Here is a 120,632-nt window from a genome sequence, read left to right as displayed (position 1 = left end):
AAGCAAATGTGCAGTCTGCCTCAAACTATGTACTAACAATCTCCATTCTTGAATACACTCGCACTTAAATGGGCCCCAGCTACCATTTTACACTAGTGCGTATAGGTACACAGAGTGGTGTCCTGACGAACTTTCCATTTTTAGTTAAGATGCTAAATTTGGATACTCAGCAGAGGCTAGTGTACAGCATAACATCAGAGAGAAAAGAAGCTGTGGTTTTGTTAAATAGGTGGGGTGGTTGGATACTGTTTTATAGACATTGCAATACCTCCACTAAGGAGGAGACTAAATTAGGAGAGTGGCCTTGTCAACAGGCACTGGAAGGAGAATGACTTTCTCTTCACTCTGAGCTATTTTACCGGCTACCCATCACAATTGAAATAAATGCAATGTAAAGAGGTTACTTTTTTGATATACATAATGCATAACTATTGAAAGGTGGGATGGGAAATTAGTGTTTCCAAACATAGTTTACTAAATGTAGAATAGAAATTGAAGACCAAGCTAATCTAGGCCATCCCCTGCCACTACAGAATTTTACCAACACACTATGAATGCATTGTTCTGCCTTAGTTTTAAAGTGTACAAGTGATGGGACTTTCACCATTTTCTGTAAGAAATAAACTACATTTGAAAACAGTATTTATAATAGTTCACTAATGTAGGTTTCCCTCAGATCCATCTTGAACAAGCCTGGGGGAGTTGATCTGGATGGAGCCTAACAGAGTTCCCATCCTTGTGACTAGTACTTGACTCCTAGCCTTGCAGTTTTCTTCAAAAATTGTTTTGAACACAGTTTGACCCTGTACGCACCAGCCATCTAACAGTGTTCAAGATCAGTGTAGTGGAAATTATGTGTAACCCCATTTTCTTAACATTTTCTAAAAGTGAAATGAAATAGGCCTTTTCACACAACTGAAGGAGTTCTATTTGAAAAATGTTTTCTTAGTATTCAGTCTAAATTTTCTGTTTAATTTTATTGTATACCTATTTTTAAACTTTATACTGTACATGTATTCTTCCATCTTAGTGAGCAATACTAGAAATGAGGAGCTTTCGAAAGCCCCACTCCTGCAAAAACATAAGATTTAACATTATGTATAGCTTACATGGGACAGCTCATGTGCATAAATATTTTCAGGATTGGGGCCTAAATCTGTGATTGCTGACTAACTTCTGTGTTCTAGACTGGATGCCCATTGGCATATTTTATATGTTTAATTTCAATAATTTGGTCCTAAAGAGTCACTGGCAACTTAAAAAAAAAGTGCTTTTTTTCTTATTATTGTTACTTTTAGCACATAAAATGACTATAACTGATAGAAATGTGTTCCTTTTTCATTTTATTCACTTTGTGCATTTAATAGCACTGCATATAATCACTTGCATTGTTTTCACTACAGTCATTTCCCTCTGTGGTTTGTGTGAGTCTTTCACATAGCAATAAGAGAGAGAAGTGAAAAAAAACCTGTGATTGTAAAACAACCCAAGCTGACAGTGACACTCAGTAAAGTGTCATACATTATATTACTTTTAAGGAACACTATGAGATTTTGAAAATGTTGCCATCAAATGCCTAAGTGACTTATGAAAATGGAATGTATGCTCCTAGGTCACTTAGGGTGCAGATCCTCAAAAGTAGTTGGGCACCTAACTTCCAGGGGAATTAAGCACCTGAATACCTTTGAGGATCTGGGCCTTATGCTCCTAAATCCTACTGAAAATGTTTCAGTGATTTAGAAGTATAAGTCCCATTTTCAAAAGTGACATAAATCCATGCTGCCACATTTTAAAAGTGCCTAAAGAGAGAGAGACATGTGCCTAGTGGGATTTTCAAAAGCCCATTTTCATTGTGGGAGTTAGGAGTCAAATTTTCAAAAGTGCATAAGGTACTTAAGAACATAAATCCCATTTTTAAATGTGCCTGGGGACCTAACTATTTTTTGTAAATAATTCCAGGTACATCCACCTCTAAGTCCCCTGCCCTGCTAGTTAATCAAATTTTCTTTAAAAGAGGAAAATCTATTCCCTGTTGCTGAGTGAAAGACTGGGAAACTGACTATGTGAGGAGTATAATCAAATAGGTGGGGGGGGGGAGGAACAGCAATGTATTCCTCTAATCTCTTTCAGTTACAGCCATTTTAGGTGTTACTTGTAACAATAATAAATAAATAAAATCCTACAGGAGTGATTTATAAATTGGTACTATTTCTGTAACACATTCATTAAGAAATCTTAGAATTCATGTATCAGAGGGGTAGCCGTGTTAGTCTGGATCTGTAAAAGCAGCAAAGAATCCTGTGGCATCTCTTAGTCTATAAGGTGCCACAGGACTCTTTGTTTCTTAGAATTCATGTTCAGTATGTCATTAAACAAAGATATGTCCTTTAGGTGGCTTAAAATAGATTGAGAAAGCAGGTACCATGCCAGCTCTGCTCCCTGCACAGGTCCCTTGTCAGCAGATGGAAGACTTCTGTACAGAAACACTCTTCTGATTTTTTTTAAATCCAAGCCTGGGGGATTCTAGGGCTTCCCAACTGTTCCCACTCAAGGCCGGAGTGACACCCCCATGGTGCAAGCACCTGTGGGGCGGGGATGGCGGCGAGGCCGGGCTGCCTGTTCTAGGTGAGCAGCACTAGTGTTGCACGTCGGCTCGCTCCCTTCTCTGCTAGGCTCTGGCCGCCAGGGGGCGTGCGGCTGCGGCTCCTGGACTCCCTGGGAGGAGGCGGGGGCAGCGGGGAAAGAGGTAACTAGAGGCCGCTCGCGGCGGCTACCGCAGCAGCGCTGAGCTCCCCGCTGGGTACTTCAGTGCAGGTGGGTGCCAGGCAGCCGCTCCTTCTCAACCTCGTCCCGGCCTTACCGTCTCCTGGACGATGGAGGCGCAGCAGGCACAAGGTTAGTCCCTGGGCGGGCAGCAGCGTCCGCAGGTGGCGAGCTTTGGGGGCTCTTCTGGGGAGTCACTTTGTATTTTGCTCTCTTCCCTTTTCCCTCCTGGTGCAGCAGGTCCAGGCTCCAGAGGGGGGAACTTTCATTCCCGGGGACCCAGGGGCATGCAGCTCAGCCTTGGGGGCTCTTTTTGAATAAGGGATGCTCCTTAGATTATGGAGATTATACAGCCTCTCTGTCCCCACCCCTGCAAACAAACCGACAAACCCCCTCCCTGCAAGTAAAGCAACTTTGAGTGAGCACCTGAGGCCCGCTAAGGGAGGTTATTTCTGGTGTGTTTGTGTTTCTTTTCTTGGGGGAGAGGGCCCTAATTGTGCCCCCCTTAACCCAACACTACAGGTTGAATGTAGAAATAGTTTTGAGTTGGTTTAAAACAGAATTGGAGAGATTTGGGTTGATTTATGTGAGGGGGAGGATACCAGGGAAATGAGATTCTCCTAAAGCACTGACTCTGTTCCCTCTCTTCTCAGTGTTAAAGACCTTTCTATACAAGAAATGTGTTTTTGTTTTTCTTTCCTTCTCGCTATAATCCTTCTGCATTATCCTATACTGTACTAAATATATTAGAACATGCTACTTACCTTGCTCTGCAGCTTCCAGACCGTTGTGTGGCTTCCTTTATTCCTTCCCCCAATCTGTTTCACAATTAAATCATTTGTACTTTAGTCTGTCTCTTATTAATCTGTTCACTGGAACTTTAAAGGTAAATAAAACCCTGTTAGCCAAAATACAAAGCACATCCATATTTTCTGTGTTTGGGGGATGGTGAATGAAGCCTATCTGTTGAATAATTAAAGATTTTATTTACCTCTTAGAGATTAAACAGTTCTCAAAGTAAATTGTGGGCTTTTGTGTCACTAATGACATGCTTGTTTAAAAGCATCCCTGGGGTGGTGGGGGTATTGCATCTCTCTCCAAGGCTTTGTAGGGATTCCTGTATAACAGGATCCAGAATGTAGAGGGTGTCCTGATAGCTCCTTGAAAAAAATCTCTCTCACCATCTTCATGTGTTCTGGTTCCAGATCTGTTTCTTCTGGGATCACCATTTTACAGTCTTGCAACTCTAATTTCTGCTTTTCCTTTCACTACTTCTGTGCGTCCCCATAGATACAGTAAATGTAGTACAGCAGCATATTACCAGAGATCTTTTAAAAAGCAAAGCACTATGTTTATTTAAAACTTTATATATAAAAAGAATCCTCTGTTTAAACTAGAGCTGTCTCGTTCACAGTTCACTTCTTTCTGAGCTTTCTCCACATAGAGAAATTATAATCCTGATCTTGTGACAATACCAGTGCATGTGTGAGTTGCACACAATAGGTCAGATCATGCTACTGGTTTTTAAACAGAGCTCTTGACTGAGGTCAGTGGGGAGTTCCGTTTAAAAACTGATCGCATAATATGTCCCAAGATATTTTTGTTAGGTTTTTATTTATACAGTTTTAGTTAGTGTTAGTTAATAAATAATCTTACTGGTAGTATTTAATTGTATTAATTATCTCAAGATCCAGTTATATAAAGTATAATTTACACTGGATGAAATTCATCACTGTGCAGAAAGTTTATTTTGAAGGCTTATGCAGGATTTAAAAGGTGCCTGGGGCCAGCATAAGGCTTTCTGCACAGAGTTGAATATCACTCACCACCTAACTCCCATTGGCTTTTTTGGGAGTTGTGGACTCTCTGCATGTGGCAGGGCAGGGCTCTTGAAACACAAGGGCGAGTACACCTCTACCTCGATATAGCACGACCTGATATAACATGAATTTGGATATAACATGGTAAAGCAGTGCTCGGGGGGGCGGGGCTTTGCGCTCCGGCAGATCAAAGCAAGTTCGATATAACACGGTTTCTCCTATAACGTGGTAAGATTTTTTGGCTCCCAAGGACAGCGTTATATCGGGGTAGAGGTGTATTATCATTTTGCTGAGAGTGGCATGTTTAGAAAACACGATTTAATGGGGGTGGACAGAGAAATGGAAGGATGAAATTTTACTGAAGTAAATATAGGTTGCATTGATACTTAGCAGAATTATATTAAACAGGTGTCCCAAAGGAAGGCAAAATGTTGGTTGTGAACAGGATTGTATGTATTTTCTTGAAGTAACATAATGGGGAATTTGGCCTCTGTTTAGTTTTTAAAGCAAAGAGTAAAATGTCATTGTAGATACATGTTTGGTGCCTGCTGAGGAGCAGGAATTCTCAAATAAAAGCATGTTCTGTCAGCTGCTATTACAGAAAGCTGATTAACGAAATTAATGGATTTATATAGCTCAGCTCCTGGACTTTTCTAATGCTTTACATTGAGGCTGCCATGTAATGTAGTTTATTTTGGATCCCTGTTTCCTAAATGTATCTTTCCAAATACCATGTTAGGTGATCCTGTTCTTCAAAGAGCTTGTAGGATTTGTGTAAACTGTCCAATTTGTCAATTCCACAGTGAACTATTTTCTCTCTAATTAATAAGGTTATGTTCATGGGACAGTTTAAAAAGTTAGCGCAATCATATGTATTGCTAAAGTATATTTCAGCCAGCAGCTCTTCATAGCATCCCCCTGCTGCCTTTGCTGCCACAGAGGAGACTGTCCTTATCAAACTGGTCTTTTACTATGCCGATTAGTAGTGTGAATGCATGTTGGGTATGGAGATATATCAAGCCACTTCATGTTGCTTAGTTTTGTTCTGTTCATGATTCATTTTTAGCCCTGAGTTTTGTCTGGGTCTTAGTGCACAGATACCTTTTTCATAACCAGAATATAAAATGCATTGCAGTTAGTTAATCAGAAAACAAACAGGTGTGGGATGCCCCAAGATTTCTTTTTAGGTTATATTTTTCCACTGTTTTCTCACCTGTATCTTTTGTGTCTCATTCTCCCTCAGGACAGTGGCCACGGTGTTAACATCACTGGAAGATTTATTTTTTTTAACGTGCAAATAGGTCCCATGCTAAAGCTTCATGGGACTCATATCTGGAAATCTTTTATTCTGAGATCTCCCTCCTCTCTGTCTGACCTAACTCTGAACCCTCATTACTGCAGTTATAGACTTCAGTCTAATCAGCAGCAGAGAGAACTGAACCTCCATGCTTTCAGCACAGTAGGATTCAATTAAAGATACTTAAATACTGGCCAGAAAACTGAGTATTTTTGGTTATATTTTCTTCTGTAGTTTTTCAGAACATTGCTACTACTTTGCTAGTTACCTGCTATAGCTGTTTACTTTGAAAAATCCATTGAATTCAAAGTAATCTGATTAATCAGATCAACATGCACTGCTGGGGGGGACTACATTATGACTGAAAGAAAGGTAAATGCTAAAAATTTGCAAGCACTCACAAATGCCCCATTATTTAACAACTTTCAGGAAATTAAATGACTCTTCACCTGTTTCAAAAATTTGTGCCATTTTATGTTGCCACAGTGTGGGGTGACATAAATCAGTAAAATGTGCAATAAGTCAAGAAATACATACATAGCCCTCTTCTGCCTCCACCCCCCCATTCCATGTGTATTAATATAAAATGTAGCAGGGAAAAGGGAGTTGGGCACCATCTTCAGTCAACCTGTAAATCTGTTATTTGCAGACTTTCTAAATTAAATTCAGACTTTCATGAAAATTCACAAAGCCCATCAAAACTTCAAAAAGCCTTGTTATTAATAATTATTTGCATTGTGGTAGTCGCTGGTAGCCTCAGCTATGCTCAGGACTCTTATTTCATTAGGCACTGTATGAACACGTAAATTAGTCTGTGCCCCAAAAGACCTTACAAACTAAATCCCTAATCCCATGCTTGTCTTTAAGCGCTAAAGAAGTACCATTGACTTAACTTTAAGCACACAAGTAATCTCATTTAAGCACACACAAGCATTTTCAGGATTGGGGCCAAGACAAGACAATGGGAGGGAGGATGGGAGAAATTATTATTAAAATACATAATTAGATCCTTATTTTCAATTTAAAGAAATATTTATTAAGAGCCCACATAAAACTAGAAAGAGATGCAGGTTTATTCAAATAATAAACATCATCATAAAATACAAACCTCTTCCTTCTCCCAGTCTTTGAGCCTCTGTCTGCTTTTATCTTTCATCACTTGCAGTCTGAATAAGCATAGGGTTGATGCTGGGAACGTCCCATTCAGTAACAGCAATGCTAAGTGCTGAAAATACCATAGAATTCTTAATACCTATTTTCCAAATAGTCTGGCTTCAGAAATAGGCATATTTTCAGAGATCAAGGAGTAGGGTGACCAGACAGCAAGTGTGAAAAATCGTGATGGGGGTGGGGGGTAATAGGAGCCTATATAAGAAAAAGACCCAAAAATCAGGACTGTCCCTATAAAATCGGGACATCTGGTCACCCTATCGAGGAGTCTGAGGAAAGGGACTTGTGTCTAGAGGGTCAGGCCTGCTTAGCCACCTACAGTTCCCCTCATGCAACACCAATCTTATTGTTTTGTTCCAACTCAGTTCACCTTCCCATCCCAAGATCCTAAATCTCCTGAAATTACACTCTCACATGAATCCCTTCTGTCCCCTCCCTAAACTGAGCAACCTACTTTCCCTTCTCTCCTACTTCTAACATAGCTTGTGCATAGTCCTCTACCTCCACTGTTCTCTCTTGGTTTCTTCTCTGATGGGACTTTTTTTCTAGTTCAGCTGTGTGCAGTTTGATGTCTTCTGGCATTGTATATGCCCCAGAATCTTTTGCACAGGCTGCTGTGGCACTTCCATGTAAGCATCTTGGCAACTGATGCAAAAGATTTTTGGGGTACATGAAGGTACTAGACAGGAAACAAGAAATCCCCTTCATAACACAAGCAGGATAAGAGCATGAAAAAAATTGCACTAACTACAGTGAGGTGCTGTCTGAATTTTAAAGAGGAGTTTCCTTTAATATTTGCCAACTCAGCTGGTGATACATGTGACATCCCCTGGGCAGAGGACTCTCCTACCCCTGTTGTTCTCTGTGTTCTCCTCACAACACACAAATCAATTCCATCCTCTCTCTACCCACAACCTATTAATTCAATATTCTTTTCTCACCCCCAAGTGCATCAATCCTTGCACCCTACCTCTCTAGACCCATCGTGCTTCTTGCCCACCACAATATCTCATGGAGGTTCTAAGTTGCTCACCTGACCTGGCATCTCTCTTCCTTACAGCAGTGGTGGAGGTGTCCTGTAGCCTCTGGTAGGCAGGGCAGCCATCTCACAGCTCCCATCTGTTGGTCAAGTATGCAGTGAGAAGTGGGTCCCATTTGGTGGTGGTTTTGAATGTCTATTGGAAAACTTTCTCATTTAGTTCCTGAGGTGAATGGGACTCATTTAGTTCCTGAGGTCAGTGGAGTGGCAGGTTGGCCTGCCGCCACTTCTGCCTCCTCCGCCGCCGCCTCCTCCTCCTCCTACTATCTGGAGTGACTGGTAGAAAAAGATGTGAGGACTACAATGTGCCTCTCCCTGTACTCCTAGCAGTGAGGGTGGGCTTTTGAAGGGAGTGCCTCTTGCAGCAGCTGTTGTGGGTAGATACACCCTGGCCATGGCAACTGCCTGAGGGGACTAAGCCAGCTGCTACTCCCATTTCCTAAAGAGGACTGGAAACTTTAGCAAGCAGAGCTGGCCATAGCGTTTTTAAGCAATCTGCAAAACAGTTTTTTTTGTTGCCCCAAATGTAATCAACCCTGTGGACAATGACCATCCTATTAGGAACAGGGCCTGCCTGAGGAGTGAGAGAGCTGGTGAAATCCATCTTTGAGAGACATCCCAACCTTTACAGACATGTTATATAAAGTGTGCATAGTGTGTGTGAGAGAGAGGATAGTGAGGGTATCTAGCTTCCCCACCCAGCCTCCTGATGCAGAAGGCAGCCCCCAGCTACTTGTTCCTTTTAACCTTTAGTGAGTGATTTACATTCCTGAGGCTACTTTCATAAGGAAGAAGGCTGGCTATACAGGGGTTTTGTCTGGGTTTTAATGAATGCTGAGATTTCTCTTCATGGGGCTGAGAGGTCAGCTCTGTTAACCTTGGGCATGCATGATTCCCTGTGAGCTCTCTCTGGCTCCTCATTGCCTAGCCGAGTGGTGGGAGAATTGAAAAGGGAAGTGGTAGTTAGCATATTTTCCCCTAAAACTGGATGTCTTGACTGCTGTGTTAGTAACATCACATCACATGAAAATGAGGTGAAATCAGTGGGGTTGTGATTTATAAGAATTGAATTTTAAAATATTCATCAAGATGGCCTAAAGCCTGAGATAGCTGTTCTCTTATCTTTGTACAACTCAGAGGAAAAAATAGAACTAGAGCAAGATGCCAGTGCTTATCCTTGGATTTCAAGTAAATAAATGTCAATAAACCAAATGCAGTACTTTTTCTTGCAAGCTTTTGAACCTGTGCAGGCTTTTCAGCATGGCTAAGGCACTTGTCACAGAAGTAAGTTCAATTTTCTGAGGCTGAAGAAATTTGAGCGGGATAATGCCAATCCTAGGCAATAAGAATATAATGTGGCTGGATACCAAATATAAACAGACTCCCCCCATTTTAAATGAATTGCCAGTTATACAAGACTTTGCAACTTTGCCAATTTTATAAACAAAGATGATGGAGAGAAACAGAATGCGCTCATAAATGCGGGTTGTAATTGTTCTCTGGTATTTTATTATTACTTTCCACTGGGAATATTGATCATAAGAGCTCTTTCTGGGGAGGCAGTGCAAATATACATGCTCAATCAGTGTAGTTTAATAGAAAGCTTGCTTCATACCCAACTAATGTGCCTTACAAATCAATAAAGTATAGAAATGTTAGCGCTCAGTGTTTTGAGGAATTTTGTTTCAGGCCTCCTACTGCTTAAAGGTTGATTACAACAGAGCAGGTTTGATACTAGAATGCAAAGCAGTAGAAATATGTGGTTATGTTGTAGATGGCAGTATTTAAGAATTTTGAGTGCTTGTTGCTTAGCAGCATATTTGAAGGTAGAGTATTCCGGGAATCTTGGTTTAGAAAGAGCATATTCAATTTTCTGTTTCAAAAAGTGCCTGAATGGAAAATTAGATCTCTTATTTAACAGACATATTCTGTTCAGTAATATAGTAAAGGGGCTTGATCTGGGTAAGCTGGTTTTATTTGACTTTATTTAAATCTCATAGTAAAAACAGTAAAGTATACACATAACAGATTTAATTTAAAACAGTAACTATTTCTTTTGTTACACTGTGCCTCTCTAAAAGTGGGCTCTTTGCTCAAAGAACTTGTTGAATGAATCTGGCATTGGAATGGGAGTCAAAAGGTCAGCAAATCAATTACTGACCTTAAATATGACTATGAGCAAGTCACTTTGTCTATATGTGCCTTAATTTTCCTATCTATAAAATAAAGCCATTTGAGTTCTATGGGTGAAAAGCAGAACATAGTGACTGTATTATTATTGCAATTACATTTTTATGTCCAGGATACAGTTACATGTCATAGAAGATGTGACCAAGGTGTGATACAGTCTCTGTCTCAGATTCAAAATCTTTCTTTTAACTTTGAGAGGGTATTATATCCTGTATGTTAGTAGAACATTAACCGCCCCCTCCCTGCCCTCAACCTTCTGCACTGATCGAAAGTAAGTATTGAGCCACACTGCTTGAAAATTCTCTTACCAGCAAGTTCAGCACATGGGCAGGGAATGGGCGTGCATGCTAAAGCATGGTTTTAAGTGTGATCTTCATCATGATAAGCTCTTAGGATCAGATTTGCCTGCACATACTCTCCTGCTTGTCACCTTTGCATATACACATAGTGCTCCCAGAAAGCTATTTTTGAAGGTTACTTTTGTGGTTTTTTTATATACAAACTGTAATTGTTCCAGTAAAAGGGAGTGCTGTATCATGTATTCCTTTTTATTTGTAATATGACAGAATTAAGGAACCCCACTCATGGACCAGGATCCCACTGTGCTAGGCACTATACAAACATGAAACAAAGAGATGGTCCTTTCAGGAAAGAGCTTACAATCTAGGTAAAATCTGTGTATGATCTCTAGTTAGTTAAGAAAAACCTCACATTTCTTTCACTGTACAAAAAAGGCAAACTTTAGTGAAGGAGTGCCTACTCTATTCCACATCTCTCGGCGGACCAGGAGTGGCTTTATTAACTTTAGCCAGAGTGCTGGGTTCAGGAAGTGGAGATAACACTGTGCCATGGATCAAGCTGACGGTTCTGAAGGAAAGACAACTGACATGAAAAATAATTTGAGCTTATTTATTTTTAATAAGCTTGTCTTACTACCACCCCGATATGTTTCGTTATGCCAATATTTTTGTTCTCCACCAATTAATCATCAATATTCATACAGGTAAACACTGTGTATTGTATTGGCTTTCTACTAGAAAGCGATCTCCAAATGAATTTTTCATTGCCGGCATAATTATAAATCCGTCTCAGAGGCAGTAGTTTGAGCATTGGCCTGCTAAACCTAGGGTTATAGCTCAATCCTTGAGGGGGCCACTTAGGCATCTGAGGCAAAAATCTGTCTGGGGATTGTTCCTGCTTTGAGCAGGGGGTTGGACTAGATGACCTCCTGAGGTCCCTTCCAACCCTGATATTCTATAATTCTATCTAGTGGCATTATGATATTTTCTGTCTTCTTATCTATCCCTTTCCTAATGGTTCCTAACATTTTGATAGCTTTTTTGACTGACTGCTGCTGCACACTGAGCAAACGTTTCCAGAGAAGTATCCACAATTACTCCAAAATCTTTCTTGAGTGGTAACATCTAATTCAAGCCCCCTCATTTTGTATGAAGGGTTGGGATTATGTTTTCCCATGTGCATTACTATAAATTTATCAACATTGAATTTCAGCTGGCATTTTGTTGCCCAGTCACCAGTGTTTTTAGATCCCTTTGTAGATCTTTGCAGTCTGTTTTGGACTTAACTATCTTGTGTAATTTAGTATCACTGGCAAATTTTGCCACTTCACTGTTTATCCCTTTTTCCAAATCATTTATGAATGTGTTGAATAGGACTGGGCCCAGTACAGACCCCTGAGGGAAATCACTATTTACCTCTTTCCATTCTGAAAACTGACCATTTATTCCTACCCTTTGTTTCCTGTGTTTTAACCAGTTACTGATCCATGAGAGAACCTTCTCTCTTATCCCAGGACTGCTTACTTAAGAGCTTTTGGTGAGGGACCCTGTCAAAGGCTTTCTGAAAGTCTAAGTATACTATTTCCACTGGATCACCCTTGCCCATGCATTTTTTTTACCCCCTCAAAGAATTCTAATAAATTGATGAGGCATGATTTTTGTTTACAAAAGCCATGTCAACAAGTTGTGTTCATCTGTGTCTGATAATTCTGTTCTCTAAGGCCTTGTCTACACTACAAAGTTGCAGCGCTGGTGAGGGGGTTACAGCGCTGCAACTTAGGATGTGTACACACCTGCAGGGCATTACCAGCGCTGCAACTCCCTGTTTGCAGCGCTGGCCATACACCCGGTCGTGCCTCGGGTGTAGAGGATCCAGCGCTGGATCACCAGTGCTGGTCATCAGGTGTAGACACTCACCAGCATTTTTGTTGACCTCCGTGGAATAAGCAGGTATCCCAGCATACCTGAAGAAGCCTCTCTGGTAATCAAGCAAACTCCACTGCCCTCCAAGCAGGTCTCCTTCCCCGCGGTGTGCTTTGGCGTTCCCTGACCCCCCCTCCAAGCAGGTATCCAGCCCCGCGGTGTGCTTTGGCGTTCCCCGACCCCCCCCCCTCCAAGCAGGTCTCCTTCCCTGCGGTGTGCTCTGGCGTTCCCCGACCCCCCCCCCTCCAAGCAGGTCTCCTTCCCCGCGGTGTGCTCTGGCGTTCCCCGACCCCCCCTCCAAGCAGGTATCCAGCCCCGCGGTGTGCTCTGGCGTTCCCTGACCCCCCCCCCCTCCAAGCAGGTCTCCTTCCCCGCGGTGTGCAACAGCGCTGCAGCGTGGCCACATCTAACACCACTTGCAGCCCTGGTTGCTGTAAGTGTGGCCACTCTGCAGCGCTGGCCCTATACAGCTGTACTAATACAGCTGTAACAACCAGCGCTGCAAAATTGTAGATGTAGACATACCCTAATATTCTGTAGTTTCAGCCAATTTCCCTGGTACAGAAGCTAGGCTTTCCAGCCTATAATTGCTGGGCTTGCTTCTGGTGCAGAAGCTTATTTAAGTGGTGGGTAATGTTCCGCAGTTAATAGTTTTGCAGCTTTGTATTTGAGTTCCTTCAGAACTCTTGGGTGAATACTGTCTTGTCCTGGTGACTTATTACTGTTTAATTTATCAATTTGTTCCAAAACCACCTACTGATGCCTCAGTCTGGGACAGTTCCTCGAATTTGTCACTTAAAAAGAATGGTTCAGGTGTAGGGAATCTCCTTCGCATTGGCTGTAGTGAAGACTGATGCAAAGAATTCATTGAGGGTATGTCTACATCTACAATTTTGCAGCGCTGGTTGTTACAGCTGTATTAGTACAGCTGTATAGGGCCAGCGCTGCAGAGTGGCCACACTTACAGCAACCAGCGCTGCAAGTGGTGTTAGATGTGGCCACACTGCAGCGCTGTTGGGCGGCTTGCAGGGGGGTTCGGGGAACGCGAGAGCAAACCGGGGAAGGAGACCAGCTTCCCCGCGGTTTGCTCTCGCGTTCCCTGAACCCCCCTGCAAACCGCAGGGAAGGAGACCTGCTTGCACGGGGGTTCGGGGAACGCGAGAGCACACCGCGGGGAAGCTGGTCTCCTTCCCCGGTTTGCTCTCGCGTTCCCCGAACCCCTGTGCAAGCGGGTCTCCTTCCCTGCGGTTTGCTCTTGCGTTCCCCGAACCGCCCTGCAAACCGCAGGGAAGGAGACCTGCTTGCTCGGGGGTTCGGGGAACGCGAGAGCAAACCGCAGGGAAGGAGACCTGCTTGCACGGGGGTTCGGGGAACACGAGAGCAAACCGGGGAAGGAGACCTGCTTGATTACCAGAGAGGCTTCCTCAGGTATGCTGGGATACCTGCTTATTCCACGGAGGTCAAGAAAAGCGCTGGTAAGTGTCTACACTTGATTACCAGCGCTGGATCACCAGCGCTGGATCCTCTACACCCGAGACAAAACGGGAGTACGGCCAGCGCTGCAAACAGGGAGTTGCAGCGCTGGTGATGCCCTGCAGATGTGTACACCTCCTAAGTTGCAGCGCTGTAACCTCCTCACCAGCGCTGCAACTTTGTGATGTAGACAAGCCCTTAGTTTCTCCACAATGGCCTTAACTTCCTTGAGTGCCCCATTAGCACCTCAAGCGTCCTGTGGCCCCACTGACTGACTGGCAGGTTTCCTGCTTCTGTACTCTTGTTCTTACAAAAGAAAAGATTTGATGTTTAGTTTTTGAGTCTTTGGCTAGTTACTCTTCAAGTTCCTTTTTGGCCTGCCTAATTATACTTTTACATTTAACTTACTAGAATTTATCCTCCTTTCTATTTTCCTCAGTAGGTTTAACTTCCAATTTTTAAAGGATGCCGTTTTTGCTTCTAACCACTTCACTTCACTTCACATCACAAATCGACTTATACGCAATTGGTGATTCACTATAAGCCCCACATCCTTCTCTGCGATACTACATCCTCGCCAGTTATTCTCCATTTTCTGTTTGTGCATTTGATTTTTCCTTCCAAAGTGCACTACTTCGCTTTTTACTTTTTGAATTTCATCTTGTTGATTTCAGATCAATTCTTCAACTATCACAGTCGTTTTGAATTCTGATTCTGTTCTCCAAAGTGCTTGCAACTCCTCCCTGGTTGGTGTCATCTGCAAATTTTGTAAGCATATTCTCCACTGCATTATCAAAGACACTAATGATTAGTGTGACACCCAGCCCCTGGGGGATCCCACTATATACATCCTTCCAATTTGAAAGCAAACCATTGAAAACTACTGTGTGCGCTTTTTCAACCAGTTATTCACCCACTTTGTAATATTTTCATGTAGCCCACATTTCCATAGTTAGCTTACGAGAGTGTCGTGTGGGACAGTGTCAAAAGCAGTACTAAAATAAAGATGTATTATGGCTACAGCTTCCCCTTATCCAGTAGGTCAGTAACCCTGTCAAAGAAGGAAATTAGGTTGGTATGGCATGATTTCTTCTTGGCTAATCCATGGTGGCTATTACCTATAACCCTATTGTCCTCTGGGTGATTAAAATTTGATTGTGTAATAATTTGTTCCAGTAGCTTTCTGTGCATTGAAGCTAAGATGACTGGTCTATAATTCCTTTATTCCCCTTTTTAGAGGGAAAGTACTGTTTGCCCTTCGCCAGTCCTCTGGAACCTCATCCGTCCACCATGAGTTCTCAAAGATAATCATTCATGGTTTCATGATTGCTTCAGCTAGTTCCTTAAGGACCCTAGGATGAATTTCATCAGGCCCTACTGAATTGAATACATCTAACTTATCTAAATATTCTTTAACTGTTCTGGCTTGTGTTCTTGCCCCCATCTTGTTAATATTAATTATGTTAAGCATCTGGTTGCAATTAATCTTTTTTAGTGAATACTGAAGGAAAACAGGTAATAAATACCTCAGCCTTCTTGGTGTAATTCATTATTAGTTCTTCTTCCTCTCTGCAAGTAATGGGACCTACACTTTCCTTTGTCTTTCTCTTGCTCGTGATTTATTTATAGAACCTCTTTTCCTTGCTTTAACTAGCTGTAACTCATTTGGTGCCTACGCCTTTCTGGTTTTGTTCCTATGTGCTTGTGCTGTTCTTTTGTAATATGATGTCATATGCTCAAGAAAAAGGAATTAAGATTTGGATTGAATCGTCTCTGGGTGGTTCTGTGCTTGCAGTTCTTACCGCACAAGCTGTATCAAGAGAATCCTGGTTTCATGCTTGCGCATATTATCTGCATGCTTATCAGAACAACATCAATCAGTAATGTCTCACAGTAATGGAGACATTAATATTTCCCTATACTGCTTCCTGTAGAGTACACTACACTACTTTTTGTATTCATAGTTTTAATCAATGTTTAATACTCTCTTGGCACCTTGAAAACCCTTTTCCTTATTCATTTCTGCCCTCTCCCTCTCCGGCAAATTTTGACTTAGTTTCTCCAATGTACTGATTGGAGCTCATGTTAATATTGGCTGTTCTGGTATATTAATGCTCGCCACCATCATCTTCTAGGATAGAGATTCCCAGACTGGGCTACAGGGATTGTGCTGGGCTGTAGCTATCACAGAGAAGTTATATGATCGTGAATGGAAAGGAGGTAGTCCATGTGAATGGAAGAGTTCCACAAAACTGTCTATAAAGATATTGCCCATGCTATGAGAGTTTGGCTGTCTCTATCCTGAAACAGGGATAGGCAGGACATAGTTTCAACCCACTGTTGAATGGTAGCAGTGCTCAGGACCTTAAAACATGGTTTCCTGTTATAGGAGAAATCAGTGCCAGAGTCTGGCCAGGCATTTTCTCTGTGTAATTTATTGTGTTCACACACATGTAAATTTATAAATTTAAATTTTCACGTTTGTGCAAAATTATAGGTCTTAAGCATTTTTTTCTGTTTTTTTAATCAATTTAAATTTCCACAGTTGCAGGGAAGTTGAGGGGTCAGACAGGAATTATTTAATGACAGTAGCCATTGAGACTCAAAAAGTTAAAGGTATATAACCGTTAAGACACCTTGTCAAAACATACAAAGCAAATATCCTTAAATCAGACTTGAATTTAATGTTCGCAAGCAGCATTTTTCTAACTTTGCCTGCTTGTAATTTTCTATTATTGATGGACACATTTTTGTTTGGTTATGTGAAACTGATGTTTAGACACATTTACCAATAGCAAGCTAATCCTCCCAAGCCTACATATGCACCAGTCCTTGAACAGATTTGGTATGCAAGTGAACCACTCTTTCAGAAATCTCAGCAAAAACACTGGTACCTGGTTCTCAGGAAGCAACCAGACCCCCAAAATTAACTGTAGTTACAGAGATGAAGGCAGAAAGCAAAGTCTGCTGTTGCTTGCCTCACAAAATTAACAACAATGCATCATGTCTTCAAAGTCTGGACCATTCTTGCACAATAAGAAAAAGAATTTGTAAAATTAACAGTGCCAGTTAGTAACGCCTGCATAAAAATATGGATGTTACAAGACAGCCTGCAATGACTTAGTGCATGAAGTTTCAGAAGAACTTCTACATCAGTGAAGATTCCCTACGTCTACTATAGGTTGCTAGGTACAGCTTGGGACGCACTCTGCACCCTATATTCACCATAGTAATGTGATTATCATAATTGTGTTGCATCTTGATTATGTGACATCTTTTGTGTGGTGTCTATGGAAAAGTTATGATTTGTGGAATATGATTATTTTTTTATATGAAGTTATGAATATTGACTGATCTATATTTCAAATGTGCTTGCTCTGGGTAACACCCACAACAATGAAGAAGCTAGACAGTGCTAATGGCCCATCAGTGGAAACAATGGGCCATGGAAAAGGCTTGTCTTCACCTGGGGACCCTTCAGACAGCCTGTGAAATAACGGCTGCCATGATCATCACACATGCAGGGGCATTTGTCTAAACCACATGATACTAAACTCCATCTTGATACCTGTATTTTTCCACAAACTGGGCTGGGAAGTTGGCTTGGAACAAAGGTGTTTCTGCCATACGGAAGAAACTATAAATAGGGGAAGTGACATCACCAAGGGGCCTCATTCCCTCTACAACTCAATACCTGGAAACACCTGAGAAACAAATACTGAACTGCAGGAAGTGCTGGTCCCAGTCTGGAAGAGAGGATTCCTGCCTGTGTATAAAACATCTGCAAACTGCTTGTAGTATGTAACAGGGTGAGGTATTCTGATTCAAATCGTGTGTAGAGTGTAAGTTCTAGATTGTAGTTTTGTTTATTTGCTAGGTAATCTACTTTGATTTGTTTAAGTGATAGCAATCTATCTTTCTGTAGTTAATAATTTTTTTTAACTAAAACAGTGTGGGTTAAGTAGGGGGAAGTCTCAGTTCAGTTAACAAAGGCTTTGTGCATATTCCTGTCCACATCCAGGGAGGGAGTGGACTGGGTAATAACTCATATATACTGATCAGGCGTTTGATCAGGGCAGGATGGTACAGCCAGGCTGGGGAGCTGGGGGTATTTTGGCTGGACCCTCTATTGTTGGTCCATGCAGTGGCTGGCAGAGCATTCATGAACCCAGCTTGGTGTGGCCTCTGCCTGTGGATGTTGATGTGAGTGCAAGCTTGGAGGGCTTTGCAACTTGTCACAATGTCAGTATGAGGGGGAACCCAGATTGGTGAAACAGAGGGCTCAGTTGTACTCCAGTTCCAGGTGGCACCCTTTTGGGGAGGAGGAAGACTGTCACACAGCTGCAGCTTGATTGCTACTCATATCTCCTAGAGCTGTTATAAGTGTAGTTAGCTTGTGCTTTGATTTTAAATGTGGGGTTTTAATCACAAAGTCACTTCTGTCGTCAACGACTTTAGCTCCCCCGCTGTCTGTGGACCTTGCCCATAAGTCCCTTGTGAAGGATAACTTTATTAATTTAGGAACAGATAAATAGCTCTTAGCTATCTTACCAAACAGCCTTTTAACCCTAGGGGTGGATATCACCCTGTTGCAATTTTGAAAGAAAAACCAGCCATAAGAATTTCATTGCAAATTCATAAAAGGCAAATTTAATATTACTCAGTTCTAGCTGACGCTAGTTATTGTAAATCTCACTAAACTAAGTACAGAACAGTACAATTATCAAATCAAAATTAAAATTGGAATTTAATTAAAGTGTCAATTTCATGCTTTATTGTCAGTTGACTCAATCATTGGATGAATTCAGTCAAGACTTAAATCAAGAAGTCAACATAACACATGATCAATTCTTATACATTACTATCCCAGGAAACCTTATGAAACTGCACCTAGACTCCTTCCAGGTGACTCTCTTCCTGACTAATCTAGCCACCGTAGAGTGTGATTAACAACTTCTAAGGCAGGTGTCGGCAACCTGTGGCATGCGTGACAAAGATGACACGCAAGCCTTTTTTTTTTTTATAATGGCACGTGCAGCAGCATGCTATTAAAAATCCTGCCCAGACCAGCCTGCTCTTCTCCATCCTCTGCCCTCCCACGGGGGCAGGGGGCGGAAGCTAGGTTCTGCCGGCTCCCCTGCCTCTTCCGGCAGTGTGCTGGGTTCCTGCCCCTCCTCCGGCTCTCTGTCCCTCTCTCCCTTCCGGCAGGCCGATCAGCTGATGGCCTTTGCGAGGGAGGGGTCAGGAAGGAGCAGAGTCAGCCTGCTCGCTGCTCCCTTGGGAGGCAAAGTAGAAGCGGGAGCAGTGCCTTGGGGAGGGGGGAAGCGGGGGCATATCCCCTCCTGCCCTGACACCCCCTCACACACACCCATCCCTTTGCCCTGAGCCCTGTGCCTGTACCCTCCCCTGAGCCCCCCCCCACACACCCAGCCCTCTGTCTTGAGCCCTGTGCCCCATGCACATACACACTTAGCCCTCTGCTTGACTCCTTCATCCCAACATGACCCCAGTCCTGACTCTGGCACCCCCACACATTGCCAGGCCCTGATACCTGCACCCCCTCACATACCCCCAGCCCTCTGCCTTAACTCTTGCACCCCCCACATACCCAGCCCTCCCATACCCCATGCACCCTCCACATCCCCGCCCCCACCCCCATCACCAAATGGGAGCTGCCCAGGTAAGTGCTCCACACCCAAATCTTCTGCCCCAACCCTGAGCCCCCTCCCTCATTCTAGCTCCTGGCCAGACCCTACACCCCAACCCCCAGCCTGCTCTTTCACACTCAGCCCTGTGCTCAGTGCACTCCCACTCTCAGCTCAGTGCAGAGAGAGAGGAAGAGAATGGGCCAGAACCAGGGAAAAGGGCACTGTATGTGGGCAGGACTGGGACCCCAGACTGGCAGCAGGCTGAGCGGGTCCAGCACCCGGGATCCCATCTGGCAGGAGCTGGTGGATGGAACCCCTGAGCTGATGGAACCCCAACCGATCTGGAGTTCTGGCTGATGGACCCTTGCCCGCAAGGGTCCCGGACGCAGGCCCTGCTCAGCCTGCTGCTAGCCTAGGTGAACAGAACCCCAGACCAGCAGCGGGCTGAGTGGGCTGGCAGCGTAAGATCATGTCATAAACAGGTAGTTAAGGATTAATGTCTCTTTTACCTGTAAAGGGTTACAAGCAGTGAACCTGGACCACCTGACCAGAGGACCAATCAGAAGACAAAATACTTTCAAATCTCGGTGGAGGGAAGTCTTTATTTTGTGGTGTTTCTTTGTCTGTTGTTCTCTCTGGGTTCTGAGAGTAACCAGGTGTACCTACAGGCTCTCTAATTTTCTGTTCACATAGTAAGTACCAGTAGAAAGGCGGTTTAGTCTTTTTGATTGTTTTCTTTATTTGCAAATGTGTATTTTGCTGGAAGGATTTTAATTTGTATTTATGCTGGGGGGAAGGCTTCTCTATAGTGTCTATAAGCTGAAAGACCCTATAACCTTTACCATCTTATTACAGAGACAACTTTTTACTTTTTTCTTTCTTTTATTAAAACCTTTTCTTTTTTAAGACCTGATTGATTTTTTCCACTTGTTGAGGCTTAAGGGAATTGAGTCTGTACTCACCAGGGAATTGGTGGGAGACAGGGAGAGAGAAGGGAAGGGGAAAGGTGGAATCCTTCTGTTTTAGATTCACGGAGCTTGAATCTGTATTACCTCTTGGGGAGGGGAAAAGGGGGGGGGGAAAGGTGCATTTCCCTTTGTTTTAAGATCCAAGGAGTTTGAATCACAGTGATCTTCCACGGTAACCCAGGGAGGGAAAGCTTGGGAGAGGCAATGATGGGGGAAAGGGTTTACTTTCCTTGTGTAAGATCCAGAGGGTCTGGGTCTTGGGGTCCTCTGAGAAGGTTTTTGGGGGACCAGAGTGTACCAGGCACTGCAAGTCCTGGTTGGTGGCAGCACTACAAGATCTAATTAAGCTTAGGGGGATTCATGCTGGTACCCCATCTTTTGGATGCTAAGGTTCAGAGTGGGGGTTATACCATGACGGATCAACATTTTAATTTAATTTTAAATGAAGCTTCTTAAACATTTTGAAAACCTTGTTTATTTTACAATACGATAGTTTAGTTATATAATATATAGACTTAGAGAGACCTTCTAAAAAACATTAAATTAAAGTGAATAAATGAAGGCTCGGCACACCGCTTCTGAAAGATTGCTGACCCCTGTTCTAAGCACAGAGTGGTTTCTGCAAACCAGGGTGACATGAAGTGATTTAAGATAGAACCTACTTTAGAATTAGAATATGTATATGCTATTTCTGTAACATACATATCCCAAAAGTGCTGGAAAAAATCAATAATACGAGTGGCAAGAATTTTACAAAAGGAACAAACAGTTACTTGGAGAAGAGGTTGGCTCTTAGCTTGCTGATCTTCTAAGCATCAGAATTAGAACCTGCAGTTTGGGGACTCTGTGATATTGTCTCTCTCCTTGGTAACTTATTCTGGCCAGTGGGCTTCCTCAGTCACTTGGCTGGCATAGCCTGTAGTTACCTTGGTGACCTTATTCTTGGTGTTGTGGTGGCCCAGAAAGATCATGCCGCCTTGCACACGTACCTGGATTTTTACGGTTGTGATTCCAGTTGTCTCCACCCAATGGCACTTCCTCAGAGAACTTCCACGTAAATCAGGGGATCACAAGTCTCGTATCCTGGTAATGTCCATTCCAAGTTGAGGTTGGGTGAGCTAGTCTTTTTGGTCACTCTGGAAAGCCTAGTCTCTTACTGACAGTTCTGTAACAACATATGTTGCCAATGGCAAACACAGATGTGTTCCTGATACCAGACTCTGTGTTCTTGGGGAACCAGGGTGCAGTATCCAGCCTGTCTCATGAAAGACTCCCCCCTCCACCCCTCAGCCTCTGCTTAAACCAAAAACCATCAGAGAAAAGAACTTGCAGAGAGCAGTGAAGGGCATTGGGAGACACACCTAGACCCCTCCTGACAAGGGTGACAAGATTAAGACATCTCAATTTGCATACAGAATGGAGAACCAAGAACCACATGGAATTCTGGGACTAGAAAAAGCAGGGAAATACTGCATCATGGGAATCTCTGCTCCAGATGCTAATGAACCTAGGCCTGCACACACCCAGCGCAGCAATTATCAGACCAATTCTAGTAATGAATCCTTAATTGATATCCAAATAGTAAAGCCGCCCAGTTGCATTGTGAGCTCCCTGAAAGAAAACATCACCCACAGCCAAGACTGATCAGCTCCTTTTGTCTAGTCTAAAGAAAACCCTCGAGTTATCAGCCTCACCTATAAACAAATCTATTGTTCTCCCTTGAACAATTGTATTTTCTCTACAAAAATTCCTACTCACTCTCCAGTCAGTGTTCTGATGCTCAGATCCAAAGTCTGCACCAGTTCCACAGGGACTCACTACTTTCCTGACTGATTGTGCTGGGGACTCTGCCTGCCTCCTGCCCTCAGGACCCTCTGCTACCAGCATCATCTGGGAACACCGACCAGTTCAAGCTTCGGGAGTGGTGAGATCCCCTTCCTCTCTCTCTTTCTCTTTTCATTTTTCCTTTCTACCTTAGGTATTAACCTTTAATAATGTATGTTGTGTAGTTATCACCTGTATTCAATAAATAACTTGTATGGTTAAGCTGGTTGCTTCTCTCTCTTTCTGAACTTTACTCTTTTGTGTTTTTAGCTTCCCCCATTTACTCTACAGCAACGCTTCTTTTACCTAAGCTAAAGATCCCTGCAGTGCCCAAAATACTGTGGGGTTTGCTCATCAAGTAGGTTACTGCCAGTACAATTGTGCTGTGAAGGTGGGGATAGGGACGTGCTGAATCTGGGACACATGAGGGTAACAGCTTGAAAGTGCTGCTTGACCCAGTCCATGGAGCCCAGGGGCATATGAGGAGAGTCAGCTTGAAAGTGCTGCGTCATCCAGCCAGCGAGTCCAGGGACATATAAGGGGTCAGCTTGACAGTGCTGATTGACCCGGTCCGCTCAGACTTGCTCTGTTAATGTATGTGTGGGTGGGTGTGTGCTCATCTGGTTTTGGAGCTGGGGAACCTAAATCCTGCAGGATAGCTCCATTGGGAGGGGACTTGCGGGAAGGGAGAAGTAGAGCTCCATATGAACACACAAGTGACACAAGCAGTACATTGATAGAATTACAGAATCCCCTTCCCCAGAAGAGTAACCCGAATGAATGAGCCTATCCCAAAGTAATGGGCAAATCTGGTAACACTCCAAAAATATGAAAAACATGGGTTCCACAGGAGATGATTCCATGAATATGGTTTGGGCCCCCACTCCTGTGTAGAGGTACAGATGGGTTATGTTCCTCCAGTATCCTACATGTTCTGAATGTTTAATGACTACTGTCAACTCTTACATCCCTCATATTTCCATTCATTCACTTCATTCTCTCAGCATAGCTGACAAAATCCTGGACATTTTACTAGTAGAGAATTGGAGAGCACTGGGTGAAAGGTTTTATCTCTTAGAAAAAGTACTGTCAGATTCTATTAATAGAAACTTTACTTAAGCACAATTCATGTGCTTACTTCCCATGGAGGTCAATAAAGTTACATCAGTTTGAGTCATTTTGGGCCACACCCTCAGCCATCTGTACATTTTGAGGTTAAAACTCCTCCCCTGATGGTTTTCCCTATTTTAGCTCCTAGCTCCCACAATATTCATACAGCTGTAGTCTAACTTCATTCTTTTCTTTAGTTCTTAATTTGTTTTATACAAATCATGCTGATCTGTCACTTAAAGAAACAAGCTGATTTGCAGAGAGCAAATCTATCTTGTAGCACAATGGCACCTATTTTCTCATCTCCCATCATTCACTTCATCTTTGCTGTTACTGGCTATAGAAAAGAAAATGACCTTTCCATTTGTGACGTGGTTTTTCTTTTTCCCTAACCTTTTAGGAAGTTGTGAAGAATGATTGATTAATAACACAATGAATGGTACAATACTGTTGTTACTTTCACTATTGATATAGTGGAAAGAAACCTCTGCTGGCTTTGAACTGTTACAGTGTTTCACAACAATTGCTTTGTATTATCATACCTACAATTTAAAAAGCAAAGCCATCTTTGTTTCTTCAGGCAGCCAAGAATATTATACTGGGCAGAGAGCTAGAAGTGATTGCATAAGATGTTAAAGTCCAAGCCTGACTAATATGTACACTGAATATTTCAGAAAATGGTTGTAGTTGGAGGGTTAGATCTTGGGTTGAAGTCTGGTAATTATTTTTTCATAGGTAATATGTGCTCTTTACTACAGCTGGAATTGTGCTGCTTTTACCCACTGAACTGCCACTTGATTTATCTGTGGCAAGATGGGCAAACTCTTTGAGTGCATATTGCATCTTAGCATAGAGGTCATGTCATGGAGTATGTTCTGTTGTTTGTTATTGCACAAGCTATCTTCCATTAGGGATGGAATAACAGCCCTCCGGCATCTGCAGCAATTCTTTCCATAGGAAAACAATATTAGGAAAGTATTTTAATCTTTTAATGTGACTTTGTAGCTGCAAACGAAGACCAGTGCTTGCATACTGTGACCAGCAAGTTAGCCAGGGACTACAAACAAGTGTTCCACAAACCATAATTTGAGAACTGCTAAGCAATGATATTTCTAAAGCTATTTCCAGATTAGGGCTAGATTGTGCTGCTTAAAGGAGCACTAAGGCATGTTCTGCCTTAAGAAGACACAATGCCTCCTGGAGCATTGAGCGCACAGAGGCTACACTCCCAGTCAGGGCCGGCTCTAGGTTTTTTGCCTCCCCAAGCCCAAAATAAAAAAACTCACCTCTGAGAGCGCAACTGCCAAAGCACCTCCTCCCCCCCACCAAAAAAAAGAAGTGACTGGAGTGCCACCCCTGGAATTGTACCGCCCCAAGCACGTGCTTGGTTTGCTGGTACCTAGAGCCTGTTCTGCTCCCAATTCTAGCCCTTATGCAACTAGCCAGTGCAGGGAGGAAATTAACCCCAACCCCCACCCTCTTTAAGGTAGGAGGCATCCCCAGCGAGTAGGGGCAGACCAGTCCCTGCCTTCTTCAGAAGGCTGAGGCTGCAATTCTGCTTGATTCTTACAGGGAGTGAAGAAAAGGCTTCTTATATATTTTCTCCCATGTGCACCTGTGCACAAGCCAGAAGGAACCTGGCTTTTGATTTTTCATCCCCTACACTTGCTTCCACCTCTGCCTTCTTTCTCTTTTCCGTTCTGTAGGTATGTCTAGCCAAGCCACAAAACAGCATTGACTTCAAGCTTGGAGGATGTGAGAAAAATAAGGCACTACTATCCACAGGAGAAAGGACAAGCTCTAGGATGTTCTCCAGAATTAAGCATTCTAGGTCCCTATGGCAGAAGGGAAGACTCTCTTCCCCCTTCCCCCCCCCCCTTAAGAAATTGTGTGGTCCACAGGGACTAGAATGGGAAATGACACTCTCTTCCTGCTTGGATCCTCCTGGCTTAATTTAAGAATTGAAAAAATAAGAGTGGTAATTTCTGCAGTTTGATCTGGATTTTCTGACCACTTTTTAATTTTTATTGCAAGTGTAACCCCATGCCCCTTCTAGGTGTGGTGGTCTGTCCCATCTAGTGGCATCAAGACCACTTAGAGAGCAATTAATGAATCTGCTTTACAGCCTTAGCTTTTTGCTCATGTGGTAGAGGCTCATGCAGTAAGCTCCAGAGATACCCTGTTCAATCCTGCCCGCCAACAACGACCAGAATCTGTTGGCATTACACAAGCATTTCAGATGTCCCTTTCCTGGCATTGTGTGTCGATGAGAAAAAGATGAATGACACCAATGCGGTATTATAATCTGGACAGCTCCAGTGTTCTTCATTATAGTTTCTGCAGTCTGACTGCTGAAGTACAGGGTTTTTTTCATGCTTAGTTTCCTAACAGAAAAAGAATATAAATGTTGCCATTTAAACATTAATGGAAGATCTATATACTACACCACAATCTAAAGTGTTCAGGGAAACAGAAGATGTAACTAATCAATATTTGATGCTGTTGTCTGGTTTTATCTTTAAAATGTAACTGAATTTGAATGAAAAACTAGACTTGAAACATGTATTTTGGCTGATAATTCCAGCATGCATACTTGCAGTTATAATATTTAACATTCCCATTCAGAGAAGTAGACTGGTTTCCAAGACCATCTACAGGGAAAAGAGGCAGCAAATACCTAGTTACATCATTCCAGCAGTCATAGCAGAATACTTTTAAAAACAATTGTATACAATTGTCAGTTTCTTAGAGGCAGCAGAAGTTGAAATTCTACATAAAAACGGGGACGACTTCTAGGTAACAGAATTGAATTCCAAGAGTAAGAGTCTAAAAGTAAATGAGTAAAGCCTTGTCTACACTAGAAAGAGTTTGGAACAGCTGTACTGGCACTTCCTCCTAGTGGAGATGCAGTTTGTACTGGAAAAAGTTCTTTTGGACTTTTTCCAGTAGAGCCAGTTTCCTGGGTGAAATAGGTTATACTGGCAAAAAGACTTTTTTGGTGTTAGAACTGCATCCAGACTGGGGCTTTTGCTCGCCCAACTATGTCTGGGAGGGGGGTGATTCTTTTGTCAAACGCCTCGCCGTAGCTCTGTCAGCAACACTTTTTAGACTAGGCCTAACTTTCAAATTTAAACTAGAGGCTAAGGGATTTTAAAACAACTGTTTGTGGTGGATTGGATCTTGTCTGACACTCTGCACCACAAAATTCCCGGACGGCGATAGAGGCTGATCCCAGGACCCTATTCAGTGCAATCTGACTGCCATGGAAGCCAAAAGATAACAAATGTAAAAAGGGAAGTCACAAGCATAAGTTACGTAAATGATTGCGTTCTCACTCCATTTCCTGCTCTATTACAAAAATCCCACATAAAAGCTTCATTAATTTAAAGGTCAAATTAAGAGCTATTCACACCATAGGCCAAGTCCTTATGTCCAGCAGAGAGATGCTGGTGCAAGAGCTGAGAACTCAAATACCTTTCTTTCCCCTTATCTGTCCACTGCCCTAGTCCTGGCAGTGATGGTTTCCTACAGACTGTTTCAGTGACTGAGGATTACCAGAATACCAGGCACCTGCTTCCTCTTGCCCTTGGTCTGCCTTTCAATGTGCCCCCTAGAGTAGGAAGTTGGGCGCAAAACCAGGCTAGAATGAATGCAGAGTTCTGGAAAGCAGGGGCAGTGATTCTAATGGAACTTCCAGTAGCAGATTGCAACTAGCAAAGCCCCGAAAAGCCTGCAGGGGCAAACCTGGCTATGTGGAGTCCAGAGTTGCCTGTGCCCTTTGCCCCATTAGGGCAGCTGAAAAAGGGGCTGAGGTTTGGCATCCATTTCTCTTCCAAGCTATGGTTACATAGACTGACACTTACCTTACTATCCAAGTCAAAATCCCATACGCTATTCACAGAAACTTTCTCGCTGACTTTCACCTAAAAAGCCTTTAAGTCACACATTCTTAACTTGACACAGAAGGATTTCATCTCCCTGAAAAGGCTGACTATGATCACTACAATGAAATACACATTTTTAAAATTCAAAATTTAGACTTTTTTTTTTTTTAAATCTATCTTTTAACCCTCTAGACTTTCTCCACAGTTGTTAGTCTACTGGGTAAATCCTTCTTGGTTTGCAGTATTGTCTAGACAGAGCATAATGGTTTATATTCTATCACATCACTCTGGCTGGAAGCCTGCTGTAGGTGTTGCATGGAACCACCAGCACCAGATTAAAACACAAGCAACTGCATGAATTTAAAAAGCCAACAGCCACATTACACATGGACAAAAGCTGATTTGTAATCTTTAACCTTATTGTATTTGTTTGTTGTTATACCCAAATAATTAGGCTATGATACAGATACTACATACATGTTCACTGGATGGAATCCTGCTCCAGTGAAGTCAATGGGAGTTTTGCAATTGACTTCAGTGTGGCCAGGATTTTGCCCACAGAATTCACTTAAAAGATATAGATATAGAGATAGATCTTTGCAGAATTGTGGCCAAAATTTGTATACATATTTGCTTTTAAGAGGAAATTGTCTCTTTCTCTCTATCTATCTATCTGCCAGGATTAAGTTTGAAGAGATTTTGTTGTTTTTGCAGAGGTATCTACTGTTGATGTCTCAGTGTATTAACAAGAAAGGGGTGGGGGGGAAACCATCCACTGCGACTGATACATCACCACTAACTACAGTTTAATGGCATGACTTGCACAACTGTAGTAAAATAATATAACATAACATGATTATTGTAAAGATTGAAGATTTAATGGTGAATGAATCTTCCAATACTAGTATTAGTCAACAAGTTACGCATACTATTTTTAGTATTCAGTGAATAAAGATAATGATAGGAGATCTTGTAAACTAAAAAAATAAACAGTACAGAAAATTGCTGAAGTAAAAGGTATGCAAGTAAATATTTTGTTAGACTATAGGAGAATTTTTCTATGGATTTCCTGCTTTTAACTCTACAGGTGGTATTGTCTGTAGTGCATTTTTTTTACCAGGTCACTGTACATGATATGGCTCGATATGGAGTACTCTGTAAAATGAACTTTAGTAGTGTCTCACTGCACACTGATAAAAACAAATGCAGCCAGCAATCTCCAGGTACATGGATGAAGGTTGAACTGCCTATTGCAGGACCACTGAAGCATCATACACTTTGGTTTAATTAAAACTCTGGAGTTTTACGGATCCGTTAATTCCTAATGGTATAACTAAATTTTTATCATTGCTATTTTGTGTGTGTGTGTATGTGTGTGAAGATAGATGATTTAAAAAAACCACAAAGGTCAAACCTCATACACAGAACAAATTAATACAAAAAATCTGCCTTTAGTTACATCTGATTAGCAGTGGACTTTAAATTTAAATTTATTCATACTGCTACCAGGCCTCTGCTTTGTCTGTCTGTCTGTTTCAATAACTCAGGAAAGGAGTTGTTTCTCCAATACATCTAATATACAGAGGAAACAGTTGTACTATTAGGAGTATAGGACTTTTACTGTATATTTTATTAAGTAATATGGAACAGTATTTGGAACTTAATACTCCCTTAAACAGAACAGTAGGCAGCTCTCTGCACTGCTTTATGTCAGCGTATGATATTATGCCTGCTTCTTCTGACAGCAGTCTCACCCCATTCTCCTCTCCCCCATGGAGCGGTGATAGATGTTTGGGGCCAGAGTCTGGGTGTAATCTAAATATAACCTAGTTTATTTACACATATACCGATCCTGGAACAGAGGTGGTCAAGCAGCATGCAGGGCAACATCATCTTTATGGAATCTTAGCCTAGTATCAATGCCCGATTTCCAGGGAACAATTAACCCTCAAGAATTGACTCTACTCAGAGACTAAGGCAGAGAACAAACTTGCTAGCCACTCTCACAGCTGCCTGTACACCAAACCTTGCAATAATCAACACCAACAAAAGCACATCTTCCCAAGAGTCAGAACTTACAGGTAAAAAACTTGGAAGACTGTATGTGACATCACCATTTGGTGATGCCTGCCCTGCTAGTATTATCAACTTCATAGAACACAGGATGCTCCCTTCATGATTTAGCAGGTTCTATGCTTTTTCCAGGCCAGTTTCAGACTTCAGGCTAGAAGTAGGTAGTTATCCTCTAGCTGTAGGGTTGGACTGACTCTTTCAGAAATTGAAATCAGTCAAATGTACAGGTGCCAGAATCCTAATATGGTCAATTGGCTCCATTTTGCTTCAAGTAAAACCAGTTTTAACCGCATGTGCACGAAATTAAAGACATTAAATAATCAGTAATCTGAGGTAAAATATATCTTTTGGGTCATTTCATCTGAAAAACTAATATAGTCATTCTGAAATGTCTCATTTGTAAACTTTGTGCCTGGGATATATTGGAAAACGGCCTGAAATGAATTTGTCATAAATATCTTCACAAAATCTATTATTTAAAAGGCATAATTTCAATCCACAGTGTCTCTTTCATTAAACTCTACGGGAAATGCAGCTCATTGACTAATGCTAAAATTTCATCTGGTCTTTTAATTTATTTAGGGCTAGATTCTACCGCATTATCCCATACTGACTGTTACATACTCTTCATATAGCTCCACTAAAATCAAGGGAGGTATTCTTAAAGTAAGATATTACTGGATGCTGTTGAATGCAGGAAAGGGAAGAAGAGTTGAACTTCTAATGGTTTACCTTGTAAATAAGTGTAGTTTTTATAAAAACTACAAGATATCAATAGCGTAGACCTCCTGTAGTGTAAAATAATCCTGGTTGCCTCAAGGGATATTTTAATAGCCAAATAATAAGATTTAAGTAAACAAAAATTGACAGTCAATCAAAAACTAAGCAGAATATTTTTTTTTTGCCCTAGCAAATAAAAGGCCATGTATTCCAATAGCAAAGTCCCTGTACTTGGAAAGCTTCGTCCCAGGAAACAAAAACAGTATCATCCCAGTTGGCTTCAATTGTTGTGATGATGTGTAACATAAGAAGTAAAAGCAGCAAAGAATCCTGTGGCACCGTATAGACTAACAGACGTTTTGGAGCATGAGCTTTCGAGATGCATCTGAAGAAGTGGGTATTCACCCACGAAAACTCATGCTCCAAAACGTCTGTTAGTCTATAAGGTGCCACAGGATTCTTTGCTGCTTTTACAGATCCAGACTAACACGGCTACCCCTCTGATACTTAACATAAGAAGTGGTTTCTCAGGTAATTGGGCTTAAAGTACAAGAGCTGAATTTTTATTTTTATTTTTTAAATAGGATGAGGCCTAAATTCCACAGGGAAAAACATGTACATTTGCACACCTTCATTTGTCTGCTCCATTACAGTGGGTGCATGTACAAACTAAGTATTTTTGCTCGCATATGGGTAAATGTCTGTGTACATATTTAATTTTCCAATTGGGGTACATGGTTTCAGTATTGAAATGCACTCTTTGAAGTGCAAAAATGAACAATTATTTTTGTGCATAGACCTCAGGTCTTTCACATCAAAGTCCTGTATCTCAGACCATGGCTACACGGCACTTTACAGCGCTGCAACTTTCACGCTCAGGGGTGTGAAAAAACACCCCCGAGCGCTGCAAGACACAGCGCTGTAAAGCCTCAGTGTAATCAGTGCTGCAGCGCTGGGAGCGCGGCTCCCAGTGCTGCAAGCTACACCCGTAAGGGATGTGGTTTACGTGCAGCGCTGGAAGAGCTCTCCCAGCGCTGGCGCTCCGACCACATTCACACTTCAAAGCGCTGCCGCAGCAGCACTTTGAAATTTCAAGTGTAGCCATACCCTTAGGTGCCTAGATCCAGCGATTTGGGCACAGTAGAATTTTCAGCTTCCAGTGAAATAACCTCATCCTACTTTATAGTACTGTAACATGGTGACAGATTCTAGGGCCCTTTCACTGAAAACATGTGGGATAGTGGGAAAGAAGTGAGGGGGCAGGAGAAGATCTGATGAAGAACTTGGGTGCAGGGGAGAAGTAGGACTGGCTGGTCAAAGAGACTGGAACAAGGAGCTGGGTGTGAACTTGTAATAGGGAGCCTGTAAGAATATGGGAGAGTTAAGGTGAGGGCTTGATTGGAGGCCACGGTGGCAGGGAGAGACAAATTGGTTGAGGATCACAGACAGCCTTAATTCTGGCATTTCAGAACTTTGAGTGGTTAACTTTGCAGTCTTAATCTTTTAAGAGTTTTTTTTTATGTATAATAGATATACAGTGTTCCTCCATGTTTGGTAGCTATAAATCATATCAAACAATCTGCTCACTCTATTCCATTCAACTATCTTTAATATTTGGGGCATTTCTTCTTATGCTACTAAATTCTGTGACGTCATCCCTCTAGAGCATGAGCTGTGTAACTCTCATCCAACATTAAATGGTATTTCAAATAGGAGGTTAGTGGGATCTATCTTCATCCTTCTCATAGCCCTGGTCTACACTATGAGTTTAGGTTGAATTTGGCAGTGTCAGATCGATTTAACCTTGCACCCGTCCACACAACAAAGCCATTTTTGTCAACTTAAAGGGCTCTTACAATCAATTTCTGTACTCCTCTCTGACGAGGGGATTAGAGCTGAAATTGACATCACTGGGTCGAATTTGGTGTAGTGTGGATGCCATTCGATGGTATTGGCCTCCAGGAGCTATCCTAGAGTGCTCCATTGTGACCACTCTGGACAGCACTTTGAACTCGGATGCACTAGCCAGATACACAGGAAAAGCCCAGGGAACTTTTGAATTTCATTTCCTGTTTGGCCAGCGTGGCAAACTCAGCAGCATAGGTGACCATGTAGTCCCCCCAGAATGTTTCTACACTCCCCCATCGTCTCCTTCCCTGAGGTTATCACAGATTAGAAGGCAGAAAACCACATTTGTGATGACGTTTTTCGAGCTCAAGCAGTCATCCTGCACTAATAGGGCACAGCGTAATGCATGGAGGCATTCAGTGGCAGAGGCCAGGAAAGAATTGCTGTGTTTGCTTAACTGCAAAAGTATCAAGCCTCGCTAGCGATCCTGCCCGAGCCAGTTCACTGTGTCACATGTTCTCTGCGCTGTGTCAGCCTTGGATGGGGGCATGACCACTTTGTGAGCAGGAAGGCCATAGATATAGACCAGGCCTGCACAACTCGTAAAGCAGCGAGGGCCACATTACTCCAAAGAAAAGAGCCGTGGGTCGAAGCCCCACGGAAACACCGCCACCCCGGACCTCCCGGCCCGGCAGAAACACCTCACCCCAGCCCTGCAGAAACAAACCCTCCTTCCCCAGCGCTGCCCCACCAAAACAGCTGTGGGCCAAAAAGGAAGGTTGGGGGTGGGGAGGTGATACTTGATTTTAAATCAACCAGGGGCTCCCAGCTGAAGAGGTGGCTGGGAGCCCTCAGGGTCAAATTAAAGGGCCCGGGGCTCCGGCGGCTGGGGGAACCTGGAGCTTTGTGGGGCTGGGGCAGGGATTTAAAGGGCCCAGAGCTCCTGCTGCTAAGGGGAGCCCAAGCCCTTTAAATCCCAGCCCCAGCCCATCCACTGGAGCCGCGGCCGGAATTCAAAGGGCTCTGGGCTGCCTGCAGCCACGGGGAGCCCTGAGCCCTTTAAATCTCAGCCACCGCCGAGATTCAAAGGGCTCTGGGCTGCCCATGGCGGCGGGGAGCCCTGAACCCTTTAAATGTCAGCCATGGCCGGGAATCTCTGCGGGCAGCCCAGAGCCCTTTGAATCCCGGCCGCGGCTGGGATATAAAGGGCTCTGGGCTTCCCGCTGCTGCGGCAGCCCAGAGCCCTTTGAATCCCAGCCGCGGCTGGCAGGGCTGGCTTTAGGAAGTGCAGGGCCCAATTCAAACATTTTCGGCTGGGCCCCAGCAGGGTGACTGAAAAAAAAAATGTAAAAAAAAGCCTTTCATTTCTTAGCAACAGGTTCCCTATAAAAAGTTCTGCCACAGTATGTATTTTTTTTTTACCAATAGGGTTACGATACATCCGTATTTTCTTCCCGGATGATGATTTAAGAACCCAAAAGCCTGACGTCCAGGAAAATACAGATGTATGTTAACCCTACCTAAAGTTCTTTTTTAAAAAGATGAGTCTGAACTAGAAATGAGCTCCACCACTCCCTGAGGGTGTGGTAGGGTGCACATGTGTGGGTCCTAGCTGCTCCTTGCCTACCTCATTGAAGCAGGTGTGCAGGGTACTTCCCTGGGAACTGCAGGGCACCGGTGGACATGGGGCTGGCTGGAGGTAGGTGGGAGGGGGCTGGAGGTAGGGTCTGACTGCAGGCTGGGCAAGGGGTGTGGGGCAGGCTGGAGACAGGGGGTGTGGGGTGGGCTGGCTGGCTTCAGGCAGAGCCACAGGGGGGCTGCGGCATGGGTTGGCAGGGCTGGAGCCAAAGGAGTGTGGGACTGGCTGGCTTCAGGCAGGGGGGTGCGGCAGGGGCTGGCTGGAGGCAGGACAGGCGGTGCGGCAAGGGCTGGCTGGAGACAGGGGCTGGTGCAGGGCTGAAGGCAAGGCAGGGGGTGCGGGGCTGGCTGCGAACAAGAACTGGTGCAGGCAGGCCAGGAGGTGTGGGTCTGGTGCAGCAGGGGTTGGCTGCGGGTAGCTAGTGCAGGTACAGGAGGTACAGCCCATCCTGTATGGTGAGTGCTTCCTCCTCCTCCCTCCCCCACCGGGGTAGCAGCAGCAGCCTGGGGCTCGGGGGCTATTTAAAGGGCCCGGGGCTCCCCTGCTTCCACTGCCTCAGCCCTGTAAATAGCTGTGGGAGCCCTGGGGAAGTGGCAGGGCTCCGGGGGCTATTTAAAGGACCGGGGCAGCAGAGGCAGCGGGAGCCCCCCCTGCTACCGCAGGGCTCTGGGGGTATATAAAGGGCACAGGGCTCCCCTCCTTCTACCACTCCAGCCCTTTAAAGAGCCATGGGAACAATGGGGAAGTGGTAGCTATTTAAAGGGCTGGGGCGGTAGGAGCGATGGGAGCTCCGGACTTTTTAAATAGCCCCCAGAGCCCCACAGCCCTATCCCAGGGCTCCAGCAGTGGTGCTCTGGTGGCAATTTAAATGGCCTGGGGCTCCAGCCCCTGCTGGGAGCCCCAGGCCTTTTAAATTGCCCCCAGGGGAAGCTGGGCCACCCCGGTACTGCGCACTGGCCTTTGCCGGTACACCATACTGGGGCTTGGGCATGGGGCCCTCTTAGGGGCAGGCCCGATTCAGGGGAATTGGTTGAATTGGCCTAAAGCCGGCCCTGGCGGCTGGGATTTAAAGGGCTCTGGGCTCCCTGCTGCTGCGGGCAGCCTAGAGCCTTTTGAATCCTGGCCACAGCTGAGATTTAAAGGGCTCTGGGCTCCCCTCCGCTGCCAGCAGCCCAGAGCCCTATGAATCCTGACGGTGGCTGAGATTTACAGGGCTCTGGGCTCCCCGCGGCTGCAGACAGCCCAAAGCTCTTTGATTCCCTGCCGCGGGCTGCACAATGAACCTCCGTGGGCCGCATGCTGTGCAGGCCTGATATAGACATTGCACTAGGTAGCCTCTGTAGCTAGAGAAAACATTCCTGTGCATTTGGCAAAGTTTGTGGCAAAAAAAGAGAAGCCCTGTAGTGTAGTGGTGATCGTGTTCACGTAACACGTGAAACATCCCCGGTTTGAAAGCAGCGGAAACAGATCACTCTTCCTTTTTCTGACTCCTCTCCTGCATTTTCAGTCTTAGAACAGACTGCACTGTGAAATTTTACTTTGAATTATATCAGTTATGAGTTAAATAATATGGAAGCTCTCTGTAAGTTATAGTCCTGGGTTCCTTGCTCTTTCAGCTGCGCTGATAAATTAACATTTTTGTTAGGCTTCATGAAAATTTTCCCCTGCCCCTTTTATAGGGACTGAATGCTATCTAGGACTCTGAAATAATCTTAGCGTGGCCCATAGAGTGCAATCCTTCATTCTGGATTTGTCATTCCACAAGTTGAACTGCTTCTTACTACTGTCTGGGCGTCATGAGCCATGGGAGCAAGGAGCATGCTGGGGTAGGTGCAACCACGAGGTAATGCCAGTTAGGAGAGCAGCCTGAGGCAGAAGCCTCCAGCTGGCATGATATTCCAGGCAGGACTGAATCTCCATGAGACGAAACTTACAGAAGAGAATGACCTGGAGTCACTCCTATTTGGTGCTCTAAGAGGAGGATAGCTATGTCTGTCCAGGCACCTCAATCGACCTCACTGAGGTCTGCCGGCTGAGCGGGACCCTAGCTGGCAGGAGCCAGCAGACAGAGCCCCAAACTGGCAGCGAGGCTGAGCTGCTCAGTCTGCTGCTGGTCTGGGGCTCCGTTCATTGGCCCCACTCAGCCCGCTGCTTGCCTAGGGTTCCGATCATCCAGGCAGGCAGTGAGCTGAGCGGGTCCAGCGGACAGGACCCAGGGAAAAAAAGGTGTTAAACAATTATCTGCCATTGCTTTCACTGAGGGAGGGAGGGAGAGGGGGGCCTGATGACATGTACCCAAAACCACCCGCGACAAAGTTTTTGCCCCATCAGGCATTGGGAGCTTAACCGAGAATTCCAATGGGCTGCGAGAACTGTGAGATAGCTACCCATAGTGCACCTCTCTGTAAGCCGATGCTAGCCACGGTAGTGAGGACGCACTCCGCTGACTTAATGCACTTAGTGTGGACATGTGCAATAGACTGTATAAAATCAAATTCTAAAAAATCGACTTCTGTGAAATTAGGTCCATTTTATAGTGTAGACATACCCTTACCACCTTTTCTCTGGATGCTGTATCTTAGATTAGGGCCAGATCAGCCTCTGGCTGGCCCCTGAGTTCATTTTATCCTCCTCAAACTGTGCTGACTTCTGTTCAGACGTAGCTCTGTCTCTGTGGCAGCTGAGTAATGCACATTGTAAAGCATCTTTTGTTTAGGCTATAGCTGACCCAGAGGTATGGTGGGTTTTTGTTTGTTTTGTTGTTTTCTGGTCAGAAGTTGCACTGGATACATGTGGTTGTGGATTGTATTTATTAAGGCTTCAGAGTCTGAAGTAGAAATTTACAGTGATGGCTGTTTTGACATACTGGTTGATGGAGTATTTGAAGGACAAAGCCGAGACCCTTAAACAATCTTTTTATTTTTTTTCTGCTGGAGTCTGTAATTTTTTCTTTCTTTTCTGAAGCATGGATTGGAGCTATGAAAAGGCTGTTAGTGAGACTGTTTAAAATCTCAGAATAAATTAGAAACAATAATTGGCTCTTCTGGCTAATAAAAAATAATTTGAAAATTATTTTCCTGCAGTTTGTGTAAAATGTTTTTCTTTGTTTTGTCAGGGCTTTAAAAATCCACTTACCACATCATGCTAGCTTGCTCGGAAAATCTTAGTATCTAAATGATCAATTTCTGCACAATTTAAGCTTTTATGTTTATTTAAAAGTTTCAGTCCCATATGGTTACAAAAGTAAGCTTCCAAACATGAATCAACACAATGCTCTGTTCCTGAGAGTGCCACCAGACTGGTCAGTGGTTCTATTGCAACTCATTGCTTTGCCAAGCAGCACCAGAGTGAAGTTGTCAAAACTATGGTCCAGTTCATGCTTGGTATTCAGAACCCTGTGGATTGCAGTTTGAAATTGATAAGAACCAGTTTTATTGTATAGCAAAGTTTAACACACAAACGCTATGAGCCAGTCGCCTTAGGCAATCCACAGGAAAGGAGAGGTTCAGGGAGGAGGAATCTGGTAAAGTTCCACATTCTCCTTGCAACCAAGAATAGGAAGCATCCACCAGTTATTTGAGCCACCAACTTCCTTCTGACAGTCACTAGATGCCATTTGTAAAACTCTCTTTCCTGTTAGTGCTTATTGAATAATAAGGGTGAGCTCCAGGTTTTCTGCCCCCCCAAGTGGGGGAGGAAGCCAATCGACTCCATTCTTCAGCGGCAGGTCCTTCACGCCCTCTCTTCCTCTTCAGCGGCAGCTCAAAGAGGACGAGAGATACTGAGGGACCTGCCACTGAATTCCCGCAGAAGATCCGGATGGGCTGCTCCAATAGCAGATGGAGTGCTGCCCCTTTGTATTGACTGCCCCAGGCACCAGCTTTCTTAGCTGTTGCCTGGAACCGACCCTGTGAATAATGCATGATGCTGATGATCTCCAGAGCATCTGAACATGAGAGACAAATCATGGCTCTGATCCTGGAAGCAATTAAGCGTGCACTTAAGTACCATGAATACTGTCATTGATTTCAATGGGACTACATGATAGTAAGATTAGGCATGTGCATCAGTGTTTGTAAGATCAGGGCCTCAGTGGGACAGCACAGTGAATTTAAGCTATCAAGAATAGCCACAAGTATACTCTGCTCCAAGCTTCTGGACTATTCCACTCCCCATACCTGTTGCTTGTACTTCAGACTTACCAGCATTCTGAAACCTCCATATAGCATCATCTTAGGGCTTGTCTTCACTGCTAAAAAAAAGCAATGATGTTTACCTCAGAGTAAATGACCCATGTGAGCTCTCCTTAGGTAATGACACAATGAAGACAAGGCACTTCAGTTTCACCACCAGGTAAATCTCAGATGGGGATCCAGAATCATAGACATGTAGGGCTAGAAGGGACAATTACCTCCAGTGTAATCCATATAATGCTCCTCTTCATACACCCCAGGATATAAGCATTATTATTATTTAGTTAGTTAGTTTATTTTTGCAACTGCATCACATCATTGACTCATTCAATTTGTGATTCACTATAACCCCCAGATTCTTTTAAGCAGTACTACCATCTGGTCAGTTATTCCCCATTTTGTAGTTGTGCATTTGATATTTTTCCTTTCCTAAGTGTAGAACTTTGTCTTTGTCTTTGTCTTTACTGAATTTCATCTTGTTAATTTCAGACCAATCTGTCAAGATGCTTGCAACCCTTCCCATCTTGGTGTCATCTGCAAATTTTATAAGCATACTCTCCACTCCATTATCCCAGTCATTAATGAAAATATTAAATCTTATCCCCTGTGGGACTCGACTAGATATGTCCTCTCAGTGTGACAGCAAACCATTGAGAACTACTCTGAGTTTGATCTTTCAACAGGTTGTACACCCACCTACATAGTAATCTCATCTAGACCACATTTCCCTAGTTTGTTTGAGAATGTCATACGGGACTGTGTCGAAAGCCTTATCTTGATTTTTAGTATCACGTCTACTGCTTCCCCCCATCCCTAGTAACTTTCGACCAGTATAGGACTGAGCATGGTAAGTTTACCTCATGGTAAAACTAAAATGCTTTGTCTTCACTATTATTTTTTTTATCTCGGGATAGCTCACGTGCAAAAGTCAGCTGAGGTAAAAAAAAACAAACACCTTTTTAACAGTGAAGTCAAACCCTGAGGTACACTTCCATAGTAGCAGTACTCCGTTAATAGGAGAGGCTCTGAAACAGCTCGAACAAGACACGTGAAAAATGTAAAGTGTATATTAATCTACTGTATAACATAGTGCTATATTGACCAGACGTTATATTGTCATCCTTGTTGTGGACATCACACAGCAATGATCCATATTTATTAACAGATTAATTTTTTTAATTTGAAGAAAAGGCTAGGTTTTTCATGTTCTTTTCTTCTATGTTATATCATGATGCAGTAGTGCTGTATGCTGCATCCAGTGAGATTTGATTTTTTTAATCTTGGTGCCTTCGTGTCTATATTATACAAAAATAATACAACAAAATACTATTGTTCTCCATGTCCATCAAGGGTGGTGCAAGAAGTAATCAGCTTAGTTTACAGCAAGGGAGATCTAGGTTGGTGTGATGGAGTGTTTAAGCCTCACACTAGGACTGAAGGGGTTAAAGAAAAATTCTGAGTCCAGATGAACAATTTTGGGCCCAGTCACATCTTCAGAGCATGCTCCAGATGGAGATGAAGCTTAAAAGGAAGCCAGACAGCTCAGAAAGGGGCTGACAAGGCAGAGAGAAGGGCCTGTCCTGGGCACTCCTGAGAAGGGATGCTGCAGGTTAGACAAACGCCAGTCAGGGATGGCCTAGGCATATTTAACCCTGCCTCAGGCAGGGAGATAGACTAGATGATCTCTTGAGGTCCTTTCCAGCCCTGCATTTTTATGATTCTGTGATAATCTATCATTTGCAATAGGTTTACAAAAGCAAAAAGAAGAGGACTCCAAATGGGCTATATCAGAAAGACCTGGATAACTCTAGTGCATGTAACAAAAATTAGGCCATTATTTAGGTTTCGTACGGTTGGCCACCCTCTGCCCCCTCCCCGTCACCACTCAGTAAAATGAATTGTAAGAGTTTTATTGACTGTTACTTTCTTGCTTTCAAAGGTCTGCTGGAAACACAGCCATTGCACGAGACAGACGAAGAAACGGTCACTGATATTGATTTCACAAGCATGATTTCTGAAGAAGAGAGAGAAGAATTAAAGATTGAGCTAGCCAAGGTAAAGCTTTTTGATCCCCTGGATATTAATATTTGTACCTCCTGAATTTGGAAGTTATTAACAGGATCAAGTGCAGATGCCACAAGTACATTATATTTCCTTTATTTAATTTATTCTAGACTAGAATAGTGCAAGGTGATTTATTCTGTCAGATTATTTTTGGAAAACTAATCATCTATTGACAGCAGAGGTAAAATTAGTGGGTGTGCTATTTTAACAAACGAGCCATGTGTCATTTAGTCTTAAATTTGCAGCACATACAGTGAATGAAAGGTCTCTGAAAGAACCCTGCCTTGGTTTCCCCTCTTCCAGGCTCCTCAATACACAACTTCTCATGCTCAAAAGGCTTTCATAAGTCCAGTAACAACCACTCTTCTTGAAGAATGGTGTGTTAAAACAAAGTTCCAGAACAAACATCGAAGGTCTTCCATCCTCCCACCCCTTAAAGCTAGGCCCAACTCCTCCTCCCTCAGGTATTGGCTCATTCTCTGTTCACAGGAGAAGACATAAGGCCTGGTCTGCCTTCTTTGCTACCCCCCAAATGGAAGACGAAACTTTTCAGCTGGGTCTTTCTACCCAGCCATGACTCCCTTCCTGAGGGACCACTGCAAAAGAGTCTCTCTTCCTGCAACTCCACGCTGCAGTGCCTCACTTTAGTTGTTCACAAGTTTCTGTTTTTCTAACCCTCAGAGTCCTGGTTTAATCACATGACTGACTGTCATGTAACTTGATTCATTCTTTCCACCTGGGGAGGCAAATCAGCTGTGTCACAGGTGGGCTGAGACCTCTCTCGCGCTCTCTTTCGCTTTCTGTGGAAGGGCCAGCCAGCCTGTGACACACTTACTGAAAAGAACTGATTACATGATTCTTAGAGAAAATGACACTGATGATGATTGCAACATCATGACAACACAACTTCTTACAGTACTGTGAAGAGAATTTGCGCCAAAAAAAATAAAATAAATAAATGGCTGAAGGACGTTAGGGGAGCCTGAACTGGAGGAAGTTACATGGCACTATTGATTTAGTTTTGATGAGGTTAGGAAGAGAGTCAACATCAGGCTTAAATCCAATCTGAATGCAGCCTTCCATGGTGTCTGCTGTCTGATACAGAAGAAGTAGATGAGGGGCAGCCAATTAGAAGCATGGAAAAACCTTCATATGGAGCAAGATTGAAAGAACTGGGGTTGTTTACTTTAGAGAGGAGACAAATAAGAGGGATTGTAAGAAAAGTATTCACGGTAAAGAAAGGTAAAGAGAGTATTCACTCTCTCATAGTACAATAAGAAAGGGACAATCAGTGAAACCAGAAGGTGGGAAATTCAAAACAATAAAAGTTCCAATTCTAGGGATTTTAATAAGCCAAACATTTTGGAAGAGACAGAAACCTTCAAGCTTCAATGCCTGAGTAGGCACTAACAGTTGGCAGGGTCATAGGAAAGTTCTGTAATTGAGCCATCCTCTGGAGCATCTGGTACTAGCAACTATGGGACGCTGATACAGGACTAGATGATATAATTCAAAGGACAATTCTTAGCAGAGACTAGTATTTCTCCACCATGCAGTAAAAATTATTTAAATTGCAATTAATAGTCATAAGAACAGCCATACAGGGTCAGCCCGGTGATCCAGCAAACCCAGTATCCTCTCTCCTGACTGTAGCCAGTGCCAGGTGGCTTCAGAGGGAATGAACAGAACACGGCACTTATAAATGATCCATTCCCTGCCATCCTGCTCCAGCTTCTGGCAGTTGGTGGTTTAGAGACACCCCAAGCATGGGGTTCCATTCCTAACCACCTTGGCTAATAGTCATTGATTGTCCTATCCTCCATGACCTTACCTGATTTTCTTTTTTTTTAACTTAAACCACTGAGACTTTTGTTTGATTCATTCTGTACGCTGACTTGTGATTTCCTGAAGGATTAAAAACCAAGTGATTTTTTCTGCCCAGTTGGGCTTTTAAGGCTATGGGAAGATCTAATGTCTCTGAAATGTTAGCTACATGTTGCTCCTATAGTGAATTTGTATGCCTGTAAATAATAGAAAGGAAGCTTGATTATATGACTGTTAATTATATTTGTATGTCCCGCTCAGGACATGCAGATGGGGTAGAAGTTATTTAATGTTTAAAGAAAACATGTGTCAGCTCACACACTGTAGCTCTTGGATTCATTAATCTGCATGTGGTAGAGCAGAGTGAAAGAGAGAGAAGGGGGAAAATTAAAGACAACTCCTTGTAGTTATCTGCAAATAATGAGTTCCCCAAGAGTCTCATCCTATGAGGTCCTGAGCACCCTTCACTCTCATTGATGTCAGTGGGAATTGAGGGCACTCGGAATCCACCACACAGGATGAGACCCTTAATTCAAGTACACAAAGACAAATTGAAAGTTGTTCTGTCGTCACTAGAATTACAGTATCTAGGTCAACTGGGCTGTTTTAAGACTGTTTTAAATTGCTCACGGCATTCTAGTAGCATGTAATTATGTTCAAAGGGAAAACACTTGAGTATTGCATTTAGAAAAAGTCTGGAGAATTTGGGGAGATTCTAAGGCTATAATTAAATTAGGATCAAGTTTCCTGGAAGAGAGGTTTTTTTCTTAAGGGCTTATCTACACTGACACTTTACAGCGCTGCAACTTTCTCGCTCAGGGGTGTGAAAAAACAGCCCCGAGCGCTACACGTTTCAGCGCTGTAAAGTGCCAGTGTAGACCGTGCAGGAGCTATTCCTCTCATGGAGGTGGTTTTTTAGAGCGCTGGGAGAGAGCTACCATGACTACACAAGCTATGTTAAAGTGCTGCCATAGCAGCGCTTTAACGTTGCCAGTGAAGACGTACCCTAAAGCACAAAGAGCTTTTAGGCTCCCCACTACCACTGAAAGTAACTGCAGTGGGAGTTGGATGCAGCTGCCATTTATTCCTTTGTCTTTGACAATCTCCTCTCCCTCCTTTAGCTTCAGGTTCCTGTAGAGTGCTCTCCTACCCTCCACTCCACCAATGATACTAATCTTGACACACAAGCCCAATAGTACGCATCTCTCACAGTTATCACTGTGCTTTAGCCACACTCTCCTTATACACGTGTTCTCCCTGTGTCGGTTGGTAAGGACAGCCAGCCTTTTCTTCAAATCCTTCCTCAGGGCCCACTTCTTTCTTGATGCCTACAAGAGATCAGTTAATGGAATGAGTGGCTGTCAGGTATGCCTGATGTGTATTTATTTAAACAAACAAAAGATGATCTATAATGCGTGCGCGTGTGCATATATCCGATTATATAAAAATATGCGTTGTTTTTTTGGCTTTGTTTTTTTATCCCCCCTTGTATGTTGCTGGTCTTGGGGACGGATCACACATGTCCACTACCTTGTGTGCTTTTCATTACACTTACCACTTTGCTTGTATGTTGTATTCCACTCCTAACTCCCTTTTTTTGTTGTCTTTATTTTAGATGGTAAGGTTTTCGGGGCATGGAGTGTCTCTTACTTTGCATTTGGGCATTGGCTAGTACAGTGGGGTCCTGATCCTAACTGAGGCCTTCAGGCATTTCTGTAGTACACATAAAAATGACTATATATTCCTGTAACAATCTGAAACTAAAAATGTACCACAGGTCCGCTTCACATTCCAAAATTACAACAGACCTGCCCCAAAATTTTCCATGGGATCAGGAGTTTCTGTCAGAATGTGTTGTGTTTTTTTGTTTTGTTTTAAGCAAGTTCAGTTATGTACATCAGAGTCTGAGTTTCAGAAAAAATGTGGACACTTAGGGCCTGCTTCTGCAAACGCGTAGGCACATGAGTAATCTTATTTGTATGAGTGCTCCTACTGAAGTCAGTCGGAAAGCTAATAGACTATTCAGAGGAACATAATTTTGTTGGTCATCAGCTTCCTCTGGTTGTGTATCTCCCATGTAACAACAGGGGAGAGAAAAACATAAGATAAATGTGATTCTGTAACCCCGAAAATGATCAGAGGGACTATATCTTCTCTCTCTCTGGTCCTAACCTAGCACACACTTCTGCACATGCTTAACCTTAGGAAAACAATGGGATAGTATATGCAAAAGCAGCTCAGTCACTTTTGAAAATGGAGCTTAGGTTCATAAGACATCAAATAGTGGAATTTTCAAAAACACACCTAACTCTCATTGAAGTGAATAGGGGTTAGGCAGACTTACCTACTTTAAGTGCTTTTTTGAAAATCCCACTACAAATCCCTAAGCCTTTCTGCTAGTTACTTACAAGTCCCCAATCATGGTGGTAGCTGAACAACTTCAGTAGGTTTTATATCTGAAACTGTTTTTAGCCTTTTTTTAACTGAGATTTCAAATTGATGGTTTCCTTTTAATAATGGATGGTTTAAAAAACACACTTTGCTTTCCTCTAATAGAGTGCATAATGTTGTCTGTGTTTCAACAGTATGCAAAGGGTTAGTGCTTACATAGAGCCTCGAAGATTTAGTTAATTTCCACTTGTTCAGTTAGAGAATTTTAGTCAAAAAGACTTCGATGGAATGTTCACACAGACAGGTATGTAATCAATTTGGTGTTAGTCTGTATGGTAAGCATTAAAGTTTAAGTATCTGTAAGTAAGGTAAGATACTGGTTTTGGCTTAATCTTAAACTATTTAATAGTGTTAGTGGGGTGAACTGATGCACCCAGAGTTTTGGTTTTGGGTGGCAAGCAATTGAATTCTAAGTTTCACTGTCCAATCAATAAATGCATAATCCAATTAGTTTTAAACCAGAATGGTTTCGTTCTTCTTTCTAGAAACACTTGCTCAGTTACCTCTTCACAGAATCTGGTTTCTTCCCTAGTGGTGCTGATTCTTGCCAATGTTTCATTTTGCTGTTTCTGCAATGGAAAGAGGAAGGAATTCTTAAATTAGTTATTTATGATCCAGTGCCCACTAAACTTACTGGAAAAACAAGAAGTTATTCTGGAACATGCAGATTCTAACACTTCATTGCATTCCATGGTGAACTCCTGGCCTGTTGAATTCAGCAGGAGTTTTTGCATTGGCTTCAGTAGGGCAGGATTTCATCTCATATTCCTAAAATTGCTGATGAATTCCCAAGCTTCTTGAATAACTTGGATCCCATGTAATGGCAAATGAGAAACTGATAGGTTGGAGATTAAACAATGAGATTTTTAAAAGACCAGTGAACCTTTGATCTGTTTCAGAGTAAGAGAATGTATTAGCATGCAAGATAAAAATAGATCAATAACATAAAACCAGCCTTGGAAGTCAATGCTTTGTTCACTAGTGCTTGCCTCATTCTTTGCAGTTTAGAGAGTTAAATCATACAATGTCCAATAGGATAAAGGGATTCCAGGATATTTGGATAGGGTTGCCAGATGTCCGGTTTTCAACCAGAAAGTCAGGTTGAAAAGGGAATCTGGCAGTGTCTGGTCAGATATACTAACTGGACACTAAAAGTCCAGTTACTGCAGGTGTGTCTGGGGGATGGGGGGTGTGAGTTACAGCCTGTTGCCCAGCCCTGAAGTGGTAGCTCCTGTGGCCGCACACGCACCAGCTCAGGCCGCAAGCAGTTCCTTTGAGGAGTGTGGTTTGCAGGGCTGCAGCTGAGCACAGAGTGCAGGGGTCCATAGGGAGCGGGGTAAGGGACTCCCAGTGTGTTACCGTGGTTCTAAACATCCAAAGCTCTTGGTAACAATTACTCTTGGTGAGCAGTGGCAAGACATAAATCAATGGAGACAAGCCATCTGATAGGTGGTTGGCACAATCAGTACACCACAAGAGTGCTTTCACTTAAAGCTCCACTTTATTTAGTCTCAAGCACTTACGCACACGTTCAAAACAGGTTAGTAAAACACCTCCAAAATCAATAATTACCAAAGTCTGGAGCGGTCTTTGCATGGTACAACAGCTGTCCAATTGGCCTGTCTTTCAACTGCCGCTCGGGACCCTAAGATGTGTCCATGAAGTGTTTCTGAAGAGTCCAACTACCCTATACTTTCTCTCCTTATTTATTCGGGTTAGTGTAACAATAACATGTCAATCAAAAAAAGAACTTGTTAAGCAAGCAATTTCAAAGGTTAGAGGGTTTAAGAAAAACCTTGCTTATTAGAGAGATGTGGTGGGGTTTTTTTGTTTTTTGTTTTTTTTTTTTTTTTCGGAGCCTGCATGTTTTGAGGGCCCTGACAAACACACATACGAGAGGGCATATATGGATAAGCTTCCTGTTTTTTCTAAAACACATACCTCAGCAATTGCAACAGAGATCTTATCAGGAAGGACAGAGGGTCAAGCCGCCCCCCCCTTCTCCCCCGCCCAGCTGCTTGTTTAGTTATGCTAAGGGCTTTGCAGTGGCTTACAAAGACCTACTGATTTAGCTGCTTTTGGCAATAAGTATGATAATCGATATTCCAATTATTGGTAGTGGTCCTGGCATTTTGCTCATCCACCAAGATCTTCCTATACAAGCAGGCTTGGAACGTTCCCTGGGAGGTAAGGAACGTGAGCTGCCCTGCCAGCTGGTTCTTCCCCCAGCCGCGCTCTCAGGCAACTCCAGGGCAGAGAGGGCTTGAGCAGGTGGGGAAGGGGGCTGCTGGATAGGCAGCACTGAGGGAGGCTGGGGGCTGCTGGGCAAGAGGGCCATGCCCTAGCTCGCCAGTGGGGCTGCCTGGCTGCTTCTGTGCAGGCATGGCACTCTTCTGACCTGCACTGCCAGGTGCCAACCCCAGCTCCAGCAGGGCCAGTCCCTTGGGGCTGCTCAGACTGGAGTTAAACAGAGACAGCAGTGAGGGAGGCAGGTGAGGAATGAGTGGGGTGTGGGACGTGGGGGAAGAGGTGGGGCAGGGCCTTGAGGAAAGGGGCGGGTTAGGGAGTCTAATTTTCAGACATTAGAAAGTTGGCCACCCTACACTTAGGATAGACAGGAAAAAACAAAACAGCTTTAATGGAAATTCTAATTGTGTTGTCAAGAATAACTATATTTGTCCTTCACTCTCACCACCACTGCAACTTAATTATTATGTGAGGTTGCCTGTTTTGTGAGGTAGAGATTTTAAGCCCTATGCAGACTAATGGCATGAGAAGATTGAATAAATGGTGAACTGTTGCTAGTCTTCCTCCCCTTAGCCAAATGTCCTATTCCTATGCTAGGTAACAATATTATTTTTGTATAAAATGAAGTCTGAAAAATTGTGTTTGAAAAGACATGTCTGCCAGAGTACAAACAGTAGCGCCATAGATTGCTTTTGACCAAACATATTGTTTAAGCCTTACTCATGCACAAGTTGGTTAGTTCAAGGTCAGTTCTTAGTTTGACTTTTTCCCCCCTCCCTTTAACTGAAATGTTTCTAAAGATTAGATGGCAGATTATAAGGCAGTTCCTGCTTGTTTTGTGTCTATGCAAGTAGTCCAACTGATTTCCCTCCCCACAAGTAAAATTTAGTCTGTAGTTATCAAGTCTAAAAACTATTCAGAAATAGAAGATCAAGGCATAGGCCTTGATTCTCTGTTCCTCCACTCCTAGGCTGGGTGTGGACAAACAAAGTTACTCGAAGACACCTTTTTGCCTTTGGTATTCTCAGGTCTTCAGGGCTGCTTCTCTGGCTTTTATGCTTGGAGTGCCTATGGATCCTTATAGCCAGTGAGGTAGCCAGAGTAGAGAGTTTTCTCCTGGCATGTCCATATACCAGGGGATATGACAGAGATGGTATAGCTCTGCTCCATCAGCTTTAGATAAAGTAGGACTTCCTCCTTTGCCAGGAAAATTCCCAGTAATCTCTTCGGCTCTCTCTATTCAGCCCCTTTAGCTGTTGGAGTGACGTTAAGGAGCTTCAATGGAGCAGAGAACCAGGCCTATAATGTGCAGCCTGGGCTTGAGCACTAAGTTGTTCGAGGCTCTATAGCTGGTACCTTAAATGTAGTGAAGTTTTTCCTCTAGAAATGACTCCTTCCCCTTTATATTGGGATGGGTTGATAAATTATGGGCCACATTGTTACTAGCCCTGAGGAGGACACGTCTGGGTTGGGCAAGGAGGTTTATGGCATGATACCCCAAACCCGCTAGACAAGGACCAGTTCCAATAGTCCCTATAGCTACACTATAAGTCTGTTGTACTCTGACAGATTCTTGGCCACCCTTGGTAACATCTAATGCTTTAAAAAAATCTATTTTTATTATTTCAACCATATAAAACAACAGAGATTAAAAGTCTCACATAGAAAAACATAATGCTTTTTGAAAAACAGTGTTCCTTATTTATTTAAAACCTTTTTGGGGGAGTGAAGGGGTGTATGTGTATTATATATGGTCCAAGACTGGAGGGTTGTGATACTTTATATGCTGAAGCTGTAAATAGGAAATGCAAAGCTCATGGATTCAAAGGAAGGTGGCTGTGTTACATCGTCTTCCTCCACTCCTACCTAGTCCCATTTTCTATGTGAATCAAGTGCTTGTGTCATTTAAAGACTTGTGATGCTCCCAAGCAGTTCTTGCTGCACAGTTGCTTCCCAAGGGTGAGATAACTCTCCCCTTTACGAGGTGCGTGCATGGAGTGAGGAGTATGGGATCATATATTTAAGGAAATGTGCATTTTGAGCAGAATTTTAATAATGGATGTGGTAGTCCAGGCAGCTTCCCAGGGACCAGCAAAATTGCTTTAATCCTTTTTCCCACACATATGCCTCACTGTCAAATACAGAGTCACATGAACATCGGTAGAGATTTTTAGCTCTGCCGATGTGATACTTATTTATCTTTCCATGACTAGCTAACATTTCTGTTTTATTCTATTCAGCTAGAGGATGAAATTTCAACTTTACGGCAAGTGTTAGCAGCCAAAGAAAAGCACCTAGCAGAAATCAAACAAAAGCTTGGTATCAACCTGATGAATGAGCTGAAACAGAACTTTAGCAAAAGCTGGCACGACATGCAGACGACTTCTGCGTGAGTACAAAACCTGTACAAGTTCATTCTTTTCCACTGAGTAGCATATTGTGTACTTCATATTTTGGGCCCTCATACAGTGCTATTTGCTGAAAAATGTGGCCAAACTTGAGCAAGCTGCAGGAACTGACATGGCAGGTTCTTCAAAGTACTTAAGTGGTTCAAAAAAAAAAAAAAAAAAAAAAAAGCAATCCTGTAACAACACGACAAAAAAACCTGGACCCCACCAAATGTTGCCCATATCACACGAACCCCAGACTGGTGGGAGAATATTTTTGATCTGATGGCATTATATTTGTTTTCCTACTTAGCTTTTTTCTTTGTACCAAAACATCAGCAGCAACAAGAAACACTTTCAGTGCTCACAGAACTGCTGTGTATGACTCCATATGGGAATTTTCTACAGTTTTTCATAGTTGACTTCAATAACTGAAAGCAGGCAATAGTCATAGGAGAAACAGTGCTGTGTCTAATGGTTAGAACAGGGAGACCTAACTTCATGATTCCTGAGTTTATTCAGAGCATTGCTATTGGCCTGCAGTTTGAGCTTAGTCAAATAGCTTAATGTGTCTCAGTTTTTGTTTACTTGTGTGTAATATGGATATCAAGAATGCCTACCTAGTTTCCAAGAATGTGGAGAAGCTCAGTTTAGGTGAGATCTGTGAATTAAAAGTACTGTAGAAATGCAGGGTATTGGTATGCTACTTGCAATGTATAAATGATGGTAACTGAAATTCAAGTATTAACTAAACAGCTCAGTAAAAATCTCTATATGGAAATCTTTTAAAAAACAAACCAATGATACTGTAGAACCTTAATGGTCTAGTTCATTGTCTGCCAAAAGGGTGTGTTTGAAAAAAAAAAAAAAGAGGGTTGCTTGTTTGTAGGGTGGGGAGTTGGTTTTTTGTTTGTGCTGCTATTAAAACTAACCTATCTCCTGAAACTGGAAGGGACCCTGAAAGGTCATTGAGTCCAGCCCCCTGCTTTCACTAGCAAGCCCAAGTACTGATTTTGCCCTAGACCCCTAAGTGGCCCCCTCAGGGATTGGCCTGCTAAACCCAGGGTTGCGAGTTCAATGCTCAAACCACTGAGCTATCCCTCCCCGCAAGGTCTCCCATGAGGAAAGGAGTTACTGATACATGTAAAGAAACAGTGATAAGACCTACCCTGAATCTGCCACAAAATGTAGAGGCCTGGAGCAGGTACAGCACTTTGAGCTTCTGTCTGAATAACTTTGTATGTATCTGAGGTAAAAGCTGACTGGGAGAAATGGAGTTTGAACAAGACAGGTGACAGACAAAATAAGAAGCTCGAAAACCAAGTCCTTATTGAGGTGCAGGTCTCAGCTCCATAGTTAAGGTTGAGTTTTGCACTTAAAGCAGGGTTTCAACACTGATATTTATGAACACACTGTATCTTCCCTAAAATGACAGCACCTGAGTATTGAATGAATAATAATAAAAAGGAAAATCTAGTGTAGCTGTCTCCAAACTGCAGGGAGCTTCGTTTTCTCCCCCCCCCCCCCCCCGCCCACGGGGGCACAGAGGAACATTCGGGAGGAGAGTGCCACTCGCCTCCGTTCCTGGCTGTGGCCCCTCCTCCCCAGGCCCCTGGCCAAGGCTCTGCTCTCAGCCCTGCCCCTGGCTCCAGCTGGGGTCCCAGCCTTTGCAGCCCCAATCCTGGACCTGGTTGCAGGAGGGAGGGGAAGGGGCGGAGATGGGGTAAGGGAGGGGTAGGAGGTAAAAAGTTTGGGGACCACTGATCTAATGTAATTGTAGTGTGGGGGGAGGAAGTTTTCTGTCAAAGCTGTTTTGTGATAGAAAATTGGGGTTTGGGGAAAATGATTTTTTTTCTTAAACAAAAATTGTGTTTTCCATGTAAAGGTTTGGCTTTGTGGGTATTTTTAATAAACACAAACATCTCAAAACATGGAAGATGTATTTCAGCCAGGATTAATGAAAGAATAGGGTCATGAGGCACCAGAACTAAAACTTCAGTGAGGCAGCCCAGCAGAATTCCTAAATAAAACTTTTCCGTTTTAAGCTTGTATAGAAGGGGTACATAAGCAGGATGATTTGCATGAGACCTGATCATTAGGACAATCCCTACTATTAAAAATTAAGAGCAGTAAGGAAAAGTTTCAAAAGGACAGTTTAGGCATCTATCTCCCGCTGAAAATTAACTGGGGATAGGTGTCTAAACTGCCCTTTATGCCTCTCCCTAAAGCATCCAAATCTTCAAAGTGCCGCAGAACCTGGGCTTCTGTTGGCTTCAGTGGGAATTCACACTGAAGGATCTGTCTCGGCAGAAATCTGATAGTAGATGATGATTGTAGGTTGAATAAACATTCTAATAACATTATTTTTTCAGTGTGGTAGCATGGAGTCAGTGCCTTACCCATAAAGGTTCCTTGTTAATATTTGCCTTCAGCCTTACTAAATCAGGAGCCAATTAAAGAACAAAGTCCAAAATATTTGGGTGCCCAAATTTAGACTCTTAAATCCATATTTAGATATCTTAATTAAAATGGCCTGACTTTCAAGCCAATGTTAATGGGATTTGTAGACACTTAGCGTTTCCAGAAATAAGGCTTTTTTTTTTAACTTGGGAGATTTTCAAAAGCGTGAAGAAGTATGCACCCAAACCATCATTGATTTTTGGAAAGAGCCCAAATGGGCTCCCAGAAATGGGGGGTACCCAAAAATTAGTGGTAACTTGAGCACCTAACTGCTATTTGTGCCTTTTGAAAATCTGCTGGATGCCTAACTGTAGATATAGGCGTTAACTTTAGGCATCTAGGTTGGAAAACATTTTAGATGTTCACCAACTTTGAAATGTTACTAATAGTGCCAGGAACATCACCTTCAAAGGATTCTGTCCAGCAGAAAATGTCCGTGGTTTTTCTCCATAGAAAACCATAAATATGGGCTCCATGGACCAACGTTTCCTATAGATTCAAGCCACCGGCAAGGTTGCCACATAGCTCTGGGACAATAGCACACAGAGCTAAATTCTGCCCTCTCTGCCCTCCGTGCACACGGGCAACTCCTATTAATTCTAGTCGGATGCTATATTTTCAACAATAGCTCTGGCATTTTGCAGCAATGTAGCTTTCAAAAGGAAACTCTGGAAAGCTGTTCAAATCTTTCATCCCTGAATACAAAATACCTTCTGTTGGAGCTAGCTCATTTACTTTGTCCCTTTCTGGGCACCACACTTCAGGAAAGGTAGACAAATTGGAGAAGGCCCAGAAGAGCAACAAAAATGAATTAAAGGTCTAGACCTATGAGGAAAGATGGAAAAACTTCTGATTATTTAGTCTGGAGAAGGGAAGAGTGAGGGGGGAGTGTGAGAAGTCTTCAAGTATGTATAAGGTTGTTATAAAGGAGGAAGGTGATAATTAAGGCTATGTTTTAGTCACGGTATGTTTAGTAAAAGTCATGAACAGGTCACGGGCTGTAAACAAAAATGTATGGGCTAGTGTCCTGTCCATGACTTTTACTAGAAATACCTTCCCTGACTAAAACTTGGGTATGGCGCTGCGGGTGCTTGGGGAGGTGGTTTGGGAACCCCGCTGGTACTGGGGGTGGGAGGGGCTCAGCCATGCCACTGCTATTGTGAGAGGGACGGGATGGTGGGGCTTCCTACCTGGCTCCACATCCCTGCAGCTCCTAGGCAGCAGGGGCCAGGGTAGGGGCTCCACTGCTCCTGCTACAAGCACTGGCTACCGCAGCTCCCATTGGCTGGGAACCGCAGCCAATGGGAGCTGTGGGGGCGGGATCTGTGGGTGCAGGCAGCATGTGATGTAGACACCCCTCCGCCTAGGAGTTGCAGGGGGACCATGCCAGTGGGAGCTGGGGAGCCCCCCACCATGAGGTAAGCACCCCCTGCACTCTCCAACCCCCTGCCCCTAGCCCTGAGCCCTCTCCTACACACCCAAACTGCTGACCCAAGGGCTGCTCCAGCCAGCACCAGCTGTTGCAGAAGTCACAGAGGTCACAGAAAGTCATGGAATCCGTGACCTCCGTGACAGACTGCTCACAGCATTAGTGATGATTTGTTCTCCTTATCCACTGAGGACAAGACAAGAAGTAATGGGCTTCAATTTCAGCAAGATTTAGGTTAGACATTAGGAAAAACTTCTTAACTGTAAATAAAAGTTAAACACTGGAGCAAATTACCTAGGGAGGTTGTGAAATCTCCATCATTGGAAGTTTTTTAAAGAACCAGTTAGACTGGGGTCGTCTGTCAGGGCAGCCCTAGATCAGTGTTCTCAAATGCAGCCACTGTATGGTTGTGTGTGTGTGTATGTATGGTGGTGGTGTTTTTTTTTTTTTTTTATGGCCATGACAGCCTCCAAAACATGGGCGGATATTGAGGGGAAGGGGCAAAGCAGCGCCCCTCCTGCGGCATCCAACTGTTGCTCCTGAATAGCTGTTTCTAAGGACAGTGAGCTGCGCCACATTGGTGTTTGCACTGGTACTACCAGCAGAGATTGGCACCCTGCACTGCACAGCCTCCTCAGGGGGCTCTAGGCAGTGCCTCTGTAGACGTGGGGCTGGTGTGGGTGGTGCCAGACGCAGATCTTGTCGGTGGAGGCAGCTGCAGCATTTGGCCACTAGGGCACTCCCCTGGGCAATTCCCCCACTCCCAACCAGCCAGCGTGTGGTTAATCTGGTATTCTGCAGGCAGCCAGTGAGTTCCCAACCCATCTTCCCTGGAGTGGGCTCTCGCTGAAGGGCCACAGAAGGCAGGGACAGAGACAGGTCAGCCTTTTCCCCCTCCTGGGGCCACACTTGCTGTTTACAGTTGCTGCAGCTCCTGCAAGTACTTCAGTGGCCCCCACATGCTGCAGGATTTGGCAGCTCCCGGACAGAGTGAGGGGCTCCTGCTCCGTGACATGCACCAAGCACAAGAATAGGAGCAAACTCCAGGTAGAACTGTTGTACAGGCATCCACGTTTTACCAGAAAAGCAAAAGAGACAACAACAAAGACAAGAATGTGGAAAGCACCTTGTTGGTGTTTCTATGGTGCTGAGGTTCAGTAAAGACTAGAGATGACTGTATTGAGTCTGCAAAAAAAACCAAAACCCAATATAAATAAATGACAATGATTTGGATGTGTTTGTGCACAACTATTTATTTCTCCTAAAGTTAATTAAGTATTTTGGAAAAAGTTGTCTGCAAGAGTTGGTGGCTGCACTCTGAGGCCACCAAAAATCTTGTTGTGAGAAGCTCTAGATAATACTTAGTCCCGCCTCAGTGCAGGGAACTTGACCAGATGTACCATGAAGGTCCCTTCCAGTTTCTAAGATTTCTGTTATTCACATCTGTTCATAATCAATTTTCTTGTCCAGTATTTTCCTCTGTTGTTCTACAATGGGTTGATTTTAGCATAAACTACATGTCTGGGTAGGGGGGCTTTATTTTCACAGGCCCTTTTACCTATATAAAACATACCAATAACTTCCTAAAGAATAGTTAATCAGATTCATTCATTTCACATTTGTGGTGGGGAGGAGGTGTTCAGGTAGAATAATTTTTCTGAGCTCAGGTTTGCAGTGAATAAAAATTGCCAGGAATTTGGTTAGCTTAGAGCAGTGTGTGCATTTATTATTTTTAAGTATAAATAATAGCACTTTTTAATGAAGCAGGACAATGTTGGTGGGTTTAAAAGGCAAAGCTAACAATTTTGGATTAAGGTATAATTTTATTTACAATGTTGCACTGATTTTTTTTTTTAAATTATTTTCCTAATTAGCATTTTGCTACCCAGGGAAGGGGCTTACGTAACCTGAATTCTTGCTTGGTTACAGGTATTTGCTTTGCATTTGAGTGGGTGCACTTCTCTTACTTCCATGTTTGAAATGAATTTTGCGGTTCCCAGTACACAATACTAAGCAATAAGAAACGCACATAGTAACATAAGTCATGCAAAGAAACAGGCCGACCTGTACCTCATTGTGGTGGAGTGAGTGTAACGTCTAAAGTATGGGAGCGCTCATTGGAGCTACGCCATCAGCGATGAAGGCTTGTCTGAAATATCGCCTTGGGCATTATGTGAGGTGGACAGGTCCAACGAGAACCCCGAAAATGATGGCTCGCACAGGCAGTGAAGATGCAGAGCAGCAGCTGCACTTAGCTACCCAAGTGAAGGAGGTCACTGAGAGAGACTCAACGGTTTGGATCGCACAGTGTGAAGCCAGTATTGGTAGACCAGGAGAAAGGTCATGTTACTACACCTCCGTCTCATCCCAGTGGGTTGAGGTGGTATTTTTGGGGTTTTTTTTGTGGGGCATAATCGTTTGCTCTTGCTTTTGACCATGAATAACTTAGCACTCAGCACCAGGGTTAAAGCCCCTGCTTTACTCTCAGCTGTAGATGCCTTGCCAGTGCTGTCTTCCCTCAGCATATATGACTTGTGCCAAAGCACCCCTGGGGATGCGCATCCTCTGTCGGCAGGCGTGTTTGCAATACATCGTGACAATTTATCCAGTCGTACCTGGGATCTCTTCCAGTCCATCAAAATTGCCATCTGGAATGTTTCAATTCTTCCTAGGCATGGTCATCAGGTCACTGTCTCATGTGAAATGGACCGTCTTGGCATATCAATTGCAGGCCTAACGGAAGCAAGGCTGATAGATCACAGCTGTCAAGAGGTGGAAGATTCCTTACTTCTGTATTCTGGCAGCTCCAACCACTTATGTGGGGTAGCACTACTGCAACACGAGGCCAAGTCCTCCTTAATAATCTGGATTCCAGTGTCGTCTCGGCTGTTTATTGCACGTCTTAAACATTGGCATGGTTACTGCACTGTCATAGTAGTCTATGCGCCAATAGAGGAATCTGTTGATTCAGTTGAAGATCATTTTTACGATCAGTTGGCATGTCTAGTATGCACTGTCCCTCATGATCCTTGGTGACCTAAACACATTTAGTGGCTCCCTGCGAAATGGCTTTGAACATATCATTGGTCATTATGGCTCAGATATACCCAATGATAAAGCTAGCTGCTTGCTCACATTCTGCACCTCCCAGAATCTTTCTAGTCTTGAGTCATGGTTCAGGTGGCACTGCATATGCTGGATGTCATAGGTCTCTCATGATAGCATCACTCAGGAGTTGGACCACATCAAAACACGTGACAGGCGTCTCTTCACCTTCTGTAGAGTATATAGTGGTGCGGAATGTGCTGTGAACACAGATTACCACCTAGTGGTTGCCCATATGGTGTTGGACACTCTGATGAGCAGATAAGCCTTCTGTGATGAAGTTTGACATTGACGCACCTTGTGTGCCAGGTTTAGTCAACAAGTTTTTGTATTGACGTTAGCAATAGATTCTCGGCTATAGCCACCCTGCTGGATGACATAGAGGTTGCCTGGACACTGTTAATTTCTATTCCCCACCAATCTGCTGAGCAGACAGTTGTCTATAGGCATCCAGCACATCGACCATGGCTATCGGGGAAGGCCATTAATTAAATTAAATTGAAGGCCACAGCTTGCCAGAGTGGCGATAAGCGCACTTGTAACCAGCTGAAGCTAGGGTGCTAAATTTTCGCACTCCGTGATCACAAGGCATATTATAACCACGTGGCGAACAATATTGAATTTGCCTCAGCCAGGGGAGACTTAAAGCCTGCATTCTGTGCTATTTGCAACCTCAGAGGTCAAAAGGTAGTCACTACAGACAGCATCCTGAATGGCTGCCAAGGCCATCCATGTAAATCGGATAATGACATCCTCTCACGCTGGGTGGAGCATTATCACAGTGGATGAAGTGAAGCGAGCCATCTGTAAACTGAAAGATGGATGCACAGCTGGTGCTGATGACACCCCCACAGAGCTGCTAAAATGTGCTATTGACCCTATAGTGGAATCACTTCTGGCCATCTTTCATCTGGTGTGGAGAACAGGAACCTTGCCAACCACCTGGAAAGGACGGTGTTGTGATCTCATTTTATAAGGGCAAAGGACTGCACAGTGAGTATAAGAGCTACAGGCTGATCACTTTGCTGTCCATTCCAGGGAATGTGTTTTGTGCATGTTTTGCTGCGTGTCTGGAGCCTCTGCTACATTGGAAGCATCTCCCCCAATAGTCAGGCTTTATGAGGAACAGGTCCACATTAGACGCCATTTTGGTCTTCCACTTGTCGGAGAAACACTGAGTTCAGGAAGCCCCTGCACGTAGCATACATTAATCTTAAGGCTGCGTTAGATTCAGTTGACTGTGTCGCACTATGGAAGACCTTAAAGGGCATAGGTGTCCCTACCACTCTGCTGGACTTGATTAGAGAGCTGCATAATGGAACCACTGCCCATTTACGTCTGGAGAATCGGACGTCAGAACCTTTTTAAATCAGTATTTGGTATCGGGCAGGGCTGTATCTTGGCCCTGCGCTCTTTTGTCATGCAGTGGATTTCATAATGCAGCATTCCGTCAGGGACGTAGGCATCTCAGACCTTGACTATGCTGATAACATTCTTCTAGTACAGAGCCACAACAGGTTTCAAGAGGCACTCCAGAAAATGGAGGAGGAGTGGGCTAAGATTGGCCTCCATGTTTCATGGGCAAAGACAAAGTTGCAAAATCTAGGACCAGGTTCACCTGTGACTCCAATCTCTCTTTTGAATAATGAAACTGTCGAAGCAGTCTCCAGCTTTTCCTATATGAGTTCTATACTTACTACTTCCTCCAACTCTCACATGGAGGTTCTCCATTAGATTGGCATTGCAGTATCTGACATGGGTCATTTACAACAAATATGGAACCATCATCATCTCAGCATGACAACCAAGTTCAGGATCTATTTGAGCTGTATTCTTCCCGTACTGTTGTATGGCTGCGGAACATGAATACTACACCACTCAGACTGGGCAAAGTTGGAGAGTTTCCACACAATGCCAACATCGTGCATTGGGCATAAAGTGGAATGACTTCATCTGTAATGTAGATGTTTATGGTCTCTCTAATATGCAGACTACTGGGCCATTGTCCACAGATGGCGCCTTACGCTTTTCCTACTTTTCGCAAGGATGCCACAAGGCATTCCAGCAAATGCCATTCTCCGTGTGGCTTGTAACATCTGGGATAAAATTCCACCAAGCTAGGGGTGGAGGAGGCCCAGAGGCAGACCCCTGTTACATGAGTTCATCAAGTCTGTTCCGATGTTGGACTCTCGGGCCATCAAGCCTTTGCAGCTGCTCGGGAATGGACCAAATGGCAACGATCGCTATGGCCAACTGTTCTGCTAAGTGTTGAAGAAGAGAGAAGAATGAAACAGTCCTAAAGAGTTCAGTGCTTTCTCGTGCTGTTTCTTCCATTAAATTTCATATGATGAAAACTACAAATGTCAGGTTAATTTATCCTGCTTTGTCTGTGAACACCTATCTCTCACATGAAGCACTGAATATATCTCAAAAAGACTCCTAAGTGTCTGGTCTACATTTTATCCTCACCATGGTCATCCGGTCAGAGGCAGTTTTGCCCATCAGTGCCCTTCTGGGGCTTTCTGGTAGCAGCAGCAGGACACTCCATCGTCATCTTGGGTAGCAACAGCATTCGGACTAGTAAATTACCAGGACATAATTTATTATACCCAAACTTTTCCTAATTATCTGGCAGTAGCTTCTTCAATGTCACAATGTAGTCTGATGGCTCTCAAGACACACCTCAGTTTCTTATGATGCCTCCAATTGTCACAGAACCTCCTTTTACGTAAACTTCTCTTGTCAAATCAGCTCCTCTTAAATGGATAGGAAGTCAACCCATAGGTCATGCAGCAAAACATGTTCAGAGATTACTTAAAGAGAGAATATTGGTAGTTTATTGCATTTTATGAAACTGAAATAAAAAGCAATAATATTTTAAAAGCCCAAGTCTGTAATTATGAACTAAAGGGGAGTTTGATTGCGTTATGGGTGTTTCTGGCCATGTTATATCATGGGAAATGTCTGGCTGGGGAGCACAGACCATAGAAGAAGACATGAGTAAACAGGACTACAATGCCCATGAGGGACCATGGTGGGCTATCCAAATCAAAATCAAAATATTTTAGTTTTCAGGCATTTGGGGTGTTTTTATGAAAAACTGAAAATTTCCACAGAAAACTATACTTTAAAAAAAAAAAGTCTAATACCCATTTTTCTGTCAAAAATGGTTTCAGTGGAAATTTTCCCACCAGCACTACTTTTGAATCAGAAACACAGAGCTACTTTCACCATTCCTTCTGTTCCTATACTTCCCTGTTAATTGTACCAAAACAATTAGGGGGCATAACTTAAGCTTTGGAAGATATGGCGCTTAGCATGGACAAGATCTGTTAGGCTTGAACACTGAGCCAGGATGCTGTTTAATAGCAAATACTACTATATAGCATTTCCATATGCGCATCTATATACCATTCCACTAAATCAGAGCTCACAAGGAAAAAACAATTTTTCAGGGTGTTTCATCATTCAGAATGAGGAGTGCTCAGTGCAGCTGAGGATAGAAAGCGCAAAGAGTCTTGCTATGATCTGCAATGGCTGTCAATGCCAAGGGGCTGTTATAGTAATAACAAAGCACAGGAAAGCCTTGGCCATGTCCCTTTTGGGCTGACGCCTCCTGAGATTCAGAAAAACTAGCCACTGGCCAGCCCTAGCACCAATAAACCTAGGGAGCTGAAATCATTCTGCAACCCCGTACCAGGGCACAGGACTGTACCTACAGCCACTCAACACACTTGTATAATGGGTTAGACACACTGGATCTGTGTGTAGATGAGTTCTGTGGTTTGCCATAATGCTAGCCTCCACTTCATCCTTTCTAAGGCTGGCACTGGGACCTCTGACAGCACAGTCCAGGAAGTCTGCCTACTGTTCGCTCTCAAAGCCTGTGCCTTTCCCTTCTCCTTACCTTATCCTGCTGGCTGGTCAGCCTTGCCCTCAGACGACGGGTCCATCCAACTTCCTGGCCAGTCCCCAGAGACAAGAAGCACTGCTGTGGTTTTGGCAGCTGGCAGGTGAGGGCTCAGCATTCACACAGCATGGGACCTGGGTACTGGCTGGGCCATGGTGTGCTCCCAGATGTCACATTGCAGCCAGTAGTTAAGATCACCATGTGTGTGGCTGCATATGCACAGCAAAAAAAAAAAAAAGTGGCACATTGCATCTTTTGACTGGTGACTGGCAAGGTAGTAGAAAAACTGGCCAGATGGCAACCCTAGGACACTTATGAGGGCCACTTTAGAGTTGGTATTACGAACTGCTATTCTGGCTTGACATGACCAGAGGATACCCCTACTCTGAGGGCTGGATCCACCAGGTTTAGGACTGCTTTGTGCTGGTGTAAATCTGGTGTAAATCTGCCAGAGTGCCATCCAGGATTGGCCCCCTTGGTTTTGCCCATCACAGTCGTGGGAGTCCTTCTGCTGACTTCAACGAGCTCTGGATCAGGCCCATAATGCAGACAGATGCTGTTCATACCTTTCTGTAGGCCACTTTCTGCCATCCTTATTCACAACAGAATAGTGCCTTACTTAAGAAGTAGTCATGTTGAAATCAGCAGGGACTACTCCTGGAGAAAGGCACTATTCAGTATTGAGTGAGAGTGGCAGTATTTGGCCCTGTATTTCTATTCCTCTGCAGCTTCACCTCTGTTATGATTTGCCTCCCCCTTTCTATTCAAGACTGACTAGAATGGAATCTGACAGTTGTGCCAAATAATGTGATGAAGCAAAAATGGGGATGAGAATGATATCACCAAATGCATTTAAACTTGTTACTTCCGGTGAAAATCAACCACATGTGTAAACTCACTCTAACCCCTTTTAAAATGATGTTCACAGTATGGAATATAGATCCTGGATCAGATTCTGCTCTGTTACTGCTGTTCAATCCTGTTGAAGTCTGCAAGGTTGCACAGGTCCGACAGCAGATCATGTCCTTTTGTGACTTTTTTGTTTGAAGAAATCTTAATCACAGCACTTGACTCTTAGAATTTTGTACATTGCCTACATTCTCTTTCTGGTATCTTTCTCCGCAAGTCTGACTAGATATAAGCTGCGCCTTATCGCCAACTGCATCTTCCAGTTGTTTCCCCAAAACATTTCACAGTTTTAAATACGACAGGACAGTGGACAGTATTACAAATAACAGTTAGTATTAATGTCTCAGTGGACCCTTCATGATCCTGTGGATTCTCTCCCCCAGCTCTCCCTCCTGCCCTGCGTGATGATCCAGAAAGATATTATACACCTCTACCCTGATATAACGTGACCCGATATAACACAAATTCGGCTATAACGCGGTAAAGCAGCTCTCCGGGGGTGGGGTGGGGCTGTGCACTCTGGTGGTTCAAAGCAAGTTTGATATAATGCGGTTTCACCTATAACGCAGTAAGATTTTTTTGGCTCCCGAGGACAGCGTAATATCAGGGTAGAGGTGTAGGTGAAATCTTGGCTATTGAAATCAATGGCAAAACTGTTTTGACTTCAGCGAGGCCAGAATTTTACTCAATGACACCAGTGTAGTCATGGAGCTGAGGCAGGGGACCCAAGAGGCAGCACAAAATGTTGTATGCACAGTACTAGCCTTTGGCGGATCTGCAAGTTTTGTGGGCAGAGCCCCCTATCCATTTTACAGGGAGCAAGGGAAAAGGAACTGCACCAAGAGACCATCCCAGGGTGTCCATACTGCTAGCTTTAATGTAACTTGCTCAGAGTTGTGAGGCCATGGCAGTACGCACTTCAGCCCGGGCAAGACAGCCGAGGAATTACCCAGGGTTCTGGAAAGGCTTGTACAGCCCACACTGAAGCATGCACTGCTGCAGCTTCGCTGATCCGCAAGCCCAGCCAGCAAGACAAAGCTAGCTTGAAGATGTGTGCCTGAGTTTCTGTCACGCTCAGTGATTGCTGTATACTCTACCGTACGTGAGTCTCCAGACGCTCTGGCCTTCTCTTTAGATTTCTCCATGAGTGAGGGCAAACTGGGGAATAATTCCTTTGAATGATTTGAGGTGTATTCTCCCTTCAAAGTGCCCATGTAATTTCCATCTGTCTTAATATATTTGGAGAGAGGACACATTAGTGAAAACAAAAATTCTGCCAGGCATAACTTTTGTGTGGGAGAGATTGGGTTTTGTTTGTTTTTTTGTTCCAAATTACAGTCTAAGGACCAGGGCCAGCTCTAGGTTTTCTGCCACCCCAAGCAAAAAAAAATTTTGCCTGCCACCCCACCCCACCCCCTGGTTTTGTTTTTGTCTTTTACATATGTTTGCACTTTGCAATGTTTTAGTTTTTGTTGTTGTTTTGTGGGGGGGGGGTTTGACTGGGTGTGGTACTGATGCAGCATTGGGCAATGACTGCATCTGAACCTGCTTGAGTCGGGTGTGTCTGCCTGAATTTCTTATTGAGGCAAAGGAGCTAAAAAGCCCCATGGGCCACTAGAGCGCCGGAATAACTCATACCGCCTGTAATATGTGTGGAGGGGAAATACAGAATAGAGAGTGAAATTTCAAGAGGCTTAAATCACTGTGTGCTTTGCTGCCCTGGTGTCACATCTGGGTCTCGAGGGAAGGGTACAGGGTTGTGCAGCCCCGATCAGAGGCTGAGCGAGAACTCTCAAAAGGGGACAGTTATCTCTGGAGATGACAGCCCTTGACTTTCCTGGGCACGCTCCGTATTTCAGTCTTACTAGGAGCTGGGCTGCTGCTTCTGAGCGCTTTCTCCTACTTTCGCTCATTTCAAATGAGTCTGATGTTCCCCAAATCATTAATTGAAATGGGTAAGGAGCACACTGGAGAATTACCTGCTGTCTGACGGGTGCTAATTCCGACACTGCCACTTGATCAAAGGGTCAGGTAATTATCTTTAAAAAGTTGCGCCTGAATGAAAGGATTTCTCCCAGCTCAGATTTGTTTCCAAGGGGGTGGGGGAGGGAGAGAAGAAGAGGGAAAGCTGGGCTAACCCTTGGAGGGGTATTTCATGGCACTCTCTCCCGGTGCGTCTCTGTGAGCCCCACCAGCTGTACTGAAGCTCAGGGTTACCTGGCTGGCGGCACTGACGGTGTTACTGGCTGCTCCGGGCTTCCTTCCCGGCCCTGGTAAGTTCTTGGCGGCTTTCTCATTGTTCCTCGGGCTGTAGGGCTTTAGGAACATGAAGTCACTCTTGGCGGACTCCAGGGTCAGGCAGACTTTGTAGCAGTAGCCCGGAGGGCCGCTGCCCGCCACATCCAGGCAGTTGGTTGACACTTTGTTGCCCGAGGAGAGCTGGGGCTTGATGTTGGAATTTTTGAAGATGTCGGCAGGAATGCTGCCCCTGGAAATGTGCCGCCCCAAGCATGTGCTTGCTTTGCTGGTGCCTAGAGCCGGTCCTGCTAAGGACTATATTCTGACCTGGTACAAATGGATTAATTCAACTGATGCTATGAATTTGACCCTTGAAAGTGTTGATCCAAATTATAAATCCCTGAAAATAACGATTTATCCTGAAAGTGCTGATACAGCTTTAACTAGAGCAGTGCTAGTGAATGCCGATAAAAGAGTTTCTCTTTATCTTTAAATACAGATTATTATTTTTTTAATCAATCCCTGATGAGACTTTTCCAGGTGTCATTTTATTGAGATGGCCATCACTGGAGACAATTAGAATGCTATATTAGGCAAAATAATTACATTTTGGTTTCACTGCTCCTGTAAATGCTATAATAGGTTCCAAGTAGGAAGAGGAGAGAGAGCTGCTGTCACTCAGTAGCAAAGTGGGAATTAAGTTTAGGTCATTGATAAACCTTTGTGCTTATCTGCATGGATGAGATGGCAAGATACAAGCTCAGTCACTCTGACATTCTTAAGAACATGTTCTTAACTGTGGATTATTAGAATAGACTATACTTGCAACACACATCATTTACATGCACGTTAAAGATCAAATGAAATATTAGTTAATGCTTTAGTCAGCCCTCTGCTTTTACATGAAATCCCAGCAAAATATCTATCAAATCAAGTGTTTCCCAGAAATACAGCTGCTTTACATTCTTTCTAGAGCATTTCATTCTTAAGCTGACTAATGCTTTAAACAGAAAAAGAAGCAAGCTTTGTAAAACATGGCTTGTGCAACCAGGCTCTGTTCTTGTATGGTTTTGTTATTGTTTGAATCATCTTGCATCTCGTGAAATCTTTATCATGGAGGAGAGCTCATAATGGATTATTCTTTGTCAGAAAAGAATGAAACAGAACAACACTGAATGTCATTAGCAAAATGAAGGTACATTAATTAACAGTATATGTTATATATTTTACTGAAGCTAATCTAAAAATATTATACACTATTATTCATAGTTGCATAGAATTTAATGCCAGAAGGAACCATTAGCTCATTAAGCCTTTATATCCCAGGCCATTAATTTCACTCAATTACCCTTATACAGTAAATTGGGCTAGACCATGGGTCGGCAACCTTTCAGAAACGGAGTGCCGAGTCTTCATTTATTCATTCTAATTTATGGTTTTGCATGCCGGTAATACATTTTAATGTTTTTCAGAAGGTCTCTCTCTATAAGTCTATATATTATATAACTAAACTAGTGTTGTATTGTAAAATAAACAAGGTTTTCAAAATGTTAAGAAGCTTCATTTAAAATGTTGATCTTACGCTGCTGGCCCGCTCAGCCTGCTGCTGGTCTGGGGTTCTGTTCACTTAGGCTGGCAGAGGGCTGAGCGAGGCCTGCGGCCAGGACCCCAGCTGGCAAGGGTCCATCAGCCAGAACCCAAGACCAGCAGCAAGCTGTGCAGGGCTGGGACCCAGAGGGCTGGGGGCAGAGGATTTTAGTCAGGGCTGGGGGCTGGGTATGTTGGGGGGTATAGGTGTCAGGGCAGAGGGGGGGCTGAGTATGGGTGGGGGTGCTGGTGTCGGGGTAGGGTGGGGGGGATGAAGGAGTCAGAGGGGTGGGTGTGTATGAGGGAGGTACAGGGCTCAGGGCTCAGGGCAGGGGCCTGGGGTGTGTGCAGGGCAGAGGGTGTGGTGTGTGTGTGCGCTCCAGTGGAGCAGGGAGCATGTCTGCCCCCCTGTGGAGCCAAACGCTGACCCGCGGGAGCGCACAGCCCCGACCCCCAGAGCGCTGCACACATCGGCAGGGCTCCAGGGGAGAGGAGAAGGCGGGGGAGGGGCCGGCAGCTTGCTGCGCTCGGCCGGCACTCCGGCCCCGGAGCGCGGACCCCACGGCTTGCCGTGCTGGGAGAGTGGGACCATTTGCCCACCCTGTGCACATGGCTATGCTTCTGCTCCTATGGGGGAAGTAGAGGGCAGAGGAGAGCGGACGAGGCTGGGCAGGATTTTTAATGGCATGCTGGAGTCCGGGCAGGCTCCAGCGTGCCATTAAAAATTGGCTCACGTGCCGTCTTTGGCACACATGCCATAGGTTGCCGACCCCTGGGCTAGACTAAGCATTTCAGTCTTCAGGAGACCAAACTGTTGTGTGCCACAGGAATAAAACAGGAGAGACCAAGGTGTCACCATTGCTTGAGGTACCTGCAGTGGCAGGGACTTGATATGGTGAAATGTACATGTTGTTGGATTGTGACCATTGAACCATGCAAATTCAGATAATGCTGTAACAGTAAGCTGTTTTCGTTATTTTCAGTCCCACCAATCTTTGTGTTACCTGTTAACTTTATCAACAAAGATTTCATCTAGAGCATTGATTTTTTTTTTTTAAAAATGGCATTGGACGAAGAACCAATCCTGGGTGACCCATTAGAAATAGCCACAGTCGCTGATGCAACTATATTTGAGATGTGTCAATGAGCCAATTCTTAATCTAACTAATGTGTTATCTTTTAATTCCATAGAATGCAAGTTTTTAAATCCAAATATGTATTTGATATGATGACTTGCCATATGAGATGAGAAATAATATATTGATATCCTCGTTCTACTGCCTTATGTTTGAGTCTTCAAAGGAAGGTCAAACTTCCTCTGACAGTTGAAGAGCAATTCCTTCCTGACCTGATGAGATCAGCTGGTACCTTGAAGCATGAGATTTGATTATCCTGTTTTATTTTGTGTAATTGCAAATGTTGGTCATTTTAAGTATCCACTTACAGTATGTAACTCAATGGTGACATAAATATGGGCAGCCTGACTATACATTGTGTGAAGCAGTATTTTCTGCTGATTACATATTATGTGAAGCAATATTTCCCTTTATTCGTTTGAATTAAGTCTGCCATAAAAATCAGCAATAGTGCCTTGTTCTCATATTTCAAGACAATGCAAATAGAAGAGAAGAGTTACATAACATTCAAGCTCGTTAGGTGATGATATCAAAATATACTGTAAGTCTACTTTACATATGGAGGATAATTTAGCTCCTTGGGAGGTAAGTTATCCAGCGCCACAGTGGCACAATAATTCATGAATAAGTTTATTTTCCTGTAAATAGTGAAAAATATCTAACTATAGGGTGCATGTCTGCTGTAAAATTGCCTCCAATAATATCATCATGAAGGTAATTGGAATCACTAGTTACTATATCCTGCAGAGAGAGAGAAACTGAGAATTTCATTTAAAAAAAAAATAAAAGCTTTAAACTAAATTGCTACAGCTGAAGGTAACAAAATAACAAAAGGTAAATACTGGAAATACTCAGATTGAGCCAGGTCAATTTAATTTACAGATTAATCCTGGTAGTGATCCATGTACCATATTTGCTTAAGTGCCATGCTATTAAACCCCTTTTTGGATAAAGCATGCAGGGTAAAATAAAACATGGACAACAACTTATTTTTAAACCTCACCCGCCCTGACATGTATTCCCTCTCCTCTGATAACATGAAATCAATGTTGATGCCTTAAATACAGGAGGCCTGATTTTTATAATTTAATGTAATTCAGGAGTAATTCTATTGAAATCAGTGTCTGATTCTGCTCTTACATAGGCTACTGTAAATCTGGAGTAACTGTATTAAACTCAGTGGGTTTACATCACTGTGAGCATGAAGAGGCCTAAAGAATTTACCATGTGAAACTAACAAGTACGTCGGTGATCCAGTGTTTCTTGAATATCTTTGCTCTAAATGTACTGCATCTTAGGCTTCTCAGTCTGAAGACTCAGGGTCATCTGGCCAGGTTTCAGCCAGCTTTTGACCAGCTATTGACCATCTTAAGAGTTTATCATTGTCATTTATGTCCACAGATCCCACACGGTCAGTGCTTACCAAGTCATTATAAATGGTTGCTTGAAGGCCAATAGTGAAAAGCTGTTATAGATCACATGACTCGGCAGCTATGAGCATTCGGCAGTCCAGGGAGGTAATTAATAAACACTGTCTATTCTACATTTTTTTTTCCCCCTCAAAGCAAATTTGAATTAGCCTTTATAGTTCTTAACCTGAATACTGAATTTCGTTGCTACCCTTAGAGGCTTCTAAAAAACATTTAAATTGTGAAGCGTATTAAAAAATCCAACAGCAAGTGAGTGTATGTTACACGAGAATTTGAAAAGAGTTGGCTTATGCTATTAATGCTGCTGAAACATCATGTCCCCAGAAGTCAGAAACACTGCTAAAGAGGTCACCACTTACCAATATTACTGACATGGTCTAAAATAGAAAAACTTAGGCATATAAATATGAGGAGCCAAAAGCATCCCAACAAATACAATGTTTAACAAATGCACAGTTAACATATAATTCACTAACCATGTATAATGAGGCAAACCCACTAACCTTTGTGGACTTGTCATTTGTGAAAAAGATTACATCTGATCTGAAAGGAGGATAAAAATCGGGGGAGAGAGAGAGCTTTGATTTCATCCCTGTGTTAGATTGACCCTGAGGTAATTTTAGCAAAGTCTAAGTTAAAGTCCCTATCCCCATAATGGCCAGTGTTGCCTGTTGTTTTGTTGATTTATGGCTTCATTATTGTTCGCGTCCGTGTTTGAGAGTTTCACAAAGCTTTCCCACTCCAGCACTGCCATTTTTTTCCACATCCGAGCTCAGCTTTCCAGAGAGTTGGTGGTGTCATTAGCTCAAAAAAGACTATTTGCATCACAGTCTTAGATGGACTTATAGTGTTATGTAACCTCTATAGTATTAGAAACACAAATGCTGCTCTCTTCCTAATAGAAACATTAGGAAGGACAGAGTATTTATGGGAGCTACAAAAAAGTAATATTAGCCAGACTGACAATCTGCCTTATTTCATCTGGTCCCTAGAATGAATGTGTGCTCTAAGCAAAGTAGTATTTTTATAGACACAAATGAGAGTTTGTCTTCATCTATGTATTTGTTTATTAACGAAAGAAATGCTTGTCTGCTGGACACAGGCATTCGGGGATTATCCTTTTAAAATTTCAGAATGTATCTATTGTAGAACTTACAATACATACATAGATAAGACATCTGGGTGGTTTGTGACATAGAACTGCTTATACTGGCGTGAAAAAGAAAAGGCGCTTACCAGTTTTATTCAATTATTCAGCTCTAAATTATAACCGTGAGATTTTTTTTTTTGTACAGTCACTCTGTTAAATAACACACATGCTATTTCCTAGAGGTTTGTTGCCTTGGCTTCCAGCTACATTAACCCATAATGAATTCCTGTGTAACATACTCCTTATTGACTATCAGGGAGTGCGGACCTTGTAATAATGCTAGTCTGTATTATGGCCCTGATTTGTTAAAGCATCCTTATTTAGGACAGCACTGGGCACGTGCTTAAAATTGAGCATGTGCTTAATGGCTTTCCTGAACTGGAGCAAATAAAAAATGCAGGCACGATGAATGGAGCTTAGTGTTGGAAAATGTAATCATTTAAGACCAAGGTAAGTTGATGGCAGAGAGAATGGAATTTATTTTACCTCTACTGAAAAGAGCCATCAAATCACATTTTGCTTTTGGTTGGTCAGTTTGGGATAACCTCTAATCCCTTGAAATGCAAATCAATTGTTGTGTGAGAATTTGACAAATTTGGATTGTAGCTTCTGAATTTGTCTATAATCAGCAGCATATTTATAAAATGTTATCAACTTTCCGGGGGCTTTTCTGAGGTGTATGTGATAGATCAGAAGTAGAGTTTAGAATGAATTCCATGTGGCAGGCAGGCTTTTGATCCTTTTGGAGGAAAGGAGGGGAGGGGAGCATTAGATGTCTGTGATCCATTGCATTTAGTATTTATATAGCAGGGGAAAAATTACTGGTCACTCTCAGCATCAACCTAGCAAGCAGTAGCAGTATCTTGGAGAGGGAACTTAAATTTCTGTTGACTTGAACAGAGCCCAGATTTCAACCACAATGTGTAAAAATGCATTATTTTGGGGTATATTTTGCTTTCATTGTGAAAGAATGAATTTTCCCATGATGCTAGAATGTGTGTATTTGATTTTTTTTTAAGACAATCAACGTAACCACATGGCTGTACACTTAGAGCTATAAAAAGTTATTTTAAGACCCAATCCTGCTCTCTTGCACTAGGGAACATTGATGTCATTTGAATTACACAGGTATAAAGCAGGCATTAGTAATGGGAGAATCACTTTTTAAAGAAATAAGACAAATTAGAAAGAATACTTTTAATAAAATAGCATCTCTCCATTTTGAACACATACCATCATTTAATGAGACCTGGGTGTTTTTGTAAAAGGTGCCAGATTGTCAGCACTAAAGAATCAGACCTTCCAGTTATCTAAAGAAAAAAAATCTTGTCACAGGAAGCAGCAGTTATTACTTTATTTATTTTATTTTAGTAGTGCTTAGAAGCCATAGTCATGGACCAGGACTCCATTGTGCTAAGTGCTATACAAATCAGAACAAAGACAGTGCCAGCTCCCAAAGAGCTCACAAACTAAGTACAGCTTCCTTACCTTGCTCCACTGGTGTGCTAGAACCCCTGGATTAGGTACCACCATAGGGTTGCCAGGCATCGGTTTTTCAATCAGAATGCCTGGTCAAAAAGGGATCTTGGCAGCACCCGTCAGCACCACTGAACAGGCCATGAAAAGTTCAGTCAGCAGCGTAGCAGGACTAAGGCAGGCTCCCTCCCTGCCCTGGCTTTGCATGGCTCCTGGAAGTGGCGACGTGTCCCTGCGGCCCCTAGGTGCAGGGGTGGCCAGGGAGGCTCTGCACGCTGCCTGAGTACCGGCTCTGCAGCTCCCATTGGCCGGGAACCATGAGGGCGGTGCCTGCTATCAGGGCCCGTGGGAAGGGGCAGGTTGTGGGGCAAGGGTGTTCAGTTTTCTGCAGTCAGAAAGTTGGCAACCCTGTCAAGATGAGGGTTCAGTCGCCATGGTTATTCAGTCCTGCTCTCATTGCTGAGGCACCCCCTTGTGGAGCCAGTTTTGATGGCGTTCTGTGAGGTGAGCCTCTGTCTTCTGTGAATTTGAATGAGACCTCCAACTTATTTGGCAGATGTTATCAATCAACTGTCAAATAAAACCTTCTGTCACCGACTTGTGGTGGATTTGAATTGATGACCTGGAGGTTGAAAGGCCAGATATCCAAGTCCTCATAGCAAATCTGGTTCCTGAACGTGCCTTTGAAAGGTGATCTGAAAATGAGGAAAAGCAAATGGATTTGTACCCTTTTTAGCTTCTTTGATGTATAAAGACACCTACAAGGTTTCCTCAGGGTCCACTTTCACCCCCAAGTTGTTTATCATGTTGAAAAGTAAAACTTTTGTCTATCTTTTTTTCCTGAAAGGCTTTCTAAACAGCTGGGGCTCTATCCAAGGCCCGTTCAAGTTACTGGAAAGACCTTCCTTTGACTTTGGAGCAGGTCTGTGGAGAAGTGCTGGGAAGATTATGGTATTGGAGATGCCACGCAGTTAAATGTGATAATATGTGAGGGGAAGTAATTCTTGTTAAAAATGTTTAAAGCTCTCTGGCTTTTGTATGTTTTTTGGTAACACCTACTTAGCTCAAATATCCAAATATGCAGCTGGGAGAAAAGATTGCTTTGTTAAAGATTCAGCATTCCCACCCACCTCCTTTCAATACAGTGCTGAGAGAGCTCACAATACACATGTAAGACCCAAACCAAAAAATGTGACGTTCTTGACATTTTTAAGGTGAAAAACAAGCAGGAGTCGGGAGGGAAGATGAGACGAGACCCTTTTAAAAACAAACTAACTTTTGGGTGTTCTTTACATACCATTTAAAAAAAGAAAACCATTACCAGGTGTAATCCCTATTCTTTCCTTTGCAAGTTGCTTTTTTTCTCCAGCACTTGCAGTCATTATAGCAATGTCACTTACTGAGAGCAGGAGCAGAGCACTGGAGTTCTAGAACTGTCATCTGCTGAATCATCTGGCAAACATTTGCCTTTTAGGGGGTACGGAGTATATATAACCGAAGTGTGTTCATTGGGAAACCATGCGGTAATCAAGTTTGAGATTTTACCAGAGTAAGGAGCAGGGTTTGCCTGGCAGCCTTAATTCTGCTGCTTTTATCATTGTATGCTATAAGACATATGGAGGCAATATGGGTAATATATATGACATACTATATGGTAAATGGGAATGCCATTTTTTATTTTATTTTTCGTCCCCATTTCCCCCACCTGCCGAAGCTATATTATTTTCCTACGTATGGGAAATAAGAAAACAATTTTCTGCTGAAGGAACTAGGCAATGAGGTTTCCCAACTGATCTCTGGTGTGTGTTTTTCTATTGTATGTGCTGAAAGGATAAATAAGACCAACAAAATAATATTTATAATGCTTTCATGTTCATTTCTATCATTCTTTTTCAGCAATATAGACAGAGTATAAGGTAATTTATTGTAAGTGCTTTCATTTTGTTAGGTCAGTATTCCTAATTCAGGGTTCATTTTGCTTCACTGAAAATGTCATGTTATACCCTAGAGAGGGTGGCTTTACTGTGATCAGAACTTGTCTGCTCAACAGAAGAACTGTCAGTGCAGAAAAGTGGAATGATAAACTGTTTCACAATTCATAGGTTAAACAGTATTGAGGGGAAATGAAAGCATGACAAGTCAAAGCATGTCCTATAAATCAGCAGTGTGTGAATTAAGAAGATTGTGTGTCTGAACACATGTGCCATACATTACATGAGTGATTTAAGAAAGATTTCAAAACTGCTTTGAATGTGCACTTGCTGTCCAGATTTCATCAGGAGCCTTTTTTCATCTTATGGGCATTTTTATTTCCTTCAGTAGTTAACGAATAACAGAAAGTGTAACACAAAAGATTGGCATTACTTTACCTAATTGAAAAGATAAGTAAATCATTTTAGGGCGTGTTTTAAATATATACATAAATATATTTAAAACAGTCAAATGTGAAGCTGTTACTTTGATAGTCCAATGAGATAGAGTAGTACTGAGAGAATTAAGCTAGTCTTCCTTTGCAATAAGTGTTCGTGCCTATTCGCATTGAAGTCAATGATGTACTGCCATTTACCTCAGTGGAGCAGAATCAAGCCCTAAGTAAGCAACACTTAAAATTAAAAAAGTAAGATGCAAGGATTAAATACCAGGTTACAATATTAATAGCGGCAGATGATTAAAAAAAAAATGCACAGACAATGACTCTGTATAGGAGCAACTGAGGGTAATTTTTAAATATAGTTTAGTTTTTATATATAAAAAAGCCAAAAATATTTGGCTTATGAACGAGTATGTATATATATATGTATTTTTGGTGTTAAAAAAAAAGTGACGCATCAAAGAGTGGGGGTCGGCTTATAAACGAGTCTACACCAAAATATGATGATTTTAAACTCTATGGAAGCATTGAATTGAATATCTAATACATTGTTGTTTTCTTTACCTGGAGTGTCTGCAGGTATGCAGCCCCTCAGCTCCCTGTGGCTGCGGTTCGCCGTTGCCAGCCAATGGGAGCTGTGGGTAGTGGCGCGGACACTGGCAGCTGAGGGGCTCCGTGCCTGAAGACGCACCAAGTAAACAAAACGTCTCAACCCGCCAGCGGCTTACTCTGATGGCCAGGAGCCAAAGTTTGCCAACCCCTGAAATATAGGGTCGGCTTATGAACGGGTCATACAGTTTTTGCTATTTTTACCTAACCATCTTGGGGGATCGGCTTATGAACTAACAGGGTAATGAACGAGTATATTTTTACGGGGTGTGTGTGTGTGTGTGTGTGTGTGTGTGTGTATAATATAAAAAGAAAATACATGTGCTGGTCATCACCCTGATTTTCACTGGCTATGACACACTTTGTCTTTATAAATTGCAAGCTCTTTGTGGCTAGGTTTCTATTACAATAGGTTTCTATTGTAATATTAATAATTAATATTGGTTGACATTTTTTAAAAATTGATTTTTTTATAGGAACTTTGTATTTAGACCAAAAATGCAAGAAAAATTGCTAAAATGTCAACTCAGTTGTTTTTGTTACTTGATCAGCTCTGATGATGTGTCCAGGAATATAGGTTATAAGTCAAGTTGTAGTAAAATTTACAACAGCTTTTGAGATTGCTTGCTTTCCCATGCCCTCAAACAGAAGATTTGTTTTCTGAGTCCTACATTGTATCTTCAGGCTTTTTGCTGAGATGTATATCAGTACAATATCAGCAGCTGCTGCTGAGGGACAATTTCCCCCTCACTTTACAATGATGGATTTAGTGAAATAGTGTCTGATATTTCTATAAACCTTTGATTTTCATTATATTAAAATATATTCCAGAATGTAAGGTGTATAATGACTGCATTTCACCTTTAAATGGATTGCACCAACCCATTCAAAGGATATGCTCTCTGAGGGGACACAGGGAGAGATTCACTCCACTGGAAGGAAATGTGGCCCTATTAGGGTCAGCCTGCATTTGGAAAGCTATGTAAGAAGCCTGCATTGTACATCCTAACCTGACAAACCATCTCAATTCTTAACTCTTAGTAGGAACGTTTTTCAAATTTAGAAATATGGAGACTAAAAATGAATTGCAGAACAGATGAGCATTTGTTATCTCTTTTTATATGAATGACTGACCACTATTTGCTTTTATTTCTAGTTACAAGAAAACGCACGACACTCTGAGCCATGCAGGACAGAAGGCAACAGCAGCTATTAGCAATGTAGGAACAGCCATCAGCAAGAAATTTGGAGATATGAGGTACAGAAATTCTCTTCTGATTTTATTTCGGGGGAAGGGAGATAACCTGCCAAGTGTTCTTTTGTCTTACTTTAACCCCTAATTTAGAAAGAATTACTGCCGATACTACTCGTTGTGGTGATTTTACATTTAAAGGAAAAAATTGTTGAGTCCTGGTAGAAAGAAAAGGTATTGCAACTTGGAATCCCTTCTAAATAACTTTACAAACCTAGGGAGGTGATAAAACGGGTGGAAAACAGCTAATTGTATTCATAAATGGATTTTTAGAGACAGACCTCTTTCGAAGAACACAGGCCTGCCTCTGCACTGTTCTTGGCGAAAAATAAATTGAAAAGCATTTTGGGCACTTTCATCAGCTCACTCCAGAAATACACTAGTGTAATTTAAAAAAAAAAAAAAGCAAGAAATAAAAAGAATGGAGCCTGTGGAGAGGTGGAGGTACAAACCCTTACTTCCACATGAGTCCTGTTGACTTCGATGGCACTCTTTGCAGGACACGCACATGCCCATGGATCTCTTTGCAAGACCAAGACATTCGCCTGAATTAAAATGAAGGAATCTCAGATGTATCTGATATCTTGGGCCTTTCCAGAGCGAGAAGCAAGTATGGTTTGACCCATTGGGATTCTGGGAATCTTCCCTTTCCACTGATCTAGAATTCTCCTTTCTAGCCCTAAAGGCCAACAAGGCACCTAGCCCAATACTTGCCACTAGTGCAGAACCTCAGGTTGCTCATCTTGGTCCTCAGGCCCGTTAAGAATTACTAGTGGCACCTTTGATTTTTTTTTTTTTTTTTAAACAAAGACTCTTAAAATACTGTTTGCTTGTTCTTTGTAGTTCATTGGGCTTAGTCTGTGTAGAAACCAGACTTTGATTTCAGGTTCACTTTCCAGTTTTCACATGCTAGCACAAGTCGGCAAAGTTTTGGTTGCAAACACTGCTGGGATTGTTTAGATCCAAAGAACTTTAATTGAAAATAATACATATTAGTATGAAATTGTTAGGGTCTGTGCTTTTCACACACCAGCTGAGTGTTACACTGTCAGGTAGCTAAAGCCTATCTTTAAAAATTGTTAATTTCACCAGGATCTCTCAGAATAAAGGAACAAAGGAAGAAACTATAAACAATATGAAGTTTAAAAAAAAAAAAAAAGAGCAGGCTCACAGAATTTCTCCTCCAGCATTTTTTGTTAATAGGCTTTTTGTCCTGATGTATTTTTCTATATTGCAGACACTAAATTTCTTAACATTTTAGATTTGCTAAGTCCTAGCACAAAAAGCCTTGTTCCGTACTTTCAAAGGGAAAGTTAGTGGACTAACTCAAAAGAAATGTGTGCGCAAATCATATAATTGAGCAGAAAGGCTAAATATCTGATAGCAACTCAGTTCACCAGCACTCAGATATTTACAGGGGGAAGAGCTCTGTACAAGATACTCTTGTACTTTGAATCACTTACTGTATATCAGTTGTGTAAGTAGCACTATTGAAAACTCCAAAATAGATATATTTTTAAAAATGGAATCACCATACAATGGGGAAATCAAGACTACATTATATTTTCTCAATTGTTGGTAGACTAGTGCAACCAGATTTCATGCTCCAGTCTTGCCATTGGAGCCACATGGACCCTTGCACCCTCACAGAATAAGAGCCTTAATTCATAGAGAAATCAGCAAATTATTGCACAAATATTTTTGTTGTAATTGAGCAATGCATGACTAAGGCAAATATAGTTGAATAGCAGCATTAACCCAATTTATAGTATTTCAAATGCAGGCAGGTTTTGCTGTGAATGTTTTGTGCATAATTCTTTGCAGCCAAATAAGAGGTTTGGTTTTGTTTGTTTGTTTTTTTCTGCTACTTATTTATTAATTTTGAAAGCTTGGTAAATCCTGATACTCCCGCCCTAGTCCCCTCCCAGCACAGCAAGGCTTAGCAAGCACCAGAACCACTGCTGCTGTTCAACATGAAGAAAGGGGAGGCCAGAGGCTGCATAAGGGAAATCTGCACCCCTTGAGCTCTGCTTTGCTGTGAGTGGGGTTATGACATGTTAGGCTTATGGCCAGGGTCTGGGCACACACTCTGCATAATGGACAAGCCCTTTGCCACTATTATAATCCAGAATTTAGAAAAGTGGTGTAGAGTGACTGCCAGTCTCTCTGCACTGGCACCTGGTCACAGGTAGGAAAGATTCCATGTACTCAGCATTTCTCAGTCAAAATTCCTTTCCTTATGCTTTGTACTGGGTTTGAAGTTAGTCTCATAGGAATAGATTCTAGAGTACTGGAGAATCTACAGTAAAAAGCAAGGTCAGGTCTCAGCACGGTATGACTTTTTTCCCAAATTCTTCCCTCCTTGTCTCTTGAGCAGGGCTGGCTCCAGGCACCAGCTAAAGACGCAGGTGCTTGGGGTGGCACTCCGACTGCTATTGGGGCAGCACGTCCGGGTCTTCAGTGGCAATTCGACAGCGGGTCCCTCAGTCCCTCTCAGAGTCAAGGACCTGCCACCGAAGAGTGGAGCTGTGCAATCACGCTGCCATGGCTTGCCTTTTTTGCAACTTGGGGCAGCAGAAAACCTGGAGCCGACCTTGCTCTCAATGTGTGGATCTGGCTGAGCGAGTGGCTTTCTGCACCACAGATACAAATGGCCAATGTTCACTCAATAATAATCTCAAAAGCCAGGGCTGACTGTAAAAGCATTCTGATTTATTCACAATGCCTAATATTAGCAGAACATGCCTCCCAGCGGTTTCCTGAGCCCAAAACGGACTGATCATTTTGCATGGCATTGTCAGAAGCGTGTCCTTCCCTCCCCCCCCGCCCCTTTTTTTCCTGAAGACGCAGGGTCCCAGTAGATAATCCAAAAGAGTATTCCACCATGATTACCCCTGACAGTATTTACAAAAAAGTCTATCAAAAATAGTCCAAATAGCATGTAAAGTGGAGCAAGGCCTGTGCTAGGCTCTCCCCTAGGTCCTGTTCCATTATTGTCCTCAAGCAGCTAAATTCTCAGAGAAAGCACTAGGAAGGGCAGCATTGTGTAATATGTAGCATGTGTGGCAGTAAAAGAAAAGGCGGGAAGAAGTGGAGTAGGGGCAGAGCAGGGGGGAGCACCCACCAGGAAAAATATAAGTCAGTGCCTGTGTCCATGTTGCAGTACAAGGTCAGGAGTCCAATTGTTACACTGCAGAAGAGTGGAGAAGCCATATAGAAATAGTAATGGACACCACCTCCCCACTATGCAGGAGAACAGACTGTGTTAATAGTGCCTATTGCATAGATACATGGTAGGTAGGTATCTTGCTACTATAGGCATCCTGTGGGCAGGTCCTGGTGTTGGCAACCAAACCACTGCTATAGAGTGATTTGTTTACTAAATCAGCCAGCAGGAGATTCCAGAGCTCAGGGTCAGTATATGTGACATTAATCCACATATCCATTAATGTCACATGTCAGTAACTTCCATGCAGTCATGTTCAATAAAACACCCAAATCCATGAGCTCATCAGTTGTTGGTTTGTCATATGCGTTATCTTTAACTGTCCTGGCTTCATTCTGTGTGACAGTGAATGATGTGGTCTTTAATTGTCCTGCCTATATTTCTGGTAATACTGGGATTGCATTGTGAGACTATTATATTGCACACGCGGTGCATTCAGTGCTGTAAGGCATAGTGTGGCTGTTTCCTGCTGCTGACCAACTCTATGTACTCTTTGTAGCATCTAGCCCCTGTGTCACTTAGCACTAGATTGTGCCATAAGGAAAAAGCCCATAGCAAGGGGTAGCATGTTGTTCCACCACTCCAGGACCAGGCCAGGCAAAGTTCTGCTCACTCCCCAGACATCTGCTACTCCTCCAGTTCACAGCAAATGCTGCTGCTTCTCCCAGCCCACCCGAAGCCACAATATGGCTAGCCCATGTAGGAGCATAGGCATGCTTTTACTTACCCCGGCATGGCACAAAGGGGATGTACTCCAAATTACAATATAGCCCTTAGTTTGTACACTCTCCATGGGTATGGACTGATGGGATGGTAGAGTTCTTCCTTTAAAATCTTGCATAAAGTGAAACAAGCCATGTAGCCCAATAACGTGCATTGAGCCATGTCACCAATCGTAAACTCAGCAGAGATCATTTGAGAAGTCTCTGTTAGTATATAGCAGACTGTTTCACCACAGGTTTTATTTTGGTTGTACAGCATTATTTATAGTAGTACCTTGGATTTTTAAGACCACTGACAAGAAAATGGCGCACACTTCCCTTTTCCAATTGAAAATTCATTAATTATACAATGTAATATCCCAACTAACTGATACGTGAGCTTACATTCTGCATCAGCATGGAAGAATTATAGCAGTTTATGGAGCAGTTTTCCTTTTTTTATTGGTATTGGCAGAATTAATTTTCTTTATTAACATTTAAAAAGTATTATTATTACAATTATTACTTAGGATTAAGTTAGGGCCCCTTGTGTTAGATGTTGCACAAGTGCCCAGAATAAACTGGCATTTCAGAAATCAGGAAAAAAATATGTGCAACTTTTTAAATACTAAAGAATGCTGACTGTTCATCTTCTTTCAAATACATCTGTTTCTCTTCAATCTGCCTTTAAACATAATAATTACTGTGTGTATGGGAGGTTAGACATCTAATAAGAATAGTTCCTTACAATACAGGAAAAATGCTCACTCAAATTGTCACCATATTAAAGATGACAATAAAAAAATGAAGGAAGGAATGTAAAGAGGGGAAAGAAGACGTATACTACTTTACATTTAGATTTGTGAACTTTATATTCTAAAAGCTACAGGTACAGCTGATCAAAACATTTCTGGTAATAGGGTTTTCATAGGAAAACAAAGAATCATTGAAAATGAAATTTTTCATTTTTCCAGTTTTTTTATAAATGAAATATGTTGGGAGGAAAAGAAATGATTTTTTTTTTTTTTTTTTAGTTTTTGGATTTTTTTTGTTTCAAAATTACAGGTTTTTCCCAATTTATTGCTGTCATCCACCTTTTGCCAGTTACAAACCAGTCAGAAAGTGCGGGAAAGTGGAACTGAAACAGTTTTTTCCATATTTTCAAAATTTCCTACAGGGAAAAATTTTAAAAAGGAATTTTTTGCATGAAAACTTTTTTTGAGGAAAAATCCTCATTTCTCAACAGCTCTAGCTACAACTGACCTCTTGAGACATGCATGCTCAAAGTGAGGCACCTGCTTCCATATTTAGGCTCTTAAATAAGTGGCCTGATTTTCAGACATACTGAGCAGCTGAAACTCCCATTGACTTCAGTGGGAACTGTGGTTGCTCAGCATATCAGCTGAATTTCTGGGAGGGTGTCGTAATCTTCTACTGATCTAAGCCAGCAACATATTCATACCCACCCTCTCCACAGCAAGTGTAAAACCTGGAGAAGGGCATCTCTGAGGCACAATGCCTCCTGAGACTGGAATGATGTAATTTATGCAACACCCTTTGCCCAGAGCCGTGCTTAAATGCACAGTCCACTAGCCGTGTTTCAGTATGATTAAGCTAAATCCAAATGGAAGAGACAATTTATATATACTGCAAACTTTCTGTGGATAATAGTTTCTTTAATATTAATCTCTTGGTGTTTTGTTTTTTTGATACAAAACTAGATCATGTCAATCTTGACTGTCTCAGAAGACAGGATCTCCCTTAAGTCTTTAAAACTTTAGCACTCAGTCCCAGAAATCATTGCCTTTGGTGCTAAGAGGTTAATTTGGAATATCTGTGACTGTGTGTTAGTAGGGCTGATATTTGGATAGTGAATGATACATCTAGGGAAGAGAGAGTGTCCCAAAAGGTTACAAGGGGTTTGAGGAGGAGATCATTTAGTTGCTCTTTACTTTGACTATCAATCATCTGGAAAGTGGATTATCAAACACCTCCTTTGAGAAAATATAAAGGCTTTGATTCCAGAAGTCCCTGTGCAGCACACAACAAGGAGCACGAGGATAACCCATGTGTGGTGACAAGGGTAAAGCTAAGCATTGGCCATAGCCCTCCATGCGGAATGAAGGCGCTTGCACATCTGTTTTCTTACTCGTATGAGGACTTGGAAAAAATAGGGCTGGGTTGTAGGAGGAGAATAAGTATGAATGAGGAGACCTCGCTCTAGATTCTCAGCTATGCCCCATATGCACAGGGCAGAAGGGAGCCATATGTTGCTCCCCTGTCCAGAGATCAACTGAATGTCAGACAAGCTCCTAACATTATTTAGGGCAGCTTTGTGGATTTAGAGACTGCAGATCTATTCCTGTTGTCCTAAGCACTGTTTTGGCTGGCAGTTCTGAAAACACAAGTTTCTTAATGTTAATGCTTAATAATAATAATAATAATATTTATTTATTTATTTACTATTTTCATTTAAAAAAAAATCCCCTCAATAAAAATTGTCCTATGTCCTAGCCTTGTTGGTTGTAAGTGTGTTGTACTGTGCTGTCTCATTGAACCCAAGAATGTCTGTCCCAACAGTGATTTAATGAAGATGAAACCATCTGAGACAGCACAAGGTTTAGTGGACTAATACTCTAGATTCGGGTAGATGCCAAGTATTTGTTTGATTATGTAACACAGCAGTAGGTGAAGGTATATTTGAAGGAGTTTTGACTGATCCATATTCTCCAAGTGTCAAGAAATTGATGCATATGATTTTCTTTTTCTCCCAAGGACTGTTTGGCATTTTAATGGGAGATTGTTTGGATTTTTTTTTTTAACCCATGTTTTGCTTCATACTATGCCAACTCTTAACTCTTGCTGTTCTCTCTTTATGCTGCCCTCCTAGGTCACATTCGATTGGGTAAGATGCATATTGCTTTTCATAAATACTGCAGCTGACTTTGGTATGGCTTGTTTAACACTGTGCCCTCTTTCCTTTCAACATTATTATCCCAGATAAAAACATGTTCCAGATCAGCCAAAACCTCTTGATTTTTACACTGTGGTGAACCTAGAGGGGTTATGACTGGAGTATGTGAAAAGACCTTCAGATTGGATTCAGAATGTTGTTTACTACATTCTTGGATAGATTAGACTCAAATTCACATAATGAATGAGTTCAAAAGATGTTTCTCTCAGGTATATCCATTTACATACAGTTCTGTTATCTCAACTGTCCCTTGTTTTTAGAGGTTGGAGCGTAAACAACAAAAGCTCAGTAACTGTCATATCACTGATTTTAATTACCATCTTTTAAGTGAAACAAAAATGCCCAAGTCCTGCCCTAAGATATACTGAGGAACTCCTGTTGCCTTCAGCATGAGTCCTGCAGACACGTCCAAGGGTGGAACATGGCCCTAACTAATAAAAATCAGCAGGTGCTGAGCCTGCAAAGCACATTAAAATTGTGTTTATGTTCAAAATGTTCTAAGGGCTCCCAGTAGAGTCAGATTCCCTTTCACAGCAAATATTAAAATTTGGGGGTGGGAGGAGTGTTTCTGAATCAGACTGGAACCAAATATTGAAACTCCATGAAACAGAATTACCATTCTCCACCAAACTCTGCTCCACACCTAACGGGTTAAAGCTCCCACAGCCTTACAGGCCCTTCCTTCTTAATAAACTCACTAGAGTTTTTAGGTGTTTCATGTGATGTTAACAGTTGCCCTAGTCACCATTTTAGGCCAGAGCTCCTCTCATCCTATGAATTCAATAATTTGGAGTGGCAAGAATAAACTTTCCTTATTTTTCTTTAAAGAAAATAAAATTGCATTGGTATGAGGAACTTGGCAAATTTTCTCCATACTCATGGCATCCATCACATGGCCCCTCCCAATGAATCATGTTTTAATGCCATTTTGGATTAAATAATCTTTTTGCTTAGAGCTTATCTTTGATATGTGTCTGATAGTAGATGAGCAGCCTGCTCTAAATTATTCAGATAGCTCCAGTTTTCTGCTTCTTTCCTACGTGGCACAAGAACAAAGTGGAAAATATGCTTGTTTCATTTAACCTGGATTGTTAATGGTTGCAGGCATTAGTAGGGGGTTCAGGAAAAGAGAACGTGATCCACTGCATTTTTGGAATGCCTGGGCTGTAGGGTTTGTACTTTAAGTTTAAAAGCGGTGTGAAATAGTTGAATGTTAAAACCTTGTTTTGCATTTCTTACTGAATGGTTATTGGTGTATTACGGTATATTAGAGTTTTTAAACTATCTTGTCTTGACTGATTAGGAAATATACAATAGAGAACATGCCTACATTGGGTTCATATAACCAAATAGATTTTTCCATGTCTGATTTTTAATTTTATGTCTATGTGTGTGTGATTTCCTCCCCCTGCTTAGAGCAGTTTCATAGATAGACTATGCAAGTGCATGTCCAATTTATAAGGAACACTATAATGTAAAATTTATGTGAATGTTTTTGTGTCTTAATTGTTATAATCACTTTGGTTGATCAGGATCAAATCCTGGTGCCACTTAAGTCAAGGCAAAGCACCCATTGTCTTCAGTAAGATCAGGATTTGGCTGTCAATAGTGAAAGTAGCAATAAATGGATTTTTGGCACAGTACATAATCCTCCAGTATATGAACTACTCCTAGCCTGAATATGTACATATTGGGTATAGTTGGGAGCCATTCTTAATTTCAAATAAAAGAGAGTTTTTATGTTCACCATGAAACCCTAGAATTCCATTTATTCACCACCTACAGAGCTCTTTACAGGGTTTACCCTTCACAGGGAATACAAAGGCACTTTCATACCCCTCTGCATGATATTAGCTTGCGCATGCCTGGCTTTTGTGAACTGAAAAGGTTTGATTCCATTATTGGATTTTTAGCAGGAGATACTCTGTGCCATTCTTCTGAGCCCTATTCAGCCTTTTGATCAGTTTCAGAGATGGTGGGGCACAGAACATCTGTGCTCAAAGTGAGGAGGAGAGCTCTTTGCAGCAGGAGCTGAGAACCAGCGCTTCTGAATTAAAAATAAACATTGCCATGTATACTGTGTGCTGATCATGTTGCAAACTGTTGCTTATAGTGCTGTCTTTTCTCTTTCCTCTCTCTCGCTTTCACATGGCAGTTACTCTATTCGCCATTCCATAAGTATGCCTGCTATGAGGTAATGTGCCAACATTATTTGTATACACTAAGCTGAAGTAAAACCATACATACTTTATTTGGGGCTTTGCTTTTCGTGGTCCTGAACTTTCAGCTTTTACTTGCATAAGTAGGCTAATGTAAATCAATGGGATTACTCATCTGAGTAAGGGCTGCAAGACTGGGCCTTTGTTTGGTGGTTTTGATTTATGACTGTTAAAGTACTGTTATGTGCTGTTAGATGAGAGGGAGCTGAGAAGAATTTGAGGCAGTGGATGTTTATAGATCCATATTATCGAATGTGAAATTTAAATATTTTCACTGCATCTAGGAACTGTGCTATTATGTCAATGGGAGGAGTATCTGACCCTTTTTGTTTCTAAGTATCTTTATTACACAAATTTCAATAAATAGAAATGAAAAAATAAACCCGAAGGACTAAATACCTGCTCAGATATCTGCTTCGATATTGTTGGATTTACAGGGATCAGTTGATCAATAGACCATGTCTCCTCTTCACTTGTTGCAGTAAATGAAGAAGGGCAGTAGGTACCCAAAGGAAAGTAGTGGTGCCAGAGAAGTCTGTTAGACAGTCATGATTAATAAATCAGAACACTGTAAATTAATGGCGAAGTTGTGGAGTTAGGAGCAGACAGTGAGGGCACTAGACTGTGCCATCCTCTTATTTCTCCAGGATTACTTCTCCTGGCTCAGCTGCACTGGCCAACGTGTTTCTTCCCACTTCCCAGTCCTGCTTGCCTATACCCCACCTATCTGCATGGATAGGGAGTAGTAGCCCCAGGGATGTTGCTGTAACCATGATGGGAGTAGCCCAACTAGGAGATCAAGGGAGCACCTTAATCCCCCTGCTTGGGTGACTGTGATCCACGTCTCACCCTAAGACCGAGCATATGCTTATCACATCTCTTACGCCCACAGCATGATTGTGATCGATACATTTTCTTTTCCGCCGGCAATATTAAAAATCAAAAGCATTTAAAAAATTAAAAAGCTATATTTGGTTTTTGAATAAAATATCCTGCAGTTAGCAGACTGACTGGCAAGAGGACTGTCACTTGTACTGAACAAAAAATCAGATCCCTGATGTACATTTTATTTGTTCTAAGGTATTTTCACACCCATGACTCTCACTCAAACAAAGGGCTCATTTCTACCCTCTTTGGAGTCAGAGACAGAATGTCAGTTGATTTTGTTAGGGGCTAAACTGAGTGCAGATAGATGCATGCTAAGGGCTTATTGCCACTTAGGTATTTTAGATGCCTAAATCCCAGAATCAGGTCCCACTGGGATTCAGAAAACCCCTGCACAGCTGCTTCCAAACCATACAGGTGTCTAAAACTGGTCAGCACCTACATGTTTGTTAAAAGTTCCATAGGCGCCTGTTTCTGTCTGTGTACATGCATGCTGCAGCCGCATGCCCGGTGTCCAGACGCCCTACTCAGAATGATGCACGGACCAAGGGAAAATGGCATTCCTCTGCAAACGCGCCTGCAGGCCCTGATCTGGTGAGCAGGCTCAGCGCTTGTCTACTGGATTGGGCCCCCACAAACGAATTTACACACAAGTTATGAAGGAGGTTCTCCTTCTCTCTTCCCTCCAGCTTATTGCCAAAATGGCATAGGCACGTGTGAGAGAGTTGCTGCTGCGAATCACAAGCGGAAAGAGGCACCTTTCTGCAGCTGGAACTTAGGTGGTTCTTTCCTAGAGGGGGCAGGGTTTAGCACACACCTGTTTGGCATCTCCCATTGATTAGCTTAGGCAAGGAGCTTCCTAGCATGCTGGCTTTTGTGAACCCCATGAGGTGCCTGTCCTCACTGCAGAGGAAGCCAAGGAACTTAACCCAAGCTTTGTGAATCCCAGTGATTTTCTAGATGCCTAAAAGTTAGGTGTGGCAATACTCAGTGCTTCCATGGCTCAGCTTCTTTGTGTCTCTAGCCCCAAGGGCCTGATTCTGCTAAAGGCTGAGATCTCCAGTTTCCATTTGAAAGCAATGGGAATTGAAGGCACTCAGCACTTTGCAGGATCAGGCACTAAATTACAATGATATTTTTTAAAAAAGTCATTTTCATTGAATTTTCTACTATTCACAGACAAAAAAAAGTTTATTTCAGTGGGGCAAAACAAATGGATAAAATCAAGGAAATGCAGAATTAAGGCCAGCAGTCCCATGGCTCTTAGGAGGATACTATAAATGTATCACAGCATAGAGTAGCTGTCATAGAATAGTAAATACTCCGTTTAAATTATTACACAGATTCTGCTCTTGCAAGAGTGTAGCTTAAAAAAATACTACTCAGATTAGTGTAATTGGATTTGAATGACAGCAGCACAAGCATCTGCTAGTAGTACACTATTGATGTATGGCTGCACACTGACAACCAGTCTTCGCTCTGTGCAGGGATCATTGTCCAGCAGAAATTGGGCAAATAAACCGTGCTGTTACTGTACACAATTAGGTTCAGAACTGACTCTCTTCTTTTTATCATGTTTTTCCTCCTAGGAATTCTCCAACTTTCAAATCATTTGAGGAGAAGGTTGAGACCACTGTCAGCAGCCTGAAGGTAATGATTAGGAGCTGTGTTGTGTGGCTGTGCTTGTTAAAGTGACAGCTTAGTCATCACTGTCATTTGTGCCAAAGGCAGATTGGATTTCATCCTTCCATGAATGTAGTGCAATGAAAGAAAAGGAAGGCAATACGCAGAGAAATATTCTTTCTTTGCTTGTGGTATGCCGAGTACCAAACTCTGTTGTCTCAGCTTAAATAAACAGTCTCAACCAATGCCCCATTGAAACAGTGAGGGTGCTTAACTGGTGCGAACTGATGGATGGATCTATGCTTATTTACACCAGCATTGGATCTGGTCCAGAGTTTTGAATCGTTCTTTAAAATGTCAAGTACTAACTTCCCAGCTAATGTCAATTTTTCCTCTGGATTGCCTCAAAACTGTGTAAAAGTCTGTACTGAAGGAAAGGTAAATGATAATGACAACCTTGGGCTACACTGATGATCAACACTTGATATATCAGACATGAGGCAGTAGCACCTCTTGGTGCTACCACATTAACAGAGCAGAGCATGGCATGTTTAGAAGGCGCTAGCCTTTGCACTGTGTGGAGGGTGAGCAGAGAGGCCATCTTCCAAGCCATCTCATCTTCTGATGAAGATGTGTGCATAAAAAATGTTGCTTGGTTCTGTGTGGTGTAAAGGTTCAGTTGGATCACAAAGTGCATTCTTTGTGCTGACTAGAGCTATATTCATCAACCTTCAGCCTTGAGAAGAACTGACAGTGTTTGTTGCATGAGTGCCAGTGTCTGTTATGACACTCAGGTAAATATCCTTAGGTTAGTAAGAAGATGGCTTTATTACCCAAATACAAATTGCAACTAAAACTCAAGGCTGCAAATATATAGAGAAATCTAGTTTCATGTACACAATGAGTGAAATGTTATCCAGTCCAGACCTGGAGGAAGAGGGTGTAACTCCTAGTTAATGGAGGGCTGGGCTTGGCCTTGGGTGCTCCAGAGCCAACACTTCCATCCAATAAATTCTTAGAGCTGTTCTGTTGTTTGTATCTTTCAGATGTTCAAAGTACTTTGGTTATAGGTTTTTTTATGGCCCATACATCACTATAATATCTGATTATTGAATTTACCGGCACTAAAGCCTCACTCTACACGTGGGAAGCAAGACACACAAGGCCAGCACTGGGAACTGAACCTAGATCTCCAGAGTCCTAGTCCAGTGCCTTAAGTATCCTTCCACCTCCTACTACACTTTCACTTCCCTCTCTATGCTCAATTGCCACCGTCACCCAAAAGAAACCCTTTTGTGGGTATTCACCCACGAAAGCTCATGCTCCAATACATCTGTTAGTCTATAAGGTGCCACAGGACTCTTTGCTGCCTTTAAAATTGTGCATTGTACATGAGTGAGCTTTGAATTACTGTCTGTTGGGGCTGTCTGTACACTCTGCTCAATCTTTATCATCCCCTATACATGCTTAATTTGTAATGAAAGGCTCAAGCAATTAATTGCAAGGGCTCAAGTAATTGTTTTACATTTATAATTGTTCTCATGTCAGTTTCCCTTATCCATCAAAAAAGATTAGTGGGTTTTGTACAGAATTTAAATAATTATTTGCTTATAGTGAGGGTAGTTACCAGAGCTAGTGTTACGCTTTTTAGCCCTGTTCAGTATTTATACTCCTTGTTAAGGCTCCACTAAACCATTCCTGCAATGTTGAGGGCCTACCTAAGATGGCCAAAGCCAAGTCTACCGGGTGAAAGCTGTGCACCTCCTGCTGCTCCCTCACTGTCCAAATGTACGCAGGGTCTGCTTCAGCCAGGGCCCAGTGTGTCAACTACACCAAATGAATGCAGGCAAGTCATCTCCACTCACTTCTTAGAGGCAGTTCTGAAGGCATCACCCTCTGACACTGATTTGCCTGAGGAACAGGCACTGAGAGCCTGATCTCATTCTGCTGAGTTTGGAACAAGTAGGCAAATAGGGCCTTAGCTAAATCATCCCATGTTGTTGAGTGCTGAGGGTGCAAGTAAACCACTATCTAGGAGCTCTTCAGTCTCACAGTTGAGGTCCCCTAACCCCAGAGTCCTAGGTAAGGGGTCAGCTCCTGTAGCCAGAGCAACACTGAAGTCCATGCCAACCCCTCACAGCAAACACATTGTATCCCAGCACTGTTTTTCTCCCTTGGCACAAAGGAACAAGAGGGAAAAACTGAGCCATGATTTTTCAGCACTGTGGTGATGAGGGTGATGGTTATAGCTGTGGCCACTCTTTCAGTATCAAGTGCCTCTCTTCCCATACATCTTGCTCTCTCCAGCCTTCCTACCTCTGGAGATAACCTAAGGTCTGCAAGGGCAGAGCTCCTCTACTTTCAACAGCAGCAGACTTTCCAGGGAGTGGGTCTGGAGGAAAGCAGAGGTCATTCTCCCACTTAGAGTGACCTAATGAGCTCTTGAAGAGGGGAGAACTTTCTTATGCTCCTTCCTGCAAAGAAAAAGGGTGGAGGCATGTTTTTGTTTTAAAGAGCAAACACAGGTCTCCAACAGTCTTGTGATGTCCTGTTGTAAGACTGCCAGCGCTGATGTTCCTTGGGGATCCCACTAAATCAATTTTAATAACCCTGAAAACTGGACATCAGGCAGGACCAAGGGGGCTTGAGAGTTATTGCCCAACTCATTGAAAATCAGTAGGAGCTGGGCATCTAACTCCCTAGAGCGCCTTTGAAAATGAACCAGAATTTGAAGATGACAAAGCAGTGTGGGGAGGGGCAAGTTGCCAACACGTTGGAGGATATAACTAAAATTCAAAGAGATCTTGATATATTGGAGAACTGGGCTATAGACGACAAAATGAAATTCAACAGCCACAAATGTAAGGTGTTATACTTGGGAAGAAAAACTAAATGTACAAATACAGATAATTGGCTTGGCAGCAGCAGTGCTGAGAAGAATCTGGGAGTTGTGGTAGATCACAACCTCAGCAATGCAATGGTTTTGCAAATGAAGCTTTAGGTTGTATTAACAGAGGCATAGCAAGCAAATCACAGGAGGTGATAGAACCACTCGATGCAGCGCTGGTTAGGCCTCAGCTGGAGCACTGTGTCCAGTTTTGGTCACCAATGTATAAAAAGGATGCAGAGAAACTGGAAAGGATCCAGAGGGGTTAGACTAGATGACACTTGCGGTCCTTTCTAAACCTATGTTCTATGAACTACACACTGGATCTCAGCTAGGGCAATCCAGTAAAGCAGCTTTTATCTTTCACCTTATTTCTGTTTTTTAGCTACAAAGTGGACAAAAAAAAGAAAATAATTGTAAATATATTTAACAGCTGTGTTTTTAGGGTGTCCAAATTCAAGTGCCCTATTGTCTGAGTTGCTTTAAATTTTACAGAAAAATTCTACATCAGTCCTAGATCTCAGGCCAACATGACTGGTTGTAGATTTCAGAAGTGGGTCCAAAATAAGGCTTATAATGGAAACTCAGTTGCAGTCTTAATCATGGAGCAGCTGCTGCCTGTTCATAATATGTCTCCATATCTATGATCAGCCAACCTTTTTTTTTTTTTTTAAATTTCATCTATTACCATTTGCAAATATCAATAAAGAGGGAATGTTTTGTAAACTCTTCTAGAATTCAGACAGATTTTCCATCTGTGGCCTGTATTGTTCAGGGCAAGGTACTTACAATCCTGTTACTTTATTTTATAGCTCTCTCAAACTAGACAAGCTGATCCTGCTCTTCATCATCTATCTGCAAATGAAACAAAGGATTACATGGGATTAACCCTTTGAAGACAAAGGACACGGAGTCCATTTAATTAAAATCATTTTCCTAAGCAGTCACTTGGCTGAGAGTCTGGAAAAGGCCCGCATTTTGGAAGTGCTGTTTCAGCTGTGGAAGGGGATAAAAATACCCTGCTCCATCCACAGACCTGAATCCACTTGCAGAAGTGATGCCCAGACCCCAAGGGACACTCTCGTGTTAATTCAAAGCAGCTCTTATGAAAGTCCTTCTTTAATTAAATCTAAATCTGCTGTTTGTCCAGCAGAGAAGTGGTTAAAGAAGGCAAATGCTTGGGTGAGATGAGGGGACAAATGTGCTATGGTTTGCCAGAGCTTTATTTAATTTAAACATCCTAGCCTATTTTTAATTCTTATACTCAGTATTTCTCCATAATCCATGTCCCTGGAGACAGGTTGATGCTGGGCACTTCCCTAAGGTGCCTCATTCATGGGACTTATTTTAGCATTTTATACAGAAAGCAAATTTAAATGACCTTGGATCTGATTTTTTTAAGGCCCTTACCCCAGTTTTGTGTTCTCCGGTTATCAAATTGATTCTGTTGACTTCAGTGGGTAACAACATCTATTCACTACTGCCCAATTCTGCCTCCATTACATACGTTGAGTGGTACCTTATTCTGAACAGAGAGCCCTTGCTTTAACTACACAGTGAGCTGCAACTCAACGTAGTCCTATAGAGAAATACAATAAACAAAATGTACTCATTAAAACAACACACGCACACCCCCATACAAAGGTTGAATTTTCAAAGCCACCTAAATTATTTGGATGCTTAGTTCCCATTTAATGTAATAGGCACTTAATTGCCAAATACCGTAGGCAGCTTTGAAAAGCTCAGCCTTGATATTTAGAATGTTGTGTATTTTTAAAAAACAAAACTATCAAAAACTTTGAATACAAGCCCATTGTATGCTTTGAAGTGCTACCTACACTGCAGGGTATGAGAACACACCTCCTCTACCTCTGTAGAAAAGTGTCAACTTTCTTTTAAAACAAAACATTGAGTATTTTTCGGTGGGGGGAGGGAAGAAGCAGAATGGAATGAGAAAAATCAGTTTTCTTCCCTTAATTTCAGACAAAGGTTGGAGGGACAAGCCACAGTGGGGGGAGTTTTGAAGAAGTTCTCAGTTCTACTGCCCACGCCAGCGCTCAGGGCTCTACCACAGGCACGCCGCTTCCTGAGAATGAGGAGGAACTTCAGTGTTAGACTGTAGCCTCTACTGGCCACCTGTATCTGACCTGGTGAGACTTATCCCCATAGTGATTTCTATGCTTCCTTTCCACATCCACCTTGAGACACGTGGCTTCGTAACCTCTTGAAAATGGCTTCACCCATGTCATACTGTAGTAATTCTTCCAAATGTATTGGTATTTTTACTAGGCCATTTTAAGCATTTTTATACTCCAGAGAAATGGCACACGCATCGTCATTTCTTAATGTTCCAATTTCTGTAATGTAACCAAACAGTTCTTGCTTTATGGTATTTTCCCTCAAATTCACTTCACACCTCTGGTCCAGTTGTTAATTTGTTTTTTATTTAAAGGACTGAATCTGTTTTTAGTATACATGTTTCTACTGATTATGTAACCCCTCTGTGCCACAGCAGACAGATGGGTCTAGGACTGTACAAGGATTTCTGTTGCCAGCAATAGTCTGTCACCAGCTGTCCACCAAACTATACTAGAGCCCTTTACTGAGCATACAGACATGACCTGAGCTTCTTAAGGAGTCAATCAATCATTTGTTGTTACACTGATGTCTCTAGTCCTTTGTCACTTCCAGTCTCTTTGAATTTCCTCCCCTAGAGAGGAACCCAATTATTCAGATGCAAACTAAGTTGATCAGTTACTGTCCCACAGCAGGAAATGCTACAGTTGAAAAACATGTTGTTACCTGCTGTTTGATGCTGGGTCCTAATTTCAGTATTAAACCAACAAACCTCCATACCATCTCCTTAGAAGGTAAGATTAATATATGACTGACTTGTGTGAGCCTCATTAGAGTTAGAGCCTTGAGAGAATCTGAATACAACAACTTAATAAAGATGTGCCATGCCTTTCGTTGTGCCAGAGCTAGTACTTGCATTTTATGGTACACTGGATGAGTGTGTGCTTCAGCCTGGGCCAAACTGTCCTGCTTTACTGCACTTCAGGGCATAATTCCATCTCCAAGAAGCCAGAATCATCTCTTAGCTTAGATGCAGCATGATTTGTTGCATCATTTTAAGAGAAGGAACAGTAAGGTTATTATAGTGTTGTCTGCCAGCCAGCCATTGGTGGCAGCAAAAGACTATCAGGTATAAACATGAATGCAGTGGAGGGGTGGAGAGGAACTTGCCTGCTTTTAAAATAGGCGCCTCTTTTTAATTTTCTCATACTGCAAAGCTTCAAATCAATTTTAGCCATTCTGGATCCTAGGCTTTGCTAAAAACTTGTCAGGAAAATCCTGTATCAAGGTGGTTTTACAGGTGTTCTGTTTTTGTTTTTTTAATTTCTTACATTTAATTTTCCCATGTGACAAGTTGATTCTGAACACATCTCAAATGCTTCTTTAATGTGATTTATTTTAATATGTTACACAGAAAGCAAAATAAGTTTGACAATTTGCAAGTTTCTGTTGCAGTACTGTGCATAAACATTCATTTTATTTTAAAAAACAATTACATAGTTTGTGTAAATGAAGTTAGTGATTTTTATTAAAATGATGTTTTTAAAGTGAGTGTCTCTGCCTTGTCTGTTTCTATTAGCAAGATGCCCCTTGTAATACAATCTTGTTCTAAGATGATGTTACAATGGAAATACAAAAAAAAATTGCAGATGGATGGATTCGGCCACCCCCATAGCTAATATAAGTTATCTGAAATCCACTTTTTTTCCCCATCATTGATACATAAACCTGATGATGAAATTTGTTTTATTATAGCCATTTAATGGGACTATACCTGCACACTGTGCAAGAATTCTAAAATGACATTTTTATACCCAAAAAACTTGTATATAAACATGCCATTGAAAATCCACACCTCTCCAGTCTCTCTTCTTAACTAACAACAAAGAGTGGTGACCCATTGAGACATCGATATGGGGGTGGGGGCCAGGTTGTTTGGGGAGGCACAGCCTTCCCTACCTGGCCCTCCATACAGTTTGGCCTGAGGGCCACATCAGGGTTCCACAAAAGTTTGCCCACTCTGGCTTAAGTAGATAGAAAAGTTGACAGGGTCAGGACATATGATCATTTTACCATAGGAACAGGTAGGGAGTTATTCTCTCAGACCAGTACTGGACTATCCCAAAGGAAAAGGACAAGACACATGATTGATCTATGCTAGTACAAATCGAGGAGGTTCCATCATGCCCTTTGGTACCTAGAATGCATGTGTCCAGTGCTAAGGGGTACTGGAAAAAAAAGGTAGAAGGCAGCTTCGTTAAATCTAGTTTTAGATGACCTATACATTACTTGTAAATAGTGTATTAAAAGGTGGCATTTGGAGTGTAACTTTAGGCCCATAGTGTGTAAGGTAAATGTAACAATGCCACATAAGATGGCCTCCTGGAGACTGGTATCTTAAAAGACCAAATACCCAGTGTTTGATTTATGGAAAAGGATTCCATGAGCATACAGTAGACCCTCCAAGTTACAGACAGCTCAGGAATATAGCTTGGTCATAGCTCTGGCTCCAGCAGTTCACACTCCAAGCCAGGTTCAAGAGGCAGCATATTGCCTGGGCCAGTTTGTCTCCCTCTTGACTGGGAGAGGGAGGATGCTGGTGAAATCAGTGCAGACCCCCACTGTTGCCTTGGGCTGGTAGCAGGGGCTCACAGCTTTGCCTGCAAATCTCAATGTCTTCAACTCCTACCTGTGAGTAGGTGCCACGGACATCTGGGCTGCCTGTCCCTACTGCTACCTTTAATATGGCCACAGTACCATATTTGGGTTTTTGTCTCCACTGATTGGTTACTTCCAGTTTCACATAGTGTCTAGTTGACCAGTCAGTCCGTAACTCTGGTGTTTGTACTGTTTTGAGGTTCTACTGTATTTCATAATGAACAAAATTGGGTCTATACAAGTTAAACAGGTTGCATCAAACTAAAAAAAGATGCAAACCTAGTTTGATCTCAGGATAATTTTGCATTTGATATCATAGGATGCCAATTTCCCTGATCTATATTTTTCCGTGGATTCCCAGCACTTAAAGAAAAAACACTCCTGGAAAAATTAGTGATGCTGGAGCAGCAAAACACCACAAGAAGTAAAATAAATATTTTATTTTAGCTACAGCAGTTTTAAAATGCCTCAAGCGCAGGGCTCACTGGCTGTAGCAGCTATTTTTTTATTTCTTTCTATATTAATGGAAGACACAAGTTGAACTACTTCTGGGTGATTAAATTTTCCTGTGAAATGAAAGAAAACACAATTCATTATCATGCTCTTATTTCCCTTTATGTAACAGATTATACTGTTGCTCCAGGGACAGATTATATTCTATCACAGAAGAAACCATTAGTACATATGTTCTCCCTTTAATTGTGAACACTAGCTGTGATGTTTCAGGAATAACTATAGCTACAAACAAGAGCAACTGTTTATCTAGAGTATATTCTGTTCCATACACTATCTGGGGAGAAGAAAAGTCTAAATATGAAATTCATACTATGGACCCTGATCAGGGTATTTAAACTTAGACTGCAAGGGGATGTAATGGGCATTAATTCCATTTTATACTCTGGATTAGGAGTGCTCAGTTCAAGAAGAGCTGGAAAGGATTGAGAGAAAAGCTGCAGCAATGATTAACAGATTGGAAAACATGCCTTACATGGGCCATTACACAGAGTAAAACTATTTCCCCATGCTTATTTTTCCCCCACTACAGTTCTTCAAATCATCTTGTCAGTTGCTGGAAATGGGCCATTTTCATTACCACTACAAACAAACAGTTCTTTTACTCTCCTTATAGTGTGTATAGTAACACCCATTGTTTCATGTTCTCTGTGTATATGTATTCTCCACTGCATGCATCCGATGAAGTGGGCTGTAGCCCACGAAAGCTTATGCTCCAATAAATGTTAGTCTCTAAGGTGCCACAAGTACTCTGAAACATGCCTTATATTGAGACTCAAGGAGCTCAATCTGTTTAGTTTAAGGGGTGACGCTGTATCGGTACTTACAGATGACCGAGAACAAATACTTGACAATGAGCTCCTCAGTCTAGCAGCAAATGGTATAACAAGATCCAGTGGTTAGAAGTTTAAGCTAGACAAAGTTTGACTAGTAATAAGGCATAATTTATTAACACTGAAGGTAATCAATCACTGGAACAATTACCAGGTGTAATGTTACCCTTCTTACCCTAGAACCTATGAATCATAATGGGCATAAGTACATGATTTCTCTTCTGAACTGGAGCCATGAGGTGCAAAAATTAACAGGCACATTTCATAGTATGTTATGCAGGCCAACTGCCAAGAAAACTCACTGCAAATAGACTTTCGGAAGCTTCCATGGCAGGAGCAAAAATTCAATCATTGGCTAAGAGCTTGGCAGCAATATCTGAAATTTAAGCTTGTCTGATGATTGGGCAGAATATTAGACTATACGAATCTATTTCATTTCTGGAAAGAGAAACATCAGATCAAGCTGAAAATCCACTGATATAGCTGGTGAAGGGTAGCATCTCCAGTTTCACAACACTGAATTTGGAAGTAGGAACACTAGTAAAATCGCAGCTAGGGATATAGTTACCAATGACACTGTGTCTAACTAGATAGTGCTGGTTCTTTTATTCTTGTGTTCTTATTTTTCAAGACAGGTTGAGTTCTCTCTTTTTGAACATAGCTCTTCATTAGTGTTTAACTCTGTATATAAAATTATCTATTTTCCCAAATGTCTGCAAGATAAGGAAAAATAGATAATTTTATACAAAGTTTAAGTAAAATGAACAATACAAGCACATCTGAAGCAACCTGTTCACTAAGCTTGATTCTCATTTACAGTAAGACTATTTCACATTGCTCTTACAATGTAAACAGACTGTAAATGTAGTTCATCCCCACTTTCAAGCCTCTTTACACTGTCAGCAACTTAAAGGAGACTCAGGGCTAGATTCACAAAAATGACATAAGCACCCAACTGCCACTTTAAATCCAAGAATCATTCCCCACTGGGATTCACAGAGTCCTCTCTCTCGCTTACAATAATCAAATTTCATACCTGATGTTGAATCATAGAAGTCCTGCAGTCTTCCAGGCATTTTTTCCAACTCTTCATACTCAGATGCTTGGAGTATCATCTCACACTGATCCAGCTCTTTTACAAATCTGGCTTCTGCTGTAGACTGGTGTTCATATTCCTAAACAGATGTGCAATTAGAGAGATTTGCTATGATGGCACAAATGCTGGAACATACAGTGCCAGAACTAAAAGCCCTTTCTCACACTCAGCATTTCTTCATCTGTATCAGATATTTAAGAGTACAGTAGACCCTATGTCTTTTTAAGGCTCTGATTCAGCAAAACATTTCAGCACATGCTTAAATTCCATGAGACTTAACACATTTGTGTGCTTGACTAAGTAGGGATATTATTCTTCACATGCTCCAATGCTTTGCTGAATATGAGCTCATACAAAGAAACCCCAGAACTGAGATTCAACAATCCTTGGGATGTAGGCTTCAGAGAACTTCTGGAACTGTGACAATGTAATTCCACTTTCAGATCCTTGAGTTCTTCAGTCCAGTCCACTTCCCTAACTACTGCCCTTAATTTTTTGAAGTTTGCCCTTTTGACATCAGGGACCCTAGTTGCAGACCTGTTTTTGTTTATCCTTCCATTTAGTTTAAACTGAATTAGCTCAGGATCACTTAGACCAGTGGTCCCCAGCGTGGTGCCGGCGGGAGCCATGGTGTCCGCCAAGGCATTTATGTGTGCCCGCTTAGTGCCTGGCAGGGGAGAGAAGCCGCAGCCCCGTGCCTTCCAGGGACAGAGAACTCCGGGGCCCACAGGCTGCAGGCCCCGGTGTTCTCTGTCCCTGGCAGGCGCGAGGCTGTGGCTTCTCTCCAGCTTCTCCAGGGCTGCAGGCACCGGTGTTCTTGGTCCCTGGCAGGCACAGGGCCATAGCTTAAGCTGGAGAGAAGCCACGGTCCCCCACCTGCCAGGGACAGAGAATTCCGGGGCTGCAGGAGCTGGTGTTCTCAGTCCCCGGCAGGCGCGGGACCTGCCTAGTGCCCAGCAGGGGAGAGAATCTGGGGCCCCGCACCTGCTGGGGACAGAGTACTCTGGGGCTGTGGGCACCGCTGTTCTCTGTCCTCGCAGCTTCTCTCCAGTTTCTCTCTGGATTCATATATTATGTATATTAAATATGATTTTTTTTTTGTATTATTTAATGACAAATACAAAATAAGCCTTGAAAAATTGTTGGGGCCCACCACGCTCTTCTGAAAACATGAATGTGCTACTGGCCACAAAAAGGTTGGGGATCACTGACTTAGACCAAGATTATCCCCTACAACCAGTTCTTCTATGAGGTAAATCTAAAATGGCATCACCTCTTGTTGGTTCAGTGACTATCTGGGGAAGAAACCTGTCAGCTATCACATGCAGGAAAATCTGGGCCCTACCATTATTAGTAGCATTTGTCCTCCAAGCTATTGCTGGGAAATGAAGTTTCCCATAATTATAAGACTTCCAGTAGTATTTATTTCATTAAAACATCAGAGATCTATATCCAAATCAGATCTTGAGGGTCTGTAAGATATCGTAAGCACTAGCCTCGAGGAGCCTTCTTCCCCAGTGACCCAAACGGACCCTTTTATCCATTCCATCACTTATAATTTCTTTACAGTCTACCTCATCATTACACTCCACCACATTTACCTCTGTCTTTCCTGAACAGCAAATACTCTTCAATAACTGGACTCCAGTCATTACTACTATTTCATCAGGTTTCTGTTATCCTTGTAATATCTATCTGGGTCCACCTCCTGCACCAGTGGTTCTAGTGCCTCCATTTTGTTATCCAGCTACTTGTATTTGTCACTGTTCTCAAAAAGTATTTGTTAAATCTGTCATTCCTTCTTGATCATTTAGCTTAATCTGTCTGAGCTGCTAATGTCTTTATATCTCTTCCTTTTAAGTCCTTTGATTTCCTTGCTATTTCTCCCCCCACCCCACCCCCCGCAGTTGCATGCAACAACTCCCAATGATTTTGAGGAGAGCTGTGCACAAGTGAAAGCAGAACTGCACATAGTACAATGGGGGCTGCTCACACTGCAGGTCAGTTCACTCTAATGAAGCACTGTACCATGTTGTAATTACATTTACAGTGTCTCCACATGAGTACTTGATTCGGCAAAATTTCCCTATACTCCTAACTGGAAGTAACTGGTTTCTCAGACAACACAGAATAGTAGCTATTGACTTAAATTATCACTATTGTAGTTGTGCACATTAAAAATTAAAACTAGTGGGGAAAGAGGGAAGTAACTCAGTGTGCTAATGTCTTCATTTGCCTCCAGTGAGTTACATTCACATCCTAAATTAGGTTACAAAATGAAAACAGCTTTGATGGTCTCCTTCTTGTACCTCTTTCTTCACACTTCAAAACCGTTGATCCGGTTGGCACAAATGGAAACAAGTGATGGTCACCTCAAGGACCAAGCTAATGAGGCTGTCACAAGTCAGGAACCAGCTGTACTGTCAAAGCTGTGGGAGGATCTTCTACAAACCCTATCCACAGCTCAAACCTGTGCTAATTAATTCTCACTTTCCATAGGGAACACTGAGGTCAATGGTATTGCCTTTGTATAGCAGAGTAGATTTTATTGAATATTTCAGAGATTTTTTTTTTTTAAATTAGAACTAGCTCCTCAGCAGTAGTGAAGGCTACGGTTTGTGTATATTTTCAGTGTGGTACATGATACGCCTATGCATGAAACCCCATGCTGATTAAGTTACCCTGAAGGTAGAAACAAAAATAAATGATACAAATAACAATATGAACTAAAAAGTGCGCATATTAGAAATTATATTTAACGAGAAAGGTAAAAAGTTAATGTAGTTAGGTGAGGTGGGGATGGGGAATCAGCTCCTGTACAAGTCGGGACAGGAGCCCAAGGCAAAAATAAATAAATAAATAAAAAGCAAGAAATCCCATGGTATAGGTTCAACTCTTCCTGTAATGTCTTCCTGCCTGTCTGCTAGAGGAGCTTTACAGTGAAAAAGGCTAAAGGAAGGGGCTTTCATAAAATTAGAATATACTATAGTTTTCCATGAGTCACTATTTTAACCTTGGAATGTAACTTTAAAAATCCAGTTCTGCTGTCACTTAAACCAGTACAACCCAATTAAAATCAATAGAGATATAACTGTGGGCAGAATTTATCTTCAAACATCTGGAAACCTATTTAAATATAATCCAAGTGAAACAGGAAGAATGAGTATTAAATGCAGCCTCCGGTTACAGAGGTCAAGGACTGCACAGCTACCTGCTTACAATAAAATATACAAAAGCAGACAATTGGTGAGGGAAAGTTACTATATAATGGAAACACATGTTGGGAGAAATAGCATTTTTTTTCCAACACAAATTTTTTGAGGAAAGCAGCCAAATGTTTCCTGACTTGCAGTTAATACAAGATCTTAGGCAAATAGCAAGAGGTCTCTTTGCAAGATCACAATATTCTAGCATATCACCTCTATATGTATAACAGATTCTCTAGTATAAAGATACGATATTTTCAGGTCAACATGATCATTTTTCAATTTAATCCATATTTTAATTTAATTCAAATACCACCTATTATTTCACTGTATTACTTCCCAATTCATATTTCATTTAGTTTAAATTCTCATTTAAGACACTATCGAAGTTAAAACCATAGTCTTTTTTAGGGTTATGTTGCTTATGGAACAGCACTGTCTAACCAGGTAAATACACATACTAGGCCAAATCCCACCCTGTTATGTAAATCAATCCCTCGAATGCAGTGAAGATACACAGGTATAAGAGCACAATTTGGGTCATTATACCAAATTATTGTGTTTCCTTTATGAAAAAGAGTTCAGAAAGTTGCTGCCATACAAACATACCCTCAAAGAAAAATTCCAAACCCATCTTGCTCTAAAGGTTTTAGAATAAAGAATATGAACTTCAGTAGGCACCAAACACTATGAAAATAAGACAATTGGTTGGTCCGTTGTCAGCAATAATGTGGAATAAATGCATCAAGTGATTTATACTTACTTCCCAGAGTTCATAGATTTCTTTTCTCAGGTCTTCTGATAGCAGCTGGGTCAAATGTTTCATAGCTGCCTGAAAGAGAGATGTCTGCTTTCATTTGGCCATTATGTGAGTACAATATATTTTCCTTTGTTTTCTGCAAAACAATTTGTCCACCACCACCTTTGCATAAACAGTGAATCTTCTCTCTCTCCACAGCTACACACATTCAGTACTAACTCTGCTGATGGAACAATAAAAGCAATGGCTACAGAATAGCTTCTGCACATCAGACCAGCTCAATAAATTGCAGAAGACTAGCCCCAAGCAGCAGAAAATAATCTGAAGCACCATCCACTGACCCCAGTTACCAGATATTGTTTAACACAGTTTTGATGCAATACCAAATTATTGGTATGAACAGTGGAATCCTCTTTGCATGTTGTTCCAACTAACCAATTACATTCTAGTCCTACTCTATTTCCCCAGCAATACTTGGGTCCTAATTGGAAACAAATAACAATCAAAGCAAGGCCAAGTTTTATGCCAGGGGTAGACAACCTATGGTATGTGTGCCGAAGGCGGCAAGCGAGCTGGTTTTCAGTGGCACTCACACTGCTAAGGTCCTGGCCACTGGTCCAGGGGGCTCTGCATTTTAATTTAATTTTAAATGAAGCTTCTTAAACATTCTGAAAACCTTATTTACTTTACATACAACAACAGTTTAGTTATATATTATAGACTTATAGAAAGAGACCTTCTAAAAACATTAAAACCTATTACTGGCACACAAAACCTTAAATCAGAGTGAATAAATGAAGACTTGCACACCACTTTTGAAAGGTTGCTGACCCGTTTTATGCCAATATACAGTTATGTCGAAACTTACCACTCAAGGTGTTATTTTATACAAAGATAGCACTTCAGAAGTATAAATATTTAGGGCTCAACCCTGCTCCCGAAGAAATCAATGACAAGACTCCTGTTTGCTTTAATGGGACCAGGAGAAGCAACAGCCATGTAGGGCCAGATTTTTATAGGTATTTGGTGTCCTAAAGATGCAGACAGCTTCCTAGGCCCTTTTGAAACTCCTACTAGGCACCTACCTGCATCTTTAAGCACCTAAATACCCTTAGTCTGGCCCTTAGTGGAGAAACATTTCCAGCAGGCATTAGGGAAACTATTTATTTATTTATTTTTAAAGACTGCACTCCAAACAGATACACAGTAGATCAGAACAGACAATGTTACAGTGAATAAAGATAGCATTTAAAGAACTCTGAATTGCCATTTAATCTTTTAAGTCCAATCTTCTTTTCAACAGGAACATATTGCTAGAGTTATTTAAAAAAATCTAAATAAAATGGTAAGCACAAGAGTGGCAGAGAATTCACTAAGATTGTTTTTCTTTTAGACTCTTTAAACAACTTGTTATTTGTATCCGTTGGAAAAGATTATCAAGTAGGGTGGTGCCCTCTAGCTGTAATTGTAGGAAAACTTTTCCCTTTTAGCTTTAATACAGAGAGCCAGAAATGACAAAACTGTGATTAATGGATATGTTTGTGGCCATCATTAAAGCCAGAGACTATGTACTCAGACAGTTGCATTTGTTTGTCAGCTCACTGATTACCTGCCACACAGGCGTACTATAAGAATAATCAGGTAAAGTTTGTATGATACTTTGGAAGTGTCCAGTACAGGGGTTCTCAAACTGAGGGTTGTGAACCTCAGAGGATCAGAAGGCAGTTACATGGGGGGTCATGAGCTGTTAGCTCCATGGGGCTGACAGCCACGAGGCCCCATTACATTAAATTACCCCCACCACATTTTTAATTTATAAGGGGCAGTCCCACTCAGAGGCTTGCTATTTGAAAGGGGTCAACAATACAAAAAGTTTGAAAACCACTGGTCTAGTGCCATATGTCAAGTATTAACTATCTGTCCCCCTCTCTTCTGACCTGTGCCTCTGCTTCCCAGAAAATAAGCATGGACATACATGAGCAACTTCACTAACATCTCAGACTACTGAAAATCCAGTCAATTCATTTGGCAGGTGGCTGATGTTTGGGTTCTTTCAAAAAACTTCCCTTTTATTATCCTGCACTTTGTGGTGTTATGTAGAAAAGTCAAATTAGCAGGGGTTTTTAGTGCTACTCCTTGGCATACATGCACAAGTACATGTTCTGTATTATGCTATTTTGAGAGTCTCGGGATGCTATTCGAGGAAGGACTGCTAGGTAGAGATGGCGTTCACCTTTCGAGGAGGGGAAAGGCCTTATTTGCGCACAGACTGGCTAACCTAGTAAGGAGGGCTTTAAACTAGGTTCGATGGGGACAGGTGAGCAAACCCCACAGGTAAGTGGGGAACAAGACCTGGGAGATGGATCGGAAACAGAAGGGAGCATGGGCTATAACGGCAGAGAGAAAGGAGGGTCAGGGCAAAGCTGGGAGGCAAGATCAAACCAGTATCTTAGATGCCTATATACTATACAAGAAGTATGGGTAATAAGCAGGAAGAACTGGAAGTGCTAATAAATAAATACAACTATGACATTGTTGGCATTACTGAAACTTGGTGGGATAATACACACGACTGGAATGTTGGTGTGGATGGGTATAGTTTGCTCAGGAAGGACAGACAGGGGAAAAAGGGAGGAGGTGTTGCCTTATATATTAAAAATGTACACACTTGGACTGAGGTGGAGATGGACATAGGAGATGGAAGTGTTGAGAGTCTCTGGGTTAGGCTAAAAAGGGTAAAAAAACACGGGTGATGTCGTGCTGGGAGTCTACTACAGGCCACCTAATCAGGTGGAAGAGATGGATGAGGCTTTTTTCAAACAACTAACAAAATCATCCAAAGCCCAAGATTTGGTGGTGATGGGGGACTTCAACTATCCAGATATATGTTGGGAAAATAACACCGCGGGGCACGGACTATCCAATAAGTTCCTGGACTGCATTACAGACAACTTTTTATTTCAGAAAGTTGAAAAAGCTACTGGGGGGAAGCTGATCTAGACTTGATTTTAACAAATAGGGAGGAACTTGTTGAGAATTTGAAAGTAGAAGGAAGCTTGGGTGAAAGTGATCATGAAATCATAGAGTTTGCAATTCTAAGGAAGGGTAGAAGGGAGTACAGCAAAACAGAGACAATGGATTTCAGGAAGGCGGATTTTGGTAAGCTCAGAGAGCTGATAGGTAAGGTCCCATGGGAATCAAGACTGAGGGGAAAACAACTGAGGAGAGTTGGCAGTTTTTCAAAGGGACGCTATTAAGGGCCCAAAAGCAAGCTATTCTGATGGTTAGGAAAGATAGAAAATGTGGCAAAAGACCACCTTGGCTTAACCACGAGATCTTGCGTGACCTACAAAATAAAAAGGCGTCATATAAAAAATGGAAACTAGGTCAGATTAAGGAGGACAAATATAGGCAAATAACACAGGAATGCAGAGGCAAGATTAGAAAGGCAAAGGCACAAAATGAGCTCAAACTAGCTATGGGAATAAAGGGAAACAAGAAGACTTTTTATCAATACATTAGAAGCAAGAGGAAGACCAAGGACAGGGTAGGCCCACTGCTCAGTGAGGAGGGGGAAACAGTAACGGGAGACTTGGAAATGGCAGAGATGCTTAATGACTTCTTTGTTTCGGTCTTCACTGAGAAGTCTGAAGGAATGTCTAATATAGTGAATGCTTACGGGAAGAGGATAGGTTTAGAAGATAAAATAAAAAAAGAGCAAGTAAAAAATCACTTAGAAAAGTTAGATGCCTGCAAGTCACCAGGGCCTGATGAAATGCATCCTAGAATACTCAAGGAGTTAATAGAGGAGGTATCTGAGCCTCTAGCTATTATCTTTGGGAAATCATGGGAGACGGGGGAGATTCCAAAAGACTGGAAAAGGGCAAATACAGTGCCCATCTATAAAAAGGGAAATAAAAACAACCCAGGAAACTACAGACCAGTTAGTTTAACTTCTGTGCCAGGGAAGATAATGGAGCAAGTAATTAAGGAAATCATCTGCAAATAAACACTTGGAAGGTGGTAGGTGATAGGGAATAGCCAGCATGGATTTGTAAAGAACAAATCGTGTCAAACTAATCTGATAGCATTCTTTGATAGGATAACGAGCCTTGTGGATAAGTGAGAAGCAGTGGATGTGATATACCTAGACTTTAGTAAGGCATTTGATACGGTCTCGCATGATATTCTTATAGATAAACTAGGAAAGTACAATTTAGATGGGGCTACTATAAGGTGGGTGCATAACTGGCTGGATAACCGTACTCAGAGAGTAGTTATTAATGGCTCCCAATCCTGCTGGAAAGGTATAAACAAGTGGGGTTCCTGCAGGGGTCTGTTTTGGGACCGGCTCTGTTCAATATCTTCATCAACGATTTAGATGTTGGCATAGAAAGTACGCTTATTAAGTTTGCGGACGATACCAAACTGGGAGGGATTGCAACTGCTTTGGAGGACAGGGTCAAAATTCAAAATGATCTGGACAAGTTGGAGAAATGGTCTGAGGTAAACAGGATGAAGTTCAATAGAGATAAATGCAAAGTGCTCCACTTAGGAAGGAACAATCAGTTTCACACATACAGAATGGGAAGAGACTGTCTAGGAAGGAGTATGGCAGAAAGAGATCTATAGGTCATAGTGGACCACGAGCTTAATATGAGTCAACAGTGTGATACTGTTGCAAAAAAAGCAAATGTGATTCTGGGATGCATTAACAGGTGTGTTGTAAACTAGACACGAGAAGTCATTCTTCTGCTTTACTCTGCACTGGTTAGACCTTAACTGGAGTATTGTGTCCAGTTCTGGGCACCGCATTTCAAGAAAGATGTGGATAAATTGGAGAGGGGCAAGAGAAGAGCAAAAAAGAATGATTAAAGGTCTTGAGAACATGACCTATGAAGGAAGGCTGAAAACAATTGGGTTTGTTTAGTTGTTAAAAGAAAAGACTGAGAGGGGCCATGATAGCAGTTTTCAGGTATCTAAAAGGGTGTCATCAGGAGGAGGGAGAGAAAACTTGTTCACCTTAGCTCCATGATAGAACAAGAACGCAATGGCTTAAATGCAGCAAGGGAGATTTAGGTTGGACATTAGGAAAAAGTTCCTAACTGTCAGAGTAGTTAAACACTGGAATAGATTGCCTAGAGAAGTTGTAGAATCTCCATCTCTGGAATATTTAGAGTAGGTTAGATAAATGTCTATTAGGGATGGTCTAGACAGTATTTGGTCCTGCCATGAGGGCAGGGGACTGGACTCGATGACCTCTCGAGGTCCCTTCCAGTCCTAGAGTCTATGAGTCTATAATTAGTTGTTCACCTCTACAAATAAAGTGCAAAGCCTTTACAAAGTTCTACAGAGTACCAGGCTGCATGTGCAACCATACCAACCTCCTCTCGCTGATGTTTCTCCTCTTTGGAGATGTTATCTGCAGGTGCTATATCTCCAACAATGCATTCAGCCATATCATGAACCAGAGCTAGTCGTACACATCTGATAAGGAAACACTGTATGATTAGCCAATAAACTTCATAGTTACACTTTGTTTATTAATAAGCAGAATTGATAAACTCTCCCTCCCCTCTTATATTATAATAGATCAGTATTAGTGAAATAATTTTCCATCCTATAGTATATTTGAATCCCAATTTCTAGTTACTGTTATGTATGAAAAGATATTTGGATAGATATCCAAAACCAGAAAGCCCAGGGCGGGGAGGGGGGGAGCAAAAGATACTAAGTGACAACAGTGTAGTTACCTAGCATATCATTTACCAGCCCCTACCACAAAAAAGCTAAGGATGTTATCCATTATACACTACTTGCATGATAACAATGTTTGCATTTACTAAGTATAAAGATATATGGAGCCCTGCCAAATTCAAATTGCCACCTGACAAAATACACATATGTAGCTAAGTTAGCAACTCATGGTGGCACAGCCCAGCCTTCTTTAACAGAGTGCAGTAAAAAGCAATCAGCAAATTAAGTGCAAGTTTCAGGACTAGAACACAGAGCTAGGGAACGCACTAGGGCTCACAGGCTTCCAGCCAAGTCAGTGAACCTCTCTGTGCCGTAGCAACCTCATCCAAAAAAATGTGTCTGTTGATGTTTTGTGCTCTGACCATATCCTGTAGATCTCAAAAGCACTTTACAATGGTGGGTAAGTATTCCTGGTCTGATTTTTCAGTTGGCTTCAAGTTCATTCATTCCTCTGGCACAATGAAATAAGGGTGAAGTTTGCTCATGCAGGAGACAGAGCTTCTCAAGATCCAGCCCAAGATTGCGAAATGAACTCCCCCAGATTCTAAAAACCATCACAAACCTCAGCACCTTCTAATGTACATGCAAGGCACATTTTACTTCAGAAGAAAAATGCTGCTTCCCCTCCCCCCTTTTTTTTTTTAAATTTATGTTTAACACAGTACTGTACTGTATTTGGGGTGGGGTGTTTTTTTTCTGGTCTGATTGCATATTTCTGGTTCCCAATGAGGTGTGTGGTTGATTGGTCAGTTCGTAACTCTGAGGTTCTACGGTAGTATATTCCTACTGCTATACTCTTATAATTCAAGCATGGAATTTCTATCCATAGAGTGTCTATGGTACAGTTTGATTCACCCTTTTTTTTGTAAACTTTATTTAACTTTATGCTTTCTTTCACGAATAGTGCCACTCTCCCACCAGCACGACCTACTCTGCCATTCCTATATATTTTGTACCCTGGTATTGCCACATCCCATTCCAGCAAGTTTCTGTGATGCCTATTATATCCATATCCTCATTTAATACCAGGCATTCAGGTTCACCCATCTTAGTATTTAGACTTCTAGAATTTGTATACAAGCACTTATAAAATTTGTCAATATGTAGTTGTCTGCCTCCATGTGATGTAATTGAATGGGACTTTTCCCTTTGTTTCTCTTCAGTTCCTATATGTATTTTGTCAACTTCTATCGTCTCCTCACTAGGATGTAGAGTGTCCCTGTTAACAGAGCATCTCCCAAGGGATGCCTCTGTCCAAACTCTGTGCTCCTCTGCATCTGTTGGCTCTCCTCCAGTCCGTAGGAGGAAATCAAGAATCTGTTCCACCTCTGCCACAAACTAACTATGGAAATTCTGCCATGTCATTCAGCTCTCGGGGCCTGATTCTACAGTGCCTTGCACCTCAAAGGTATTGACACCTGTGCAAAGCAAGTCTAAAATGCTACCATTTTGATGCTATTGTTTTATATCCTTTTCACACTCACTTCTCACTGATGTCAAAAACTACACAACATATAAGGCAGTAGACAATCAGGCCCTGTGTTTGAGTTATCCATTGAAAAAGGAGCCATGCATGTTCTCTGCTAGGCCAATGGACCATTCTGGTAGGCAGTGCAGGAGTCACTGTGACATGATTTAAAGTAGTTTATACTTCCTGAAGCTTCATTAGAAAAGATGAGTTCCAAGTTATAGAAGTCTATTATCATCACTTTAGAAAGGTGATAAAGCAAATATGATACTGTTATCACTCGACAGTTGATACAATGCTAATTATGTTTTCCTTTATACTCTAAATTAATTGCATTGTTTTTATTTCTCTCAAGTGTTAATAGAATCTCTGCCAAAAGCTATATAAAATATGGATTTTGCTTCACCATGCACTTCAAACTCCTCTGAACAGGATTCTTCAGCCTTCTTATGTACATCTCTTGAGAGAAGTCAAGCTGGAAGCTATTCTGTGTTAGCAGCCTGTCCAAGCCTCCACTTTAAATAATACAACAATTCCTCAGTCCTCAACTCCAGAAGGCACATAGCAACTTGTGAAAGAATGGAAAAAATATCAATTTTGATTCCCCCCCCCATATTCTAAAACTCCTTGCCAGAGTGTGATGAATAATTAGTTCTCAGTCCCCAAATCTTGAGACAGGCCTGATCATCGCCATTAGTATTCTTACCTGTCTTTATTAAGTTGTTTATCTTCAGTTACCAAAGCCATGACTGCCATCCTGTACATATGATCTGATACACTCTCTGGTTTCTCTACATTCCTGTACACCCAGCCTGTTCGTGGTACTCTCTGCTTGAAGACAGTTTTAACAATATAAAACATTTGAATAAACGTTCTGAAGAGTTTAGCTTAAGAGATACCAACGGAAATTTGTTCCATTAAGGGTAACCATTTCTTTCTCATGCATAAACGAAGCCTCAATGTTAGTGAAAAATAAATGTTACAAAGCCAGAGTTGGTTTGAAAGTACAGGCGATTGATCCTATGACAAGCTCTATTCCACACACAGCACACACCACCAGAAAATCTGTCCTTTTCAGCTTTCAGGGACCATTTCAGCTTGATTACCCACACGCACTCAGTATAAATAAATAATATTCAGCATTTAAATAGCACTATACCTCTTCAAAGCACTGGTCACACATTAACTACTGTAATTAATCTTCACTCCATCTCGGCAATGTAGGTGTAATTTGTATTATCTCCATTTTACAGAAGTGGAAATTGATACTAGGTACAGTTAAATTACTTGCTCAGATGAACTAGAATTAGATTCATGAGCTTCTGAGGTAAGCCCCATGCTCAGTCAATGACACTTTTTGGATCAGCCTTTCATCCCTCAGCTGTCTGCCAACCTGCACGTGTTTCTGCTTCAAATGGTTTTTGCCAGGACCACCTCCGTTCTGTACTGGGAACAAAAATCTTTGGGTTTGACTAAAAACATTAAAGCTGGGACTAAAGAAATGTTCATTTCATCTCATATTTTAATACAACCATGGTAATTAAAGCCAAGTCCAGAGAAACATCTGTGGCTGTGTGTGTCTGTAGCTATCTATAGGGACTTGGATCCAGGCTGTAGTATGATAACCCCCTGAGGTGTCACACCACCAGTGATGCAGGCAACACAAAGGAGTCAAGGAAACAGAGGAGCAGCATATGCTTCAGGCAGGCTCAAGCACATAAACTCCTGCAGAAAAGAAGACATGAGCTGCTGTACTCAGCCTTCACCGGAAGCTAACTAAGGGCTTGTCTACATCAGAAAGTTGCAGCGCTGGTGAGGGAGTTACAGCGCTGCAACTTAGGAGGTGTACACATCTGCAGGGCACCACCAGCGCTGCAACTCCCTGTTTGCAGCGCTGGCCGTACTCCCGTTTTGTCTCGGGTGTAGAGGATCCAGCGCTGGTGATCCAGCGCTGGTAATCAAGTATAGTCACTTACCAGCGCTTTTCTTGACCTCCGTGGAATAAGCAGGTATCCCAGCATACCTGAGGAAGCCTCTGGTAATCAAGCTGGTCTCCTTTCCCGGTTTGCTCTCTCGTTCCCCGAACCCCCGAACAAGCAGGTCTCCTTCCCTGCGGTTTGCAGGGTGGTTCGGGGAACGCGAGAGCAAACCGGGAAAGGAGACCAGCTTCGCCGCGGTTTGCTCTCTCGTTCCCCGAACCCCCGAGTAAGCAGGTCTCCTTCCCTGCGGTTTTGCAGGGTGGTTCGGGGAACGCGAGAGCAAACCGCGGCGAAGCTGGTCTCCTTTCCCGGTTTGCTCTCTCGTTCCCCGAACCCCCGAGCAAGCAGGTCTCCTTCCCTGCGGTTTGCAGGGTGGGTTCGGGGAACGCGAGAGCAACCGGGAAAGGAGACCAGCTTCGCCGCGGTTTGCTCTCGCGTTCCCCGAACAAGCAGGTCTCCTTCCCTGCGGTTTGCAGGGTGGTTCGGGAACGCGAGAGCAAACCGCAGCGAAGCTGGTCTCCTTTCCCGGTTTGCTCTCGCGTTCCCCGAACCCCCCTTGAAGCCGCCCAACAGCGCTGCAGTGTGGCCACATCTAACACCACTTGCAGCGCTGGTTGCTGTAAGTGTGGCCACTCTGCAGCGCTGGCCCTATACAGCTGTACTAATACAGCTGTAACAACCAGCGCTGCAAAATTTTAGATGTAGACATGGCCAAAGTAACATACAAAGTGAGATACAGCAGCAGTGGGGTTCTCGAGCAGAACGTTCTCTAACAGCTCACAGAGCAATTTAATTTTTGTATCCAGAGATTTGCACTGACATTTAGCTCAAGAGCTCCAGAAAAGCCCCTACTGACATTTTAAACGGGGGTCGATGGAGAAAGGGATGTGGACTCAAGTGTGATCCTGCAGCAAATTCCTAGCAAGGGTCTAGTAACCGACAAGGACACCAGACACCGGGGTTTGCTGAACTGAGCACAAGCCTGGGAACCTAGATCCCGCTTTCTAGCCCCAGCTCCGCCCCCGCCTCGCTCTTGTAGCCTTGGGCCAAGCCAGTTCCGCTCCCCGCAGGCAGGCGATGGTGCCCGGCGCCGCCTCGCGGGCAGGTCTGGAGCGCGGCCCGGGCCCTGCTGCAGCGGGGTTACGCCCCGTACTGAGCACACGGACCCGGCGGGCACTTGGCGAGGCCCAGCTCGAGTCCGGGGGGCAGCGAGTCGCGCAGGGTTTGGTTTTCAGCCTCAGCGCTGGACTCCCCCCTCCCCTCTTCCCTCCGCCCCACGCCCCGGCCCGGCCGGCCTCAGCCCCAGCACCTTGAGCTGCCCCACCAGCCTCAGGAACTGCAGCAGGCTCCCGGCGGCGCCGCCCAGCGGGGCCGCGGCCATGGGGCTGCCGGCGGAGCGGCCGGGGCCGGGGCACGGACAGAAGCAGCGGGGCTCGCGGATCCGCCTGGCGCGGTGCACGGGGGGAGGGGTGAAGCGAGCCCCTCCTCTTCCGCTTTGTCCCGGGCGAGCTCGGGCACCCGCCGGCGCCCCCTGCAGCGGGACGTTGCTGCCTTGAAGACGAGGCGGGGAGCCGCGCAGTGGCCGAGACACGCCAAACCCTAGCGCGGCGCTGGGCCGGTGGGGCCCTGCCCGCCTGAGAGTCTCCGGGCCGCCTCCTGCGCCCGCGGACCTGGAGACCTGCCGGGCTCCTCCCCCGGCCCTCAGAAGCGGCTGAGCTCGTTTGGCACCGATCTGCTGGGACAGTGAACACCGGGGGGAGGGACATTTCCGCCCTAAGCAAAGCCGAACTTTGCAGAAAGTGACAAGTGTGTAATTACAGAGGGTTCTAATGCAGCTCGGAGCAAGTGGCGAATGGACTAACCCAGGGGTGGCCAGCCTGAGAAGGGGCCATACATTGCCAAAGAGCCACAGTAACACGTCAGCAGCCCTACTGATCAGAGCCTTCCCCGCACCTGCCGATCAGTTGTTTCCTGGTGTGCAAGAGACTGGGGGGAGGGGGAGAACGAGGGCATGGCAGGGGAGGGGGCAGGAAGGGGTAGAGTGGGGGCAGGGCCTGTGGCAGAGCCAGGGGTTGGGTCAGCACATTGGAAAGTTGGCACCTATAGCTCCCAGGGTTGGTGTCTATACAAGGAGCCTTTGTCAAGTTGCCAGCCAGCAGCATTTTGCAAAGTGCTGGACTGCTGCTCCATCCTGGATTTCAGATGCCACCTTGATGCTCCAGTACCACAACACCCCTAGCTGAAATATGGGTGAAATGGCATCCCATACTGATTTAGTAAGGGATAAGCAATTATTTATTTAAACAAGGAACATCCCTTATAATCAGGACTTGCGCTAGGGGTTTGAGCGCCCTAGGCAGACAGCAATTTCACCGCACCACGCGCTGGTCCCGCGGCTCCGGTGGGGCTGCCGCAGTGGTGCCTGTGGAGGGTCCGGTGCTCCGTGGCTCCGGTGGAGCTGCCGCAGTCATGCCTGCGGGAGGTCCACCGGAGCCCCACGAGGAGCCAACCGTCCGCAGGCACGACTGCGGTAGCTCCACTGGGGCCGCGGACCAACGGACCCTCTGCAGGCACCACTGCGGCAGCTTCACCGGAGCTGCCTGCCGCCCCCCTCCGGCAAAATGCCGCCCACCAATTATTCTGGCATCCTAGGCGATTGCCTAGGCTGCCTAAATGTTAGCGCCAGCCCTGCTTATAATACAGGACTGTTGGCAGCCTGATATCTGGGCTGCAGGGAGACACCTATCTCTGTTTGTGATCCACAGCTGGGAGCCCCTCCCCTGAAGTCAGATGGTTGCACCTAAGTCCTTGCAAGAAACAGCATAGGCACAGGCACCTGCCTACTTCCACACAAAATGGCTGGGGGAGGGTGGTGGGGAAGGGAGTTTAGCTCAGTGGTTAGGGTACTCACCCATTTTATGTGGAGTTAGGCGTACTTTGAGCACTCCTACAGGATTTGGGCCCCACGGACAAACTGAACAGAGGAATTCCTACCTTTCCCTGATCAGAGGGTCACACTGGGGTTTAGGCAGGAGCCAGGTGTCTGGATGCATGCCCAGAGGCAGAAATTTAGGTGCCAAGGGACTTTTACCGTAACAATTTAGGCATGTACAGGGTCAGGTGGCAGCTGAGCAGGGGTTGTGTAGCTCACACTGGGACTAAAACTGGGACTTGGACATCTAAATCCCTTTGTGGATCTGATCCTATTGTTTTAACTAGTTGGCTCTTGTCATTCGAGTTAAGGTTTCTTCCTTACAATATGTATGCAAAAAATAAGAACTATGCTGTTATTCTGCGCATAAAACTGAAATATGTTGGGGTCAAGTACAATTAAATACTGGGGACACAAAATGAAAAGGGAGACTCTTTACATGTCAAAGAAAAAATGAGCAGAGGTGGACAGCATCCAGCAGAGTGGGACTGAAGTTAGGTAGTATCATTTGAAGCAAATTACTGGGGGACTATACAATAGACCAGAAAGGGCAAGAGGATGATTAAAATTGCCAGTTCTCGGAGCTAGGACAACGTCTCTTTACATTCTTTGTACAATGTCAAGCATCTAATTCACTATCACCTAGGTAATAATAATACAAGGAAAAGACAGTATTGATGGGGAAACTTAAAACAGTTTAGATAAAAAAATAGGACATAAAGGGAAAAAGCAAGTGAGGAAGTGCTCCTTCTCTGTTTCCTTACAATACATTGCTTACAGGCATCCTTTTAGCACTTCTATAAACTGAAATAAATACACACACTATTTTACCTCACACTGAATATCTTTTAAGCCCTCAGATTTCTTTGCTAAATTTTACATTGCTAATTAAAATGTCAGACAATGGTCTGCATTTGGCAATTTTTTTCCAGGTTTTAAAACATACCACTAGCTTTCAGGAACAGTTTGATGAAGTTGGATCGTTTTTTCTAAATATCCAGCCATCAACGGCAACACATTTTTTTTTGCTTTCATGCATATTTAAACAGCACTCCTGAATGAATTATAAAATCCGCATTTTATTTTATTTTTTAACAGAGTCAATCCTTTAAATACTGTCACCAGGCCTCCAACAAGTAGAGGCCATGTATCATAGATAGGATGATCAGATGTCCCGATTTTATAGGGACAGTCCCAATTTTGGAGGCTTTTTCTTATATAGGCACCTATTACCCCCCACCTCCATCTTGCTTGTTTACACTTGCTATCTGGTCACACTAATCATAGACCCAAAGGCCATCATATTTGGCTTAATTTTCACTAGATTTTCATGTATCTTACAGAGTCACACGAGACACAAGCAAAATCTCCCCCATTCTCTGTAAACTTGTCAAGTACATTCTGAATTCTAGGCTGTTATGAAGTGACATGGGAATGTAATAGTATGAGGTTGGCCAGGCTGATGTGTCTCATTCAACCCTGTTTTATCTTTAAGGGTAGCTATTAACAGCACTGCCACTGCTGTGACCAATTTCTTTCATCACTTTACAGAAAGAAATAAATCCATTCCCTTTAAGCAGCAAAATCACCAATTTTTTTAAAGTGTTTAATAAAACTAGTCTTCCAAAGTTTGTATCAATTAAAACACATATTCAACTTATGTGGGATAAAATTGCCTTGAAAAGCATGTGAAATATGCTTGTATTTAATATTCTTTACATGTTGTATGTAAGCAAAATTGCATTTTTTTTCGATCCACACTTGGTCAAATCACACATACATTATGCATGTGAGTAATTCCATGTAACTTAATGGAACTTCTTACATACTTAAAGTTAATCACGTTACACTTAAGTCTTTATAAGTACAGGTCCTGATGCCACATTCAGAGAAAGGCAATGCCCAGTAATCGTTATCCTTTTGAAAATCCCCAGGTTTTCTTTTTGAGGTACTCGTATTTAATTCTACAGGCCCTGAATTTGCCATGAAGAGCACTGACCTGTGCTAATGGTGGGCTAAATTCCAGGAGGACTTGTGTTTCGAGGGATGAGTCTACACTAGACATTTTTTTCTTTAAAGTCCTCTTCATTGCTACTTCTGCACCAATGGTAGTGATGATGACAGCGCTAATGCTGACAGTCCACTAGCACTTTAACTACTATGTCATCTAAACCTGCTCAGTCAGGATGACATGGTGGTTAAAATGTCAGTGTTTATGAGCATCTGGACTACACTAGCCCTCAGAGGATCAGTACCGGCACCTGTGGGAAATATTAAGAAAAATATCTAGCTGGGGAGGCACAACCTCTCTCTGAACTCCAGAGTGTGTAGGTAGAGTGTACATGCTGCATTATCTACAGCATGTTCTTCATATGACAGCTCTCTATTCATGTGAAACCCAGTTTCTGAGCTGGGTAACCCAACAATAGAAACACAGTCAGAATTTCTGGTTTCTTGTGATTACTGTGCTACTTAATGCAGAAACCTTGTCAGTGGACTTTAAAGTTTTCCCTATGGGCAGTAAAGGTAATTGAAAGGTTTAAGGCTCATTCTTGTTTCTTTAATCCCAGATTATTTTTATTTTTTGCTTCTTGAATAAAGAGAACATCAGATGAAGAAATACCAAAATGCAATATTCAAGTTTTTAACCCAGTGCTTTGTGCTGAGATAATTCGTGTTTAATGATGACAGATGGCGCTCTCTGCCAACAGATCTTTACCTCAGATACCTACTAGCTGTCACAAGACTACCAGGCTTAAGTCCCTTTTTAATCCTTCTAACAAAATAGCTTTGGTTTGTGCTTTACGTATTTCAAACAATAATACAGAAGCCCCAAAAGCAAAAGCCAGAGGCCAAAAAATCCTCTATATATGACAATTATTGATCTATCTAACTGTTCCCTGATGAGATTCATGAAAAAAAGGCATTTGGAATCATTTGTTGTCAGTTAACAGAAAGGGAGGTTATCTAGTTCAGTGGTTTGAGCATTGGCATGCTAAACTCAGGGTTGTGAGTTCAGTCCTTGAGGGGGCCATTTAGGGATTTAGTTGGGTATTGGTCCTGCTTTGAGCAGGGGGTTGGACTAGATGATCTCCTGAGGTCCCTTCCAACCCTAATAATCTATGATTCTATATATCATGCTATGATGACATCTCATAGGCTTTAATATCCAGGGGCAATAATAGCCTCTCATCCTGCACTAGAAAAGCATTGAAGAAGACACTCACTGTAGTCTTTTACTTCCCACAGTAGTGCTGTGTTATTCCCTTCGTGAGACAATCTCAGTAACAGCACATAAGAGATTAATGCAAAATCTGTTTATTCCAGTAATCCCCAGGTGCAAACAGGCCAAGTAATATGGATATTAGGCCTTACACATATAAGTGGTGTGGCTCTGATCTCCCTGTATCTGCGCCTTACTGCTAGTAGCATGGCTGGCCTTACATCTGTGGTGCTTCATATATTGGCTCTTCGCTTTGCAGTCACCTCTGTTATGATGACCCCTCTGATGGGGGTGGAGGGTTGCAAGGCAGGCAGGTAGGCAAAGTTAATGTTACTATGTGGAAAATATCCATGCCACACAGAACAGCTGCAGAGCATTAATGTACAGTAATGCCTCTTGTAGATACCACGCCAAGTTCAGTCTTGATATAGATGGGCGCAACTTCACTGACTTCCATGGAGTTGTGCCCATTAAAGCTAGGACTAAAGGTAGTCAAAGATCCTGTGCAGTGCTTCAGTATAGTCAAGCTGTTCTACTACATGCATCCGACGAAGTGGGTATTCACCCACGAAAGCTTATGCCCCAATACGTCTGTTAGTCTGTAAGGTGCCACAGGACTCTAAGCTGTATATAGGTGATATACACCATTTAGACCTCTGTAAGTATAAGTATTACCTACATATGTACATATATACACACACATTTTGCCATATTAAAATGTATATTGCCTGCTTGTGGCCAGCATACCAAAAAATGTAGATTGCTCTTTATTAGTGACCTGCCCTCTCATTATTTACCACTCCCCCAATTTTTGTGTCATCTACAAAATCTATCAGGAATGATTTGATATTTTCTTCCAAGTCATCAGTAAAAATGATAAATAGTGTGGAGCCAAAAACTGAACCTTTCAAGACCACATGAGGAACGCACCCATTTCAATGATGATTCCCCTTTTACAATGACATTTCGAGACCTATTAGCCAGTTTTTAATCCATTTAATGTGTTTTTATATCTTTTCTAGTTTCTTAATCAAAATGTGATACCAAGTCAAATGCCTTACAGAAGTCTGTTACATCAGCATTAATATCAAATTTTTATCTATCAAAACTTTATCAAATTTTATCAAAAAAAGATATCAAGTTTGTTTGACAGGCTCTATTTTCCATAAACCCATGTTGATTGGCAATAATTATTTTGGCCGCCTTTAATTCTTTATTGAGTCCCATATCAGCCACTCTATTATCTTACTCAGGATCGATATCAGACTAACAAGCCTATAATTACCTGGGTCATCCCATTTACCCTTTTTAAATATTGACACAACATTAACTTTCTTCCAGTCTTCTGGAACTTCCCTAGTCTTACAAAACTTATTGAAAATCAACATTAATGGTCCAGCAAACTCTACAGACAGCTTTTAAAACTCTTGGCTGCAAGTTGTCTGGACGTACTGATTTAAAAATGCCTAATTTCTGTAGTTGCTGTCAAGGGCGGCAGGTTTGTATAATTTTTGGTGGTGCCCAGAACGGTCTAAGGCCCACTCCCTCCTCCCTCCCATGAGAGGGGTTTGGGATGTGGAAGGGGCTCAGGGCTAGGACAGAGGGTTGGGCCGGAGACGCGGGGTTCATGGTGCAGGATGGGACTCATGGCTGGGGCAGAAGGTTGGGGTGTGAGGGGATAAGGGCTCTGCCTGGGGATGTGGGCTATGGGGTGGGGCCAGGGATGAGGAGTTTGGGGTGCAGACAGGCTTCCCTGGGCCTGGGACCAGAGAGGATGACTCCCTTCTGCCCTCTCCCTGCCAGCAGCAGCGAGCTCTGGGGAAGGGGCCCTCCTCTCCTCACCCGCAGCACACTCACCCTGCACCACTGTCACTGCACGTGCTCCTAGGGCACCTCTCAGGTCCAGGAAGCCTCCTTGCCTCCCTTGCTCCCCTGTGGTGGGTGCTGGGGGCAGGGGCTGCCATCACGTGTGCCTCCTCTCTCCTCCCTCAGCCGCTGCCTCAGCCTGCTGCCAGCACTGATCCCTTTTGTAGCCAGCAGTAGCAGGGGCCAGCGAGGTAGCGCAGTGCAGAGCAGCAAGGCAGCCGCCAATGCCCAGGGCGCAGGCAGGGATGCTCCAGGGGAGGTGAGTGGGGGCGGCAGGTGGGGTCAGGCAACACTCTGGGGGAGGCGCGCAGGGCAGCACGTGGGGCTGGGCAAGAGACCCGGCACCGAACATTGGTGGAGCCAGGCCCCCTGGCCCTGAATATTGCTCGACCATGGGCACCATGGGGACCACGGGCCCATATAACTCACCGACCCTGGCTGCTGTTTAACATGTTCCTGAGATTCTTGCCTGCACTTCAAACCTCCTGCATGTAGTGTTATTGTATCCAACAATCATTTAGGAAACTGCATTACCTGCAGGTGACATAGTAACAGAAACATGCATGATAGTTAGCATGGAGTAAAGTGTCCTTCTGATCACTTCCACATGAGAACATGGTTGGGAAGGAGTGGAGGGGAGAATACATGGAGTTTCTATCCCTCTGATTTTATCAGGACAGTTAAGAAGTTACCATGACCTATGAAAGAAAAAAAAAGTTGTCATTTCCTATGTATACAGAGGAATAACAATGGAGTGGATAAAAGGTGAGGTTACCAGAAGACCTTGAGGAAGGAGAACAAAACACTCAAGAGCAAATCAGTCCTACAAGCTCAGAAAGTTTCCAATGTAAAAAGGTAGATGAATTAAAGGATCAGGTTGTACTGCCTGATCAACCTCATTTGATCTTCTGCTTTTGAAAAAGTCCCATGCCTTTCTAAGTCACTGGGCTTCTCACAGGATGGAAGCAATGCAAACTTTAAATGAAACTACAAATCTCACATCGAAGAAAACTGCTAAACTGAAAACAACTCTCCTTGCTTCAGTAATGATCAGTTTCCCTTTGCTATGAGAGGATGCATCCAAATCACAACAGAGAAGGCCTCTGCATTCTGATATGACAAATAGAGGTTACAAGCTGAATGGAAGCCTCTCAAACTTCAATCTCTGTGGAGATTTCGTCTCTCTGCCTTTATTGTTTTAAAAGGTGACTTGCTAAGGAAGGAAAATGTTTGCATGTGTGATTCTTATGTGTTTCCTTCTTTATGGTACAGAGGTGGCTAAGTTTCTGCTTTCTCTTTATTTTATTGCTTGTTTTATTAAACACACAAAAAGATCTGGTCCTGTATGGGCCACAAGAATATGAAGACTGGAGAACTTATTCATTGGTAGCATTTGTTCAGAGAGTAAAAGTTGAGCAATTGAGAGGGGAAGGAAGTTTGTATCAAACAGGATAGGGTTTTTGTTTGTTTGTTTTTAAATAATACCTGTTTAAATGTTAATTACTAGTTAACATTTTGAATAAAGGAAGCCTTTGTTAGATCTTCAACTCCATCATCCCTTCAGTTAAGTTTGGACAATTAACATTCTATAGGCCTCCAAGCAAAACCAAGGCAGACCATTGCTGATTTTTCTAAGATAATAACAAGCAGTAAGAAATCTTTAAAGGAAGTGTAAGCCCTCCTTTACCTATCCTTTGCCAGGTGTCCTTGTTAAGTCTATAGCCCTTTCACTAGTTACATTTTAAAATGAGTTTAGAAGGAACTTTTCAAAAGGCACAAATGGGAATTAAGTGCCCAACTGACACTGAAAGTCAATGAGAATTGGTGCCTAACTGCACTTTGTACCTTTCAAATCTCCCCTTTAGTCCTGGTGAAATGTGCCAGTTTAGCAGCACTGGAAAAGAAACTGAAGTTCTTTATTAACAGGAAAAAGCTCAATTCTGAAATGTACAACCTCCATCCCCCCAACCACGTGCCTGATTTAGGGGCAGCGTCTATGACTTAAAAGTTAGTTCAGTCCCATTGTTTTGTTCAATCCTTAATCTCTCTGCTTAGGCTGCCATTAACAGTGTCAGTTGTGGTGGTAATGTGTGTATGCGGGGAGGGGGTCGTCTTTGTGCCATTTTTTTAATGTGCACTTACCCCCAGTGAGCTGAAATGAATCAAATTAATTTCATGTAGATCATCAGGTCTCCTTCAGATATTAGCAACTTATAGTCACTGCCAAGGTAATACAAATAAACAACAACAACAATAATAATGCCCTTTAAGTATCAGAGGGGTAGCCGTGTTAGTCCGGATCTGTAAAAAGCAACAAAGAGTCCTGTGGCACCCTATAGACTAACAGAAGTACTGGAGCATAAGCTTTCGTGGGTCAATACCCACTTCGTCAGACGCATGATCCTTTAATGCCTTTAAGCGTCTGTTCTAAAAGATTCTCTTTGTTCCTCTACCCTGCCCTAATGTGTTCACCGAGTATTGCAAGTTAGCATTTGAGGTGAATTAACATCAATATGCCATATTATTTTCATAATCTATTATCACATTATAAACTATGTAAACTATGGGCTGTGATCTACCCACAGTCTTTGAGCACAATTTCCATTTATGTCAATAGGAATGCTACATTTATTATTTGTTTTTAACACAAATACTACTGTAGTGCAGAGAGACCTTGGTCAGGATCAGGGCACCATGGTGCTTGGTGTTATACAAACATATATGAAGACATAGTCTCTACCCCAAAGAGTTTACAATCTAAGAGAACTAATGACATGAGTGGAGGGAAAGGGATACCATCAAATATATGAAGAAAGTCAAATATTAATGGTATGCTCTTGGACATGACCAGTCTATTCATAGTGAAAGTTCTGGTGAACTTTTTTCTGTGTAAAAATCTCTGCAAACAGGTGTATTCAATTATTTGCAATTGTTAAATGAAGTTTGTCCAAAGAAGTTACTGGGATCTCTGCAAACTGTTCCTTTTGGCTATTCACTGTTTTTCATTCGTAGTGTGTATCTAAGTCAGATGATATTGTTTCTCATCCACATCTATTGGATGACTGACTTTTTATATAGAAAAAGAGCAAATACCCCTGTTGCCGTGCAAAAATGTGTTTGTGTGCAAATATCAATATTCATATTGGTGTTCGGTTTTGTGCGAGTAGAATGTTGGCAACCCTAGGACAGGTCTGTCTACCTTCAAAAGTGGGAGGGCCATGGCCCTTTGGCCCTTTCCTCCCCAATTCCAGCACCTCGGTGTGCCACTGTAGGGTCCATAGTGTAGACATAGTCTGAAACACTGAATTAATCATGCGAGGCTTATCTATGTAGTAATTAGTTTTGCTGGCATTTAAGCTGTACAGAGCTCAGTGTTAGGTCAAAAAAAATTGTCACACTATAATAACTTTTTAAAAGTTGTTTCTGTCTCAATTAGTGCTGTATATTTCCTTAAGAAAAAACATTTCTAAGCTGACAGCTACAAAGAGAAACCCAGTATAGGATGTTTGGCTAATCCCCTCCCTGTTCTCGGTTGGAGTTGGTGATTTTTGGTTTCCTTCTAACATTTCAGGGTCTAAAAGTAACTGTTTAACTTTTCCATATTTTCAAACTCCAGTGCTCAGAGGGCAAACTCCAAGGAAAACCCAAAGAGTTGCAGTAAGGGCTTAGCTACACTGGCGCTTTACAGCGCTGCAACTTTCTCGCTCAGGGGTGTGAAAAAAACACTCCCCTGAGCGCAGCAAGTTACAGCGCTGCAAAGCGCCAGTGTAAACAGTGCCCCAGCTAATCCTCACGGGGAGGTGGAGTACCTGCAGCGCTGGGAGAGCTCTCTCC

At 42.7% G+C, this 120,632-nt stretch overlaps 2 protein-coding genes across 6 annotated transcripts; one reads left to right on the top strand and one right to left on the bottom strand.

Moving 5' to 3' along the window:
* Positions 1 to 2,756: 2,756 nt before the first annotated feature.
* Positions 2,757 to 90,984, top strand: TPD52L1 (TPD52 like 1). 2 transcript variants are annotated; one of them, XM_050949921.1, is made up of 8 exons: positions 2,757 to 2,895; positions 39,821 to 39,936; positions 48,708 to 48,856; positions 73,821 to 73,922; positions 80,734 to 80,748; positions 82,973 to 83,011; positions 85,511 to 85,571; positions 90,415 to 90,984. In XM_050949921.1, exons 1-8 carry the CDS (start codon positions 2,874 to 2,876, stop codon positions 90,544 to 90,546), a joined length of 636 nt encoding a protein of 211 aa, XP_050805878.1. In that variant the 5' UTR covers positions 2,757 to 2,873; the 3' UTR covers positions 90,547 to 90,984. The 2 variants fall into 2 exon arrangements, with proteins under 2 accessions (XP_050805878.1, XP_050805879.1); XM_050949922.1 differs by lacking the exons at positions 80,734 to 80,748; positions 82,973 to 83,011.
* Positions 69,570 to 110,379, bottom strand: HDDC2 (HD domain containing 2). 4 transcript variants are annotated; one of them, XM_050949931.1, is made up of 7 exons: positions 110,087 to 110,172; positions 107,958 to 108,239; positions 107,505 to 107,626; positions 104,958 to 105,060; positions 99,577 to 99,645; positions 95,548 to 95,686; positions 69,572 to 70,379 (listed from the first exon to the last, which is right to left on the bottom strand). In XM_050949931.1, exons 2-7 carry the CDS (start codon positions 107,979 to 107,981, stop codon positions 70,258 to 70,260), a joined length of 579 nt encoding a protein of 192 aa, XP_050805888.1. In that variant the 5' UTR covers positions 107,982 to 108,239; positions 110,087 to 110,172; the 3' UTR covers positions 69,572 to 70,257. The 4 variants fall into 4 exon arrangements, with proteins under 4 accessions (XP_050805885.1, XP_050805888.1, XP_050805887.1 ...); XM_050949930.1 differs by lacking the exon at positions 107,958 to 108,239 and adding an exon at positions 83,436 to 83,571 and having other exon boundaries at positions 70,302 to 70,379; positions 110,087 to 110,379; XM_050949928.1 differs by lacking the exon at positions 107,958 to 108,239 and having other exon boundaries at positions 69,570 to 70,379; positions 110,087 to 110,379.
* Between the last annotated feature and the right edge of the window lie 10,253 nt (positions 110,380 to 120,632).

The sequence above is a fragment of the Gopherus flavomarginatus genome, chromosome 4 (assembly GCF_025201925.1).
Source record: "Gopherus flavomarginatus isolate rGopFla2 chromosome 4, rGopFla2.mat.asm, whole genome shotgun sequence".
Taxonomy (NCBI): Eukaryota; Metazoa; Chordata; order Testudines; family Testudinidae; genus Gopherus; species Gopherus flavomarginatus.
The sequence above is the reverse complement of the archived record's forward strand: the minus strand, read 5'-3'. Positions and strand labels throughout refer to the sequence as shown.

Coding starts and splice junctions, on each gene's coding strand:
- TPD52L1 (XM_050949921.1), top strand. CDS start 2,874: ATGGAGGCGCAGCAGGCACAAG. Junction 48,857..73,820: donor GACATGCAGACGACTTCTGC/GTGAGTACAAAA, acceptor TTTTATTTCTAG/TTACAAGAAAACGCACGACA. Junction 85,572..90,414: donor CCACTGTCAGCAGCCTGAAG/GTAATGATTAGG, acceptor CCTTAATTTCAG/ACAAAGGTTGGAGGGACAAG.
- HDDC2 (XM_050949928.1), bottom strand. CDS start 110,158: ATGGCCGCGGCCCCGCTGGGCGGCGCCGCCGGGAGCCTGCTGCAGTTC. Junction 99,646..104,957: donor AGAAACATCAGCGAGAGGAG/GTTGGTATGGTT, acceptor TCTCTCTTTCAG/GCAGCTATGAAACATTTGAC. Junction 70,380..95,547: donor CTTCTATGATTCAACATCAG/GTATGAAATTTG, acceptor CCTCATTTTCAG/ATCACCTTTCAAAGGCACGT.